At 41.8% G+C, this 142490-nt stretch overlaps 5 protein-coding genes and 1 pseudogene across 10 annotated transcripts in view; 4 read left to right on the top strand and 2 right to left on the bottom strand.

Annotated features, from left to right (window-relative positions):
- LARP1 (La ribonucleoprotein 1, translational regulator) overlaps window positions 1-8295 on the top strand; it is a 52843-nt gene extending 44548 nt beyond the window's left edge. For all 3 annotated transcript variants that reach the window (XM_042948493.1, XM_042948492.1, XM_042948491.1), the window contains 5 exons: window positions 549-700; window positions 4130-4274; window positions 5826-5935; window positions 6131-6258; window positions 7774-8295. In XM_042948493.1, the coding sequence (XP_042804427.1) occupies window positions 549-700; window positions 4130-4274; window positions 5826-5935; window positions 6131-6258; window positions 7774-7983 (745 nt within the window). In that variant the 3' untranslated portion in view covers window positions 7984-8295. The remainder of the gene's footprint in view (window positions 1-548; window positions 701-4129; window positions 4275-5825; window positions 5936-6130; window positions 6259-7773) is intronic.
- A 6857-nt stretch (window positions 8296-15152) lies between these two features.
- On the bottom strand, window positions 15153-40349 carry FAXDC2 (fatty acid hydroxylase domain containing 2). 2 transcript variants are annotated; one of them, XM_042948495.1, is made up of 9 exons: window positions 40163-40349; window positions 28690-28734; window positions 25727-25818; window positions 25508-25611; window positions 22317-22438; window positions 17627-17832; window positions 17033-17138; window positions 16394-16560; window positions 15153-15466 (listed from the first exon to the last, which is right to left on the bottom strand). In XM_042948495.1, exons 2-9 carry the CDS (start codon window positions 28732-28734, stop codon window positions 15310-15312), a joined length of 999 nt encoding a protein of 332 aa, XP_042804429.1. In that variant the 5' UTR covers window positions 40163-40349; the 3' UTR covers window positions 15153-15309. The 2 variants fall into 2 exon arrangements, with proteins under 2 accessions (XP_042804429.1, XP_042804428.1); XM_042948494.1 differs by lacking the exon at window positions 40163-40349 and adding an exon at window positions 39968-40033.
- A 3697-nt stretch (window positions 40350-44046) lies between these two features.
- LOC122202534 lies at window positions 44047-44143 on the top strand (annotated as a pseudogene).
- Window positions 44144-45672: 1529 nt separating this feature from the next.
- On the top strand, window positions 45673-82116 carry CNOT8 (CCR4-NOT transcription complex subunit 8). 3 transcript variants are annotated; one of them, XM_042948489.1, is made up of 7 exons: window positions 45673-45860; window positions 52854-53037; window positions 54425-54618; window positions 57483-57644; window positions 58245-58389; window positions 59357-59467; window positions 81782-82116. In XM_042948489.1, the coding sequence occupies exons 2-7, from the start codon at window positions 52921-52923 to the stop codon at window positions 81959-81961; spliced, it is 909 nt and encodes a 302-aa protein (XP_042804423.1). In that variant the 5' UTR covers window positions 45673-45860; window positions 52854-52920; the 3' UTR covers window positions 81962-82116. The 3 variants fall into 3 exon arrangements, with proteins under 3 accessions (XP_042804423.1, XP_042804422.1, XP_042804424.1); XM_042948488.1 differs by lacking the exon at window positions 45673-45860 and adding an exon at window positions 46516-46738; XM_042948490.1 differs by lacking the exons at window positions 45673-45860; window positions 81782-82116 and adding exons at window positions 46516-46738; window positions 61137-62646.
- Window positions 65158-105062, bottom strand: GEMIN5 (gem nuclear organelle associated protein 5). Its single transcript, XM_042948487.1, has 28 exons — window positions 104842-105062; window positions 103874-104034; window positions 103004-103185; window positions 100014-100165; window positions 99700-99819; window positions 98203-98335; window positions 97138-97303; window positions 95952-96164; window positions 94952-95037; window positions 92424-92506; window positions 90835-90971; window positions 88923-88996; window positions 88061-88242; window positions 84844-84983; window positions 83788-83959; window positions 81303-81530; window positions 80164-80277; window positions 79583-79705; window positions 78197-78292; window positions 77647-77784; window positions 76521-76668; window positions 73283-73402; window positions 72645-72855; window positions 70895-71143; window positions 69197-69359; window positions 67916-68420; window positions 66304-66400; window positions 65158-65724 (listed from the first exon to the last, which is right to left on the bottom strand). The coding sequence occupies exons 1-28, from the start codon at window positions 105005-105007 to the stop codon at window positions 65557-65559; spliced, it is 4527 nt and encodes a 1508-aa protein (XP_042804421.1). The 5' UTR covers window positions 105008-105062; the 3' UTR covers window positions 65158-65556.
- Window positions 105063-105229: 167 nt separating this feature from the next.
- On the top strand, window positions 105230-140318 carry MRPL22 (mitochondrial ribosomal protein L22). The gene is made up of 7 exons (XM_042948486.1): window positions 105230-106493; window positions 106573-106615; window positions 121333-121468; window positions 125920-125985; window positions 127211-127288; window positions 133966-134035; window positions 140027-140318. Exons 1-7 carry the CDS (start codon window positions 106466-106468, stop codon window positions 140236-140238), a joined length of 633 nt encoding a protein of 210 aa, XP_042804420.1. The 5' UTR covers window positions 105230-106465; the 3' UTR covers window positions 140239-140318.
- The last annotated feature ends 2172 nt before the right edge of the window (window positions 140319-142490 follow it).

The following is a 142490-nucleotide window of genomic DNA, read 5'->3' as shown; positions in this document are numbered from 1 at the left end:
GATTCAGCTTCTGGGGGTAGGGTTTAGGTGGCTTCCCCCATCCCCCAACCCCCAGCCCCAGGAAAATTGTCCCAGTGTTCTCTGTTCAAGAGCAAGGTTTGGAAGCCATTGACCTATATATGCACTCTACTCCCTGCAAAGATGGCACAGACTGAGAATGGTCATGGTTTTAAAGAAAACATATAGATGGATTAACCCATAATAGCTTATCAAAGAAAGTTGAATGTGGACTCTGGATAAATAAATGCTTAGAAGCTCAGGTTTGGGCATTGTGCCGATCTGGGATGTTAAACAGCCCCGTGACTCAGGACAAGTCTCCCAGTCTCTGTAAGCCTCACTGACGGCTTTGTAAAACACACCAAAGGTCTGTGCAAAGAGTGATTTGGGCCCGTGGATGTAAGTTAAGGACCTAGCACAGTACTTGGGTCTCTTTGCTGCCCTATGAGAAGCTAGATCTTGGCTGATGGAAGGACCAGAGGGGCCCCTCCTAAACTGATGGCTAGCTGCTCCAGGGAACCTGGTGACATTGTCTCTTTCCTGACCTCTAGTTCCAGCCCCTCAGAAGGGACACCTGCAGTTGGCAGCTATGGCTGTACCCCTCAGTCATTGCCCAAGTTCCAGCATCCTTCCCACGAGCTGCTCAAGGAAAATGGCTTCACACAACACGTCTACCACAAGTATCGTAGGCGCTGCCTTAACGGTAAGAAGCACAGGGGCAGAGGGGCTGAGCCTCTGGGTCCACTACTTAGATCTGAGTGTAAGGGTGGTGGAGCAGGTGATTGTTTTCTCTGACCTTAGATCAAAAAGTGACACGACATTGCAACAAGAAGGATTGGAGCTAGACTCAGGCCATGTAGTTGGGAATACAGAAAGCTAAAAGAATCTGCTACTCAGAATATTTTGTTCCTTGATCTTCCTCTACGGATAATAAAAAAGATATCAAAAGTTTACCTTTTTTTACATTTTTTACATTTTTTTACATTTTTAAGTGGTTGTGAAGAAGAAAGAGAACTTTTGACAGAGACAATATCTGGCCTATAAAGCCTAAAACATTTACTCTCTGGCCTTTTGTGGGAAAGAGTTTGCTGACCCCTGCTCTAGAAGATGGTATAGGGAAATAAGCTTTCTAGATACTCTCATGTGTTTCTTTTTATCACAGAATGAGATTTTATTTTATTTTATTTTATTTAAAAAAAATTTTTTTTACATTGATTTATTTTTGATAGAGGTAGAGCACAAGTGGGGGAGGGGCAGAGAGAGAAGGAGACACAGAATCCGAAGCAGGCTCCAGGCTCCGAGCTGTCAGCACAGAGCCCAATGCGCGGCTCGAACTCACAAACCGCGAGATCATGACCTGAGCCGAAGTCGGAGGCTTAACTGACTGAGCCACCCAGGTGCCATGAGATTTTTTTTTTTTTTTATTTTTTTATTTTTTAGAGAGCGAGTGAGTGGGGGAGAGGGGCAGAGGAGGGAGAGAGAGAATTTTAAACAGACTCCATGCTCAGAACAGAGCCCATTGCAGGGCTTGATCTCACAAACCCCGGGGATCATGACCTGAGCTGAAATCTGGAGTTGAAGGCTCAACCGACTGAGCCACCTGGCTCCTGAAATGTCTTTTAACTATAGATTTCTGTCAGGTTGGCTGTAAAGATGCTCAAAAGCAATCTTCCCCACCCCCCCCCCAATTTTTTTTTAGAGAGAACAGTGGGAGGGGCAGAGAGAGGGGAAGAGAGAATCCCAAATAGTCTCTGTGCTATGAGCACAGAGCCTGACGCAGGGCTCGATCCCACGAACCATGAGATCATGACCTAAGTTGAAAGAAATCAAGAGTCAAGACGCTCAACCGACTGAGCCACCCAGGGGCCCCACAGAAGCAATCTTTAAAAATTTTCTTTTTAATGTTTGTTTATTTTTTGAGAGAGGCAGAGTGTGAGTGGGGAGGGGCAGAGAGAGAGGAGACACAGAATCTGAAGCAGGCTCCAGGCTCTGAGCTGTCAGCACAGAGCCCGACCTGGGGCTCGAACCCACAAGCTGTGAGATCATGACCTGAGCCGAAGTCAGACACTCAACTGACTGAGCCCTAGGCAACCCCCCACAGAAGCAGTCTTAATGCTCCCTTGTATTAATTTGCCTCACCTCTTTTCATTTAGCAAAACATGGCTGCTAAGTGCTTCTTTCGTCTGCCTTACTTCCCTCTGCGTTTGTGTATGACAGTTTTATTGAGATAGGATTCACATACTATACAGTTTACCCATTTAAAGTGAAAGGTGCTGTGACTTTTAGTATATTCAGGAGTTGCACGTCCATCAGCAGAATCGATTTTAGAACGTTTTCGTTACCCCAGAAAGAAACCCTGTGCCCCTGACCAGTCATTTCCCATCCCCGCCCCCACAGCTCCTTCCGGGCCTGCACAACCACCAGTCTGAATGGTTTGCCTTTTGTGGGCTTTTTGTATAGATAGAATCCTGTATCACACCATTCTTTGTGACTGGTTTCTTCCCTTAGCATACTGTTGTCACATTTCATCTATATTGTAGCATGGTGTCGGTACTTTATTCCTTTTCCTTGCCAGATAATATTCTATTATTATGGGTATGGCCTGTTCTGTTTATTTGTTTGTCAGATGATGGACATTTGGATTGCCACTTTTTGTCTGTCATGAATAGTGCTGCTGTGAATATTCGTGTACAAGTTTTTGTGTGGACATAGGTTTTCATTTAGCTTGGATAGAAGAGCGGAATTGCAGGGTCATATGATAGCTATGTTTAAACCTTTGGAGGAATCGTGAGACTGTTTGCCAAAGTGGGGGCACCATGTTTTCGTTCCTGACAGCAGTATATAGGGCTTCTGGTTGCTCCAATCCTCCCAGCACTTGGTATTGTCTGTCTTTTTTATTACAGCCGTCTTCATAGGCTTGAAGTGATAAGTGATACCTCCTTACGGTTTTGATTTGCATTTTCCTGGAAGCCATAACGTTGAAAATTTTTTTCATGTGTTTATCGGCCCTTTGTATACCTTTGGAGAAATGTCTATTCAGATCCTTTGCCTATTTTTTGACTATTATTTGCCTTTATTAACAAGTTATAAGAGTTTTTTATAGATTCTAGGTACAAGTCTCTTACCAGATTCATGAGTTGTAAATACTTTCTCCCCACCCTGTGGGTTGATTTTTCATGTTGTTGATAGTGTTCTTTGAAGCACAGAGGTTTTTAGTCTCTCTCTTTTTTTTTTTAATTTATTGAGAGAGTGTGCATGCACACGAGTGGGGGAGGAGGAGAGGGAGAGGAAGACAGATTATTAAGCAGTCTCCGTGATCAGTGCAGAGCCAGAAACGAGGCTCGATTTCATCATGACCGTGAGATCATGACCTGAGACAAAGTCAAGAGTCAGACGCTTAACCAACTGAGCCATCCAGGCACCCCAGGTTTTTAGTTTTTAGTTTTTAATTTTTTTTAATGTTTTATTTATTTTTGAGAGAGAGAGAAAGAGCCAGAGTGTGAGTCAGGGAGGGGCAGAGAGGAAGACACAAAATCTGTAGCAGGCCCCAGGCTCTAAGCTGTCAGCACAGAACCTGACACAGGGCTCGAACCCAGAAACCATGAGAGCATGAACTAGTCGAAGTCGGATGGATGCTTAACCGACTCAGCCACCCAGGTGCCCTTTTAGTTTTTTTAATGATACTAAATTTATCTATTCTTCTGTTGCTTGTGCTTTGGTATTGTGTATTTTTAATGGTACCATTTTGTAATTGTTGGATTCCTAAAATAATTGTTGGTGATGACTAATCAGTGTAATTTGTTGGATTGTCAGATTATTTGTTCATGCTTTTCCTTATTCTGACTACACTTGAGAGCAGTAGCATTTGAGATGAAGAGCTAGACCAGGCTGGCCTGATTTAGAAGCTGATGCCACCTGCTTGTGGCGAGGCTCAGGCCCTGCTGCCAAGGCAGCAGGGCCTGACACGGAATAGCGCTTAATGACCGTCTCCTGAAAGACTGAAAGGACAGGGGATGAGCAAGGGAATTGGGGGGGACAGGAGAAAGGACCAAAGTCTGACCCCAGGAGCATTTGTCCCCTCAACACGGGCAGCCTGGCCCTGAAAGGTCTTTCCTCCTCTGTCCCCAATCAGAGCGGAAACGCTTGGGCATTGGCCAGTCTCAGGAGATGAACACTCTCTTCCGCTTCTGGTCCTTCTTCCTCCGAGATCACTTCAACAAAAAGATGTATGAGGAGTTTAAGCAGCTTGCTCTGGAGGATGCCAAAGAAGGCTACAGGTGAGCAGGATGTGAGGAGTGTGGCCGGGGGGGCGCTGCTGGCGGGTCTTGTGGGAGGTGAAGCGTTCCTGGTGGGTCTGCCTCCAGAGCTATAACCAGAAATCTGTTTTGCATACACATTTGCTTTATAAAAACATGAGTATTTTTGAATGAGTAATATGTTTACATGGTTCAAAATTCAAAGAGGACAGAGGTCATATAGTGAGAAGTCTCCTCAACCCTGTCCCCATGCCATCTAGTTGCTTTCTCCACAGATAGCCAGCATGGTCAGAATCCCGAGGGGCTTTCCTAAAAATATTTGCTTGTGTGAGCAAGGACATACCTATAGTCTCCCACCACCCTACTGTTGTTTACCCAAAGTATAGCTTCTATTAGATAATAATTTGTACCGTACTTTTTAATGTATTTAGATCATCACATGAATACCTTTTTGTATCTTACCATTTATAAGCATGAGCGTGTTTCCACGTTGTTAAAGTATTTAACTTTTAAAACTTTCTTACAGAAATTCTTACATACCTTTTGCTGAAAGTTTAGAAAATATAGATAAGATCATTTGAAAATTCCAACTCCCAGAGATAAGCATTGTTAATATATTTAAGTGTGTGGCCTTCTAGACTTTGTATGCATGGGTAGATGTAAAATTTACATATTTGTTTATAAAATGGGCCCATTCTGATGTAACACTTTGAAACCTGTCTTTTCCACTTGGTGATATATCATAAGCATCTCAGTATCCATCAGTGTGTATTTACATTATAATTTTTTTTAATGTTTTATTTTTGAGAGAGAGAGACAGAATGTGAGCAGGGGAGGGGCAGAGAGAGGGGGAAACACAAAATCTGAAACAGGCTCCAGCTGCTCTGAGCTGTCAGCACAGAGCCCGGAGCGGGGCTCGAACCCACGAACCATAAGATCATGACCTGAGCTGAAGTCAGACACTCAACTGACCGAGCCACTCAGGGGCCCCATACGTTATAATTTTTAATAGCTTATATTCTGTTGTACAGATTTACATTATTTTTCTTAACTGTCTCTTTAAGACATTTAAGTTTTGTTGAATAATGTTAATGAACAGTTTTGTACATCTGTAAAATAGAAACAATGTATTTTTGGTCACCTCCTTGACATGTTCCTAAAAGTAAAATTTCTGAAGTCAGATAAACAAACCTGCTAATTGACATGGTCACGTGACTTTGTGGAGAGCTCATCTCAGGGTATTGGCAAACTTGTTCTGTGATGGGACAGATAAGAAATATGTAAGGCTTTGCAGACATAGGGTCTCTGTCGCAACTACTCAGCTCTGCTCTTACAGCAATTGAATGTGGGCAGAGGGCTGTTGTTTGGCTGAAGTTTGCTGACCCCTGGCAAACCATAAACTGCTAGACCCACTTAGACTAACGTTAAATGTTAGCCTTCTTAAGGATTTTTTTACCATTTTTTCAATAATCCACGTGCTTAAACCATTTCCTCATTCATTTATTATGCAGGTGCAATCCAGTTTTACAAATAAACTGTGTCCTGATTTCACTGACTTGTGCTCTCCTACAGATATGGTTTGGAGTGCCTTTTTCGATACTACAGTTATGGCCTGGAAAAGAAGTTCCGGCTAGACATCTTCAAGGATTTTCAGGAAGAGACGGTGAAGGACTATGAAGCTGGTGAGAGCCAGAGTTGGACTCTGCAAGCCCCAGTCATCTAGGCCTTTTCTCCCTCCTCCCTCCCCGGGGCCACCTGGGTCTGGCTGTGTGTCAGTCACCTCACACCTCCCGCTCCCCTGAACCTCTTAATTCTCAACTCCTCACCAGCCCCGCTTCTCTCTACCTCTCTCCACCTCTGCCTCCTCTTTCCTGTAGGCCAGCTCTATGGGCTGGAGAAGTTCTGGGCCTTCTTGAAATATTCCAAAGCCAAAAATTTGGACATTGACCCCAAACTTCAAGAATACCTCGGCAAATTCCGACGTCTCGAAGACTTCCGAGTGGATGTGAGTGAAAGTCTCTTGTCTTTCTCACCCTCGTTGTCCTGGAAAGAAAACTGGACCAGAGGTCAGGATACCTGGGTTCTGGTCCCAGCTATGCCACTAGCCCAGAGACCCTTTTCCCCCATTTTGGCCTTAGTTTCTTTGCCTGTAAAATAGAGAGTGAGAAGTGGACACTGACAGCCAATTGAAGGGGATTATGCAAGTTGCTCCTCCCTCCTTCCCATGGTCCTATAGCTAAACCATCATAATGCTCTCTTTTATCTTAGTATGCCCTGGTTAGCCTGGGATGAGTGCCCTAGTAAACGTACTTGCTTTTTCTGGAAGAGGCCAGTTCCAACCCCGCACCAACACAACCCCTGTCTTCTTGGAGCGGGTGACTCAATGGTGACATCCAGTGGTGGGTCAGGGTTATTGCTACTGGGTATTATCAGGGAAGCGGTAGCTTTGAGTCATGGATGTCAGTCAGAGACTCCAGAAATGAGTGAGACTCGTTCTTTCAAAGACTTTATAATATAGTAGAGATGTACCAGTCATCTTATTCCCTTGAAACCTTTTAGCCAAAAGACAAATAGCAATAATAGTCCTCTCATCTATTAAAAAATTGCCATTAATTGAGTGATTACTGTGTCCCAGGAGCTGTGTTAGGCACTTGATATTGACCTCATTTTAATCTTTATAATGTGGTGAAGGAGGCAGAGTTCATTGTTACAGTTGCTGTACCCGTGGATAAATGGAAACCCGTAGCCACCCAGTTAGATAGTGGCAGTGCCCTTCAGGCCTCCCAGTATAAAGATGAATCTGTTGTTTTCTGTCCTTAAGCACTTCCTCCTCTGGGGGTTGGAGGGGCATGTGTGCAGAGAAGCCTTGCAGTGGGAAGACCTGTGGAAGTGGGACTAGAAGGGCTCAGCTTTGACCCTCAGAAAGGGAAGGAAATGTCCTTGAGGTCACCAGACCTTTGGCAGCAGTAAGGCCAGACTGGATCATGATCTCTTAGATCAGTGTCCTCTTTCTGGCCTGGAAGGGGATAAGGCAGAGCCCAGGAGCATGTGGGCCTTCTGAGCTGAGACGTCTTAGCATATTGCATATTGCCACATTCCATGCATCATTGCCTGAGAAGCGATCCCTTCTCAGAGGAGAGCAGAAACTTGTGTGGGTGAAGGCCTGGGCTTCAGAGTTAGATAGATGGGCCTAGTCCTGCCTTGTCTCCACCAGTTATGTAATTTATGCAGCCCTGGGCAAATTATTTTTCTGTGCTTCACTTTCCTCATCTATAAAATGGGATGATTGTGTCTCCATCAAAGGGTGGTGTAGACTCCCTGAGTGGGTTCTTGTGCATAAAGTAGCATGGGTCTTTGGCATCTTGGCATGGAGATGTGCCTCATAAACTGGTAATTAGTTTTTAAGGTTATAACTGTTATCTGCATTTGGAGGTAAGAAGTCTCTAGAGAGCCAGCCATGGCAAGGAAAGGGGTATGGGTAGTGGCCCCTGGTCACCTGTGACTTCCTCCTCTGTTACAGCCCCCCATGGGTGAGGAGGGCAACCACAAACGACACCCAGTGGCGGCAGGAGGTGGCGGCGGTGAGGGCAGGAAGCGGTGCCCTTCCCAGTCTTCCAGCAGGCCCTCCACCATGATCAGCCAACCCCCCACACCACCCACTGGCCAGCCCGTCCGGGAAGATGCCAAATGGACAAGCCAGCACTCGGACACACAGACTTTGGGAAAGTGAAAAAGCCCCTTAGCCCTGGGGTTTTGGAGGGGGGGATGGGGGGTTGGGTAAGAGTCCATGGGGGTGCCCAGTCCCAGGAGAGGGGACAGAGAAGGGACAGGCCTAGAGTCATTAGCATGGGCCTTTGTGCTGAGTAGCAACATGTACACCATTTGGGCTATCAGAGGTACCCCTGGGCAGGAGCCTCCACACACCCCCTTCCCCCTCCTCTCTCCATGACTCTTCACATCCTAGCTTCTTCTAAGGGGGGAGGGAAAGGGGGGAGATTTTTTTTATATATATATATATATATATATATCAAGTTTTAAATTATTGATAGTTCGTCTGGATTACCAAAATCACTCTGCAGCCCTGCCCACGGCTGGTAAGCCGTAACCCTGGTTCCCACCCACAGCCTCCTCCTGCTCCCCCTCAACCAACTATGCAGCCCACAAGAAGGCCCTGTGGGCCCCATTGCCCAGCACTGTCCCATGGAAGGCTCTGGCAGCGTCCCTGGGCCCCACGAGCACCAGCCCCCTCATCATCTGGGGCTTACCATCACCATGTTCTCCCCCTGCTGTCCCCACCATGCCCTTCTGCCATGTTCTGGGAGAAGGAAACCAAAGGATCTAGAAGTGGGAGTGGGGGAAGGTTTCAGCCTCTCTCCACTCCCCTCTCCCTATGCCCCTTACTCCCCAGCCCAGAGAGACGCTGCTCATACCAGAAAAGACTATTGAAAGATGATTTATTTTATTTTTCTCTGACCTTTCCATCCTTGGAAAAATGGAAAAACAAAAAAAAAAAAACACAAAAAACAAAAAAAAAAAACAAAAAAAAAGACAAAATCGACCATAAAAGACCAAAAAAATAAATCAGAAAACCCCCACCTAATCCACAGAAAGTGATGTCTTTCCCCTGCCCTTGGATTTTGTTTTGTTTTGTTCTTGGAAATAATATTTTTTTAAAAGTTGCCTTATTGTGGAGCGGGAATCTGAAATACCCAAATGCCTGTTTTCCTCGGTGGAGTCAACTCGAAGAGCTCACACCTTCTCTGGATGTGCCTGGGCTGGATTGGCTAGAATCTTTCTCTGGACTGAGTTGCATGTACAGTGCCTCCTGCCTACAGGCAAGAGGGTTGGGGGCGGCTCAGATCAGAGCCTTGCCTGAAATACCCCTACTGTTGCATCGTTCGAAGCTGACGTCCTGTGTCTATACACTGCTGCCACTGTCGTGTCCTCGCTCTGCTTGCTGTTGCTTCACGACAGGCCCCGTCCTGCCGTGACACCCTTCATCTGCCCTCGGATCCCCAAGGCCAAGCGTGCTTCAAACTGTTGAAGAAGAGCATTGGCCTGGATCTGGGACACACTTGGCCTCAGCTTGACCGTCTCCCCAACCTCAAAGGGGAAAGGTGAACACCTGGCAGCTGAGGCTTGGAAATACGTTGCCCTGAAAGATCTGAGGCCTCGAGGAGGCTCTGTCTCATCAAAGGTGGAGAAGGATGCCATTCTCCCTGGGGTCTGGTGGGGTCTCCCCATCTTGCATCCCCCTTCTGCAAGCCATCTCTGCCCATCCTCCAACTGACCCTGCCTGGGAACGAGGGACAAGGAGGATTTGGGGGCTGGGGGGAATCCTGCCAGTTGGAGAAGCCCCGCGGCAGGAAGGTATATGTGGACATAGAGTATACCTGACTTCTCTTCTCCAGCCACTGACTGCTTGGGTTGGGCTGTGAGTGATAATGGACTGGCTGGAGTCTACTGGCATCCGAAGCTAGGGAGGGTGACCGAAGGACTGACCCACACAGACTGGGCTGTGTGTTGGGTGCGGGCGTGATGACATAGTCACCCCCAGTGTGGACCGGGCAGCACAGAGAAGTTGATGGTAGTGTTGCTCAGTTGCTGACACTTCATTGGCCCTCTTTTTAACTGTTTCCTCTGCTGGGCCTGAAGATTGGGAGTCGGAGACAGTATCCCAGGCTGGCAAGGGCTTGCCCTCTGTCACGGGCACCTCATTGCTTTCAGCCGGTGCCCTCTCCCACCTCTGCCCTCCCAGTGGTTATTGTGTGGGGAGCCCACCTCAGTTCCTGTTACCCAGTTGTCTCGAAAGCCAAGGATGAGTGTGTCTGGTCACTGCTCTAAAAGTGGGATCTGAGGCCTTTCCCTGCCCAGTCTGGTGCCTGCCCCCCGTTGTACCAGACACTGGACTCCTGCACCCCCTCCTCCTTCCCTTTATCCCCCTTCTTTGCTTCGGGTCGCTCAGCCCAGTACTGTATCCAGCACCATAGAACCTCAGTGTTTGTCCTCTGCTGGGTTTGGGGGCACAAGGAAGCCTTGGGGGTATGGGGAAAGGCTGTTCTTATCTTGAGTTTACTCCCAGGCCAGGGGGCTGCCATTCCCTCCCTGATCCTCCCACAGACACCCCAGAGGGAGGAAGCCCCTTTGGGGTGGGTAGGTGAGGACTTCATCTCAACGTAGGCTGAGGATGGGGGGGGAGAGGGCTTTTTTTTTTTTCTTTCTTTCTTTTTTTGTAACATGTTAGGAGTTAATGTTGCAAAGAGTAGTTTACATCTTCACTTTCTGAAGACACTTGAATTTAGGACCGACGTATCTGTGACAGGCATGCCGGGAGCGGCCAGAGCCATCAGGGTTGGCCGCTCCACACCCACCACCCTCCTGTGGGGGTCCAAGACCTGAGACACAAAGCAGCAGCCTGCCCAAACCCTTCTGCTCATCCTGTACCCTTCCACGATCGGTCCATACCAGGACGACCTTTGGGCATCAAACATCACAAGGTCTGTGTGCCTCAGCCCTGCTAAGGGGCCGGTTTCTTTCGCCCTCTCCTGAATCTGGGAGCAGATGCACTACCAGAAGAGAGGGGCTGCCTGGGCCTGCCCCAGCCTGGACCCCCGGGGCTCAGGTCCAGGTGCCGAGCCCCCATGTCAAAGTTGTTAACGTTTTTGTTTTGTTCCATTGTAGCTCTTTTTTTTTTCCCCTTTCCTGATGATTGATTTTACAAAAGAAAGTAAGCTGCTCAGAAGGCCCTAGAAGTGGGGAGGAGGGGCAAGGAAGACGAGCTAGGGCGGGTGAGGGTGTTTTTTTGCCAAAAAGCCTGGGTACAACGGTCTGGGTCATCTGGTGCCCTCCTGAGTGGGACCCCAAAGTGTATCCTGTCTGGAAGGGTCCCTGGATTTATTTGCCCCAGCCCCCGCCCTCTCCTTCAGCCATGTTGATGGCAGAGGCAGAGAAGATCAGAACTTATAGCCCATTTCTCACTGGAGAGGAAAACTTGTCATCTGGCTTTGCGGAGAAGGTTCCACCTTATGCTCATAGTACATTATCTTTACCATGTGCTAGGATATCACATTTAAAAGGACAAAAAAAAAAATGTAAAATACTTGAATGAGCTTGTATTATAACATTAATATTATTGAGAATATCTGCTTTCCAGGCTGAAGTGATTCATTCATTATTCTAGTCCTGCTTTAGTCCTTTGTAATTTGTGGTAATTATGCTTTTCTTTTTAATACAAAAAAAATGTATAAAAATAAAAACTTGAAAAGGCAAAGTACTGGCTGGTCTCCCATCTGGGGTACAGCTGTTGAGGGATGGAGCCTGGTTAGGGCCCCCTCAGATCCAGGGGAACCCTGCACTCAGGATGTGTACATGAAAGCTTTGCAGGGCTCTGCCATTGGGCTTTTGGGGAATCTGCCCAGGGAATGGGCTCCAGAGGCTGCTAGTGAATACATCCAGGAATGTATTCATCCAGGAATTTCTCCGTGGTTTTGAGAGCGTCTGCCAGCCTGGAATTCACGTCCACCATGTGTCTTAAAACATGGCAGCTATAGCCAGTGCTAGAGAACAGAGAGATGCCAGTCCAACAGAATCCCAGGGTTTCTGCCCACTTGTCCCACTCTCAGGATTTCCATCCTCTGGCTGTGGCCTGGCATCTTGTAAGGAGATCACTAGGAAGGTTGCCGTGATTCCCTGTGGAGGGTCAACACAGCCCCTCTCTGAACAGACATCCCTGCCAGAGTAGAGGAGAAACAGGTCAACACTCTGGCCTTACAGGAATCCAGGTCAGCCACTGAGCCCGGAGGATTGAAGCTGGGAAAGGATGGAATGATGAACACACCCTAGCCTACTGAGGACTGGCCCCTGGGTTGTTGGTGGCTTTTCCCTGACTCTTGAGGCCAGGTGCTGGCAGCGGTAACATTCTCCGTGCCAGTCTGACCTACGTGTACATAAAACTAGAAGTGAGGCGTGTCCTTCCTTAACCATTAGTCTGACAGCTGTCTCCCATGCCTGGTGCTTGAGCATCCCGTCAGAAATGTTCTTCCAGAGAATTCCGCCATTCTTGAGGCGGGCAGTTACTTTAGAACCTCCAGTGGCCTTTGTAGAGTTTAGGAGTTGGGAACCAGGGCTTCTGCAGACTGACTTGGGGACAGGAAGACAGACCCACTTCACAGCCTGGTAGGGATGCTCATGAGGTTGGCCACCACCAGTTGTTTAATTGCACTGCAGTAGCTCCCAGATGCCATGCGATCAGTTCTGGAACTAGGCATGTAATGGAGAGGAAGAAACGGAAGCATCTACTGGCATTAAAAGGATCCCAGTTTATTTTCCATTCCTTTCACTTTCACATGATCTGCTAGGAATTTTGAGACCTCAGCCCTATATTTTTTTTTTCAATTTTTTAAATTTATTTTTTAAGTCTGTTTATTTTAAGGGAGAAAGCAAGCAGGGCAGGGGCGGGGGGGGCGGGGAGGAGGGAGAGAATCCAAGCAGAGTCCACACTGTCAGGCGCAGAGCCCACTGCAGGGCTCCAACTCCCAAACCATGAGATCATGGCCTGAGCCAAAATCGAGTCAGATGCTTAATCGGCTGAGCCACCAGGCACCTCGAGACCCCAGCCTTTTCTTAAGCCTCACTTGTTTACCAACCTGAGGGCCATTCTGTTTGCTGAAGGAGAGGATAGGGCTGGCACCCTCTGCCAGAGCCCAACCACCCGGCTGCCAAAAGGGATGAGACACCGACAGCCTCTTGCCCCTCGAAATCCAAAGACCTCAAAGGGGAAAAGAAATGCATCCATTCTTCCTCTTTCTCCACGCTCCTCATTCCCTACCCTTCTTAAGTGTACAGAAGATGGACTATTTTCTGTATGTTTACTTGTGTAGGAACAGGCTGCAGGAGCAGGCAAGCAGCCGTGAAAACGGACCATTGGTGCCGCAGAAGCTGTGCTGCAAGCTCAGGGCATGAAGTGTCCTGGAGAGCTGTCCTGGGGACAGAGCCAAACCCACCAAGGCCTGAGGAGGGCAGGTGGGGTTTGGAAGGCCAAGGAGGAAGCTGTAAGTGCCCAGTTGGTCCACTAGGCAGATTTCCAGTGGCAGGGCCGATAGGAAGGGATCTTAGATAGTTCTGCTTCAAGAGTTGGCCTTATCCAATGCTAACGTATTCTAAAACAATGGATGGTTTTCTTGATGGAAGAGAACTGAGAGTTCAGGAACAGACCCAAATATATGTAAGGACTGAGTAACAATATGGTGGCCTTGCAAGCCAAAGATTGGTCTTCAAATTGTTCTTGGGAGCCACAGGGCTCCTGGCAATGTCTGCTAAGGGAAGGCCGGGCTGGGGACTGCGGCAACCCAGGCAGCTCTGGTTTTGTTTCAGGTAAGTTTCATTTGAAATAAATGGTGTTGAGACAACTGGTTAATCATTTGGGCGGCGGGGGGGGGGGGGGGGGGGGGGGAGGTTCTGCCCTTTTTCAGCCATGTTTTTCTTTTTTTTTTTTAATGTTTATTTTTGAGAGAGGAGTGAGAGAGACAGCACGAGCAGGGGAGGGGCAGAGAGGGAGACACAGAATCTGATGCAGGGCTCAAACCCACAAGCCGTGAGATCATGAACTGAGCTGAAGTCAGACACCTAACCGACTGAGCCACCCAGGCGCCCCTCAGCCATGTTTTTCTTGCCTTCTCACTGGAGGAAGAGGGTTTCAGCCTCTTTGGTCCTACTTCAGGGAGGCTAATAAGGGGGCCTCAGGTGGGTGTCCCCAAAGGTCAGGAACTCTGACCCTTCCCTCAGTGGATAAAAGGGCCCCCAGCTTAGATCGACAGGGTTTAGCCTTTGGTTTCCGCATATGGCTGAAGGTAGGTGTCAGGGTCTGGTCTGCACCTCTTTGGTATCTCAGTTTTTTTTTTTTTTTAATTTTTTTTTTTTCAACGTTTTTTATTTATTTTTTTTGGGACAGAGAGAGACAGAGCATGAACGGGGGAGGGTCAGAGAGAGAGGGAGACACAGAATCAGAAACAGGCTCCAGGCTCCGAGCCATCAGCCCGGAGCCTGACGCGGGGCTCGAACTCACGGACCGCGAGATCGTGACCTGGCTGAAGTCGGATGCTTAACCGACTGCGCCACCCAGGCGCCCCAGGTATCTCAGTTTTAATCCAGGGAGGGGCTCTCTCTGATTGGCATTTTTCTTTTCATAGAGGGATGATGTCTGTAGTGGAGCAGAGTTGAAATGGGGCCTTTGTTGGCTGACTCAGTGTGTGTGTGTGTGTGTGTGTGTGTGTGTGTGTGTGTTGGCAATGGGGGTGTCCTGGCCCTGACCAGAGTAGGGTATAAGAAAAGCTTTTTGGTGCAGGAAGGGGCAAAGCAATACCTTCTGGTTCTCTCACCCCCTGGCACCAGAAGGAGCTCTCTCTGGAGTTGGGAGTGGCTTCCAGTCTTACTGCCACCTTTGCATTCTTTGTGTCTTGCCTAGGCCATAAAAAAGTCACCCGGGGTCTCACCTCTCCCTTTCCACAGCAAAGGACCACGGGGTACTTGCCCGGAGCCCTAGTAAGGTGGTTTCTTCCTTCTCACTGGCCTCCATTCTGGGGAGCTGTTTCTTGTTTCTCCCCCTTAAGCCAATTCCTGGTCCTGTTGAGGGACAACAGAGGCTGTTGGGGGAGCCCTGGCCCCATCCTTGGCCCTACCTTTCCGGGAAGCTGTGCTTCCCCTTGCCACAGTGATGCTGTCATTAGAAAATGCATGGCTGGGGCACCTGGGCGGCTCAGTCAGTTGAGCATCCAACTTCAGCTCAAGTCATGATCTCACCTTTCATGAGTTCAAGCCCCACGTGGGGCTCACTGCTGTCAGCACAGAGCCCACTTCGGATCCTCTGTCCCCCTCTGTGCCCCTCCCCTGCTCATGCTCTCTCTCTCTCTCTCTCTCTCTCTCAAAAATAAATAAACCTGTAAAATAAGACAGAAAGAAACTGCATGGCTGAAGGAGCGAGTTAGATACAATCAGCACGCCTTGGGCCACCTTAGCAGTCCACTGAGGGGGACAGCCAAGGTGGCACTTGGGCCCTCTCTCAATCCATCTTCTTCGGGGGATCCGGGATGCTCTCAGACAGTGGAGTGAAGCCCAGCAGGAATCTGTGTCTCTCGTAGGCCTTGGTCTGCTTAAACATGGTGTCAGTCCCATGGAGGTGGTCCAGCACCCCCAGCACCCCGTAGCACTGGTTGAACCTGTTGGAGAGAGGAAGGTGCTGGAGGTCGGTGCGCTGACTTCCTTTTCATTTGCGTCAGCCTCACACACTTCTAGGCCCCCCTAACCCACAACCGTTCCCAACCATGCTGACCACCTACATCGGAATATTCCAGGGAGTTGCACACATCCTGGGGCCGCTCTGGACTGAAAATCTATGATCTGCCTTTGAAAAGCTCTCTATGTGAGTCCAATACTCAAGTCAACCTGTGGCAGAGCTTGGCTTGTCCAGGTAGGTTCAGGGACCACCTCCATCAGAATCCCCTGGAACACTCACTAAAATGCAGATTTCCAAGTCCTCCCCCTGAAACACACACACACACACACACACACACACTTTGATTCAGCATATTTGGAGTGGAACCCGAGAACCTGCATTTTATCAAAGTATCTCAGGTGATTATGGTGCTGGAGGTTTGTTGACCACACTTGAAAAAGCCTGGAGGCTTTCAGAGAGCACACAAGTCTCCTTGAACTGCATACAGGATTCTTATGCATACATGCATTGTTTTGACAGTGTCTGTAGCTTACGTTTGATATTCAAAGGGTCCAGGACCTAAATAGAGGTTAAAAACACACAGCTGCTGGAAGACCTGGTGTCAGAAGGAAAAGAGCAAGGAGGTCTAGGTCCAGCATGGTCATTATTTTCCCAACCTCCAGACCTCTCCCTTCACTAGCACCAGCACATTCCCCCCACCCCCAATGGAGCCTAACACGGGGTATGAACCCACAATCCTGAGATCAAGAGCTGAGCTGAGATCAAGAGTCAGACGCTTAACCGACTGAGCCACCCAGCCGCACCTAGCACTGGCACGTTTAAACTGAGACATCAGGGTCTCTACTAGAAGCCTCAGGGGTGAAGGTGAAGGCTATTGCCCAGGGACCCACAGTGGGGAAGGAGGCCTTACCTGAGATGGTGGTAGTCATGGAATTCAGGTGAAGGCAGGAAAGGTAGGTGGTAGCCACAGTGGGAAACAGTGGCGCAGATGAGGGCCAAGGAAAACCACACGGCAATGGAGGATAAGTGGGAGCCCATTAGGATGGGACCCAGTACCACTGGCAGCATGTTGGAGGCCTGTAAGGGTAGGGCTGTTTGAAGGTGGACCCAAGAGAGATGGAGGGGACCAGTTGTGTGTCTACTTTGCCCCAAGAGAGATGGAGGGGACCAGTTGTGTGTCTACTTTGCCCCAAGAGAGATGGAGGGGACCAGTTGTGTGTCTACTTTGCCCCAGGGTGTCACCCAGGGTGTCTACTTTGCCCCAGTCAAGACTTCCTTGACTCAGATCTGGAGAAGCTGAAAGAGTTGCAGAACCTTGATTTGCCCGCGTCATTTAGCTTTATAACTTTGGGACAAGTAATTAACTGTTTGAGATAAGTTATGTTGGGCATCTCACATAGCCTACCATAGGCCAGGCCAACAATAAATGGTAGCTGCTGAATGGGAAGAAGAGAGAAAGGGCCAATGTCTAATTCTCTGCAGGAGACCTTAGGGTAGGGGGTTGGGGCCCTCTGCCCTTTGCCTCTGGGGAGAGCAGAACTCTACTGACCACATGCTCGATAGGGTGGGTGTAGAAAGAGATCACGCCAATGGGAGCTGTCCACTCATGGTGTTTCTTATGGATTTTCTTGTACAATGTTGGGTGGTGAAGGAGCCTGGGAAAATAGTTAAGTTAATAATCTGCCAATCTCCCTTTTCCCTTTCCCACCAGGCCATGAGAAACCAAAGGTAGGAACTAGGAGTTCTACCTATCGAGCAAAGTTGCAAACACATTGGACTGGCACTCAGACCTGCCTTCGAGCTCTACCCCCACCTCTTATGCTGCATCATTTGGATTACTTTGCCTCTCCCTACCTCAGTTGCATCAGCCATGGTGGGGATGATGCCCACAAAGGATTCAAAAAGGAAATGAAAGTGCCCTGCTGCACACATGAATGCAGAAGGCTCTCTTCTGGACATTTCTCACTTGTTGCAACTTGTCAGTTGTGGCACAAAGAGATGTCTCCATGTTAACTAATAAGAAGCTTTTGAGGCCCGGTGGTGGTGGTCCTACATCTACAATTCTGAGGCCTCCATTTCCTCCCTTAAAAGTGAGCCCTAGGAGAGGGAGAAGCCAGCTGTGCTCCGGCAGGGCCCCACTCACCGGTGTGAGTAGTAGAATAGGACTTCGTTAATCAGAGTGAAGATAGCCAGCTCCAGAAGGAACCAGTGGAAGGTGGGTAGCTCTCGGCGGTAGGGGTCTCCCCGCACCTTGATGATGGGATAGAGGAAGATCACCATGGGGACAGATATCATGCACTGGTTGAAGAGAATTGTGCGCATAGACTGGCGTAGTTTCATGGTGTCCACCTGCATCAGGGAAGGAAGGAGGGAGATGGACAAGAGTGTGAGAAGTAGGTCTTTCCCTTCTAGAAAGTAGGCTGTACTGTGACCCGCTCACAGGAGGCCCTCACTCAGGGTGGATGCTAGGCATGATGTTTGGCCATAGCTGGCAGCCCCTGACTGCTGCCAAGGCCTGAGGTGGAACCATCTGGCAACACGCCTGCCTTTGGAAACTCCCTTCCCGGTAGCTGTCTCCTAGGCCTGAGCCTGCATTCTCCTCCCTGCAACTGTCACCGCTGTTCTCTGCATTTCTCTGGCCAGGCCCCACCTATTCCTGACAGGCACCTTAGGGCGCCTCTAGGGTGCTTGGAGAAGGCTGTCAGCTCTCAGGTTGATATTCTTATTCAGCCTCTGGGCCCCTCCTCATCCAGGAAGGCTTGATCAGAATGCAGAGATCAAGGTCCTCTGCCTCCTTATGTGGCCCAGCCCCCTAGACAAGGCCCAGAGTGAAGCATTTGTGCAAGAATCAGTAACCCCCTGACCCTTGCCTTCTTCAGAGCACTGGGGCTCCCAGGAATAGCCCCATGACCACAGGTCACTTCTCAGGTCCTGAGGAGCTAGTGTCAGATTGGTCATAAGGGATTTCTCCCTGAGTTCTCTTTGTGAGCTGGAGGGGTTCCAGCTGCAAGGTAAAGCTGGGTTCAGAGTGATCCTCAGTCTTCAGGCCTTCCTCTTCCTCTAACTTTTGCAGGCACTGCATATATTGACTGACTGGAATCCACTCTCTATGCTTTCAGTTCCATCCCATGGTGAAACCAGGTCTGGCCAGCCTGGTTTGAGAGCACCATTAGACGAAGCCGTATACCTCTTCTGGAAACCTCGACCAAGAGGAGTGTGTCACATCTGTTTGCTCCTTCATTTATTTGACCGATACTTCTGAGCACCCTCTATGTCGCAGGCATGGGAAGGAAGCAATAGTCAAAACAAAGATTGCTTTCTTCATTGAGTTTATATTCCTGGCACCAGTAATTTTAAATAGAACGGTCAGGGTAAGCTTTGTGGAGATGGTGAGGTTTGAACAAAGAGATGAGGGAGGTGAGGGAAACAGATACCTGGGGAAGAGAGTCTTCAGGCCAAGGGAGCAGCTGGTGAAAAGGCTCTCAGGGACATTGCAGGTATACTTGTCTGGGGAGGAGCAAGCGAGTGAGGTGGGGAGAAGTAGGAGGTGAGGCCAAAATGGTGGGGAGGAGCCAGAGCAGATAGGGCCTTGCAGGTCATTGGGAAACTTTGATTTTTACTCCAAGGGAAATGGGGAGGGGGAGGCGGTCACTGTGAGAAGACAAGTGACAAGCTCTTACAGGAATCCTCTGGCTGCTGTATTGGGAACAGACTGTAAAGGAGCAAGAATAGACACAGGGAGACCAATGACAATTGCGGTAATATTGACAGAAGACAGTGATGGCTCAGACCAGGGTGGTGGCAGTGGAGGTAGTGAGAAGTGGTTGGATTCCGGAACTATTTTGGAAATAGAGCCAACATGGTTCCTGACAGATCGGATGTGGAGTATGAGGGAGAGAAAGTAGTTGAGGACCAACTAGAAATTGAGGCATTGCCATGAACTCAGACTGGGGAGGATGTGGGTAGCAGTCTTTGAGGGGTTGATCAGAAATTCTCCTGGGGACATGTTGGACTGGAGATGTCCGTTAGACATCCACGTAGAGATGTCAAAGAGGCATTTGGCAACTTGAGCCTGGAATTCAGAAGAGAGTTCCGGGCTAGAGACAGAAATGTGTGAGCTGTCGGCATATAGATTGTATTTAAAGTCATGACACTGGAACAGATAAGTGAGGGTATGAAGACAGAGACAGGGAGCAAGGCCCGAGCCCTGGGACACTCAGCAGTAGGAGGCTGGGGTGGGGAGGGGCAGGGGGAAGAGGAACCAGAAGGGCCGGAAAAGCCAGGTATGAGAAGATATAATAAGGATATAACTGGCCCACTAGTTCTGATGAGATAAGCCCACCTGCTGAGAGCTATTTAGGCGAAACAGTGCCGTGGTGGGGAAGGCCCCACCAGAGGAGGTTCAAAGAAGACGCAAGATGATAAAGGTTTGTGGCTATTTAAGAGATACAGGCTGAAGGATTTAGGGTGAAGTTTTGTAATGTCTGGAACTTACTTTCAGATGGTTAAGCTAAAAAGTATAGATGCATACATAGCTATATATTTTTACATAGAGATAAAGCAAATCCTGTAAAATATTTAGAATTGGTGGAGCTAGGCGGTGTGTAAATGAGTGATCATTGTACTGCTTTTTCAACTTCTGTGTCTATGCTTCCAGTTTTTTTCATGATTACAAAATGTCGGGGGTGGGGGGGGAGGAAAGCGGATGGAGAGGAACTGGAAACTATACAGACAACTCTTTCAAAGAGGCTGGTTGCCAAGGAGAGCAGAAATAGGAGTGGTATTGAGTCTGGAGGATGGGGGCAAGGGAGTTTGCTTTGGTTGGATCTTAAGATGGGAAAAATTACAGCATGTTTAATAATCCAGAGGGAAAGAGCCTAGGAGAGGGAGGGGGAAAGGGAAGAGAAAGGAGAAATTTCCTGAGGTAAACAAGAGGTAATAGGGCGTAGCACTCGGAGAGGGGAGGAAGGGGTTAGCAACGGAAGCAAAGAGAGTGCACCTGTTGTATCAGGTGGAAGGCGAAGCTGGAGTGGGGAAGTCTGTGGGATCTCTCTTCGGCTTGCCCCTGTTTACTTAGAGAAGTAGGAAGTCGGGGATGTGAGGAGGGAGGAGGAGCTTCGGACTGGCCATCCAGGAGAGTAGAGAGCAAGCAGGGGCGGGGAGCTGTGCGCCTGAGGTGGGAGCTCCGGACCTAGTCCGGTGAGACGACGCCCTGGCTCTGCTTCCTAGTGACGCTCTGACCTTGAGCTAGTCACTGCACCTTTCTGCGCCTCGGCTTCTGCAAAATGCAACCCGCCCTTCCCTGTGTGCCTCTCCGATCACTGTAGACGGTCACAATGAATGTCGTCATGGTAGGTAATACTCTTGACAGCTGATGTGGCCTCGTGGTTAAGAGTACGAGTTGGGTCAGAGAGCTTGAGCGTGAATCGTCTACCCATGTCCCACCTCAGAGCCTGTTTGATCATCTGACCCATGAAGGCTATTACAGTACTTGGCCTTGAAGACCTAAGCCTGTAGCCAATGGTGCCTGGCAAGGAGACTGCCATGGTCTGACAGATGAAGGGCTCTCGACAGCCAAGCACTGGCTTTGATAGGCTCCGGTCCATGCCTGCCACGCTGGATCCGGGGGAGGCCCCCGGCTGGCTGGCAGCTATTGTGTCCAGTGAGGGGGGTTGTAAGCCCAGCCAGCAGCCCTGGTTCAGGAAGGGGCTATTCCGAAAGCCTGGGTCCGGGGCACTATTTTTCTGCTTTCTGGAGGGCTGGGCTGGGGCAGAATGCCCTGAATGCTGAGATGAGCCACCCAGGCACCTGGACAGCTAATTAAAAGATAATTGTCTTCTCCGGGAAAGGAGCCAGAATGTGTTTTGGGTGGAAACTGGACAAAGAACCCGGGGTTTAAGAATCAGCTCCCCACTGCACAAGAAAAGGCTCTTGGAGGTTGTCAAAGCACCAAGGGGGTGACTGGGCTCCGGGCACAGTGGGGCTCATTTCCCATGGTGTGTAAGTCAAAGATGTGTGTACTGGTCTTCTCTCCCTTACCGGGCCAGGGGTTCCTCATAAGCAGAGTCCAGGCCTTGTTCACTGTGGATCTGCTACGCACCAGCAGTTAAATGACTGGGGAGAAGGACCTGCTTAAAATCCAGCCACTGCCCACACATTCAGAACCCTCTGTTCACAGTGGGCTAGCCACTGTCTCAGCAGCTGTGTCCCTCACTCATGACAGCTGTCATCCGCGCTTTCAGCCTCCAGCCACCACCATCCCTGCTTCGGGTGGCCGAGGTGGGGGGCTGCCTAACACCTCTGCACTCAGCCCAGTGCCAAGCTGACCCCATCATTTTGGTTCCCAAAATGCTGACGGCAGTGCTCTGGGGGCAGTGCAGGCAGGCACAGAGCTGGGGCTGGGAATCAGGAGACTGGAACATTCGTCCTGCCTGGCTGGCTCTGAGAAGTGGGGCAGATTACTTCCTCTCTCTAAGCTTCTCAGCTGGGGAAGCCTTGTGCACAATAACTTGGCTCACAGTGGCCATGCTCTCTCCTGGGCCTGCAATGAGAATTTTTTTTAAGTTTATTTATTTATTTTGAGAGAGAAAGAGAAGTGGGAAGGGCAGAGAGAGAAGGACAGAGAGAACCCTGAGCAGGCGCCACGCACGGTCAGCACAGAGCCCGATGTGGGGTTCGAACCCATGAACCGCGAGATCATGACCTGAGCCGAAACCAAGAGTCAGACCCTTAACCGACTGAGCCACCCAAGCATCCCTGCAGTGAGAATTTTCAGTGTGGCTTCAGCTCTTGCTTTCTGTGCTTTGACCAAGAGAAGCCACAGCAACACTTACTGGTTCATTCTGGCCAACTTGAATTCGGTAGCGGGAGATGAAGTTCGGTTTTCTGGCTGTGTCAGCCACCAGCAGAAGCCCGTTGAAGCTCCAGAAAAGCAGAGCAGGTACTAGGATGGTAGCTAAGGTTGGGAAGTAGAAGGCAACAATCAGAACAATTAAGGTTCTCACAGCACATGTATTAACCGAACACGAGCTTGATGGTGACGAAGGCTGCATTGTAGATAGTCCCTGACCAGGGAGGTCTTGAAGCTCCGGGCCATAGGGCCTACCTTTAGTCCTGGGGTGACCAACTAGCTGGGGGAACTCAGCCAGGTCACTTAAGGAGTGTCTCTATTGTCTTAGTTGTAAAATGGGGACAACAACCTTCTAGGTAGTTGAAGACAAAAAAAAAAAAAAAAAAAACACAAAAATTTGTTAAATATAAATAAAATTTATAATACATGTATAACCTATATAATACAATAATAAATAAATAAACTACAAATAAATTTAGGTTGACATCTGGGAGTCTGTGCCCACTGAACCCTTTATGAATTTGAAGGAAGGTAGAAACAGAGGGAGCTCCTGGTATGATTCAGTTCCCAATGAGCCACTGGACCAGGAGTCAGTTGGGAACCTAATCCCTATTAACCGAGCAGTGGGACTTCAGGAATCCAGTCTGCATTTCCCAAAGTGGAAAACTCATCTCTCAAGGCCCTCCTTGATTAAACAGCGTTCATACCTAAGTCTCTTGGAGAGCCATGGTCCAGACTAACGTGCCAACGGCTCTAAAAATCCCTGCAGTGGAGAAACCTATTTGACTTTGTTAAACTCAGCCTTTCCCAGTCTTTTTTTACCCTAGAACTTTTGTTTTCTCAGGCCACCTAAGAATAGGGTGGCCATGCATCCCTGTCTGCCCAGGATAGTTTCAGTTTACATCTAGCAGTCTAGCATAATTGTTAACAGTGCCTCATTTACTCTCACAGACGTCCCTATTTGGATGATAAATTGTATGGCCACCCCACCTATTCACATCCCACAGCACTGATGTTCTACAGGATACTTTCAAAAATGCTGATCAAGATTTAAAATTTAGATACGGGTTTTTTTTTGGATCCACATCCCACTTTCCTGGCAAAGTCATTCCAAGTATCTCTGATATCCAACTGTGAACAAACAAGCACTTTGTCCCCCCTGTTGGCAGTTATTGGAGTGACAGTACAATGTTACCTAACTCTTGTGCTATTAATGCTGCCCATGGTTTGCCTCTTCCTTCTAAATGTCCCAAGAGGCAAGGACATTTTACTTAACTCTATGCCTCTGTACCACTCCTCCAGTACCCTTCTTGCTGCCACCAGAAACCCAGTGCCTGTGGCAGGTGGGATCTGAGAAATATTTGGCCAGCACTGTGGGAAAATATGATTAACACAATGTCTTGGAGAGCAGTTTGACAGTATCAGGAGGTATTAAAAAAAAAAAAGCGAGTGTAACAGAGACAGGAAAAAAGAAAAAAGGACACACATATATCCATACACACATCCTTTACCGCATTAAAAAAAAAAATCGTGGGGCGCCTGGGTGGCTCAGTCGGTTAAGCGTCTGACTTCAGCTCAGGTCACGATCTCGCGGTCCATGAGTTCGAGCCCCGCGTCGGGCTCTGGGCTGATGGCTCAGAGCCTGGAGCCTGCTTCCGGTTCTGTGTCTCCCTCTCTCTCTGCCCCTCCCCCATTCATGCTCTGTCTCTCTCTGTCTCAAAAATAAATAAAAAACCTTAAAAAAAAATTAAAAAAAAAAATCCTAGTAGAACACTTAAGGAGCCTGAATGTCCATTTATAGGGAATGGACTAAATAGAAGAGTATCTGTATACAATGGATTAGATGAGGCAGCTTAAGATAATAAGTTGGTCTATACTAACTGACATGGAAAGATGTCCACAATCTATTCAATGAAAAAAAAAATGGTGTCTTAAAAGTTCAACCATATATCCAATATGTAAGACATTTATACTTATATATTAACTGTGGTTATTTCTTGGGTATGGGATTGGGTGAGTTTCATTTTCTTCATGCTTATTTGAATTGTCTGATTTTTATTTTTAACACTGAACATGTATTTACTTTTATTCTCAGAAATAACAAGCTTTCTTATTTTGGAAAAAAAATGTTAGGTCGGTAGTTGCCTAGTGGGCCATCCATCAGGGTGGCTGCCTGCTTGCGAATCCAAAAGCTCCTTGAGGGATATGGAATAAAAGCCCCAACAAGAGAAGATCTTGAACTTTCTTCCAGTTGTAACACTTAAAATTGCAAATACTTAACCTCCCTGGTATTTGCGTATCATTGGGGTGAAAGGTAGTTTTCCTATCACTGCAACAGAAATATATCAAATGTTTCACCACCACTTTCCCCATGTACGTTTGCAATCTGCATCGTTCTTTTCAATGACTGCATAAGATTGCATTGAACCTGTCATAGTTAATGTTTAGCCTGTTTTCAGAGTTCTTCCAGCTGGAAAAAAATTGTCAGGGATGTTTTATTTGTACTTTTGCTTTGTGACAGCTGGCACTTTTTTAAATCTCCCCTTCTGGACTATGACATAGCTTTTGAAATGAGGGAAACATTTCATCTTAAATACCTCTATATCCTCCATATAAGTTTGGCACAGACTAACAGTAATATTATTTGAGTGAATGAATGCGTCATTGAGGACATTCACTATCGCAGACAATGCTGTTATAAATATCTATGTTGAAATGATACCTTTTCTTTGGCTGGTTGACCGCCATTCACACTGCCGGTAAATATTGATTAAGTGACCACATGCTGTCAAGCCCTGAGAGCTAGATTTCACTAGATACAAGGACATAGTCTCACAGGATATAGAGCAGCTCTCTGTGCTGTGGACCTGACATCCAGAAGCAGGATTATTACTCTAAACATGCATTCAGTTTTACACAAATCACTTCTTTTTTTATTTTTCTATTTTGGGAGGGGGAGATCTCAAGTTCTTTTCTTAGATGTCCTTAGGCATCCATTACAGATTGCCCACAAATTTAGCACTCTTTGGGATTAACACTGTCTTAAATTGTAAGTCTTTCATTCCTTGGAATAAAGAGCTGAGAAATCTCAAAATAGAGAAGAAAACAACAGAAAAAGAATTAAGCTATAATCATGTACCCAAGCCCTAAGCACTGGTGGTCTGGGAACCTCACCTATAATGTAGAGGATCCACTCCTTCCCTTCGAATGTAGACAGGAGCCTCTCCCATTGGGCTTGCTGAAAACAGCCAGAAGCATCCCAAAATCTCTGAAGTTGCCTTGGGAGAAAAATCATTCAGGTTTCTGGGTGAAGCTCCTTACTCCATGCTCTGCCTCCAGACCAGCAGCACCCTGCCCCCAGCTCCGGAATTAAAGCTGGTTGTGTAGACTTACCCTGAGACCGAGTTCAAGAAGGCCACAAGCAAGAGAAGGCCAGAGCCCAGGATGAAAGCCGTCCTCTTCATGGAGCCCCAGATGCGTTCCTCCTAGAGGAGGACAAGAAAAGTGTGAGGCCCCAGCAAGCCTCCTACCATCCCGGCAGAAGTCACAGCCCACAGTAGTGAGCTGCTACCCAGTCCTGGCAGGAATGATGTGGGATCAGGATCTCCACCACGTCAGCGTGGTGCATCGGCTGACCTTTTCCCAGCCTCTACGGGAGGTTCTTCCTGAGCAAGAGCTCTCAGGCTATATTTGGGTGTGTTTATAAAAATAACAACTCAAGGTTGGGGGAGGGAAGAGAACAAATCTGACCCCAGAGAAACTAGCGAACAGTTTTGTCACCCCGAGAGGGTCAGGTGAGCCTCCCGCAGTGGTAGGCTTTCATCACCAGTCCTTCTGTGGAACAGAAATGCCCATCACTTATCCGGTGGAATCACCCGGGAGCTTTTAAAAAATCCCAATGACCGGATTCCTCTGCAAGCTGATTTCCTAAGAGTCTCCAGGGTGAGACCTGGGCTTCTATGTTTCTGAAACCTCCCTAACTAATTCCAGTAGGCAGGCAAGGCTGAGTCAGCCATCACAGAAAGATCTGCAGTCTGTGATGAGGGCATAGGGACTTCACTGTGTTCATGGGCCAGGCCTCTTTCCCCATCCCCATCACCCTCTTGCTTGTGAAGAAAAGAACGAACACATGTTTTGACTTTTAATAAGGCCTCTGTTTCTGGTGAGATTAGCCTGGGATGCCAGTGGGACAGGATAATGAGAAGTTCTAGGGGCAAAGAACAGACCCTTGGCAACCACTGGTCCCTTACCTATGCTCCTCCAAAAGTCTAAAGCAGAGACAGATCATTGCAAGCTTGATGGCCAAACAAGGTGCCAGATTTGGAGAGGGAAAAATACTGGCTGTCAGGTGTGTCACCAATTTCCATTGTACCATGGACAGAAATTACAAACGTCCTTTACATGTTCTATTCTAGATCTAAGCGCAGATGGAGTCTGGTTAAATTTCATGGGACAGAACTGGATGGTGGCCTACAGGTATGTGCCTGAAGCTTATCTGCAGTTTGTGACTTGTACCACGTACACAGGGTCAGGGGGGTGCTGTTGGGGGAAGCCGATCCCATAGGGACACTACATTTTAATCCAGACTTTGGAGATCTGAAGGAGCAGCTTGTTTTGACTGACCCATTCACAGCAATCTGAACCTGCACTGGATTATTTATTCACAGCGTACCCCATCCCACTTCCAATCGGAAGACCAAGAAGAAGTAAATCATTTTCCACGGCTGGTGAAAAGTTTTTGAAGCGCTGGTGGTCCTCAGGGTCTTGAACTCTGGAAGTAAACTTTTCCCTCTCTCCTGGAGGGCTTGATGGGCAGGACCAATCAGAGGAACTTGTTCTTTTAAATAGGCCACTGAAAGGTCGCCCTCAAGCTTGCCAGACATTTAACTTGGACTTTGCCTTTATTCCTTTTTTAGTATTCAGAGGATCCTTTTCATGAACTTTTCCGGATTCACTAGGAATTTTTCATTTCAGTGTAATCAGATCAAGCTAAATGAAATTAAAAACCTCAATTTTAGGGTCACCTGGGTGGCTCAGTCAATTTAGCATCCGACTGGCTCAGGTCATGATCTCACAGTTCGTGGGTTCGAGCCCTGCGTCAGGCTCTGCACTGACAGCTCAGAGCCTGGAGCCTGCTTCAGATTCTGTGTGTCCTTCTCTCTCTGTCCCTTCCCCACTCCCACTCTGTCCCTATCTCTCTCAAAAGATAAATAAACATTAAAAAAATTTTGGGTGGGAATGCAAACTGGTGCAGCCGCTCTGGAAAACAGTGTGGAGGTTCCTCAAAAAATTAAAAATAGATCTACCCTATGACCCAGCAACAGCATTGCTATGAATTTACTAAGGGATACAGGAATGCTGATGCATAGGGGCACTTATACCCCAATGTTTACAGCAGCACTTTCAACAATAGCCAAATTATGGAAAGAGCCTAAATATCCATCAACTGACGAATGGACAAAGAAATTGTGGTTTATATACACAATGGAATACTACTTGGCAACGAGAAAGAATGAAATTCTGCCATTTGCAACAACGTGGATGGAACTGGAGGGTATTATGCTAAATGAAATAAGTCAGTTGGAGAAAGACAGGTACCATATGTTTTCACTCTTATGTGGATCCTGAGAAACTTAACAGAAGACCATGGGGGAGGGGAAGGGAAAAAAAAGTTAGAGAGGGAGGGAGCCAAACCATAAGAGACTCTTAAAAACTGAGAATAAACTGAGTGTTGATGGGGGGTGGGTGGGTGATGGGCATTAAGGCGGGCACCTGTTAGGATGAGCACTGGGTGTTGTATGGAAACCAATTTGCCAATAAATTTCATATTAAAAAAAATAAAACCTTAACTTCATGATAGGCTTAGCCATTTTTTTTTCAGTAGTTGTGGTGTTTTCTCTCTCTATGGCAGCCCAAGGGAACAGAATAGAAACAGCCCAAAGGGTTCTGTAAAGTGCAGAAGTTAGCTGGGGTCGAGAGCCGCTTCCCAGTCCCACTTTCTAGCCCCCAGTGGGCCTCTCCTGTCTCTGGAGCAGTTACAGAAAGGGGTGGTTTCAAAGGCCTGAGGCACGGGACATTCTTAGGGGCCAAGAGGGAATGGGAGCACAGCTAGCGGGCTTTTGGGCCACTCTCATGCGGTCCTGCTCCCTCTCACAGGCAAAGGGGCTACGGTTACATGGCAGCCTGAAGTCCAAGGGTTTCTGCTCAGCTACTGAAATGAGCACCACCACCACCAATGTGTCAGCTACCCCTAAACCTTGGGGGAGACCTCAGATATGCAGCACCTGCAGATATGGAAAGAGTCACGGGCTGCGTTCTCCCCAGCTTGGGGAAGTGGGGGTGGTGCTGGCATTTACCTGTTTGGGCTTCTCCTGTCGCATACTTCCGGCTTCTCCCTTCATCTGGAATAAGAAAGCACCCCGTGAGTTATGATGTCATGTTCACGTGCAACCAAGCAAGTACAGAATGAAGAAAGTCAAGGTGAATGGCTAGCCCTGATTTGAAAAAAGAAAATTAAGTTTATTTATTTATTTTGAGAGAGAGAGAGAGAGAGAGAGAGAGAGAAAGAGAATCCCAAGCAGGCCCCACACTGTCAGTGCAGAGCCCAACATGGGGCTTCCTCCCACTAACCATGAGATCGTGGCCTGAGCCGAAATCAAGAGTCAGAAGCTTAACTGACTGAGCCACCCGGGTGCCCCACCAGACGTGATTTTTAATGCTGGGTACTCATTAAAAGTCACCTGGGGAGTTAGAGAACCTCTGTCTGGGCTCCACCTCTGGAGACTGAGTTGGTGTGGGTATAGGTAACATGAATCACAGAGAGCAGGCAATGGGGGACTCGATCTGCGTGGAACTAGCTTTCCAAGAGATGGGCTGTGACTAATCCTTCTTTTGCATAGTTTCACTCCCAGCCTCAGCACAACCCTGTCTCACTCAGAATAGATCTTTCCTCCACATCTCCACAGTATCCTAACTGCCAATGGCCCACAGCCCCAAGGAGCCAGGATTGAAGCCAGGACTCTGCCTGGCTGGCTGGGACAGCTTACACAACCTCCGGAAGTCAGGTTACCACACACGTGGGCTGCAGTTTTAATGCCGACGAAAATTGAAGCATTTTGCAAACTGTAATAATGATTCAACGTCTCCAGGACACTAGGTTTGCCAGGAGCATTCAGACCAGAAACGAACTGTGTATTTATATATAGGAATTGTTAAGGCAGCCAGTCTTGAAATCTGATACCTTCCTCAAGGTCATGTCAGAGATGTGTCTATCACTTACTAGTTTTATGATCGTGGTCAAGATGTCCTCTCTGGGCCTCAGTTTCCTTAGCTGTGAAATGGGAATAAGAACAGGGTATCCCACTCATGTGATTTCTGCTGGGAAGCTGTAAGCGCCATGAGAACAGGCTCTCTGTGTAGCTTTCCATGGGCCTTCGCTGAGTAGGTGCTTAGCATATGTAGCGTGGATGAATCGAGCAGAGGGTCTGGTTCACTGGGCCAATGTTTCCCTAGATGTATCTCAGGAACTCCTATGTCCGAGTCATCAGAGGTTTGCTGAAACCCAGATTTCCTGGCTACACTCTAAAGCAGGGTTTCTTAGTGTGGAGCCTGGGCACCTGCATTTTAGACTTGTTCCCGAGGTGATTCTTCTGAGGGACTTTGCTGCCAGCCCTGGCTAGGTATGCCATGTGCTGTGAGTTGGTCAGGATAATGGTAGGAGAGTGAGATAAAAACTGGCAGCAATCACCTGAGGTGTATGGGGCACAGGCTGGCCCCGGAAAACGTCTTCTCACTCACTCCTACTCCCATTCCCTCTTCTTGGCAGAAAACTGAAGCTGGAAGTTTTGACTGCTGCAGGACAGTACTTCCCTAAGTCTACCAACTGGGGGAGATATCACCAACATGATGAAATTCAACTCATGTTTAATCAACTAAGTAAGCACCATCCATTGGGTCCTGCTCTGAGCAAGGCCCCGCGGTGGTACTGAACTCTTTATATACTATGTTTTTTCCTATACATGCATACCTGTGATAAAGCTTTATTTACAAGTTCAGCACAGGAAGAGATCAACAACAACAATGATAAAAGTTATAACAATATACTGGAATAAAAGTTATGTGAATGTGAGTGATCTCTCTCTCTCTCTCTCTCTCTCTCATTCTTTCTCAAAATATCTAAGATCCTTCCGGACAGAAATCTTTTGTCCACGTTCATACTCCCCAGCATGGCAGCCGTGATCCAACTGCACCTGCCACAGACTTGCCTTTGCTCATGGTCACTACAGTTTGGTCTCAGGCAGCCACGGCATCAACGTTAGCCTTTATTCTCAAGAAATTGCTTGGTTTTCCTGATGGCTTGCATCTTTGGTATGTGTTCTTGCAACTACTGTGTGCCCTTCTGAATGCATTTCCTAATCTTGGCCTTTTCCAGTATTATCTTGGCATTCTGATGAAGTGTTTTTGTGATGAACTTAAAAAGCGTTTCTCCATATGTGAAACAATGCCATGACTTCTCTGGGAACGTGGCAGCCTGGACAGTGACTGGATTTGGCAGTCGGGGGTGGCTGGGGATTGCACTTGGCCTGAGTTGCCAGCCAGCTTGACTTTGTTGAGTGTCTTACCACCTGTTTTATTGTAAAGCTTTAATAATGACAAATGTGGTGCTAGCCTATCAGTAGGCAGACATATATAACAGGTTAGAAAGTCCAGAAACAGACCTAAATCTACATATGTGTATACACATATATATGGGAATTTAGTAGATGATAAAAAGAAGTCAATATAAATGGACTTTGAATTGAACAGATGCTGAACCTCCCCTATGATAAGAGAAGGGTGAACTGAAACTACGAGAGATTATTTCTCACCCATCGGCAGCGCAACAAACCAAAAGTTTGATCGCATGAGCTGCTAGTGAGGCTGATGGGACTTTGAAACTGTATTTGTTCTCTGTGTGTCAACTATACTCAAAATAAAAAATGTCTTTATTGATATGTAACTCACATACCATACAATTTACCCATTGAAAGTGTACATTCATGTGGCTTTTAGTATATATTCACAGAGTGGGGCATTCACCACCAGGACTGATGTTAGAACATTTTCATAGCCCACAGAAAAACCCTGCACCCTTCAGTCATCAATCTCCAGTCCCTCTCTCCTTCCACCCCCACCCCAGCCCTAGGCAACCATTAATCCACTTTCTGTCTCTATGGATTTGCCTATCCTGGGCTTTTTTCTATAAATGGAATCATACACTATGTGGCCCTTTATGACCGACTTCTTTTACTTGGCATGTTTTCAAGGTCCATCCAGGTGGTAGCATGTATCAGTATTTCTTTTTTTTTTTTTTTATTGCCAAGTAACATTCTATTACATGGAGAGATCGTATTTTGTTTACCCAATCATCTGTTGATGGACATTTGGGCTGTTGCCACTTCGTGGCTATTACGAATAATGCTGCTATAAACATTCAAGGACAAGCTATTGCATGGATGTATGTTTTTATTTCTCCCAGATATGTACCTAGGGGAAGAATTGCTGGATCATCTGGTGACTTTAACCTTTTTGGGACTATAAAGTGGTTGCACCACTTTACATTTCCAACAGCAACGTATGAGGGCTCTAATTTGTTTATGTCCTCACCAACACTGATTATGGTCCCTGCCAAATACTGTCATAACTATGACTGTATTTGTCATAACTATTTCTAGCTGAAGAGCGTTACAGGGCACCTGGCTGGCTCAGTCAGTAGAGCTCGCAACTCTTGATCTCAGGGCTGTGAGTTGGAGCCCCATGTTGGGCGTAGAGGTTACTGCATACGTACATGCATACATAATACATACATAAATAAGAGCATTACAGATCATCTGGTTCTGCCATGTGACGAGGGTGAAGAAACCTAGATAAAGGAGGCCAGGGGACTTCCCAGAGTTTGTAGAAGGCACAGCCAGGATCAGAGCCCGGCTTCCAATATCTTTAAGGATATTTTATTCTTTTGTGTTTGATTGTACTCAGTTTTATTATTCTGGATGCACGTTTACCAGCTATGTCCTTAGGAAATACTGCTTCCCTTTGACTCACACTTCTTATAGATTACTTAGGCTGGAGAAGGGAAGAGAGAACAGTGACCTATGAAGTGCCTTTAGGGGGTTAAGGAGTTAGGACAGCAGAAGGAGGTGAAATGTAAGCCGCTTGCCATCTCCAAGAGATGATGTTACGCAGCAGGGATGCAATTAGTTCCGAGGAAAGGTCTGTTGAGGAGAAAAACTGGGACATTGGATACCCAGTCAGTGAGACAGCCTCTGACATAAGAAAAGGCACCAGAGTGGGGCGCCTGGGTGGCTCAGTTGGATGAGCGTCTGACTTCGGCTCAGGTCATGATCTCGTGGTTGAGAGTTAGAGCCCCGAGTCGGGCTCTGTGCTGACAGCTCAGAACCTGGAGCCTGCTTCAGATTCGGTGTCTCCCTCTCTATCTGCCCCTCCCCCGCTCACATTCTGTCTGGCTCTCTCTCTCAAAAATAAACAAACGCTAAAAAAAAACCCAATAGCCAAATTATGGAGAGAGCCCAAATGTCCATCAACTGATGAATGGATTAAGAAGTATATGTATACACATGTATACATGTATACACATATATATATACATACATACATATATACATATATATGTATATATACATACATATATACATATGTTCTACACCTGAAGCCAAGACTACATTGTATGTTAATTAACTGAGAAAAAAAAAGAAGGATTCCGTTGACCTCTCCCTTCAATAACAAGTTTTCTCACTTGTCCTGTGCAATTCCTGTTGGCCCGATTCCGAGTTCGCTCCACATCCTCAATGTGGATAAGGGCCCATTCCAAGAAGCCACCCTCTGCCCAGTGATAAGATTCTTTGACGATCCAGGGTTATTTTTAATCTGGCAGTTTGCTGCCTGGAGTTCTGAAAAGCACAGATCTCTTAGCACGAGGAAGGAAGTGGTGCTAATACCATTTTGGAGCTAAGCCTGTCAAGTGTCTTAATGATAAGGAACCAAATGTCAAAGGAAGCACCTTAAGCTGAGAAAGACTTGGGGATCTAAATGTCTGCAAACCGTTTGCAGACAGGTAGAACCTTCCTATCACCATGAATTTCCCTCTTCAGTTCTTGTGACAAAATGGGAAAGGTTCCATTGACCCTGTTGAGTTAACCATCCCTTTGGGGAAAGAAATGGAGGGACTGGGGTTTGTCTGTTAAGCTTTCAAAACTAACATACCAGGGGAACTTTGCTTACAAGTAAGAGTCTCACCATTATCTTTTCCAAGAGCTTGCAAAGCTAATTTGATCTTTAGAAGCTCATCCATTCCTTTCAGGAATTTTTATGAAGAATTTATTTTGTGCAAGGAACCCTGGACATGTAAAGATAAATGAGAAACTTTCAGTTTAGATACATAAACCCATCATTCCAAAGTCCATATGGAAAGTACTGGGCTAGAGGTCTGGACCTGAACTAAGTGAGTAGATCAGGAGATCTGACACACCTAAGAAATCTTAAGAGGAGGACAATGCCAAGGTTTTCTCTGTACTCTTAGACATATGGTCTCCAACCTCAAAACTGAATCTTTTCCTCTTATATTTCATTTTAGCTTATCCAAGGAATGCTGGGTTTTAGTCAGATCATACTTAAAAAGAAAATCAAGATAAATGTCACAAAAATAGACACAAAGATCAATGGAACAGAATAGAAAATTCAGAAATGAACCCACAGTTATACGTGGGTAATTAATCTTCAACAAAGCAGGAAAGAATATGCAATGGGAAAAAGACTGTCTCTCCAACAAATGGTGTTGGGAAAACTGGACAGCAACATGCAGAAGAATGAAACCGAACCGTTCTCTTTCACCATGCACACACATAAGCTTAAAATGGATTAAAGACCTAAGTGTGAGACCTGAAACCATGAGATTACTGCCTTTGCTTTCCTTGAAGAAAGTAATTTCTCAGACATTGGTTACAGCAACTTTTTTCTAGATAGGTCTCCTGAGGCCAGGGAAACAAACGCAAAAATAATTACTGGGACTACATCAAAATAAAAAGCTTTTGCACAGTGAAGCAAACAACCAAACTAAAAGGCAATGTATGGAATGGGAGAAGATATTTGCAACTGACATGTCTGATAAAGGGTTAGTATCCAAAAAATATAAAGAACTTCTAAAACTCAGTAGCCAAAAAATTAATGATCCAATTAAAAACGGGCAGAAGACATCAGCAGACACTTCTCCAAAGGCATACAGGTGGCCAACAGACACATGAAAAGATCCTCAACATCACTGATCATCAGGGAAGTGCAAATCAAAACTACAATGAGATAGCACCTCACACCTGTCAGAATGGCTAAAATCAATAACACAAGAAACAACAGGTGTTGGCGAGGATGTGGTGAAAGGGGAACCCTCACGTGTTGTTGGTGGGAACACAAACTGGTGCAGCCATTGTAGAAAACAGTATGGAGGTTCCTCAAAAAGTTAAAAATAGAACTACCCTATGATTCACCAATTGTACTACTAGGTATTTACCCAAAGAATACAAAAACACTAATTCAAAGGGATACATGCACCCCTATGTTTATAGCAGCATTATTTACAATAGCTAAATTATAGAAACAGGCCAAGTATCTGTTGATTGATGAATGGATAAAGAAGGTGTGAGAGGTGCCTGGGTGGCTCAGTCGGTTAAGTGTCCGACTTTGGCTTGGGTCATGATCTCACGGTTGGTGAATTCAAGCCCCGCATTGGGCTCTGTGCTGACAGCTCAGAGCCTGGAGCCTGCTTCGGATTCCGTGTCTCCCTCTCTCTCTGCCCCTCCCCCACTCACGCTCTGTCTCTCTCTCTCTCTCTCACACACACACACACTCAGAAATAAATAAAATATTAAAAATTAATTTAAAAAAGATATCTCTCTCTCTCTCTTTCTCTCTCTCTCTCTCTCTCTCTCTCTCACACACACACACACACACACACACACACACACACACTGGAATATTATTCAGCCATAAAAAAGAATGAAATCTTGCCATTTACAATAACATGGATGGAGCTAGAGAATTTTATGCTAAGTGAAATAAGTCAGAAAAGGACAAATAGCACATATTTTCACCTATATGTGGAATTTAAAAAACAAAACAAGTGAGCAAAAGGGGAAAAAAAAGGGGGGGGGAGCAAACCAAGAAACAGACTCTTAACTATAGAGAACAAACTGCTGGTTGCCAGAGGGTAGATGGGCAGGAGATGGGGGAGACAGATGATGGGGGCTGAGGAGGGCACTTGTGATGAGCACATGGACGTTTTGAATCACTATATAGTACACCTGACACTAATGTTACACTGTATATTAATTAACTGGAATTTAAATAAAAACTTAAAAAAATCAAGATAGATGTATGAATCTACCGCATGGATATCAAAACTGCCATTGGAAATATTCCCTACTCCATTATTTAGTTCTCCGAAAGAAGCAACATACTTCGTATGAGGATACAGATGATAAATTCCTACAAAGACATTAATGTACAGTTTTCCTCTTTGAAAGCGATGGTAAGTTTTTTTTGTAAAATGCAAACAAATTTTAGGCAATCCATTTTGGTCCCCTGATCTCTGCCTTTTTGCTTTGACTGCCAGTAAGCTCAGAGTTAAATTTCATATTCAATTACACTTTGGGATATTTTTTTTCTATCATATAATCCTGTATAAAAATGATGTATGTACAAAGATGTTCCGTGTGACAGTTTATAATGGCTAAAGATTAGAAACAAGTTAAATATCCATCAGTAGTGATTGGTGAAATAAACTATATAGAACGTCCAGTAGTGAAACATTTGTAGCCAGTAAACGATGTGTGGAACATACACATGCACGTGTGTGTGTGTGTGTGTGTGCTGTTAATGCAAGCACAGAATAATACACAGAATATTAGACTATTGCTGGAAGAATATCTAAGAAACCGGTTACAATCGTGGCTTCTGGTGGTGAACTGGGCGGCTAGGGGGACAGGGGAGGAGGAAGGGTATCTGTTTGCTACGTGCCTTTTGAATTCTGTGCCACAAGTTATATTTTACCTATTCAGAAAATTACAGAACTGTCCAAAAGTTTTAAATAAATTCAATGCCCATTCGTAGGAAACATTGTATTGAAGCTTTGTAGGGTAATTAGCTCTCCCTGTAATTAGCTCTCCACTTCTCTAAATCAGATTAATTTCAATTTCTGAAAGGCTTTGAGAAGTCTTTGTTTCCCCTGAAAGTGTATGCCAATTTTTCCGTGTGCATTTTCCAGGAGAGAAAGATTCATAGCTTTCGTTAGATTATTAAAGGTGACTATGATTAAGAACTAGTGCCCTGTTTCTTCTTCTTTCTCTGTCTCTGCCTCTTTCTTTTTTCTTTTCTTTTTCTTTTTTCTTTCTTTCTTTTTTTTTTTGCTAACAGCTTTACATGATCCCAAAGCAAAGCAAAGGCAATAAAGCAGCTGGTTCTTTTCTCTACAGATCACAATGCAAAACAGTATGAAAGGTATTTATTGAATGCCTGGTGGTTTCTAATCAGTTTTTACTTATTTGCAACCATTCTGTTGTATATATCCCTTATTGGAAGCTATCTCAAATTCCTTTGAGATGGAGACTGGGTATAAAGTATAAATAAACAGAACCAGATATTAAAATTAAAAACAAAAACTAAGAGAGCCTAGGGTGACTGTTCAGTGAGACCTTGACCCTGGGAGGAGGCAGCCCTGCTTGATTCCAAAAGGCAGAGTGCTGACGCCCAATGTATCCATGTTATGGAAACTGAGTGTGGCTGGCCTGAGTGATTAGGGGCTGATATATAAGCGGGACCTGGGAACCCTCTGCTCCAGGTAAACCTTCTGGCCAAAGGAAAGGTGACTGCTTACCTTCTGATGGTGGGAAAGCCCTTTTTGGCTGCAGGAATCACAGCATTTAACTGTTGACCTCTGATTTCACTAGAAGCAATGAAACATTTCCCAGCAGGCCATTTGTTCTTTGGCTAGGCTACTATGCCCACATGCTATCTCCCAAGATACTTGTCTAGGTGGTTGACCCTTCTACGCTACACAACCCCACATTCTGTGGACTATTTTATGCCAAAGCAGCTTGTCTTCTGTGTCTCTCTACACGCTAGCAGACATGTTTCCAGTTTTTTTTTTTTTTTTTTTAATTTTTTTTTTCAACGTTTTTTATTTATTTTTGGGACAGAGAGAGACAGAGCATGAACGGGGGAGGGGCAGAGAGAGAGGGAGACACAGAATCGGAAACAGGCTCCAGGCTCCGAGCCATCAGCCCAGAGCCTGACGCGGGGCTCGAACTCACGGACCGCGAGATCGTGACCTGGCTGAAGTCGGACGCTTAACCGACTGCGCCACCCAGGCGCCCCTTCAGTTTTAAGTGGACACAGTCTGTCAGAAAGGTTCTAGGAGAGACCCCAAACATGGCAGGCCGATGTGTCTTCAACCAAAGACATTCCTTAACGTTGCTTGCCAATGGTCGTGGTCAAGTTAGAAATTCTGGCAAACAAAATCAACCACAATGATTACATATTTAATTCACTATCCTTCTACTTTAGAACAATGAATTGATTTCGCTTTAAAGGGAATTTGATATATATTGTGAGATTATCCAAATTAGATACTCTTAAAGTATGGTTCTTTTGAAAATAAGATGATTCTGACTAGGCAAGCTTCTTACTGCAGAATCTCCAGCCTAGGAAAGTGATAACAGTGAGGCTACAGCTGATGTTCATGACCTCTGAGAATCTGAGCAGAAGAATGGGAAAGGCAGAGATTGTTTAAGTTTTATCTGCTGCCTGATTCTTTCAGATTTTCTCTCAGATTCTAGGTCCCTGAATATTCTGCATGGTTGATGAGTGCTCCCATTTTCTAGGTATAAGATACAGCATCTTTATAGGACTGTGTACCGTTCGTTTGTAGACATCTTGTGAAATTGTTAGAATTATTTACTTTTAGAGGAGAAAAAAAGAAACAAGACCTCATTGATCACCTAATCTACCCCTTCTATTTTGTAAGCCAAGAAGATAGGCCTCTGTAGCAGAACTGGCTTGTTTCAAACTCCATACAGTTTCTGGAAAAATCCAGGCTTCCTGAGACTTTGCCGGACACTGCATGTGTGTCTGGAATAACACAGATTCTCCTGTGTGAGTGGGAAATGACACTGGGAGAGGGCTACGGACAGGACTAGAACTAGCCCATTACTTCAGCGGGGCTGTTCGTATTCTTGGGAAAAGCTGAGCAGTCTGCCTCCAGGACTGAGGACACTGACCGGAAATGTACTTACACAGCTTAAAGCCTCTGGTGAGGAAGATTCTAGGGAGCTGCTAAGAGCAATGTCTGTATGCAAGTGAGGATTTTCCAGATGAAAAGACATGCATTCAAGAAGATGAAATGCCTGAAGGAAAAGGTTAAGCTCCGAGCCAAAAAAACCGTGAATCTGGATTATTCTACAAGTGTTCCTCTCACTGCTTTTGCTTGCTGCAGGGGACTTGCACCCCTTGAGTGAACTGTTCCCACTTGATTGCGTGCCTGTGACAATGAGCTTGCCTTTGTTTACTGTGAGATCTGCAGCACCAAACAGATACTCAGGAAGTATTTGTTGAATAAATGAAAGAAGGGGAATTGAATAAAAAGCATTGTTTTTTGCTCTCGTAAGGTGTCTAACATTTGCTATTAAATACATCAGCCCCTTTTCCTTGTCCTTGTCCTAAGGCCTTTCCTTTCTTAAAAAAAATTTTTTTTTTAAGCTTATTTATTGAGAGAGAGAGAGAGAGCACTTGGGGAAGGGGCAGAGAGAGAGAAAGAAAATCCCGAGCAGGCTCCACACTGTCAGTGAGGAGTGGGGAACTCAGGAGCTGTGAGATCATGACCTGAGCCAAAATCAAGAGTTGGACACTTAACTGACTGAGGCACTCAGGCACCCCAACATTTCCTTTTCTAAGGCCAGAGGCTGATGCTTGGAGCATTCCTGTTTTACCAAACTGAATTGAATCTTGCTATTGTAACCAGAGAAATCTAGTTGGAATTGCACATAAAACTGAAGCAAACCACAGTCTATATCCTGTCTTGCTTGCCTGAAGCCCCAGAGGGCCTGTGTGAGCACCCTGAACACCACCCCCATCTACACACACTGGCTGCACCCTCTCACCCAGTGAGCTTGGGAGAATCCTTCCAGAGGTACTGCCTAGCTGCTAGTAATTGTGAAGCTGTTGATAAATCCTTACTTAGGACGTTGCAACAAGACAGCGTTGACGTTGACGTGGCTGCCCACTCCCAGCTCACACACATTTCTTGGCGCTTTACAGTTTTAAGACATTTAAAACGGGCTGCGTGCCTTCCAGGTGATCCTGGCAGGTTCGAGAAGCAATTTGATGGCAGTTGTGGGAGCTGTGTGAGAAGCAATTTGATGGCAGACTTCCCGTTGGATTTTTGCCCTTTCAAGTTCTGACTTGAGAGCTTCTCCTTTATTCACCTGGTTGTGAAGCCAAACCCAGTCCAATCTGACAGGCCTGCCTGTCAATTGCTAGAAAAACAAGACCACTGAGGAGGTGAATGGTACAAAGGCAGAGGATGCATACCTTAGCGGGAGGCTTGTAGGGACTCCGCCCTAAGAAAACATCCCAGGACATTGGTCGGAGGCAAACCTCACCTGTAGGGTAAGTGGAGAGGCCAGGGAGGCAGCAGAGGTGACCAGAACATTCTTTGCCTTTAAGTGAACTCCGATGCGTCCTGACCCTGGCAAACCGCTGCCCTCCCCAGCAGGTCCCACTCACCTGCGCAACGGGCCGATTCCCAGCTCCGCGGAGGTCACAGGTCAGGCTTTCCCTCTCTTGCCTTCAGCCCCTACCTAAGCGGCTGCTGGCTGTCACTGCACCGCCCATCCTGGCAGCTCTTCGGTGATCGAGTTACGAAGCAGCCGACTGGCCCGGGCCAGGCACGTGACGAGAGAAAAAGTTTGGGTCTGTGTGGACTGGAGACAAAAACGCCCTTCTGGTTTTAGGACATCTCCTGAAAGCGGAGAGGAAATGCGCACTTCAAGTAGGAGCCTCGAAAAGCCCGTTCGGCCAAACTCTGGGCCTTTTAACCCCCTCTTTTTAAAAACTTCCTTCATCTTCCCTAGCTTAAGAAAATGTTGCTGTCCCGTAGGGGGCTGGTGCATTAAAAAATGTGGTTATCTATAAAAAAAAAATCAAATCAAATCAGATTTTTAAAAATAGGGCGCCTGGCTGGCTCAGTTGATGGGAGGCTGCTACTCTAGATGTCTAGTGAGTTCCAGACCCACGTTGAGCATAGAGATTAATTTAAAAAAAAATAATAAACTTAAGATGTGGGTATCCTATACTGTGGAAGGCAGAAAGTAGGCAATTCAGGTGGACAAAAAGGTTACATGGACCAGAAGATCTCATTTTCGCATTTTTATTGTTTCTGTTGCTGCTGAGGGCAGGCAAGGAGGAGAAATTCATCAACTATTATATCACTATATATTCTGGTGAATCTAGATGCAGGAAAGGTACTCCTGTAGAGGTTAAGTTTACATGTTGACTGAAACAGCTAACATTAGGATACGGGATCCATGACCTGAAATGGTGAGCTCTTTTGAAAAAGAACGGAGTTTTATTTTTAAATTTCTAAAAACTATTTTTGAATAGGCAATATGTGTACCTGATATAAAATACAAGAAGATCAAAGAGTGTCCATAGTAAAAAGTCTTTTTTCACTCTTTCCCAGTCCCTTAATTCTCCCAAGAGACACCTTCTGTGACCAGTGTTTTGCATATCCACCCAGAGCTTGTCTGTGTAAATATAAACATGTAAGTCTCCCCCTCTTCTTTAGAAACAGCACACTGTACATGCTTATTCTGCTCCTTGCTTTTTTCACTTAGCACGCAAACTTGGAGATTGTTATAGTTCCTTTAAGAACTACCACATTCTTTTTAATAGCTTCATGCTGTCCCATTACCCACATGTGTCATTATTTGGCCAAAGAAGGACTATATCTTAGTCATCTTTCCCTGCCTAATTCCTGGCACCATGTAAGGGCTCAGGAAACACGCAATTCTTGCTCACAAATTAATTAATTTTGTATAACTTATCCATGTTTTTCCTCCTCTCTCCTTTCAGAGGTAGCAGTATTTTTTTTTTTTAACACTCCAGATATTTCTATAACGTATAGATTTCCCTGCAGACCGAGTCTGCCTTCTGCACTGATCAAACCTTGCTACCTGATCCAATGCCCACCTTAATCTAGCTCCTTTCATATAACAGTACTCCCCACTACTTCCTACTTTTTTTTTAAAGTTTATTGGAGGGAGAGAGAGAGTGAGCGCACAAGTGTGTGCATGTGTGTGTGCAAGTGGGGGAGGGGCAGGAAGCAGAGAGTGCTGAAGGGAGAGGATCCCAAGCAGGCTCCACACTTGAGTTCAGAGCCTGACGGGGAGCTCGATCCCACCAACCACAAGATCATGACCTGAGCCAAAATCCAGAGTCGGATGCTTAACTGACTGAGCCACCGAGGTGCCCCTACTTCCCACTTTCTAATGCTCTGGGCATCACTGTTATGTGGACACATTGTTGATCACTTACTATGTGGAGAATTTGTTTTTCTCTATCTTCTGTTATCCCGGCCCTTATATCATTGCTCATAGACTTTCCCATCCAGACTTTCCTTCCTGGTCCTGTCCACGATTCTACCTCTGGTTCTTTTCTTCCTGAACGTTTTTAGCTTATGTGGTCAGTGTTTCCTTAGAGTAGCAGGCAATTTTTTCTATAGTCATTTCAAGCAGGAGCTTTGTGTATCTTGGTGGTATAATTCTGGTGCATAGTAGGTCCTCAGTAAGGCTTGCATAAATGAGAATCTCTCTTTGGTCCTCCTGGGTTTTCTCTTCATCCTGTCTTTGAGGAATTGCTCAGCTTTCTTGTCACCCTAAGGTTGTGTAAGACGCCCCTCTCCTGGCTGTTCTCCTTTAAAGGAAGTGCTCTTGAGAAGAGGTCCTGAGATCCTGGAAGAGGGTGGGTCTGGTTCAAACTGAACGCTGCCACCCACCAACTTTGTATTTCAAATCCAAAAACAGTTGACTCTTTAATAACACAGGTTTGAATTGTGTGGGTCTGCTTATATGTGAATTTTTTTCCATATGGTACAGTAATGTGAATATATTTTCTCTTATGATTTTGTTAATAACATTTTCTTTTCTCTAGCTTACTTCATTGTAAGAATACAATATATATGGGTGTCTGGGTGGCTCAATTGGTTAAATGTCCAACTGTTGATTTTGGCTCAGGTCATGATCTCACAGTTCATGAGTTCTAGCCCTGCGTGGGGCTCCCTGCTGACAGAAAGGACAGTGTGGACAGTGTGGAGACTGCTTGGGATTCTCTCTCTCCCTCTGTCTACCCCTCCCTGCTTGAGAACTGTCTTTCTCTCAACAAAAAAAGAATACAGTATACAATACATATAATATACAAGACATGTTAATTGGTTGTTTATGTTATCAGTAAGGCTTCTGGCTAACAGTGGGCTATTAATAGTTAAGTTTGGGGTGTCAAAAGTTATATAAAGATTTTCAACTGTGCAGGGCATTGGAGCCCTTAACCGCTGCATTGTTCAAGGGTCAACTTATATTTCAAACATTTTATCTTCCTACACATAATATACTTTAAGAAATGCATCTCAGGCACCTGGATGGCTTAGTTGGTTAAGTGGCTGACTCTTGAGCTCAGCTCAGGTCTTGATCTCAGGGTTGTGATTTCAAGCCCTGTGTTGGGCTCTGTGCTGGGCACAGAGTCTACTTAAAAAAAATGCATCTTGGCTTTGGGAGTAGATTCCATGATTCATCACTTACATACAACACCCAGTGCTCATCCCAACAAGCACCCTCCTCAATGCCCACCACCCATTTTCCTTTCTCACCTGACCCCCATCTCCTTCCACCCTCAGTTTGTTCTCTATTTAAAAGTCTCTTATGGTTTGCCTCCCTCTCTGTTTGTAACTATTTTTAATTTCCCTTCCCCCATTGTCTTCTGTTAAGTTTCTCCGCTTTCACATATGAGTGAAAACATATGATATCTGTCTTTCTCTTACTGACTTATTTCACTTAGTATAATACCCTCCAGTTCCATCCACATTGTTGCAAATGGCAAGATTTCGTTCTTCTTCGTTGCCGAGTAGTACTCCATTGTATATATATAAACCACATCTTTATCCATCCATCAGTTGATGGACATTTGGGATCTTTCCATAATTTGGCTATTGTTGAAAGTACTGCTATAAACATTGGGGTTCAAGTGCCCCTATGCATCAGCACTCCTGTATCCCTTGGGTGAATTCCCAGCAGTGCTATAGCTGGGTCATAGGGTAATTCTATTTTTAATTTTTTGAGGAACCTCCACACTGTTTTCCAGAGTGGCTCTACCAGTTTGCATTCCCACCAGCAATGCAAGAGGGTTCCCGTTCTCGACAACATCTGTTGTTTCTGAGTCGTTAAATTTAGCCACTCTGGTGTGAGGTGGTATCTCAATGTAGTTTTGATTTGTATTTCCCTGAGAAGAAATGCATGCATTGAGAATAACAGGCTTGGCTGGCCAAGGATTTCCCCCGTCTGCTTCTTAAGCAGAACCATTTTACAATCAGTGTTTCAATTTATTTAACCAATACTCTCGTGCTCATGTTGGCAACACATATACTAAAATTGGAATGATACAGGGAAGATTAGCATGGCCCCTGCGCAAGAAATTCGTGAAGCATTCCATATTTTTTTGTATGGAACCAGAAAAGACACCGAGTAGCCAAAGCAATCTTGAAAAAGAAAACCAAAGCAGGAGGCATCACAATCCCAGATTTCAAGCTATACTACAAAACTGTAATCGTCAAGACAGTATGGTACTGGCATAAGAACAGACACTCAGATCAATGGAACAGAATACAGAACCCAGAAATGGACCCACAAACGTATGGCCAAGTAATCTTTGACAAAGCAGGGAAAAATATGCAATGGAATATTTAACCTATACGCTCCTAGCTGAGATTTGTTCAAGCCTTACTTACTTTCTATAGTTTGTGGTCCAAAAACAAAAGTTTTTTTTTATTCACATAGGAAATTATATTATTGGATATATTCTTCTCCAACTACCCTCTCATTCATTTGGGGCCTCCCTCCCATTGAGAATCAGTGATTTACACAATTGTTCTAATTTTGCAATCCATAAATACAGCATAGGCTCCACTGTTTACAACAGATACCCAATGCCTCCTGAACTACAAGCCATCTGTGTTTTTCATTTCTCTTCAATAACCTGAGAAATGAACACCCAGTTCTGGGTGAGGGTGGGGGTTCTGGAGATGGAGACAGTGTGTTTCCTGTTTGATTGTTTCAGTGTACACACCAGGCCCAGTGCTGCAGGAAAAAAAAAAACAAACCAAAAGTCTAAGAAAGGATTGCGGAGACTGCTCTTCATGTGACTAGCTCCTGATAGGGCTGTCCTCTCCTGAATGTAGTTGCAAGTGGGTGAAAGGACATTAGAAACCCACAAGATGGGTGGGGTGTGGAGTGTTTTGCCTGCCTTCTCCATGTCAGTATTGCTCAATGGAATGATTGTTAAGCCTGCACCAGAGCTAAGAAACACTGAATATCACAGGGATAACAGACACGCCAGAAACAATAGTTTATTCAATAGACTTACATGTCTTCCTCAGTGTGAGGTGTTTTTCTTCTATTAATACGACAATAACCTTATGAAATAGTTACAGCCCTGTGTTACAGATGAGACAGACCCTCATTTGGAGGGGAGATGAGGAGTGGGGTTCAGAAAGCGCACTTGATGCTCTGATCTGGGGACTTGGGGTGGGAGTTCACCTCCCTGGAGAATAGCTTTTGGGTACTCGGTTTGAAATTGCCGCTGAAGGCTTGCTCTGCCTCCCAGCCTCGGAAATGGAAGCAGGATTCTGGAGAATCCCCGTTGGAGGAAATGTTTAAAAGCAGCAAGTCCCCGTGGCTTGGGAGTAAATTTGCTATCCACTTGCCAACAGCCTTCTTCAAGGGAAGGCTCCTAGGGTTGTGGCTACAGCCTTGCTTTGGGCCGTCCGCACTAGCCAGTCTCAGGGACTGGGTGGAGCTCTTGCGGGAGAGGCTAGAAGGGCGGCTCGGAATTGACAGCTGTGTGCAGGAAGTCGGTGCTTTGTCTTCTTCCCCAGGGCCGGAGAACGAGGCAGCGCTGCAGCCGAGCCTGCTCAAATGATGTCAAGGACAGGAGTTGGTAGACAGCCCCCTCTCTCCAGAAAGGATCAGGGCGCGGGTGGAGGCTTTGGAGGCTCCTAGGCCAGGCCCGGGCCCAGTGTTCTCTCAAGGAAAACGTGCAGAGCCTGCCTACTGACCGCCGCCTCCAAGCTCCTCGGACCGCCGGGCGACGCGGTTCTCCCACGGGAGGCCGCATCTTCTTTGTAATTCGAGCAGGCCCTGGCGGGCCGGTTGCTGTGGTAACGCTGCTTTTCCCGACTCTGTAAGGCGGGGAGGAGGGAGGCGGGCCTTGCCGGACGTCACGGAGACTGGGTTTGGGGGTGCTGCCCACTCCCGACTAATTGTTTGCCAGAAAGAAAGCCTAGAGATAGATGTTTCGTTAACTGAGGGGTCCAAGGGGCTGCATTAGTACGGACGGAAGGGATCAGGATCCACCCCCATCAACCTCCCCCCAAAGTCCGCTCTTGCCAAAGATTTTAACGGTCTATCAAAGCAGGGCGGAGGGGGAGTTGCAATTCGGAGATTTGGTCGGATGGTCCACGCCCCTTCCTCGGGTTTGATGTTTAGGCCACGCCCACCCCGAGCCGGGGCCAGTTCTAGACCACGCCTCTCCCCTGGGCGCGCGGAAGAACCAAAAAGGAGTAGTATTGCGAAATTGAATTGAGCCAGAGCAACTAACGCGCCAAGACCTGGGACGGGTCGTGTTCCGCAGGCGTCCGCCGAGGCCGCCCCGCCCCACATTTTCGGGGAGCCCTCATGGTTTTGCGCCTGCGCACTGCCCCCGCGAGCTCACGGGTTGGACGAACACGCAGAGTCGCCGCGGCGCGCAGAAGGGGTGGAGCAGGCATGAGCAGGCGCGCGCGCGCCCGTCTGGAGGACGCTAAGGGAGCAGGCGAGACGGGAGGATCCAGTGGGTAGAGTGGTTCGCCCAGGTTTCTTTGGGCAGTGCGTAAGGCCGCTCTGGGCACGAGGGCGCCCATCTCACTGGCTCGCTCGGTTCCCGGAGCAGATCCGGGGCAGTAGGAGAGCACCGGGTCAGGGGCCGCCGCCGCCGCCGCTCCCGGGGGACTCTGCCCGCCAACCCGCAAGCCCGCGCTTCGCGGGCCCAGCCGTCAGGGTAAGCGGGCTCGCGCTCACCAGAGAGACGAGCGAGATGGGAGAGTGTGGGAGGCCATCGGGGACCTGTAGGAGGAAGGGGCTTTGGGGCGTGCGTGAGGGGCAGGGGGTGTGAAAAGAGAAAGAGGGCCATCGAATAGTGGTAGTATTAACAGCCACTACCACACAATAATAATATTCTAGTGGTTTGTGCCAGGACTTTATCAAGCACCTTATTTACTTTCTGTTAACATCTACTGCAGTCTTCCGAGGTGTATGTTATTAAACCCATTTTACAAGATAGGAAAACTGAGGCACCAGAGAGGTTAAGTAGCTTATGCAAAGCCACACAGCTGGTCGGTCTGGGTTCGAACGCAGGTCTTTCTGGCCCGAAGGCGTGTAATTAAAAAAGAAAAAAAAAAAAAAAAAAAAAAAGAGGGAGGGTAGAAGGAGGAGGGGCGGGATGAGTGTTGTTTGGGGAGGGAGGGTGATCCAGAACAGGAAGAGAACGATGATGGGAGACTGTAAGGGAGAGGACCTGAGTCTGGAACCTTGCGGGCCTCCGCCTTCTTGGTTCTTTTGGCCCCACAACTTTTCTTTGCTATTCTGTTTATGAGCCATAGCTATTGCTCTGGGGGCCTGGACCACATGGTTGGTTTTAAGAACTGGTTGAACTGCGGTTAAGTCCAGGGTAGTTGTCTTCGGACACTGTTTTGCGGGCGGAGGTGATGGAGGACGGCGGGCCGTGTATGGAGAGGACCCTCTTCCAAGCTGCTGCCATTTCTTCTAACTTGCTCCCACTTCCTTTTCCATCTTATCCATGTGCGGTAAAGCCTTTGTTCAGTTCTCTAGAATTGAGGAAGTGATGTTTATGGTCTCCTTGCACACTTAGGCTTAAACAAAACAAAACTGGAAAAACCAAACATTCTTTTCCTAAGCAAGTCTCTGGATTGCTTGCAGAGAAAGCTTGCCGGTGGCTTTATTTGTAGTTGCTCTTTAGAGCTTGCCTGGGTAAATAGCTTTGTTTTGGAGAAGTTTATCCTATAGGTCAGCAGGAGCGAGCTCGCAGATTTTACTGCAGATCAGCATAGGGCAAGGACCTCAGTAATTCCTGTATCTGACCTTTCCTTCTTGAACAGTCTAATGCTGGGAACCAACAGGTATCAGTGTTTGTATTTTGCTTTCATATAGAGTGGAGTAGCTCACGGGAGAGTCAAGTTTTAAAGTCACCCTGTGAGGGAAACTGCATGGGGATCAGAATTATCCTTAAAAATTCCTTAGAAGGTACAAGGTTGTACATCAGGGCCATTCCGTTTCTCAGTAAATCTAGCACAGTTTTTCCTTAAGCCTTTAAACTTGTTACTGTTTCTCTCGTTGCAACCCAGGTAAAGTAATTAGCCTAGCTTTAGGATCTGTGTTGCACAAATAAACATATTTGAATGGAATAGAGTCCTTCCACGTTGTGAGGTGTGCTATGCCCTGCTGGCACTGAGAGGCACTGAGAGAGGAGGAAGACTAACCAAGGAGAACAGTATGTTTGTGATTCCCGTCTTACGCTTCTTCTGGAGCATGTGCTCGCTGAGTGGAAAGTAGCAGGCAAAATTGCTGGCATCATTCAGTATTATTATTTCTCTTCTTTGGCTAGCATAACCAGTAATCTATGCTAAGCTAAATGTGCATAAGGTGATTCCTTTTCAGCTTTCGAGTGGCATTACGTTTTGGGGTTTGCAAGCTATTTCCCCACAATTTTCCTAGATAAGGGTTTGGTGTGAGAACTCATCTTAGGTATTTTTGCCAGTGGTCTGCACTTATGTTCCCCATTTATCAGCTATATATAGCAATGGTTAGCTTTTTGAAAGTGGCTTAGCTTTTTAAAAATTTTTTCTTGGAAATGGAAGTCATGATAGTGCTTTTTAAAATTAATGTCTCTAAATTTCTGTTTTATCTGCAAAATGTAGTGAAGACACCACTGTACAAAGTTGTTGTGAGGTTTGTCCACTGTTAACTTTGAAGCAAAATCCCACATTTTGTATCACCTGTACTCTGTTTTGCATTATCTCTGAAAGATGAAGACTCTTTTAAAAAAAAAAAAAACATGACAATATAACACCAAAAAAAAAAAAAAAGCAACCCCCCCAAACAAAACCAAAACCAGCCATTATTCAGACTTTTGTCTTAAAAATGTCAGTTTAAAAAGATTTCTAATAGTTTGTTTAAAGCGGGACCTAATTAAGGTCTGTAGATTTTGATGGGCTGATATGTCTCTTGAGAGTCTTTTACTTTTTTAAAAAAAAATTTGTGTGTATTTATTTATTTAGTTAGTTAGTTAGAGGGAGAGCATGAGCAGGGGAGAGGCAGAGAGAGAGAGAATCTGAAACAGGCTCCACACTAGTGCAGAACCCCATGTGGGGCTTGAACTCTCAAACCGTGAGATCATGACCTGAGCCCAAACCCGATTTGGACACTTAACCGACCGAGCCACCCAGACGCCCAGTAGAGTCTTTTACTTTTAGTACTTGCAATTTGTTGAAAAATCTGGGTTATTCTGTAGATTCCCACAGTAGTTTCTGGATTTTGCTGATTGCCTTTCTGTGGTGTCATTTAACATGTTCCTCTGTCCTCTTTATTTCCTGTAAATTGGTCTAGAGGTTTGGTCAGATTCAAGTTAGATTTTTTTTTTGGCAAGACTTATTCATAGTGGTGATGTATATTCTGTCAGGAGGCAATGGTATGTGGTTGTCTCTTTTTATAGTAATTACAGCCATTGTGATATTTTAGCAACTTTATTGATGTATAATTCTTACTATAAAACTTACCCATTTTAATGTAGAGTTCAGTGATTTTTACTAAATATATGGAGCTGTGCAGTCATCAGATAGTTGAGTTTGGTAACATTTCTATCACCTCAATAGCATACCTCATGCCATTTACAATTAATCCCATTCCCATCCCACTGCTGTAGTCTACTTTCTGCCTTTATAGATTTGCCTTTTCTGGGTATTCCATATAGATGCCATTTTGATATTGCCCAGATCTATGAATTCTTTGGGAGTTACAGAACAGTGATATTCTCTCAGTCCGTATTTCTTAGCTTTATAATTTCTATTAAAAGAAACTTTCCCTCACCTCTTAAGTTACTTAGTACAATTTACATAGGAAAGACAAGACACATACTTTAAAAAATAGATTGATTTACTAGCATTCTCTAGTGGTGACCAGTGAGGTTTATTTTCTTAGGTTTAAATCCATGAGTTCATAGTGAATTGTCGGAGAAGTCTGAATACATTGTACTGACTGTTCATAATGGTGTTTATATTATCTTTTCTTTGACCAGAGGGAGCCTCTTCAGATTATTTCCTGAGTTTTTTTTTTTTTTTTTTTTTTTGACACACCCTTAAGAGCTTCTTAGCTGGGGAGCCTGGTTCTAAGGGTTTAGTGTAAGTACTTAATTGTCTTCTTTTTAAGTCTGCTCTTTTCTGCTTGGAGGTCAAAGGCATATTTTTGCTTGGGTCCTTTTTGCTGCTTCACTCTTAAGGAAACGTATTCATAGTCATACCCACTTCCCGTGCAGTAGTTTATGGTTGTGTTTGAAACGATACCAGTCTACGGCCATACCACCCTGAATGTGCCCAATCTCTGAAATGACACCAGAAAGGAAGTGCATTGTTTCAGTTAGGAAAATAAGGAAGTGAAGTGGTACTGATTTAACATTAATGGGCATAAAAATGGCTTTGTGCCATCTTGCAGGAGAAAACCTTAAACACAATGTAGAATTGAATCAGAGTCCTTGCATTCTCTTAATTTTGGTCATATAGTGGAATTTACTCCACACTCAGTTTGGACTTCACCCCTTTTTGGATGTTCTTTATATGTTCATCTGCAAGTCTTTAATTCATACCATTGTGTACAGAACGGAAATGAGAAGAAATGGATTCTGCCTTTAACAAGTGTCCACCCATATTTGTTAGGAATATACCACAGTCTACTTAAGTTTTAGAGTAATTACAGTAAGTCTGTTATAATTTCAGAGAAACATCTGTTGAAGTGTAGGATGCCTTGAATAAATGGAATCTTTCAGGGTTGCTGACAGACCAACAGGTTTCCCAGAACTTTCTCGGAGAAATGATGACGTTTGAGAATGACAATTTTGTTTTGATCCAGATTCTTATGGTTGCATCTACCTGTCAGGAAAGTAGGAAGGAAAGATTTCATTTTACTGTTTCTAGGAATTTTCCTCTGAATACGCATATATACTGGAGTCCACTCTTACATTGTGTTGAGTATTCCCTGTGGTGGGGTTGCCTTTTTAATTTTTTAAAGTTTATTTATTTATTTTGAGAAAGAGCATGAGCGGGGGGGGGGGGGGGGGAGGGGGGGGGGAGAGAGAGAGAATCCCAAGCAGGCTCTGCGGGGTCAGCACAGAGCCCTATGTGGGGCTCAATCTCATGAACTGTGAGATCATGACTTGAGCTGAAACTCAGGAGTCACTTAACTGACTGAGCTGCCAGGTGCTTTGGGGGTTGCCTTTTTAAAGAAAGGCCATTATGATAAGCTCCTTTTGGTCTTTTTATGATCAAGCATCTCATTGCTACAATAATAGCATTACTCTGAAGCTGAACTATACTGAGTTTCATTTTGCAGACTACTGTTTCCCCCCTAGTTTCCTCCCAGAATATACATTGTAAATCATTATCTTTTCCTGTTGAATTATTTATACTTGCCATCTTCTCGAGGCACCTGGGTGGCTCATTTGGTTAAGTGTCAGACTTTAGCTCAGGTCATGATCTCACATTTTGTGAGTTTGAGTCCCCCATTGGGCTCTGTGCTAACAGCTCAGAGCCTGGAAGCCTGCTTCAGATTCTGTGTCTCCCTCTCTCTCTGCCCCCTTCCCCACCTGTGCTCTTGTCTCTTATCTGAAAAGTAAATAAACATTTAAAAAAATTATATACTTGCCATCTTCTCTACTCCTATTGTTGAATTGCTTAGTTTCTTTATATTATTATGTGTTTAAAAGTAGACTTTAATAACTCCAATTCTGATTTTCATTGTGGTGGTTAAAGATTCATTTAGTGATGTTGGTTTTTACAATCTAAAATCCCTCACTTCATGATCTATTTGCACAAATGTAAAGAGGCACTGTGTTACGTTAGTTAATTGGCTCTAGTTATATGTGACTTTTTGATGGTGGAGAAAAGGAATTTCTCCTTTTTTAGGGGGTGGAGGGAGGAGTCACTAAGACTTAGATGTACATTCTTTCAGGCTTTCAGAGATCCAGGTACATGTAAACTAGCTAAAGAGATTCTTTTAAAAATGTTTCCATGATTTGGTCTCTGTGCAAGTGTTGTGAAAGTTACAGATAAGGGAGTATTTGTGGTCATTGGAGGCTATTTTAGTGTTTAGGTAGTCTGGAAAGGGCTCAAAAACTGGTTTAGGGTGGTGGTTTCACTTCTGTGCTAAAGGGCAGCTTGGGCAAAAGTTTCTTCAGGTTTGTTTCTGTCTGTCTCTCTCTCTCCCTCCCTCCCTCCCTCTCTCTCTTTCTTTTATTTTATTTTTTTTTTTTTAACATTTTTTTTTTTTTTTTTTTTTTTTTTTTTTTTTTTTTGGGACAGAGAGAGACAGAGCATGAACGGGGGAGGGGCAGAGAGAGAGGGAGACATAGAATCTGAAACAGGCTCCAGGCTCCGAGCCATCAGCCCAGAGCCTGACGCGGGGCTCGAACTCGCGGACCGCGAGATCGTGACCTGGCTGAAGTCGGACGCTTAACCGACTGCGCCACCCAGGCGCCCCTCTTTTATTTTATTTTTAAGTAATTGCTAGACCCAACATGCATCTCAACTGTACAACCCTGAGATCAAGAGTCACATGCTCTACTGACTGAACCAGCTAGGCACCCCAGTTTCTTCAGATTTCTTAAGTAATTTTAGTTTCTTCAGGTTAAAGACGTGTGTGTGTGTGTGCGTGCGTGTCTTGACCAAGATAGGTTTCCCCATCATAATAAATGGGGAATAAATACAAATATAACTGTCTTAATGTTTTAGCTTATTAAACTGCTGAAGTGATTTTTTGATACCTTTGTTTTGTTGGCATCTTGCCAGTGTGTACATTTATGTGATTTCAAAATATGTTTTTGAATCTAGATCAGATCAACCATTGGCTTGCCCTCTAATAAAGTCAGCTGAAAGTGACTGCTCAAGTTTCTTCAAGATGCCTGCAGCACTTGTGGAGAACAGCCAGGTTATCTGTGAAGTCTGGGCCAGCAATCTAGAAGAAGAGATGAGGAAGATCCGAGAAATTGTGCTCAGCTATAGTTATATTGCCATGGTAAAGAGCTCCACTCTTTTTAACTCACCTTCTGCTGCGGACTTAGGGAATACTCAGTGTGAGATTTTGAAGGAAAGACTTCCACCAAAGCCATGGTAAATTAAACTTGGTGGAAGGTTGTGAAGCTTTTATGAAACCCCAAGGTAGCCAGTGGGTCTGAGAAGGATGTAACCTCTAGTATCTTAGACTTTTTGTAATGTTACTCTGTATTGACAAATGTTTAAGGCAAAAGTTATGTTAGCCAGTAGGACACATCTATACCACAGATGCGGTGAATTTGACAGTGTTTTTTTAAAAATTAGTTATCAGCATTTAAATACAGAGAGACCTCTCTTAAAGCCCAGATTTCTGGTATCTCTGGAAAACACTGGGAAGATCTGGCATGGGATTCGCATTCTTGCCTGGCGGTGAGTGGCTGGAGACGCAGATGTGTGTCACGGTGATACCAACGGCCTCTTCTAGAGGAGGATGTACCTTCTGTGCTCCAGTCCCCATTACTCATAAGCATTACGTCTTTAGCCTTGTATTTAAAATTCTCTGTGGTCTTGTTCCAGGCTTTTTACTCAAGGTAAGTATAGCAGTTGTTTTTTTTTAAATAACTGTTTCACTTCCCCATATTTGTATTTTTGTTCATAATCTAGACTTTGTTCTTAATCTAGACTTTTTTTAATTCACTGTATATGAACCTAGCATGTCCTTAATTGATCTATAGTCAGCCGCTCTTACATCCTGCCTAGGATCTCCTCTGAGTTGCTGCACAAAGCTTCATGATTCTAGTGCTCCTTCTGTAGATATCAATGAAATCAATATTTAGTTTTTAAAAATATTTATTTATTTTTGAGAGAAAGAGAGTGAGTGGGGGAAGCGCAGAGAGGGGCACAGAGGATCCTAAGTGGAGTCAGTGCTGACAGCAGAGAGCCCGACGTGAGGCTCGAACTCATGAACTGTGAGATCATGACCTGAGCCAAAGTTGGATGCTGAGTTGACTAAGCCACCCAGGTGCCCCAAAATCATATATTTCTTTAAATTATTTTTTTAATGTTTATTTATTTTTGAGATAGAGACAGAGCAGGAGTGAGGGAGGGGCAGAGAGAGAGGAAGGCATACGATTCAAAGCAGGCTCCAGGCTCTGAGCTGTCAGCACAGAGCCCAATGCAGGGTTTGAACCCACAAAACTGCGGGATCACGACCTGAGCTGAAGTCAGATGCTCAATCGACTAAGCTACCCGGGCGCCCCCCAAAATCAATTATTTTAAGATAGGTTTTTGTGCCCAAGCTTGGGCTTGTCATATAACTTTTATAAATTGAGAAAAAATTTTTATGAATGATAAATTCAGCATCCACTGTTTTGTGAAACCTAATGATGACAGACCTTTTCCTTTTCTAGGACACAGAATTTCCAGGTGTTGTGGTGCGACCAATTGGTGAATTTCGTAGTTCCATAGATTACCAGTATCAGCTTTTACGGTGCAATGTTGACCTCCTAAAAATTATCCAGCTGGGCCTTACATTCACAAATGAGAAGGGAGAATATCCTTCTGGAATCAACACTTGGCAGTTCAACTTCAAATTTAATCTTACGTAAGTGAGACACTTCTCAGTGTTATTCTTAGATCTGCTACATTTGTGCAGACTGTGATCTCTAACTGATTTTATTAATTTAAAGTTTTCTTTCTGTTGAAACCAGGTAAGGATTGGACACAGCAGCCAAACAGAGAATGGAATAAGGAATCTCAGAAAGTAAAGTCCCTCTTAAAGAACACTTACAGGTCAACAATAAAAAGACAACTCAATTAAAAATGGGCATCAGATCTGACTAGAAATTTCTCCAAAGAAGATATAGATATGGCTAATAAACCCATGAAAAGATGGTCACCACCACTAGTCATGAGGGAAATAAATGTAAATCAAAACCACAGTGAGCCACCCACTGGGTGGCTATAATGAGAAAGACACAAGAACAAATGTTGGCAAGGGTGTAGAGGAATTAGAATCCTCATACATTGCTATTGGGAAAGTAAAATGGTGCAGCCTCTTTGGAAAATAGGCAGTTTCTCAAAAGGTTAAACAGAGAGTTACCAAATGTCCCAGTAACTTCTTTTCTAGGCATATACCTCAGAGAAATGGAAACACATCCATACAAAAACTTGTATGTGGTGAATGTTCATTACAGCATTATTTGTAAAGGCCCTAAAGTGGAAACTATCCAGATGTCTGTGAACTGATGAATGGATACAATAAATGTGGTATATCCAGGCAGCGGATTATTGGACAGTAAAAGAAAGAAGTACTAATACATGTTGTATATTGATGTGCTTTGAAAACATTATGCTAAGGGAAAAAAGCCAGACACAAAAGACCATGTATTGTATGATTTTGTTTATATGAAATGTTCAAAATAGGCAAATCTGTAGAGTCAGAATAGGTTAGTGGTTGTCTAGAGTATAGGGGGGTTATGTTATGGGGTAGTGGGGAATGACTGCATACTAGGTATGGGTTTTCTTTTTGAGGTGATGAAATGGCCTGTGGTGGTGGCTGCACAACTCTGAAAATATTGAAAACTGTTGAATTGTATATTTAAATGAGTGAATTGTTTAGTTACGTGAATTATAGCTGTTTAAAGTGAAAAAGTAAAGTCAGTTCCCCAGTTAGGGGATCAGTGTTTGAATTGCATTTCTGCCATTTTTTAGCTGGGTGGTTTGGAGTTCATTTTATCTTCTGTAATTCAGTTTCCTTATCTGTAAAATAAGATTACTATGTTTCATAACAGAAGAAATAAGCTATAGAGTAGATGCTAATCAAGAGTAGGTGAAACTGAAGCCTGATAGTGGGCAAATTTTGATGTTTTAGAAACGTGGGTAAAAAAATACATAACATAAAATTTGCCATCGTAACCATTTTTAAGTTTGCAGTTCAGTAGTGTTAAGTAAGTTTGCATTGTTGTGAAACAGAACTCCAGAACTCTCTCGCAAATCTGACACTCTACCCACTAAACAACTCTCCTTTTTCTTTTTTTTCTCCAGCTCTTGGTAACCACCGTACTACTTTCTGTTTCTGTCTATTTGACTATTTTAGATACCTCATATAAATGGAATCACACAGTATTTGTCTTTTTGTGACTGGCTTATTTCACTTAACATAATATCCTTAAGGTTCATCCATGTTGTGGCATGTCAGAATTTCCTTTGTTTTTAAGACTGAATAACATTCCATTGTATGTTTAGACCACATTTGTTTACCTGGTCATCCACTGATGGACATTCGATTGTTTCCACCTCTTGACTTTTTGAGTATTGCTGCTATGAACATGGATGTGCAGATAATCTTCATGACCCTGCTTTGAGTTCTTTTGGATACATACCCAGAAGTGGGATTGCTGGATTGTTTGGTAGTTCTGTTTTTAAGTTTTTGAGGATGATATAATTTTTTATGGGGAAAAATTAGGGGAGACTATCATTTTGCTGAATGTATGAGGTGGTTTTAGTGTATTTCTTACTGGACCACAGTTCTTGAATACTGCATTCTTTAACTGGGCACCAGGAGCATTTGGTAGCTCAGGAATAATTTTTTGATTGTTCATGTGCTTTGGAGATTTCTTTGAGGTCCAGGAATAATTTGGGAAGACGATCTGGATTTTTCCTTTAACTTCCTTTCCTTTTTCCGTTAATTCTTTTTTTTTTTTTTTTTTTAGTCCATTGTCAAAGCCTGTTATTTATACCTTAATGGTAATTAATACACAAAGGAAAATAAAAAATTCCCTAGTTGTCTTTTAAGTTTATGTGAAAAACAAATGAAAGGAAAAAAAATAGTGAAATCTAGTGGAAAAGAAGTTAACGTAATGGAAGGATCGATCAGAAAATGATGTCTTTTTCCCCCTATTTTTGTGATAGGTGGTATTATAAATATTCCTGTGTTTAAATTGATGAATGTATCTTTGCAGTGGAGTATTATGCCAGAGTTGCAAAGGAGGTGTATTTATCAGTATTGGTCTGGAAAGATGGTTTGTGCTATGTAGGTGTAGAGATGGAGGTTGTTGTGTACATGGAGAAAATAGTCTGAAGGCTATATAAAATGAATTGTTAACAGTTATTTCTGTGAGGTGGTATTATAAGAACATTTTTAAGAGTATTCTATTTTAAATGTTTTTGTATTGGTTGATTCTGTTTTTCTTTAAACAGTGAGAAATGTGGACCTTTTGTATTTAAGAAATTTATTTTGTGGGGGCAAATCTCACTTTTCCATCTGCCGCAGAGATAAGATTATCTACTTTGCATGCTTGTTGGAATATTGGAAAGAATGAATTGATCTGTTCTTAAATTATGAAAGCCTTTCAAGGATACCTGTTCTGTAATTATAAGATGTTAATTTTAAGGTGATGTTAACATTGCTGCCCACTACTTCTGTTAGATTATCCACCACTAAGAAGTGAATACCTTCTTTTTTAGAGAGGACATGTACTCCCAGGATTCCATAGATCTCCTTGCTAACTCAGGACTACAATTTCAGAAGCATGAAGAGGAGGGGATTGACACATTGCACTTTGCAGAGCTGCTTATGACATCAGGGGTGGTTCTCTGTGACAATGTCAAATGGCTTTCATTTCATAGGTCAGTTTCAGAGCATCTATATTTCTCTTTCTTTGGCAGCAAGGGATTGCATTCTGATGTTATTTTTGCAGTACTGATTGCTATCTTCTTCCGGTAACTTATGAAGCAGTTATGAAATTGAAATGGTAACTGGCCCATGTTTCAGTTTTTCAAAAAGTACTTTGGAGCACATACTGGTTTGTTTCATACAGTATTGGGTTCTGTCATATGGCTATCAGTGGGTACATTCCAAGTGGAAAGATGGAGGAGGGGAGATCAAAGCACTTGATCATCTTTTTCTCTTAAATGAATGGTCTGGAATTTCCTAGGTACTCCAAAGACAGATTCCTCTTAAGAGATGTTAATTTACACTTTCAGTACTTTAGAATTTTTGGTGGATAAAACCCACATTTTTAAACCCTTGGGTTCTCTTATATGTCTCTCATATTAGTGTGGTTTGTTAGTATTTAATAGAAAGTTGAGATTACAGTAGGATAAACTAGTTTGGAACACTGAAAGTTACTCACGGGGAGTATCATTAAGTTTTGAGAAATAAAGCAGTTGAATGCTGGGGCCTGGTAACTGCTGTTTTTTCACTCCTTGCCTCATTTTCTCTTGTAGTGGCTATGATTTTGGCTACATGGTAAAGTTACTTACGGATTCTCGTTTGCCAGAAGAGGAACATGAATTCTTTCATATTCTGAACCTTTTTTTCCCATCTATTTATGATGTGAAATACTTGATGAAGAGTTGCAAAAATCTTAAGGTACACAATATATATATTTTTTAATTTTTTTCTTAATGTTTCTTTATTTTCGAGAGAGAGACAGAGACAGAGCATGAGAGAGAGACTGAGAGCATGAGTGGGGGAGAGGCAGAGAGAGAGGGAGACACAAAATCTGAAGCAGGCTTCAGGCTCTGAGCTGTCAGCACGGAGCCCGATGTGGGGCTCGATCTCACGAACTGTGAGATCACTACCTGAGCCCAAGTCGAACAGTTAACCGACTGAACCACCCAGGTGCCCCTACAGTATTTTCTTAATATTAGTAACAACAACAAAGACAAAAAAGCAGACTTGTCATTTGGCTTCATTGCTGTTTTTAGAAATTATTTGTCATTGTTCTGCATTCTTGAGCGCCAGCTAGGTGCCAACATGGTGCTAGAGAAGTACATATAGAGCTGATTGGCACAGGGATTTGTGTGGTGAATGTCTTTAATCTGGGTATGAAGGGAGCCCTCTGCTTCTCTCATCTTGAGGGAGGAGTTCTTCACTTAGGGCCCACGAACCTAGTGAAACAGTTGGCACCGTGAGGTGTATGTGCCGTTTGTTAAGGATGGGGTCTGGAGCGCACCAGACTCTCAGATGGATTCGTAACTTGAGATAGTTCAAGAACTCAACACCCTAATAAGTTGTTGACATAAGAGATTTGCTGTCTAGAATTGGATTGGTATTTGACTATTTGCTCAGTTTTTATAGCAGTTAGGACTTTAAAATGGGGCAGAGGTCTAACACCATTAATAGTGTATAAAAGAAAGGAGTTGAAAGTGAAATATAACACAGTATATTGTGTGGAGGGCTGAACAGGGGATATTGCTGGGGTAATAAGGCCTTAGCAAATGGCCTGCTCCCACTTGTCATTCCCAAAATAATTAAACACAAGAATGGACTTAGTTGACTCCAGTAGACGAGTGGCGGGTCTGAAATATTATCTTTATTTTCTTTACATCTGCAGGGAGGTCTTCAGGAAGTTGCCGATCAATTGGACTTGCAGAGAATTGGAAGGCAGCATCAGGCAGGCTCAGACTCGCTGCTGACGGGAATGGCATTCTTCAGGATGAAAGAGGTAAGGTGGTGGGTTATCTTTGTGGACTGAGATTTGTTGAAAATTTATAGTTCTTTTGGAAGTTGACCACTTTGAAAGCAGTTGTTTTGTTTGTTTGTCATTATGTTCAGTATGTTAAATGTAGTTTGGGAGGCAAAGACACATTCTGAAATGGAGGCCACTCAGCATGCTCAAGTGTAGACATGTACTGGGCGTTCTTAGCAGTTCTCATTCTTGCAGTTATTTGCTTTTCTTCTAGTTTTTTCTTCTCTCATATAAACAAATTCACGTTTGTTCAAACATTCATTTTATGCTTAAATTCTGTTACTTATCAAATGTCTGGCAGCTAACATCATACTCAGTGGGGAAAAGCTGAAAGGGTTTCCTCTAAGATCAGGAACAACACAAGCGTGCCCCCTCTCACCACTTTTATTTAACATGGTATTGGAAGTCCTAGCCAGAATAATTAGGCAAGAAAAAGAAACACAAGGAATCTAAATCGGAATGGAGGAAGTAAAACTCACTATTTTCAGATGACATGATATTATACATACAAAACCCTAAAGAGTCTACCAAAAAAACTCTTAGAACTAATAAATGAATTCAGTAAAGTAAAATTTCAGGATATAAAATCAATATTCAGAAATCTCTTGTGTTTCTGTACATTAATAATGTACTATCAGAAAGAAATTATGAAACAATCCCATTTATAACTGTATCAAAAAGAATCAAATATATAGCAATAAATTTAACCAAGGAGGTAAAATACCTATACCCTGAAAACTGTAAGACATTGAGGAAGGAAACTGAAGAAGACACAAATAAATGGAAAGATATCCAGTATTCATGGATTGGAAGAATTAATATTGTTAAAATGTCCACACTATCCAAAGCAGTCTACAGATTCAGTGAAATCTCTATCAAAATTCCAATGGCATTTTTCACAGAAACAGAACAAATAATCTTAAAATTTGTGTGGAACCACAAAAGACCCCAAATAGTCAAAGCATTCTTGAGAAAGAAGAACAAAACTGGTGGCATCGTGCCCCCCCGCAAGCTTCCTTTGGCAATATCTGGAGACATTTTTGGTTGTCACAATGTGGAACAGCAGGGGAGACGTCCTCTACTGGCCAGGGACACTGCTAAACATTCTACAGTACCATAGTGCACTGGACAGCTCCCCTCCTTGCCCCTCAACAAGGAATTGTCCTGCCCAGGAGGGCCAAGGTTGAGATAACTCTGCTGAAGTGTGTGATATCCTGTATCTCACTTGTAACAGCCTACTGTTACATTATCCTGTTTTATAGATAGGGAACCGTGGCTTACGGACAGGTATAGAGTGTAGAGCCCAAGCTCTTGACCACTGCACTGCTTGTTAAAGAGAAGGGAGATGGAGGTGGCCGTACTAAATAGCAGCAGCAGCAGCAGCAGTAGCAGCAGCACACGGATCCTGCCAGTAAAAGAACTCATGGAGAATAGAAGTCTGTTCAGAAAGGAGAGCCTATATATAAAAGGAACGTGAAAAGACTGTATATAGGAAATGTCTTGAGCCTTTCTTTATGAAGTTACTTTCTAGTTGGGTAGATATTCAGGGCTTTAAGACAGTTGGGAGGTGCTGATATAGTAGTGTGGAGACTTGGCTGGACTCTGGGCGTGATTCTCACCGTGAGTTCTCTGTCCTATTCTGCAGTTGTTTTTTGAGGACAGTATTGATGATGCCAAGTACTGTGGGCGGCTCTATGGCCTAGGCACGGGAGTGGCCCAGAAGCAGAATGAGGATGTGGACTCTGCCCAGGAGAAGATGAGCATCTTGGCCATCATCAACAACATGCAGCAGTGATGGCGGCGAGGCTCAGGAGGGTGGGCCTGATCCCAGAGTGGTGCTTATGTGCTGACTGTTTGTGTGTACTTACCTTCCTCCCCAAGAGAAAACGCTTCTTTTGAGCAAACCGTACCTACCATCTGCGTTGACAGAAAGACTTCTGTTGCATTGAAGACAAAAGACGTCTTTATTTTAGATCCAGAAGAGGGGTTTGCTCTGAATTTGTAAACAAGTCTTCCCTATTCCTCATCCCCAAGCCTCTCCAATTGCTTCCTGCCACCAGCATCCATGGCTCATTTGACACCTTTTTAAATATCCGGGACAAGTCAGAGACGAACTAGTAAAATATATATAATTCTCATCTGTGTCATTATTTTTCTTTTAAATCTGTTGCTCATCTCTGAGGATGAAGACTTCTTGACGTGATTCTCAGCTGAGCTGAGGGCTTCCAGGGAAAGTGGAACGACGTGGCGTTCTTGTGAAGTGGGATATAGATGTCTTTTCCTTCCTTTCCTTTTTAAAAATCTTTTTTGACCCTTCTCAAGGACATTTGCTTTCTTTATGCTTTGTTAGTCTTTCGTTGTGTACTATTATGTGGAAATGAATTACTCCGTGCTGACATTTTGAAGACGAGATAATGAAAACTTTTATTAAAAACAAAATCTTCTGAATCTGTCTACCCTTTATTCATGAGGAACTCCAGAACGGGTGTTAAGTTAACCACTTACGCGTCTTTAAGTCTCTGTTCCATTGTGCCACTGAGATTTGCTGTCACATGTTTATCATTTGAAATCATTTTAAATTTTAATAAAATATGCTGGATTTGTCCCTGAAGGAAATAAGATCAGAATTTTGGACCGTAAGTCTTATATTTTCAGTAATGTGATTTCAGATGGTCATGTGTATTCCCCCATGTCTCTTTGTTCTCCCTGCCTTTCCTTTCAGCAAACCTGAGAAGTTAGGGAGATGGATTATGTGAGTACCAGCAGTGTGTTTAAAAAGTTATAGTGGTACATGTAAACAGGGCAGTAAGGAATTTGGTTAGAGTTTTCTTGGAATAATATCCCACAACGGGTGTAGGAAGCTCAGGACTATGATTTTTTTTTTTTTTTTTAAACTGGTCATTTAAAAAATGCATTGTTTTTTGAATGACTACAGTATGGCCAATTTAGAAAAACCAAAAACCCCTTTGAAATGGTGGAAATGAAAACTGGTAACTCACTGAACTGGATGAATAGTCTTGCATTTTAAAAGCTTATGAAAAACTCAATTTCAGATGATTCAAAATGTCAAGTATTATAAGCTGGTATTTAAGATGCTTGTAAATATTATTTATGTTTTTAATTTTGTAAAATAAAGATTTCTTTTTAACCACTGGCATGAAGGTTTGGTCTTTTATAGCTATTAATTACTGGCTGTAGGAGATGGTCATTTGCAGTCAGTGCCTGGAAGCATCTTGACTGTCCCCAAACTCTTGTCTCAGTTTTCCACAAGTTGGTGTGCATATAAAATGTCTCATTTTGTAGGAGGTTTTTAATGACCAACTGTGTAAATGGAATTGTCTCTTCACTTCACAACGCCCCACTGATCGTCCAGCCTTAGTGGGAAAACTAGTTTTAATTCCAGTTCCTGGGACCACTTTACTCCATTTGGTGGATTAGCTTGTTAATTAGCAGACTATAGACAAAGCGAGCTTCTGGTATTGTAGAGTTGGCTCCACACTATTTACAACCCTTCCTATTGGCACAAAACAAGGGGTTGTAAGAAGTCTGGTATAGGAGCCAATCTAGGTTTTTGCCTGGGATGTTCACATATAGAAAGAGAGGTATTTATCACTGTGATTTGTGGTAAAGGCAGCACAGGTCAGGGTCAGTGGTTCTCTTTCAAGTTCTTTGGCATGCTGGTGACTGAGCCCTGCGTAGGTGTCCTAAATTTAGATTCAAATAGGGAATTTTATCTTTGCCACACTTCAGGACAGATGTACATGTCAGGAGAAGTATTGAGATGAAGGGTTGAGGAACTCCGTGTCGAGTGGGGAGTCTGGTCACCGCATGGGAGGGATGAGAATTTATTAAGGTGTTCTTAAAGGGCACAAGTCTAGTAGAACTGGCAAAAACTTCACCTTGTATACAGATATGTGAGTGCATTTAGGGCTTTGTGAGTGGTTATCCTCAGAAAGGGATGGTCCTGTAGAGTAACCAAGAGAATGCTAATTACGGGTGAATTCAAGCCCCTCTGTATAAACTGCCAAATGTTCTTAAATTCGTGGTTCTGCTAATGCAATAAGGTTGACTACCAACGACGAGCTTAATTGTTAGCTTGTCCTGATATGCATGAGCTCAGTTTAGAGTCAGATTTTAAGTCCAGGCTATTAATGAGTATTCTAATTTCTCAATTTATTCAGTCTGCAAGTTTCTATTGTGCACCTACTAGATAACAGACACTGTAAATAGGTGCTGGGAAAATAGCACATGGAAGACATAATCTCTACCAATCTCATTGGAGCTTACAATCTGCATTGCCAGAGTACATAATTCACAAAAATACAGTATGAGCTGTAAAGTACAGCACGCTGATGTCTTTTAGATTGAGGTTCAGGGATAGTCATTAGAGAAAGGACATTTAAGCTGAGATCTAAGAGATGGCTAAGAATGAACCAGGCAGAGGAACAACATGAAAAAGCTACTGAGACAATATGAGAACTTGGTGGATTCCAGCAGCCTAAGAGACCAGTGCGTGTGGAATCCAGAAGCAAGGATGTGAGTGTAAGAACAGGAGTCCAAGATGTAAAGGGTGGGATCAGGCAGGGCCTTTTAAGCCCTGCAAGATGATTTTTTTTTTCCAGTAACAATGGGAAACTACTGCAATAATTTTTTATCAGGGAATTGTCAAGATCTGATTTATAATTCAGTCACTGATACCATGCCAAGAAGATTCTTCATCCCCAGTAACAGTGCATCTTCTTCTCAAAGTTCAAGTAACTGTATAAAGAACTATGAGCATCTAAATTCTATGGTATTTGCTTTTGGGTTTAGCATTTTTAAATTCTAAAGCTAGGTCGAATTCAAACAAACAAAACCCCTGGTCAGTCAGATGTGTGTCTTAAACTTTTCTTCCTAGAGTTCCTGTGAATGAATTTTATTCTTGCTGTCCACAACAATGCCAGCCATAGGAAACTAAAAAATAAACTGGACATTCAAGCAGAAAAGCTTTCATAATGAATCCCCAAAGAAAATAGTTACATTATTGGGAAAGAATGCTCCCTCCCAACCCTACCCCAGACTGATGTTTATATCCCAGCAACTGGGCTATTACAGAAATATCTGTTCCTGACATTGTTCAACTATTTAACCAAAGAGAAGAACAGACCTCAAGAGAATGCTCAATAATGGGGGGGGGGGGAAGAACAAGGATTTATAATTAAATAGTATATAGGATCCCATTATGCTGGAGTCCAATAATCCAAAAGCTACATACACAAAATTATGCATTTTTCTTCAAAGAGCATCTGTGGTTCTAATTCTCAAAGGGTCTATGATCGAAAAAAGATTAAGAACCACTGAAATAGCAATTTCTTCCTGAGCTACTGTGATCACCATTAATAATTTCTTATAAAACTGAAGGGATAAGACACATCTGAGTTTTAGTTATTTGTTCTTCTAAAGCTTTAGTAAATGATGTGTTCAAGTAAGCAATTACATGAAACAGAACCAAATTTTTGATCTAAAGTTCAGATGGAGGGTAGAATCAACATGATGGGTAAAGACCTATTTCACATTCAAAGTTCAGTCTTTGAAAGAATAGAAGGGAAGAACCCAAGTTAACAAAAAAAGTAAAAAAAACCAAACAACAAAAAACAAGCCAAGTCATAAAAGATATCAATTCTATCTCCAACAAGAATGGCACATTTACCACCAGGCAAAGTATTTATAAAGGTAGTTTGTGTTTAAGAACGTAACACTTTGGGTGATTAAAAAGTTTCTCCTCTTTGGGTGAAACCTGCATAAGGCTTTAGAGATGACCAACAATGAATCATACTGCAGGTGTTAGTTCTGAATACCTACTTCTGGCTTTTCATGATCTTTTCCTCCAGTAGGAAACCACAATTGAGTCCAAAGTCCGATTCCACTATGTCTAGGGGTAGAGTCAATTCAAACTTGACCCTCATTTGTATTATTTGGATCACTGCAAAAACATCTAGGGATCAAAGAGAATGGCGCGGTGTCACGGTGGTGAAGGGTGTTGTACGTTGGAATTTGGCACAGTTTCCTTAAAGGTCCTTGAAAATTCACGTGCAGAAGGTCTGGCAGTATCTTCTGTAAACTTTAGTGTTGCCATATTTCTGAAGGAGCTCTTGGGCCTGCTGCTGCATGTCCTGGGTTACGCTGCCAGGACACTGGGCCCCGATGTGAAGCAGAATGAGACAGCACTCCAGCACATCTGGGAAGGGCCAGATCTGAAAGGGGACACAAGGATGAACAAGGAAGCATTTGGAGGACTCACATATACCTGTACAGAAGGCACCAGCAACTCAAAGTCTCATCTAGTGACACTACTCAGGCACGGCTGAACTGAGGAAGGCTCTTCCTCAGTAACTCTAAGGGTAGATGATACTCAAAACTGGGAGGGCTCAGACTGGGGTATCCTTCTCAAATGACAGAATCATCTTCTAGAGCCCTACTCAATTCATTCAAAACATGACTCTCCTCTAATACCAGGGCCACATTCAAATACACCTACCCATCTGTAAGCTATCAAATACATGGTACCAATTTTAATTTTATTTTACTTCCCAGATGCAAAATGTGTTCCATTTCTCTGAAGACCGAGGTATAAAATTGCTTGTGTTGCCAATAATCCTATTCTCACAAAACATTTTAGTTAACCCAAGACAACGGGATCCTAAATTTTTAAGCATATACAAATGTGTAGCAATTTTATAAATGGAACACAAAATTAGATGACCTTAAAGAATTTGGTCCAGTCAGTTGATAATATAAACAATAATGTTTTATTAAATGAACTGATATCTTACCTTAACACTCTCAGGAAATTTAGCTATTCTCTCATTTGCCTCCGTAAGACTTTTGGTTAATTCAGGCAGAGAAAGTGGCTGATTTTTTTCTTCTTTACTAGTAACGATAAAAAAAAATTACAAGTCATATGCCTTGCCCCACAAAACTTTTAACTATTACCCTATAAATAAAATTCTTTTGTTATCTCTTTCATCTTTAATACAAAGGTCAAGAGGAGGGAATTTAATGTGATGTGATATGAGGTTTTCAAAGTGAAATATCATTCCTCACCATTTGCCAAATCCCCAGTTCTTAGATACATAGCTCTAATGAAAAGTTAGGCCCTTCAGGGGATTTGATCTGCAGCTAAGTGCACAAAGCCTGGATTTCTCTGGGGAATGGTTAGACACAGCTCAGGCTCCTAACTGTTGGTATATGGATGCACATTCTTCTGGAAAGAGTGTCTGAATCTTCTCAAAGGAGTCCTGTGATCCAAAGGTTAAGAGCTGCTGAGTTAGAAAGATTTTTAGTGTTTTTCTTGTTACTAAAACCTAGTAACTGCCTAGAGTGTGATAGCTTACTGGAGAAGTGACTCAAAACTCTAACTCAAGATTTCAGTGGGACTATTTTTACAGCAATAAATATATAAGGGCTTCAAAACATTTTAGTTTTGTTTTTTTTTTTTCAGTTAGTAATAATAGCTATCAGTTTATTGATGGTACTAGTTACAACGTTTTATTTACGCCCTGTGCTGGGGAGAAATAATCTAGGTAAAAGGCCCTCAGCATAATGACCAATCAATAATTGTTAATCACTGCAAATGCCCATAGCAGAAGACCCTGTAATATATGCAAATGAGCTCTACAGTGATTGCGGATCGGCTCCTGTCATCCATCTGGCCCCTATGTTCAGTGGAAGTGATTAGGATGTTACATTCTGATCATTTGGGATTTTCTCAATTCGGTGTGCAGTTTTGTACACTACTCTTTTTGTGTATTTTCTGGGATAGCATAGAATAATCGAAAAACCGTGGTTTTCATTAATGATACAATAATGCACTTCCATTTTACTTGGTTAATTTTTTGGGGGGAGGGGAATCTATCGCCTAGAGATAAGATTTTATTGTCCTATTGTTATTTTTTACTGAGGTTTTTTTTTTTTTTTAAGTTATTTTTATTTGAGAGAGAGAGAGAGAGAGAGAGAGAGAGTGCAAGCAAGAGAAGGGCAGAGAGAGAATTCCAAGCAGGTCCCATGCTCAGTACAGAGCCCAACGCCAGGACTCAATCCCACAATGGGATCGTGACCTGAGCTGAAATCCAGAGTTGGAGGCTGAACCTACTGAGCACCAGGTGTCCCTATCCTATTATTAATACTATTTGTGATTTCATTTAATTCCCCAAACAAGCAAGGTAGGAGTAGGTACTCCCAGTTGTATATATGGGAACAAATGCTCAGAAACATTAAGAATCTTGCCTGAGCTCAGTCAGCAGAGCCGGATTAGAACCCCATGTCAGACTCCAAAGCCTGTGCATTCTACATGATGGTGCCAGCAAGTGACCTGATCAAGCTCATCACATACTGATTTTTATCTGAGAAGCCAGCATGGTATTTCCAATTCCACCTTATACTTACCACTGGTTCTGAGGACTAGAGAGGGGCTGTTCTGCTACCTGCTCAGATTCATTCTTATCAGGACCATTCGTTGTGGATTTACAGACTTGACTCTTCTGGTGTTGGCGGATCATTTCTGCCAAGGTCTCTTGTACTTCAACAACGGTTCTCTGTGAGTTTTGGAGACTGGCGTGTTTTTCTGAAAAGAGCTCTTTACAAGTGATCAGCATTTGCTCGCTTTCTTCTGTGAGGCTCAAGTCTAATTCTGGAGGCCCGCTTGGCTTTGGCTGAGAAATATTAGGGTCTGTTTCTTCAGGGCTGGCACTGTCTATCTGCTGGCTTTGCTCCACAGAAGTTGTCCTTCCGTGAGCAGCTCTTGCCCAGACACTGGATTTAGGGCAAGGCTTGGAGAGAGACCACCAGAATTCATACAGACGTCCATAAATAAAAAAGGCCTCTAAACTTTTGAAAGCTGGTGTGGTAGGGGACTGATGTTCACCCAGTTTGTCTCTTAGGTGGTCACAGCCTAGAAGAAGAGAAGGATTTAGGGTTGTGCATTTCTGTTTCTGCTAGATACACATTCCTCTTCCCGTTACATTTCCTATCACCCAAGGGGCAGAGCTCAAGAACAAGGATAGCAGTGATCCATGGGGTTACATGCTTTTCACCTAAAGCCAATCAGAGCTAAACATCTCCTGACCTAGGACAGCGTTCTTGTTGCTGTAGTCTGCGAGTCAATCAAAGCATTACAGAAAAAGTATTCCATCTTCCTATGAAAGCTCTGGGGTTTGATCTCACTATGTCTCTGAAAAATCAGTGATTTAGTTTAGTGACTAATTATGCAGTTCAAAGAATGTCCCTTCTGTTGTGCTTCTCCATTCTTTTTTTTTTTTTTTTTACGTCTATTTATTTATTTAATGTAATCTCTACACCCAATGTGGGGCTTGAACTCACGACCCTGAGATCAAGAGCTGCATGCTCTTACAACTGAGCCAACCAGGTGCCCCATGTGCTTCTCCATTCTTAACTAACTTCTGAGCACATTGCTATTTCTCTTAAACCATGGAGAAAAATTTGTAGAAGGCAGCAAGGTAGGTAAGGTAGGTAAGGCCAGGTAAAGGAAAACAGCTTAGCCGTTCTGGCCCCCTCTTAGGAGCTTGGGTAAGAGAATTCAAACTTGGTGCTAAATGACACAACTGGCCAGTCTCTTTCAATAATGTTTGTACTCCTGGTGCTACACCATCGGTGGTGTTTACATCATCCATTAGTAGGCATGCTCCGGCAAAGGTTGGGGTCATTTACCCTCAGGAAGAAAGGCTGAGTGCACTTCCTGCATGATGGTGAAGTTTCCGGAGTCGTAGCTCCGGACCACAGCCCGAAGCAGGGCTTCCACAGCCGCGTCCCAGGAGGCCACATGCTGGCTTAGCACTGCCAACGTCAGATCATGGCAAATATGAAGCAGAAGCTGGAGGGAAGAGCCAGAGTTTCAGTTAAACATTCTTGCACAGCAAGCACTGGGATGATACAGAAATATTCCTATTGACTGCACTTGGAAGGAAGGACACAGTGCAAGTTTAAGAAAGGTCCTCCTGTCTCCATCACCCATTTTTGCTTCCCTATCTGAGAAACTTCCATATCTAGTTGCACAGCAACATACCTTGTCTGGTGTTAAAGTCTGTTCATGCTAAAAAAAAATGCTGTGACATTTACATTTAATTAAAACAAAAAGTGAGTTTCAGAACTAAAAGCTGTAATTAAACAAACCAACCCACCTGGAGTACAATTAAGAAAATTGTACAATTAAGAAAATTTATCAGTTTTAAGTGAGCCATTTGATGAATTTTGATAAATACATGTATCTCTATAGATACACATGCTACAATCACCACCACGATCAAGACAGAACATTTTCGTCACTGCAGAATATTCCCATGTGCCCCTTTGCAGGCATTCCTCTCTCCCCACCCCCTGCAACCCCTCACCTGGTTTTTGTCACTATAAATTTTGTCTTTTCTAGAATTCAGATAAATGGAACCACAGCGTGTAGTCTTTTGTGTCTTGGTTCTTTCACTTACCATAATGCTTTCCAGATTTACCAGTATGATTTGTACATCACTAGCTTGTTCCTTTGTATTGCTGCACGTATAGTATTCCACTGTCTGGATAGGCTAGTTTGCACATCCATTCAGCAGCTGATGGATGTCTGGGTTGTTCTAGCTTTTGGCTGCTGTCCGCTAAGCTGCAGCGAACAGCTGTGTACAAGGCTGTATTTCTTTTAGTGAAATATCTGGGCAGTGGGATTGCTGGGTCACTGGGCACGTCTATATTTAACTTAATGGGAAACTGCCAAACTGTTTCTCAAGGTGCTATATTATCATTTGAGGAAGTCTCATTCCTCAAAAATAAATGAGCCTTCCCCCATTTTCAAAAGAAAAAGCAGATAAATTGACATACATTTATAGGATGGGTATAGCTGCTATAATGAATCAACTTTATCTCTGCATCAATACAGATAGATTTTACAAACTGGTCACTGAAGTAAGGCAAAAAATAATACTATGAGTGACCTAGGGGCTGACTTTGGTAAGCTAGGAAAGGAGAATGGGGCCAAAGGAAGGTCCGGGACACCAGGGACTTCAAACTTACTGTATTTCTTTTACTAAAAACTAGAAGAATATATGCAAAACAAAACCAAAAAAACTCTATGAAGCAAAATGACAAATCACGTGAACTCTGGTAATTCCTGGTTGATGAGTACTATATTTTTCTCTGTGCTTTTGTATAGGTTTAGGCTTTTTTTTTTTTTTTTTTTTTTTAAAGAGAATACTGATCTAAGACTAACTTCAAAGCTAAAGGGCCTTAATTAGTCTTGAAGGGATCTTTCCAGGTTGCCTGTGCCTGCCTTAGTCTTTTCTGAAATGCAAACTGGCATTCACTTGGTTTCCTTATTACACTAGACGTGGATTAAGGAAGGCTTACTGCAGAGTGCAGACAGGGTACCTGTTTGGAGGGAGTGTTATTTGTAGCAGATGGGTACTTGATAGTTTGCAGCTGCTGTAATGCTGCCTGGTACTGCTCTGGGGTCTCCAGGCTGAAGGTGCTCTTCCATACTGCAGTCACCCTCTCCACGAAGGGCCCTTCAGTGCCTGCAGCCCACACATTGTAGGAAGAACTTTTGCCCTCCGAAAGCTGCCTTTCCTCCAGGCGCTTGGACAGGAGCTCAAGAAGGCAAAACACCAGTCTCTGCCCCTGAAACCCAACAACAAGGACAGGAACTGTTAGGCAATGGAAGTGCCTGATTATCTCAAGAGCTCTTCTCAGTTTCTCTGTGTTCTGCATCACATCTGCAGCAACCAGACCCTTTAGGGGGCTGCCTCTGGCCAGTGTGAGTCATTGAGTGAGGGGGCGGGGAGTAGAGGTGATCTAATAGACATTTTTCCAGATGCCTTTGCAGGAATCCTGGAGGTAGCCTGGAGCCCAAGCAAATAGTTTTACGACACAGAATCCCAACTACGGCCCTGTCCACTGCAGTGTAGACCACATACAGGACAGTCACCTAAGACTTATGACCCAGTTTGAGAAAAGACAGCCTGGGCTCATCCAGTTCTTTCCCCTTGTCCAAACTTTACATTAAGGGATACAGAAGCAAAGTGCAATGGGCAGAAGGTGCTAGAGCAGATAAGCTGTGCAGATATGACAGCTGCGGCAGGTGTCGGGCGCCATGTCCCAGCAGGCTTCAGAGGAGTCAGCAAGTATCTTTCTTTTTGCTAAGACCTTCAGTTGCCATGAGGTTCACGTATACTCTTGTAACAGTATTTTCTCAGTTCGGCTTGGCAAAATATTAGCCCAAATAGCCTGACAATGACCAGAACAGCATTCTGCATAAACGTAAAGGTTTTCTTGCTTTCATAAGGATGCTTTTTAAAAGAAAAAAGAAATACTTAAATAACCATTCTGGAATTTTTTTTTTTGCTATGGATAAATTAAAATCTCTTTAGATTTGGTCATTTTATAAGTAATACACCAAGTGACACTGTCTTTGAGGGCATATTACTTTTGCTAGGAAGTAGCTTTCCTAGAAAGCTACTATTTTTCTTGGGTTTCAATATTTAGGTAGGAACTGTCTTTAGGTCCAGTTACTCTATTAGGGAGAGGGGAGCTTACAAAGTTCATGTTAGTATCTGAGCAGTAAAGCTGTCTAAAATGTTTATGTGTTTTAGAAAATGAGAGTGCTGATGCTTTTAAAGTAATCTCAGTTTGATGCGTCAAATAAAACAGTGGTGAGTTACTCATAGTTAACCAGAAAGGGATAAACAGACATTTAACAAAATGTTGATTTCGCCACACTTCGTTATGGCTTATAGTTAAAGAGTGATGCTATGGCGGAGCACCTTGATTTCTGTTGGAAATCCTCCCCTTCCTCTCCCTCTTCAAAGAAGACCTGATAACACCAATAAAGAAACACCAGACTGCTAGCTCAGGGCTATGCTGACTAAAATCGACTCATGTATGTTGTACACAAATTGATAAGGAAGGAGAATAATATGAATGACTACATTATCTCTTACTCTGAATATGGCAGTGGACAAGCCATGGTAGTTCCATGGGATAGTATGGCCAGGGCTGGCCTTCCAAGGGTACCTGCCAAACTGGTACAGCTGTGCAACTGGGTTATTCATTTGGAATTTGACTAGAAAAGGACTTGTGGCCTTTCCCTCTTAAATACCTGGAGATACAAGAACAGACTGACCTTTAGACTTTCATGTAGCTTCAGCGCTTCCTGGGCTCCCACCCAGTTCCTGGCCAAAAGCAGCTCTTGGGCACATCTGAGAGCCAGGGTAGAGGACAACTCATTCTCTCCTACAATTGAAGCCAGTTCTGCAGCTGTTTTAAGTGATGCTGCGTCTCCCTTCTTGGATAAAACTTTGGCTGCATCATAAGCAGAAGCAGCCCCTAAATAGCTGTAATACAAACAAAAACCCAAAAGTGTCATGAACAGATCTCCTATACCCTCTTCCATCTCAACGTAGAGAATGAGTGGCAGCATCCTACAGGGTAAGGACATACATTTGCTGAACTGAACCCAAATAGAGTTTTTATTCTCTCCCAGTTTCCTTATTTGATAGTAAAGACATTACTAGAGAAAGGTGGAATTTCTGAGTCTGCTACTGAGGTTTCTTCAGTAGTTATGGTGATTTATATAAGGGAGGTGATTTATATAAAGGATTCATCCAAGGACGATGAATCTTATGAAGCTAGGTTTAATACACATATGGCTTTTTGTTTTCTAGTCACTTTACCTCCCCCTCTAAACTTACTACTCTCGTCCTGCTCTTCTGCATCACAGCTCTTCGATGTTTGGGTACATGCCTGTTCCCTCCAGCTTACCATTTGGCGGCCACGGCATAATGGCCGTCTTTTTCCAGGATGGCTCCCCAGGTGAGGTACAGGTCCTTCAGGATCGGGTCTTCTGGGCGCAGTCGGGCCTTGGCAACTGCAATAGCTTCCCTAGAGGCCAGAACAGATAAAAAGCCAATTTGAAAAGGCTGGAAGATAGGATAAACTGTCCCTCTTGTGTTGTTTATACTGTTCCAACTTCCTGTACAAAACCATTTTCCTGCACTATGTGGGAAGTTAAATTTTTTTTTTACATTTATTTATTTTTGAGAGTCAGAGAGAGACAGCGTGAGCAGGGGAGGGGCAGAGAGAGAGGGAGACACAGAAGCTGAAGCAGGCTCCAGGCTCCGAGCTCAGCACAGAGCCCAACTCGGGGCTTGAAACCACAAACCGTGAGATCATGACCTGACCAGCCAAAGTCGGATGCTCAATCGACTGAGCCACCCAGGCACCCCACGTGGGAAGTTAAAACCACATGCTGAGCTCAATTCTTCACCTGGGTCAGCAGTTCTTAACGTGTGGTCTGTGGATTCCTGGGGATCCCCAAGTCTGTCACTTGACAACCAACAGTATTTTTGCCAATGGTAAATTTTGAGCTTTCAAGTAAAAACGAGAATTTTAGAAAATCTATGCCTGCCACTGTGGGCTAGATAGCTCCCCAAATGCTAAAGACTTTTCTGAAGAGACTGATGGTGATATTTAAGAATGTGAATGTTTCTGGATATTTTATAATGAAATGTGTTAACATTTGGAGTATCTGTATAATTCAGTGAGCTAATATTTTCAACTGACCTACAACTTCTGAGTTGTAGCCAACATAAAGTTGTAGCTAGAATAAAAGTATTTTAGATTAAGGTGATCTATGCAGAGCAATGTTTAAGAAGTATTTTGAGACATCAACTTACCAGACTTACCCTCCTGCCACTAAACTAGACAAAATATGTATGAAACAACTGTTTTCAGACATTGGATCCAGGAAGCTCAGGATTGTTATCCCCGAGAGAAGGGAACCTCCTAATAGCCATTTTCCTATAGAGAACCCAGCAGAGCCCCAGCAGTCTTACTGAGTGGAGGAGAGATAAAATAATTGGAATATGAGGGGCAGGATAATAGGAAGGAAGAAGCTATCCAGGGGAAGCCCTACAGAACTCTGGGGATCTCATGAGTCTTTGGCTAAACACAAAGCCATGCATGTGTAGGACATTCCTTAAGGCTGGATAAAGAACAATCAGGGAATTATAAGCTGAATAATTCCCAGAGTTCACTCAGGGCATAGGGGACTTCGGTGTTTTAACCAGCCAGACATTTGAGTTCTGATCTGTTGAACACACAGGCATTCAGTAAAGACACCAGAAGGTAGAAGGACAAACTAATTCTAGAATATAGATTTCTCTGGGTGGCTCGGTCGGTTAGGTGTCCGACTCTTGATTTTGGCTCAGGTCATGATTTCACGGTTTGTGAGTTCAAGCCCCATGTTGCGTTCTACACTGACAGTGAGGAGCCTGCTTGGGATTCTCTCTCTCTTTGCCTCTCCTGCGCACTCTCTCTCTCAAAATAAATAAACTTAAAAAAAAAAAAAAAAAGATTTCTCCAAACCTGTTCTAAGAAACCTTAAAAACAAGCCATGAAAAGATCAAGCTGTTCTATTAGCAACTTTAGTGCTCACTAAAACAGAGTTCAACACCCTTCAGAGGAAGACAAACCAAAACAGGAAAAAGACAAAGTCTCACCAAAGCCATCACATCAAACGGCTGAAAATCAGTGATGGAGAAAGTCCTAAAAACAGTGAGAAAAAAATGACAGTTCCTATATAACAAAGATGGGAATAGATGCAGTCAAGTCAAGAACAATGTAAGAGTAAACAGTCATCTCTGAAGCCCTGAAAGACAAAAACTGCCAATCTAGAATTCTACCCCCAGAGAAAGATCCTTTAAAATGAAGGCAAAATTAAAGACTTTTATAGACAAACAAAAGCTGATGGAATTGGTCACCAGAAGAATCACACTACATAAAAAATGAAATTCTTGTTCAGGTGAAGAAGGAATTGATAGCAGTTGGAACGTTGGACCTACGTAAGAGAATGAAAAATGCTAGAAATAAGTATGTGGGCAGGTATAAAAAAAGTTTTAAAGTTAAAAAGTTATTTAAAAAGATGACAGGTTATAGCAAAAATTCTAACACTGTAATGTGGGGCTATAACATGTCAAATATATGACAAGTAAGTAGCAGAAAGGACAGGAGGGAAGGAAAGAAATAAGTTTTATATAAGATGTAGGACAATATTAGTTGAAAGTAAACTGTGAAAATTAAAAACGCTAATCATGGGGCGCCTGGGTGGCTCAGTCGGTTAAATGCCTGACTCTTGGTTTCAGATCAGGTCACGATCTCATGGTTTGTGGGTTTGAGCCCCACGTTGGGCTCTGTGCTGATGGTGTGGAGCCTGCTTGGGATTCCCTCTCCCTCTCTCTCAATATAAATAAATAAACTTAAAAATTAAAAAAACATGCTAATCATCATCAACCCTAAAGCAACCATAAAATAGAGTATAGCTAATAAGCCAGGATTGGAGATAAGAAAATATTCAAGTAATCCAAAAGAAAGCAAAATAGCAAGATGGTAAATTTTAATTGCACCAATATTTATATTTAATGTAAATGGCCTAACCATTTCAATTAAAAGACAGAAACCAACAGAATGGATAAAAAAAAACCTGTATGCTGTTTATAAGAAATATTTTACTCCTTTTGTTTGTCATTACTTACAAATGTATTATAGTGAAAGTGTAGTAACTTGGAGAGGAAGGATTCAAACCAATCTCAGCAGAATGGTTGCTTCTTAGAGAAAGGATGAGGACAGAACTGGAGAAAGGCAATTCAGTCAAATCTGGAGTGTTATACTTAAAAATAACAACAGTCGGGGACATGGGGAGATTTTGGGGTGGCTGACAAGATCCCATCTCTTTTGTATTACACGGTTTCTCTATGTTTGCAACTTTAGGGATAAAGAAATTCTGAAAAAGATCAGTGGGAAATACTGATCGAAGTTAACGCTTGTTAAGTATGGGTAGTGGGTACACTGGTGTTTGTTAGGCTAGTGTGCATGTATTTCTGTACGTTTGCAATGTTTAATTACAACCAAGATGTATGCTGGTTATCAGTAAGTGGCACCGTCCAGCAGATTAATTCCACACTGTGCCCAACTGGTGGTTCAACTGTAGGGTCCTACAAACCTGTAGAAGTGGTTTGACTTGAGCAGCTCTACAGCTTCATATACTTTGTGGATAGAAAGGAGGTGAGAGGCAGCCTTAACGTACTGATCTTGAAAACACAGCTGTTTGGCAAAAGCTTCCACGGCCCACAGCCACACATGGTAGCCAGCTAAAAAAAAAAAAAAAAAAAAAAAAATGACGGTTGAATAAGCAGCAGCAGGGGTAAGGAAAAAAAGAATCTACATTTGGAATGAAAACACCTTGGTTTTAGTCACTGCACTAAGTAGAGCATTTAGATACTCTGAATTCAGTTATCATTACAGATTATCTGCTTCATTTACTCGCCCTATACCCATGTTTTGAAACATAAATATTTTCTCTTTGATTAGCTAACACATAAAAAATAATGCAAAATTCAAAAGGTACAAGAGAATATGGAAGTCAGGGCAGTGATTAGCCTTGTTGGGATGTGTGGAGACTGAATGAACAGGAGCATGAGTGAAGCTTCCTAGGTGCTTTCTGGCAGTGTTATACTTCTTGATATGGTGCTGGTTACAAGGGTGTATTCAGTTTGTGCCATCATAACCTGTGTACTTCTTTTTTTTTTTTAAAGTATACTTGAATAAAGTTAAAAAACTGGGCATGGCATAATTTACCTTGTTATTCTGGTGTCCTCCCACCCAAACTCATCCAAATTCCTTTGCCTAGAGACAACCATTATTTCTAGTTTCTTTTGAAACCTTTTTGAAATACTATGTGAAGACAAATATAAATGACAGAGTAGTAAATATTGTCATGTATCAACATCTTGAGTCTTCTCCCTAATACGCTTTTGGAGCTTCATTCCATACTAGAATGCAAAGAGCTGCCTAATTTTTCCCAAGAGATTCTACTGCAGAGGTATGAGATTTAGCTAGTCTCTTACTGATGGACAGAGAAGTTCCTGTGGTCTTTTGCTATGACAAACACTGCTGTAATGACAGTGCCTGTATACTTGTCATTTTGCACGTGTGAGTACAGTTAATTTCCAACACCTAGAATTGCGGAGTTAAAGTTTTTAGACATGGCCAAATTGTCCTGCAAGAGAATGTCCATCTTTAGTGGACTTATCTTCAAGGTGATAGCCCTTTTGTCGAGAAGAACATACCAACTGGTGCCATAGCCACAAGACTGTCTGTCAGCTCCCCCCTTTCCGCTGCCGTCTGAAGAACACCTTTTAGATCTCCTTTCCAAAGCATGAGCTGGTGAAATAATTCAGGGTGGCCATTTTCCAAGTGACCCTTTCCTGTTTGGAGGAGACATAATGTTGGGAAGATGTTTCAGAAACCTGTCTGCACAGACTTTAAGAGAAGGAAAGTCAGGACGAAAAGAGGGGAACAAATTCCTATAATATGTTGTTGCTGGCTGATGGGTGAGTCATCTCTCAGAGTGTTCATAATGTGGTTTAAAGCCCACTCAGTCCCTTGTCCACCCACTCATTTTCACTTACACTCAGAGTGAACACTGTATGTTTAGGGTCCTATGAGAGATGCAAGGGGTATATGGGAATATGCAGATTGGGGAGCTCAAAACCTAGTTAGTTGAAATGTAAAACCAACCAGTATGATGCCACAGGATGGCAGCCATAAAATAGGTGTGTACAAAGTATTAGGGAAGCATGGAGATAGACTGGGTTATGTTGACTGGACTTGCCTCACCTTCAACCTCAATCATTCTGTACAGGGCGGTCCTGTCTGTGAAAAGTCCCAGGTGAAATCTTTCCTCAAGATCAGCAGACACGTCCTCATTTAGCTCTGCGAATTCAAAAAGACAAGAAAATGAGGTTACTGTTTTCTGCTCAATTACTTCCAAATGTGTGTCCAGACGACCCATTTCAGACAGTGAAGAGAAGTCCTGTGCCCTTGTTTACCCTAACAGAGACCCCTCCTGGTTACAAGGGTAGCAAAACATGAAAACACTGTGTTAAAGCTCAGCCTTGGCAAAATCCAGTGAGACAATTTAGTCTGCAGTTTGCTCAAATAAAGATGGGGAAGGGGTGAAAGAGGATGTAAAAAGCCAGCCCCAGGGGCACCTGGGTGGCTCGATTTGAGTGTCTGACTCTTAATTTCTGCTCAGGTAGTGGTCTCACGGTTGTGAGATTGAGCCCCTCGCTGGGCTCCATGCTGAGTGTGGAACCTATTTGGGATTCTCTCTCCCTATTTCTCTGCCCCTCCTCTGCCTCAAAAAAAAAAAAAAAAAAAAAAGGCCAACCCCAAATCCCAACAAGAAATGTCCTTAACATTTACTAGGACCCACCACAAAGGGATTCAATAATCATTCTGGTTTTTAAAAAGTCAACTGAGTAACTTTCCAGTAAAGTTAATAATGTAAAGCTATATGATAAAGTGTGTAAGTTACAGGAAGTCAAGATAAAGTCCCCAAAGAGGCTTATGTATGTAAGAAGAGCATAAAATATTTCTGGAGAGAGACAAAAACTGTTAACAGTGTGGTCTTGAGGGGAAATGTGAGGACTGGGTATCGGGGTGGGATGGGGATTTACATTCTTTTTGAATCTCTGAATTTCATTTTATCATGTGTATCTATTTTAAACATGTAAAATTCAAAAAAATACAGCTGTTCAAATATCAAAATAATGGGCCTTAAATGAGAGCTCTGCAAAAGTAAAATAAAAAAAACCTTCTATAACAAAAACTTCCACCAAATCCAAAAAAAGGAACTGCCATATTATGGGTATATTTCCAATAAGGAAATACTTTTTTTTCCAATTGAAGATACTGTTTTCCTGGGGGAAAAACAGTTGAAGGAGTTGATTCATGCTGAGGTATTTAAGCCATCATACCAATTCCAGCACATAGATGGTTGGTGACAACTGGATTTAGAACAATAAACCAGAGCACTACATCTCAAAGGCACTGGGGAGCCTGGCGGTGGGGCCGTGGGGGGGATGGAAGGTTGGAAAAGAATTTAGAAATATAAACAATTCTAGACATTTGTGTGCTCATTCAACAAATATACCAGCAAGCGCCTCTTATGTGCTAGTTCCCAGAAGACTATGGATGGGCCAAGGGAGTGTATTTTTGTACCTTTGGAGTGTTTTGCCGTTGCTAATACCAAACAGTCCTGATGAAGCTCCTCTTTGGACCTGTGGTCCAGGCTGGTAGTCAGTGGAAGCATGGAACGAGCTTTTCGCTTCTTGGTTATGGATTCTGAAATGTAATAAAAATATAGATGGTCTAAGAAGAGCTGATCAGAATCACAAACGGGATGGCCATTGTGCGATTGTAACCTACTGGAGGGATAATGCCGGTCATCAGAAAATTTGCTACTTATGAAGAAGCTTTCAGGTTAAGTTAGCTGGGGGCAGTGTGTACAACACACACAACACGTCCCTGTGAACACCTGTGAAGCATTATCAACAGTTGCAAAATGACACTTCCTCATGAAAACGTTAAAAAAATGTTTAAAATTGTTTAAGTGTTAAAAATGTTTAAAAGCATGACCCAAAATTGAAATAATCAAAACACAAATATTTAAAACCCAAGAAACAAACAAAAATCCTAATAACAAACCAACAACAATAAAAACCAAACATTTTTGACTGTTTTCAGTTGCATGTAATATCTGAGGATGCTTTAACAAAATATTTTAACCATTAGACACCAACCTGACTTCTCTTTAGGTGGCTCCTTTTTCAGTATTGTGACTTTGTTGTTAACAGTGATTTTTGACTTTTCAAAACCTATGGAAACCGGAGTGCAGGTAACTGGTTCTCTAGAAGCTGTATCATAGGAGATAAAGAAAAAAAGTTTGGAGGAGAACAATATAGAGTCTAGTTCTTTTTAATGATTAAGAACTAAACCAGGCTTAATATTATTTATGTATTCCATAACATGAGATAAAATACTTTCAAAAGGAAACATGGGTAGTCTCCCTTTTCCCACCTCACAAAATGTCTAAGTCTTAGAACTTTGACTGATTGATCTCAGGAGAAATTGTAAGTTTCTAGCTGCCACAACTTTATACCATAGGCCCAGGAGTTCTGAAACCTTGCTCAGATGACAAAAGACTTGTTACATATTTAGGTAACAAAGTATTAAGTGTATATATTTAATTACACAAACAAGGAACAACTTTACTAATAGAAATTATTAAGGGTATGTGATATGGAGTCACAGTCCTGAGCACACACAACCATGAACTTTAAAAAAAAGCCCAGCTGGGGGAAAAAAAAAACCGAAAAACCCAGCGGCTGGTCTACAGGGGTAAAGAACATTTTGTACAACCATTTTGTGATATAAAGGTGTTTTGATGAGCCTAAAAAAATAAATCCATTAAGCCTTTAGCTTTTTATTTTCCTAACCTTTTCCCAGGGTGGCAGTAGCTTCTAGGTCAGATGCTGGTAAGGGGCAGTGGTTTCTTTCAATAACTGTGGCTAGATGTGATACTGTGAAAACTTTTCCCATGTCAGTTTCTATGACTAAACTGCCCTGGTTTCACTTTGCCCCACAGTCTTATCCTGCCCAAGGTGCTAGGAAGTTTTTTCTAAAGACCTTCACTATTTCGATCCCAGTCTTCCACCAGATCCACTTTACCACTTCAAAGGGGTTTAGAGGCTTAAGATAACCTTTTAAGAAATGAATGGAGTTTCTAACGGCACCAAAGATACAGCTTAAGTTACAGAGATGGGACAATACATAGGTCAGAGACAGAGAAATTTCAAACTGAGTAAGGACCTGGCTTAGTTTCCTGGTCATGACTATCAAGTCCTAGAGAGTCCACAAAACACAGGATTTGGCCACATACCCACTGAGATGATGCTACTGGGTAGCTCTGGCTCCCGGGCTTCCTCCTCACCCTCCTGGTCCGACAGACCGTTCTCAACAGGTCCCGAGCTCTCCCTGATGCTCTCGTCTTCATTCCCGTCATACACATCCTGCTTTACAGGAGCTCTCGAGGTGGGCTTTTTCTTCTTTTTGGGCTTTGGCTTAGGTTGAGAGAGCCTTTTTTTCTCTAATTCAATACTTTTCTTACCTAGAGGTATCGCGATTAAGACAAAAGATAAAGTATAGATTCTTGGTTAAAAGCACTCTAGGAGACAATCTCCAAAACGTCCTCACTCTTTTTTTTTGATAGTATTCTCACCACTTCTCTTCCTTCCCCATGAATTTTTAGAGTTAGAGTATCAAAAAGTTAACCATACCAAACCCTTTTAGGATTTCATTAAACCATGAATATGATGCCCAATTATCCTTGAATACTTATAGTGTGTATCCTACACACAGGGACATTCTCCTACATTACCACAACACAACCAAGAAAATCAGGAAATTAACATCGATGCATTACTACTGTCTACTCCACAGACTGTATTCAAGTTCTGCCAGTTGTACCAAGAATGTCTTTTATGGCAAAAGGAATCAATCCAGGATTACATGATGAACTTGCCTGTTACATCTCTCTAGTTTCCTTCAGTCTGGAGGAGGCTCGTTTTCCTGTTAATTTGCATGACTTGAAACTTTTAAGATTACAGGGCTGTTATTTTGTTGATTTCCCCTACCACCTGATGTCTGCTATGATTAAATTTAGGTTTTACATTTGGGGTTGGAATACATAGGAGTGATGCTGTCAATGTAACACAGTGGGTAGCACATAGTTTCTACTTGTCTCATTATTTGTTTACTTCCATCACTAGATTAAGGGGGCAGGTTTCTCCCTGAAAACTTATTTTCCCTTTGTAATTAATAAGTTTGCGTCCACTAGTTTTACTATCCACCGATGTTTCTTGACAAAAAACTGTTACTATGATGGCTGAATGGTAATTTTCTAATTCCATCATCCATTCTACATTCATTAGTTGGCATTCTGTAAAGAGCTTTTGTTTCCCCCTGTTTATTTAGACCTTCATTCCTCACCCCCCCAATATGGACTCATGGATTCCTTTTTTTTTTTTAATTTTTAAGTTCATTTGTTTATTTTTAGAGAGCAACAATGAGCAGGGGAGAGGCAGAGAGAGAGGGAGAGATTCCCAAGCAGGCTCTGCGCAATCAGCGCAGAGCCCGACGCAGCGCTCAAACTCATCAACTGTGAGATCGTGACCTGAGCCTAAATCAAGAGTCAGATACTTAACCGACTGAGACAGGCAGGTGCCCCCTAGTTAGTTTTAATCCATTACTATTTATTTATTTTTTAAGTTTTAAAGCATTTATCCCTTGCTTTTTAAGTCGTCTTTATTGAGGTATAGTTTAACACAATATACCCACTTTTTAATACTTCGATGAGTTTTGACAGATGTATGGTCCTGTAACTCACCACTGCGAATAAAATATTTCCATTATCTCATTTCCTCATGCCTCTTTGCAGTAAGATGCACCCCCTTCCTGAGTCCCAGGCAGTTACTCATCTGCTGTCACTATAGTTTTGCCTTTTTAGAATTTCATATTGTAGATACTTGTGTTTCTGACTGCACATTAGAATTACACAGCATGCATTCTTTTGTGCCTGGCATCTTTTGTTCAGTGTAACATTTTTTTTGGATTCACACATTTTGCTATGTTTATCAGCAGTTACTTTCTTTTCATTGCTGAGTAGAATTCCACCGTAGGGATATACCAGTGTATTTACTGTGCCAATTGACATGTGGGTTGTTTCCAGTTTGTGTTCGTTACAGATAAAGCTACCAAGAGCATTTTTTTTTTTTTTTTTTACAAATCATCATGTGGATAGATCATTTCATTTATTTAGGCACATTGTTAGTTGTTTAATATATAACTGGTATCAGTTAATCTTTGCTAGCCAGGGAGTTCTTCTGTTCATTATTTTTTCAAGTTCAGACTGTCTCAGATTTGGTTAGTGGGAGCCCCTGCAAGCTGGCTTCTTTGTCCTCTTGACAGATCTCAGTTCTTTGGACATTTCCTTCCTTTGTGGCATTGGATGATGTGCCAGGCCCATCTTGTATTTTTCCTGCCTCAACCTGGAATTAGCCATTTCTCCAAGAAGCCCTGGTTAGTCTCTCTTAACAGAGAATGCTATCTAGAAACCAAGATGTGGGCATAGGTCTACTCGACACTATTTGGATGTTGTCCTAAGCCCCTCATGGCTGCCTTCCTTGATTAGGAAAGCAACCCGTGCTATGCTGTTGCTGCCACCTTAGAGAGCAATCCTGTATCTCCAGTGACCATTACAGAGCCCTACATGAATGTCCTCTTTGCTTGAGCCTGATCAACTTAGTTACTGAGGTAGGGAGAAAGGGAAGTAGGCAAGCATTTATGGGCTCCCAGTTCTGACTGACCTTGAGGAGGCCGAGAATGTTCTTGCATGGGAGTGAGCCATTTGTACACACAGAAGTCATCTGCCCCTGAGTAGATGCAGTCTGGATCCAGTGGGGACCATGCCACACAAAGCAGTCGACCTCGATGTCCTCGGAAGTTGCATAGAGGCTCTTCTCTGAGAGTATCCCACACCTAAAACCAAAAGCCACATGACAGCATAGATAATTTTTGGTTATTCTATTGCTTTGGGGAGCAGGTATAAATTTAAAAAGATTTAAACAAATCTGTGTACTCTTGTTTCCTCTTATGACTTATTATTTCCTCTTAGGTGTTCAAATTTCAGAAATGGTATTTCCTGTGTCATGAGAATTCTAATTCAGAACTCACAGCTGCATGTGTAGTCCATGCTTACAGTTCTAATTTTTTACAGGTGATTCTTCTGCCCCATTTCTTGGCAAATGATCAATTTCCTTACTGTTTCTTGAATTACTCCAGTCTCCATTTCACAGAGGGCAGCCCTTCATGGCTTCTTGGTTTGTGCAGATAACTCAATTACAACTCAACAGAGACTGACATCCATCACAGAGGTTATTAGCTCTCTAGTTACTAATGTCTATTCTGGTTCTGATATCTGAAAGTCCTATCTCATAGCTCAGGCTTGGCATCTCACTTTTATTTCTTCCAACCTGAAGATTTCTGACTTACAATTTATTATTAAAAAAATTGTTCATGATTTATAGCCATTTGTGTTTAAGACAGGAACAGGTACTTCTCACATCAATTTAGCCCATCTTATGACAGTAAGAATGAAATCTTAAAAGATACTAGAATTTAGCTAGTTCCCTATCAATACTTTCCCTTTCATCTAAGTAAAAAAAAAACCCCAACCCCCCCCCAAAAAACAATCTTAGCCTGCCAAAGGCCCGAATATGTGGGATGTTTTCTAGAGCTCAGAATATCCCTTTCTGTAGAAGATAATGGTGAGGAAAAGAATGTACACAACTGGGGGAAAAGAGGAAAGAGTTCAAATTAGAGTATGTGGTGAGGAACCCACAGAATCAAGGACACAATAGTACCTGAGCTGTACCATCGTAGGAAGCGGATACCAGCCTTCCATCATGATGTGGGCTCCATGCCACACTGGTAATCTTGGCTGTGTGCCCTGACAGGGTCCGGTAGGGCTCTGTAATGGTCACTGGAGATTCAGGATTGCTCTCTAAGAGACAAGGGAAAGATGACATTTCTACCAACAGCCAACAACAAAAAGACCCAGAGGAAGGTATTATTGTGGAGAGTCAAGATTTTGCCATATGCTTTCTAGATGACTTTCAGCAGGCAATGTTATTTATTGGTTAAGACTGTGGGCATGTCCACAGTGCTTGGCATATGGGTTTACTGCATTGTTAGCTGTCATTTTGTCTTTTCAAAAGCCACCAAAGTGAAAATAATACCTTTTGCATATGGTACCAAGGAGGATGTATCATCACTTTTATGGTAGCTAAAGATATATAATCTGAATCTATAAGAAAAACACCAAATTAAGGGGGCATCTACAAAATAACAGGGCAATATTCTTCAAAGATTAAAAACAAAATGGCTGTAGGGTTCCTGGGTAGTCCAGTCATTTAAGCATCTGACTCCTGATTTTGGCTCAGGTCATGATCTCTCAGCTCCTGACACCAAGCCTCATGTTGGACTTTGCGCCTGGGTGGCTTGATTGAGCATCCAATTCTTAATTTTGACTCAGGTCGTGGTCTCATGGTCATGAGATTGAGCCCTTCATTGGGATCCATGCTGAGTGTGGAGCCTGCTTGGGATTCTCCTTGTCCTCTCTCTCTCTGCCCCTCCCTTGCTCACGCGTGTGCTATCTCAAAAATAAATACAGTTTAAAAATGAAAAAGGGCTGAGAAACTATTCTAGATATAAAGGATATTATTGGATCAATCAACAAAACTAGAATATGGATGATAGATTAAACCATTGTATATTGTTAAATTAACTCAAGTTGATAGTGGAATTGTGGATTGTAAGGGAATATCCTTATTCTTACAAAATACACAAATATTAAGGGACATGGAGAGAATGACGCATTCAACACAAAAGGTTTGGGAAAAGTACATACACAGACACATAGAGAACCAAGCAGCAATTATCCCTTTCAGCCAGAACTGCCATTTTCTAATAATTTGCCACAAGGACCAACACAAAGGGAAAGAGGAGAGGTACTCGCTGTATGTTCCCTATGCCTTTTAGAAAACTTGGAGTTGTTCCTTTGGCCACATACATGTTAATCTACAAGAAAAGTGATACTGTGGACATCAAGGGAATAGGCACTGTACAAAAAGGAATGCCACACAAATTTTACCATGGCAAAACTGGAAGAGCCTATGGTGTTACCCAGCATGCTTTTGGCATTATTGTAAACAAACAAGGACAAGATTCTTGCCAAGAGAACTAATGTATGTATTGAGCATATAAAGCACTCGAAGAGCCAAGATAGCTTCCTGAAGCAGTGAAGGAAAATGATCAGAAAAAGAAAGAAGCCAAGGAGAAAGGTACTTGGGTTCAACTGAAGCACCCAGAGAAGCACACTCTGTGAGGACCAGCGGAAAGGAGTCTGAGCTGCTGGAACCCATTCCATATGAATTCATGGCATGGTAAATATAAAAAAAATAAAAGACCTTAAGGCTGTAAAAATGCTTCCCTTAACTGAGTAGGAGTGTGGGGTCCTCTCCCTGAAAGAAATATTTAAAGCAAAAAACAAAACAAAACAAAACAAAATGAAACAAAACAAAAACAAAAACCAAGCAAATATGACAAAATGTTAATAGCAGTTGAACGTTTGAACAAGAGTATGAGAGTTCCCAGTCTGAAAGGGATATTGATTCTGGCCAACTTTTTTCCTTGTTCTATTATTCAGTAGATAAAAAATAAAAAACAAGCTAAGGTATTAGTGTTAAAGTAGACAAAGATCTGCATTGCTCCGAGGAATTAAATCAATGCCCTCAGCCGAAGTGGATGCTTAACTTGGCATTCCGATAATAATGATAAAGACCAGGATAAGCTTTCTAACATATCATGCTCATTAGTTACACACTGTCTACTACTTATTGTTAGGAAAATCTGTCTATACTTTAATAGTTTTCCATATTGCTTTTAACTTGAGAGAACCACTGCTAGAATCATTTTTTGTTGTTACAGATAAGGATTCTCAGAAAACTACTGGAAATTCTAGAGAAAATGAAAATGTCAACTGTTTTCACTATTTTCACAGCACATACTTGGCACTACTCTTCAAACAGCACAATGTCAGATTATAATTTCTTCATATTAGGAAAGAAGTAATCGCACTTGTTTTGTATTAAAAAAAAGGGCTCTTCTAACCACCTATTATGGTTTTTGTGGGTGCTGAGCAGGGTCAAAGACTCCTTAAGGATTAAGTCATGGAAATGTGAAAAAGATCAACCTGCTAGGCAGGAATAGTACTTACCAGAACACATAGGTTCTGCAATCAGGCTTGAATCTAGGCTCCCCTCCACACTAGCTTTGGGACTTTAGGAAGTTAAGCTAACTTCTCTGGGCCTCAATTTAAACATCAGGAAAATGCGGCTAACACAGTCTACCTCACAGGACCATGAGAATTAGATATAGTCAAACATGGGAATGGGATGTGTGTGTAAAATACTCAAACACTGAAGGAAGAGGGTATAAACTGGCACAATCTTTTTGGAGCCACTTAGCAATAACAATCCTCTATTATTTTTTTTATTTTTATTTTACTAAAAAAAATTTTTAAAATGTTTATTTATTTTTAAGAGAGAGAGAGAGAGACACCACACGTGAGCAGGGGAGGGGCATGGAGAGAGGGAGACACAGAACCCGAAGAAGGCTCCCGGCTCTGAGCTGTCAGCACAGAGCCCAACACGGGGCATGAACCCACGAACTGCGAAATCATGATCTGAGCCAAAGTTGGAGGTTTAACCAACTGAGCCACCCAGGTGCCCAGCAGTAACAATACTGAAAAAAAAAACTGGAGAAAACATTCAGCAAACTCATCATGCTGGTTATGACTGAGGGATGTTATTATGGGAGGAACTTCATTTTTTAAGTTAACCTTTTTGTCATGTTTGAAATTTTTGTCTTATTATAAGTAAGATGAATATATTACTTTTGAAAGCAGAAGCAACAATAAGAATAACATTTTAATACCAAAAAATAAGTAAAAAGGTACAAAACTTGGAATGCAGAATAGCTGAACACATATGGCCCCAGGATGTAAGAAAGCAAAGTTACCTATGACAGTCTTCAGGTTGTGCACATAAATGACCGCATTGTTGGACCCAGAGGCCATCAGATAGCTCAGCTCCGGCTGACTGCCGTGCTCATGATGCCAGCTAATGGTATTCACAAGCTTGTGATGCTGCTGGATGGTACATATCAGTTTCAGGTTGGGAACTTGAAATATTTCTATTGATCTGGAGTCACAAACCCATGAGACAAGAAAGATGGATGGTCAAATTACAATCTAATGCAAACAAGTATCTCCCTCATTCCATCACTCAACTAAAGGTGAAATGGAATAGGATAACCCTATCTATCACTGCAGAGGTCACTCTCTTATAGAGAGCCAAAAACAAAAAGTTGTTTTTTTAAACAAATGTATTCAGCTTTGAAAAAATCCCATCAATCTCTGGGCAGCAGTTGTGTTTATCAGGCTCTTGTAATAAACGGTGCTATGGAAAAGCTAAAAGAATTAATGAGCTAATGGCTAAATTAGGACTATGTAATTAGGATCAACATTGGAAAGAGCATGGTGAGGTCTAAAAACCATTTCTTCCCAGGCTTAGTTTAAAAAAATGAAGGACGATTTATGCATTTCAGTGCAGACCAACATTTTGTGAAGCATAAAACAGCTGAAACACTGAATGGGCAAACATTTCTTTAGACTGAAAATACCCAACTTATTTTGCATTCTCAAAAATACAAAGAGCTTCCAGATCATTCAAGGATATTAAGGACAGATCAGAATATCATATTCAACTAAGCTACCCCAACTAAAACTATAGATGGCATTAGTCAGCTTTTGATCAAATGTGTAATACATACAAAAACAAAGTTTTCTGAATTTGTGTTTTTTTAAGAAACAAACACATACCCATCTTCGTTGCCAAGGGCCATGATTTTGCCATCTGCTTTCCAGCTGACCTCTGTGTGTACAGGCAATTTGTACTAGAAAGCAAAACAAACCAATCTTGACTAAAAGCACACTGTTCTTCTCTCCGCATGTCTTACAAATCAATAATGACAGCATGAGAAAAAAAATCCCTAGTTTGAAATGTTCTAATTTTACAACTTGTACATAATCTACATAATTAGCCAAAGAGTTACTAAGAGCAAATATTCAAATTGTAATGTCCTTAATTGGGACAAAAAAGAGAGGCTAGTAAATACCCAATGTCTACAGTGTCTAACCTTGTAAAATAAACTTTTTAATTTTTATCCCACAACAGAGAGTGTAACATGTCCATTTAAGAACGTGGGGGTCATGTCTCCTTAACAAAATAAGTAACATATATATATATATATGTATGTATATACACACACACACACGTCTATACGTATACATACATATACATACATACACATGTCCTTGTTTTCTTCCTATTTCTATTTCTTTTCTTCCTTCCTTTCCCTTTCCCTTTCCTTTTCCCTCTCCTTTCCCTTCCCTCCTTTTCCCTCCCTCTCTTTCTCTTTCCTTTCCCTTTTCCTGTTCCTTTTTTTAATAACTCGGTTGGTCTTTCCCCAAGGCTGACTGGGCCCTCTTGTTTTCTTACTTGTCTCTTTAGACCACCTCATGTATGCCCAACAGCTTCATCAGCTACCGTTCACGTGAAGGAATTCCAAGTTTCTTTCTTTTTTTTTTTTAAAGATTTTACTTTTAAGTAATCTCTACACCCAATATGGGGCTTGAAACCACATCCCCAAAATCAAGAGTCGCATACTCCACTGACTGAGCCAGCCAGGCACCCTTCCTTGTATATATATTCAACTGCCACAAAACTAAAAGCTCATTAGGAACAGGAATTTTGTCTCTTTTATTCATTGCTGAATGTTAATGTTGAGACATTTAATGAAGGGATATAGTCAATAAAAATAATTCAGTTTATGACTAAATGTAATTTTTATGGTAGCCATTCAAAAATAATGAGCACCAACAAAAATACTCATTTGAAAGAGTAAAAGAACTCTCAACATATTTCACTTCAAAAGACAGTTCTGACGTTGATAAAATGGTAAGGCAAAAGTGATTAAATGTGGATATCTGGGTCAAGGATAAAAGGGAATTATTTGTATTATTTTTGTGTAAATGTGTTAATTATTTCAGTAAAAAATGGAAAATTAAAATGGCAATTCTGTCTTGAGCAAAATACCTTCTAGCCACACTTGGCCACCATATTATAGTTATCTTTACCAAGGTCTCCCTCTGGAGTAAGTAGCTGGCCTAAAAAGGATGCTTCATATCCAAGATCTGAAAGTTTATCATAAATCACCATGGCAATTGAGACAAACTTTTTTTTTTTTTATTTTTTTATTTTTTTTATTTTATTTTTTTTTTTTTAAATTTTTTTTTTTCAACGTTTTTTTTTTTTTTATTTATTTTTGGGACAGAGAGAGACAGAGCATGAACAGGGGAGGGGCAGAGAGAGAGGGAGACACAGAATTGGAAACAGGCTCCAGGCTCCGAGCCATCAGCCCAGAGCCTGACGCGGGGCTCGAACTCACAGACCGTGAGATCGTGACCTGGCTGAAGTCGGACGCTTAACCGACTGCGCCACCCAGGCGCCCCAAACTTTTTTTTTTTTTTTGTGGTTAACTTCCTTGCTTTACTCAGGTATAAAGACTTCTACATTATGTTTTATAAATCACAAATTCACTGAAGCTCTTAAGAACATCTAAGAAATCTGAGTGAGCATAATGGATATCTTTAATAATGGCATTTATTATGCAAAATGGGAAACCAAGAAGATGTAGAGACTTGGAGAAGACTTTACATCATAAGAACTCACTTTGATTGAATTAGTGTCCCTGATTAGTTTGTTGATGTCATAGGCCTCTCCACCAAGCTTCCAAGGGTTATGCTGTAAGACAATCCCTTCCCCTCCACAGCTGTATAAAGTAAGGGAAGGTCTGTCTCCTTCTCCTCCTAAGTGAGGTAAGAAAAGAAAGCTTATCATTTTTGCAATTCAGCAGCTTAACGACTGGTTACTACAGTACAAGTATAGCATAGTCTGAGTTGTTTTAAAAGAATTATATTAACACACCAGAATAAAGTCACTGTTCTTTGTATATGAACACAGTTGTTGGGAGGAGTAAAAAGACACTAAATCTAAACTAGTATTTCTAATGTAACAGATCTGCTTTAAACACTCTTCTGCCATTCAAATAGTACGGGTGCCAAAGTTGGGGTCAAAAAACATGTTCTCAGTGTTTATGAGAATTTGCCTTTTGTTTCAGAAATGAGCACCCTACTCTTTGGGCATTTAAATATATGGAGCTGCAGGCTTTCCTAGGACTAACTCTTAAGTTATAGGAAGTCACAAGCTGTCCTCAGAGCAATGATTTCTTTAGTATTATGGCAATCTTCTTGTTGACCTTTAACAAGCAAACAGTGGTTCTTGTTGGTTTCTGTAAGGACAAGTTTCATTTTCACTACTGCTAGAACTATGCCTGGTGCAAATCAAGAATCCAGTAAACAGTTGTTAAATGAATGAAGGAATGAACTACAGCTACAGGGCTGCTTGAGTTCTCATGACTTCCATTATCCTCTCTGTGTAGTGCAATTACTATGGAAATGGACAGATGTTTCATTATAGCTGGTTAAGAAAAGTTAAGCAAAAACATCTGAATACACGGACTGATTTTTTTTTTTTTTAAGTTTATTTATTTTGAAAGAGAGAGGGAGGGAGGGAGTGCATGCATGAGTGGGAGAGGGGCAGAGGGAGAATCCCATGCAGGCTCTGTACTGTCAGCGTGGAGCCCGACATGGGCTCCCATGAACTGTGAGATCATGACCTGAACTGAAATGAAGAGTCAGATGCTAGACCAGCTGAGCCATCCAAGCACCCCATGAATACACTTATTTTAAAAGATACTCTGAAAGACCTATCTCTTTAGGGATAAGAAAGAGAGGGCTGAGCAGCCAGAAGAGGGAAAGGGTCAGAATACAGTAAAGACAAGAGATCATTTCAGGAATTCTAAGTTTGCTGTAACTATAGGTGAAAACAGATAATCATTACTGCATTACTATAGTTAAATAATATTCTAATTCTGATCAAATTAAAAAGTGATAGCAAATTTTGGTGAACAAATTTTAGGTTGGATACCAGGAGCCAACATGAGACAACTACATGCACAATGGAAAAATTCAGCTAGAAGAGACCAAATAATGCTTAAGAGTTTGGGGATGCTTAATATGGGCGAATGATTTCTAACATCACCTGCTATGACTGCCCTCATGGACCTCTGGGGACACAGTAGTCTGCATAAGCAATCACTGCACTAGAATATTTGTAACTTTCCAGCTTGAGTGTCTTACAATTAAATTAAAAGAAAGAGAATACTCTCATGTTTGCTAGAGAATGGCTCAGATACTCACCGAGTGAAATGGGGGGCAGTGGTGGCCCCCAGGCTAAAGTGTACACAGTCTTCTTATGATACGTGCTGGAAATCTGTGGTGGTCTGGAGGGAAGGGGGATTACAAAGAAAGATTTAAACAGAAGACACAGTGGAAAACAGACCCATCTTCACACTTTACCCAGAAAAAAATATTATCCCCCCCCCAAATCTGGCCAGTTTGTAATAATTTTCCCCCCGCCCCGTCTCTCCGAGTTGCCCACTTTACTTAAATGTCACGTATTCTAATATTACTGTAGTTATAAGCACTGTAAAGGCTATCACAACTGAAGAAATACTGAACAAGGCAGAAAATGCAAACTAGTCAGCCCAGAACTAAGGTTACTGCTAAGCATATACAGTCATCATATAAATATAACCCATCTCACCTTCAGATAAAAGACTAGAAGTCATTTTAGGCTTACCCTGTCATTAATATCATATTCTTAAACTAAGACAAGATTTTAGAATAGTTCAGTTTTAAAGTTTTTGTAAGAAAACTTGCTCTTGAGGGTAATTTTGAAGGCTGTGGTGATTAATGACATGTGAGGTGTCAGTAATGGGCAGTGTGGCTGTTACCTTAACTGTAAACTGTATTCTTTGTAGGATTTGAGAATTCCAGGAATCCAGAACCTATGACAAAACTAGCTGCTGACTTATTTATTTCTATGTTTCTGGCACATTTGTTGTTGTCATTCTAGACAATAAACCCCAATTTCTCTGGGCTGAAAGAAACAGAATAAGTATCTGTGGCTGAATGCCTAACAGTGTATCTAGGGCAGCACCCTTCCTTCTACTACACACCTCATAATAACCAGAAGATAGTAATTTCATAGAATTAGTCGGTTTTGTGATGACATATAGTTTTATTTTCTTACATGCCTCTTTGCAATAGTGTATTATTTTTTGAGAATTGAAAGTGGAGTTTACCAGCTGCAGAACGAAAGAATGCAGGTAACTAAGTGCATGTAGGTTCACATGTGTACCTCAAAATTGCATCTAAAAAGGTTAACTCTGAGTATAGTAAATAATTCTTACTTAGAAATGAATGATCTGGAACAGGTAGGCAAACTTACCCTGTACAGGACAGACAGTAAATATCTAAGGCTTTTTGAGCCTTGAGGTCTCTGTCATAACTCCCCCACCCTGCTCTGGTAGTGTGAAAGCAGGCTCCGATAAGGTGTAAACAAATGAGTGTGGCTGGGTTCCAATAAGAGCTTTGTTTATGGACACTGAAATCTGAATTTTATTTAATTTTCATGTGATGAAATATTCTTTAATATTTTCCAAATAATTTAAAAAGGTAGAACCATTCTTAATTCATGAGCCATGGCTCCCCAATCCCTGGTCTAGAACAGTGCTGCTCAGTAAGCACTGGGCCTTGTGCACTTGAAATGTGGCTCATGAGAGCAAGGAACTGAACTTCTCATTTTATTAAATTTTAGTTCTTTTAACTGTAAATAGCTACATGTGGCTATCAAACTGAACGGTGCAGGTATGGAATCTACTCAAGCATCTAGGATAACTGTGTTCAACAGTTGCATAATGTGAGTTTTATGTATGAACCACATAGGCATCTTAAAACTTTCTTGTAGCCACATTAACAGAAGCAAAAGAAATAAGTGAAATTCAATTTTAATAATGTATTTTATTTAGCTCAATATACAGAAGTATTATCTTTTAAAATATAATCAAAATAATTACTGAGACATTTTAATTTGGAGGCGGGGGAGGGACTATCTCTGAACTCTGGCACGCATTTTACACTGACAGCATATCCCAGTAGTCCCCTTGGCTAAGGACAACCAGAATGGACGATGAAGCTCAATACATAACTTCTAGTTTACAGGACATATAGGGAATACTGAAATGAGTTAGAAGTCAACACAAAGACCAAAATGTAAAATATTCTACAAAAAAACTTACCCAGAATCTTCAAACTGAAAAGGCAAATGTTATGAAAGAAGTGGGGGGTGGTATTCTAGAATAAGAGAGACTAAAGAGACCTAACAAAATGCAGTGTGTGAACCCAAACTAAAAATGGATTTGAAAAAGAAAAAAATAGCTAGGAAAAGCATTTTTGGCTCAATTGAGGAAATCTGTACATCGACTGGATATTAGATATTACAGAATTACTGTTAATTTTAAGTGTGCAAAAATAAGGCAAGTATGGCAAACTGTTAACAGTTGGTGAATCTAGATGGAAGGCAGAGATGTTCTCTGTACTACGCTTTCAATGTTCATGGATGCCTGAAAACTTTTGTTAAGAAAAGCTGAGGGAAAAAATAAACCAATGGTTTATTTTAGTGGTAACCATAGGTCAGACAGGCTGAACCACCACCTGAAAACATTTTTTAAAAATCAAATTCCAAGCTGTAAGCCTCAGACTCAGAGCCAGAATCTGAAAGATGTTTCCCAGGCCAATTCCGACGTATACCCAGGTTTATGAATCAAAATTAACTCCATCATCTACATTATGGCCAATGGGCTAAACAATCTTTTATTTCTTACTTGTTGGAGTAGGTGTCATACAATCCCACTTTTCCATCATCAGTTCCAAAAGCTAAACAGCCTTCCTTGGTTGGGTGCCAGCACAGCTAGAAAACATGAGGGAAGCGGCATACTGTTAAGGGAGCCCTTAGGTTATCTTTTGAGCATCCAAATGGAACACTTTCACGCTCTTGGTGTCTCCTAATTTAAAAAGTAACAAATTCTCATTTAAAAGAAACAAAGTATTAAAAACAATGTGAAAGTCACGGGTCATCTCACTTGTTCAAAACACCGCACTGCCCATTTTATATCTTGCCAGATATTTTTTATGAATAAAGTTAAATATATACAGTTGAAAAAAAAATAGGCTCAAATATTTAAATGATGTGTATGAAACACTGTCGAGTGGGGATAAAAGATTCCAGAATAGTTTAGAAAATAAGATCCTGTTAATAATAAAATTTGGAAAGATATATCACAGGTTGTCAACAGTGCTTCTCTGGATAATGAAAGTGGGAGCATGGAGTGGAGAGTAGGAAAATATTTTGCTTCCTACACTCCTATACTGTTTGGTTTTCTTTTTTTCCCTTTTAATTGGTACAATTTTTTTTTTTTTTTTACTAAAGTATAATTGACATACAATGTTGTATTAGTTTTAGGTGAACAATATAGTGATATGACAATTCTGTATGGTCTTCTTTTTAACCACAAACATTTACTGCTTTTAGACTAAAGAGCCACAACAGAGGTATCACTTTGGAGAAAAACAAAAAAAATTATACATATTGTTGTGTAACCTGCATTCCATGTTTTGTAATTTTCATTTTTCATGAATCATCAACATCTTTCCACATCAAATAAAGAGCCACATTATCATTTTTAATAGTGTGATACTGTTTATTATGTGTTTATAACTTTATGTATTTTCTGTGAGTACACATGCAGGTTATTCCAAATTTCTTACTAAAACAACTACTTATTTGAAAAAAAGTTCAAGAGAGCTCAAAGAAATCATCCTTACCGCTGTAACCTTGGACTTGACCCCCTGCCAAAAATTTTTCACATCATAGTTGTTCTTTATGGAAAGTGTATTCCATACGCGGATCATACCATCTCCAACGCCTATGGCCAAACAGCCCATGTCCACAGGAGAGAAAGCCAGGCTGTAGGCAAATCCACCAAGGGAAGGCAGGGACCAGCAGCACTCTAGGGTGGCCATGTCCCAACATTTTACCTAAAAATATCCAGGGTTAGGGTTTAAATGTAAAAAAAAAAAAAAAAAAAAAAAAAAAAAAAAAAAAAAAAAAATCAGAAAAATAGGAAAAAGAATCAACATCTCAAACAGGATGGACTCAAAGAATGGGTAATATAAAGAATATATAATAATAACATATAAAGAATATATATTATAATATACAAATATAATTTATTCTAATAGGTAGTAGGAAAAGTATCTCTTAGGAAAAGAAAAAGTAATAAATTGTAGGCCCAAAGGGATCTTAGAATATATTTATTCCCAGAGATGTTAAGTGAATTCAGGGTAAATGAATAAAACCAGATACAGGCCGCTCATTTCCCAGAGTCCAGCAGCCTTTCCACTGTACTGTACTATAGCATTGGTAATCTCATTTAGCAAATCCTAACTAAGAATGAAGATGGTCTCAGGACAGTGGGAAAATGAGAGGGGCTATCTCAAAAAGCAAAATATCTTATCCCCAGGGGAAGGAGGAATGCTACATTTTTAATCTTCACTCATTTAACAGAGAGGTTTGGGAGAAAACAAAGTCTATCAAATAAGCCTAGCCTAACTGCAAAACAATGAAGTCACAGATTCTTAAATATAGCCAATTCTCTCTTGGAGATTTCATCAAGAGCAGATGGTTCTGCTACCTTAACTATAGACAAGAATATTTTAAAGCCAAAGCATGATGGTCTCATACATCCTTCCCTGGACACATCTACGATCTTTCACCATAGCTGCTCTAACAAAAAGGCATCTTGGTGGTTTCTCACCTTTCCCCTAACTCTCTGCTGTTCCCACAGTTAGCTCTGGTCAGTAACAGTAACAGTAACTCTGAGATTGGGCTGGGCATGGGGGTGTAAGGCGGGGCGTGAGAACTGATGGATGGTTTGAAAAGCCCTCTGATCCTATCCAATTCCTAAATCACGGGCCCTACAATGGTGAATGCAAACTAAGCAGTGCTTACATCTCTATCCATTGATGTGGAAAGCAGCAGCTGTTTGTCGTCCTCCGTTTGTAAAGGGCATAAGTTAAACACAATTCTTGAATGATTCTGCCCTTCTGATGAAGCACTAAAGAGGGTATATTTCCGTCTCCAGGACTGAGTGAGATCCCACAGCAACAGCTCACCTCTGTGAGGAAAAACAAGCACTAGTTCTCTTTCACAAGCAATCTGGAAACGAGATGTGGGGAGAGTGTGGGCCCTCAGTTGCCAAATAATTTCTATCAGTTGTTCTTTTAAGGAGAAAAAAATTGCATATTCTGAAATGTGCACAGAACAGCTCAGAAAGAACACACAAAAACAAGGTGTCACTGTCTATGGAGAAGGGAACCTAGTTGCTGGAGACAGAGCAACTCTGGTTCTTACCTTATTTTGAACCCCGTCAATGTGCTGCACTTCCTCTGGAACAGATTTTCCTAACAGTTTTAATAGTAAAATGCCACCATAATTTGCACAGCCCCAAAGCTTAAACACATACTATACTCTCTCTTTTTTGGGATGGTGTGGGAGAGTAGGGCCATGACCAGCATTTTAGGGGGGGATTTTTATCTGCTTTCCCTGTACCATTTCATTTGAAATCAGGGCCTTTATCTGCTAAATTCACTTATTACCTCAAACAACTAGAAGCTAGTACTCACTAAATTCTGTTCAATGAATGGCTATAATCATCCAAAGAGATGGGAATTCTCTAAGCTCCCTCTTTTACACATGATGTAATTGAAGTTCGAAGGGTCACACTCATGAACACATAGAAGGTAAGAGACTGATCTGGAAATGCAATTTGGTCTGACTTTGGAGTCCATGCTCTTAATTACCAGGCTATACTTATTTGGTATTTTTTCAGCACTGTAAGTAGACAACACAGGTATCTGTCCCATGATTTTTCCATTACAAATGGCCTGTCACAGTATAAGCCTTAGCCCTTGCCTTTTCCATCTTCTATGTCTAGAAAGAGGAGCCTAGGAATTCCTCAAGAAGCTAGAGAGGAAAACAAAATATGTCAGAGAGGGCATGACCAGAAAAACTTACCCAAAACAGCTGGATACCAGCTGTGTTGGTTGATCCTTGGGCCAATGCAGTGTCAACCAAAGGCGTTCTTTAATAGTTGGGTCTATACCCCCTCCTCTTCTCTTCAGAAAGGGCAATTTCAAAACCATCACCCCTGCAGATTGAAAGAAAGTCGGTGGGTGCTCAAGTCGGTGAAAACACACGTGCAAAGTCCCCAGCAGTTCACAGTACAGTTTAAAAGTTTGTTAGTTTGGTTACTTAGAATGCAGACCTCATTTTCTCATGGAAACGTTATTACACATAGTTTTAATACTTGTCTAATTCAGGTAAAACAAACTTTTTATAGGCTATCCTGGCAACCTGAGCACACATTAATATTGTCTGTTTGGGAAAATGGGGTTTCAACTGGAATTGTGAACCCAGGTAGTAACACAACTCCAGATTCTCCAAAGTTGGCAGGGGAGAGTGGCAAGAAATCTAACAAGGTTTAGAAGTTACCCTTCTGGAGGGATCCTGGGCCTTATGTTGTCCCACCTGGGAGTATCAGCCCTAGTATCTCCAAAAGCAGTCCAAAATTCTTTAAAAAAATTCCATTTTCCAAAATTATTGTATTAGTTACCACTGACTATGTTAGAATTATGGCCAAGCACTATGCTATTTGCTTTATATGCACTAAAGCATATAGAGAAAGAAGACTGCTATAAAGACAAAGGCTAGAGTTTTATTATAAGTGTAACATCCACTTTGCTTGGAGTTCCTCTCAATTTCTAAATTGAAGGCAAATGTTCTGTTCAAAGAGAGAAGCCTGGGAAAGCCGAATGACTGAGGGTCCCTGAAATTTGGATAAAATGAACTTTAACATTTAAACATGCGCTTCTACACTGGGTACGTATTATTCTGCATTTGTGTATTAAAACCTTTAGCTCTAGGGGCGCCTGGGTGGCTCAGTTGGTTAAGCGGCCGACTTCAGCTCAGGTCGTGATCTCACGGTCAGTGAGTTCGAGCCCCGTGTCGGGCTCTGTGCTGACAGCTCAGAGCCTGGAGCCTGTTTCAGATTCTGTGTCTCCCTCTCTCTGACCCTCCCCTGTTCATGCTCTGTCTCTCCCTGTCTCAAAAATAAATAAAACGTTAACAAAAAAAATAAATAAATAAAAAAATAAAAAAATAAAAAAAAAACCCCTTTAGCTCTAGAGATCTTTCCCAATCCTCTGATTCAGGCCTTGCCAAGTTCCAACATTCCTATCCTTATAACCAACATCTTGCCTTCCGTGACAAATGATGACCCTTCTATGAACGCATCAGAAACCCTCTTTGGTCCAAAACCAAAGTCAGATGTTCAGAGCACAGGGAGTTCTAGCCCAGGCTAAACTAGTGAAGTAACTTCCTGGATAGAAAAGTAAAGAACTGCCTTCTAGCTGATGACACACTCTTAGGATAACAAGACACAATAAAAAAGTTTCTACTTCTACCAGTCACTATAGGTTATATCACAAAAGAAACACCAAACATGAATCTTACCTCGGCCTCTAGAGCAGCTCCAGATTCGAATGGTCTGATCTTTGCTTCCAGTGGCTAAGTAGCAGCCTTTTGTTACTGGAGTTTGTGCTGTGACTTTACCATTGGGAATTGCAGGTTCTTCTAGGGTAGAGATGGTAATTTTGTTTTTAATTTACATGAAACATGAACTTGTCAAAAGAAAAACTAGTTTTCAAGGGATCCTAAAACTTAGATATTACATTTATAGATCTGATCTGTAAGAGCTAAAGTTTTAAATGTAATTCAAATGATACAGTTTTATCCACATTGTTCTTTAGATCTTAAATCATCTCTACCTGAATTTTCCTCTTGACTTATGGATAAACAATCTTCGCCAGGCAGGGGACACCAGGCTATGGAGTGAATCTCATCATCGTGGCCTCGAAGCCTGTGAATAACTTCTCCTTTCTTACTGATGTCAATTATAACCACTATGCCATCCTTGTAGCTAAAAAACAAGAGTTAGAAATATTACTGGAAAATGAAGACAGAACAGTAAACATTCTGACTTAAGAGTTATCACTCTACATTTCTAAAAGGTAAGTGTATTTGGAGGAAGAGGGAAGGGAAGAAAGAAAGAATCTTGTTTTGTCCTTTTTTCCAAAGTGTTCACTTTCTGTTTCCTGGTGGTCCTGACACATTTGTGCCCCACCTCTCCAATCAAGCTCTTGGCACTAAGTAATACTGCATACACTGCCTGGCAGCAAGCTCAAGGTGTAAAGCATGCTTGTGTTTGAAGGGAACTTACAGAAGAATGGTTATTTTGGGGGCCCAGCAATCCCTCTAATTCCAGATGAATTTGACCTAACGCACTTAAACCTATTCCCCGGCCCTTTTTAAATACGTGATCCTATTTCTCTAACTATGAACTTAACAAAAGCTGCAGTACTGTAGCTTCTAGATCTGGGTATTTCAAGACTATCATTTTTGAATTCAGAGGAAGCTGAGAAATTCTTATAGTTTTTTCACACACATAAAGAATACCGAAGAACCAGCTTAAGAAAAGAATACACCCAATTACCAATATAGTTGAAATCCTTTGTACGTCCCACCCCAATCAAACCTCTTTCCCTCTCTTTCCCAGAGGTAAACTGATATTGGTGAATTCTGTGTTCCAACATTCCTAGCCTTTCTTTGTATAGATTCCTAAAGATGACAGAAGATGATTTTGTAGGTTTTAAAACTTCATAGAAATGGTATCATGAGGTCTGTTTTTCTGTAGATTGTTTTTTTTTCACTCACTGTTAGTGAGTCATCCATGTTGAAGCATGTAACTCTAGTTCCTGGTCAGTCATTTGTACTATTGGATAGCACTCCCTTGATGAAGACAGCACAAGTTTATTCATTTTCCCTTTTGAAGGGCTTCCGTTTTTTGCTATTACAAACAAAAAAATGACATTAATAATCTTATGCACACTTAAGACAATTTCAGATTTGATGCCTAGTAATGGAACTGCCAGGATGTTAAGATGTGTACACCTTTGCTTTACTAGAATGTGCAACACTGCTCTCCAAAGCGGGTGTACCTATTTACATTTCCTACATACTAGACAATCCTACAGGGAAAAACACATTCCAGCTCTACTTATTTTTCTTTTATTAGAAACATTTCCCCTATTACAGCTTTATTAAAAAAAAAAAATCATAGACTGTTATCGGTCTTTGCAGACACAGACTTTGAAAACCTTCAAGTTATGCAACTTTACAGTCCAGTAACCAAGCTGTCCTGCAATTTTAATCAGCCCTTTAGGGAAGGATCACCATTTTGAAGATCCTCCAGAAACAAATCATTCTGATTCAATCCTGTGTCTATGCAGTTCCTAATACCTGAAAGATTTCTTCTCGTGAATTCTTGCTCATCTTTCAAGGTTGGTCTGATTCAACCTTCTCTGATCCACACCTGCCACCTTTTCTGCTCCCTCTCTAGTGCCCCAGTGCAACACTGCTGCCACTTCACCTAGCAGGTCACCAATGCATGCATGCACAGATCCCTTCCATTTCACTATTAAGCTCCCACACCTGTCTTCCTATCCTTCCCCTCAGGCCACAGATTTCATGATCCATCATTATGATCACAACTTTAAAAACACCATTAGCTCCTTTGTGCCCTCTCTCCTAGAGGTATTTATTCCACAAAACCCCAAACCTTCTTGGATCCAACCAAAGTCTTTCTCAATCAGCTTGAATAGTTTACTTTGAATTCATAACTTTGATCCATAGCCTGGCACTTAATAGGGACCATTCGTCCTACATTCTCTCTCAGTAAGCTCATTTTCCTATTCTCTGAGAAGACTATTTTCACATCTTTCTGCATGCTTTCAGCCCCACTCTGAACCTAACTCCACCTTCTGATTTATGCCTCACGGAGAAAAGCAGAAGCCAGGAGGATGAAACACCCTCCTCTTCCAACCAGATCTCCAAACTCACCTGCCCTATTTCCATGTTCTCACTTATCCTTTCTACTTGTGATCTGGATCCAGTCCCCTCTTGACTTCTCAACATCACTCCTGTATTTACTACATTTTCCGTGTATTCAGCTCTCCCTCTTCTGCCTCATTTCCATCAGCATAAAAACATGCCCTTATTATTTTCCATTTAATATTCCCTTAACTGCCACGTACCTCCTCTGGCTTCATGTCTATGCACATTTGTTCAACAAACAAAAGTTTGCTGTCTCCACGTGTACCTTTGCTACTGTACCTTCAGTCTCGTGAGTCCACTCCCGCCATACTTTGTTCTCCGACACTCTAGTGCTTATGTCATGTGTTCAAACTAGTGTGAAAGGACATCTTTGGGATAGAGGTAAATGGAGTGGTGAGGGAAAGGGGGGTGCCTGCTCAAGGCAGTTCATGTGAAACAACCTTGGTGATTGATCAAGGTGGAGGCAGAGCCCAATGCCAAAACACTCTCCCAATCCAGAGGGAGGGCTGAGAACCAGGACAGAACTGAGTCCTCTGACACTCCGGGAGTAAATGTTATCTCCAAGCCTGAGTACTGAGGGAGAAAAAGGGGGAAAGAGGGTATTTCCTACATTTGGAGGCTGACTGAAGAAATCAGATATGAAGAATGAGCAAAGTACATTATCGAAGAAACTAAGGAAATAAAAAGGCAGAGAGATAGCGAGGACCTGGAAGTCATAGGAATAAAGGCTACCAAGGGCCCAAGGAGTGGTTAATACCTATAAATCATTTCCTTTGAAGAATAAAGGGACAGGAAAAGATAAAGCAAATGCAAAATATGCTCATTAACAAAAATAAATTACCAATACAGAGGGGATAGTACTTACCCAATGGCTACTAAATCTTCATGATGAGGTGAGCAAGTAAGACAGAAAATTGTCCTGGGTTCTATAAAGAGGTGCTGGCTGTCATTTCTGTTAAGCCAGTAACAGAAAACTACTCCTTTTTCATCTCCAGATACTATTAAATCCTTTACTTGAGGAGACCAGTGCAATGCTGATATTGTATGCTTTAAAACAAAACAAACACACACATTTGCTTCTTATTTGTCAATGCTGAATTTTTACCTCATTTTAAACCTGTACTATACTAGGCACGTTGAGGGGTACTTAATTAGTGTTAGTGCCACTTGTATGCCAAGAGTACATTAACCAAACGGTAGAATTTAAGCTCCTAAGGAGCAAGGAACCATTAAAACCATTTCTTCCTTTAATAGCTTAATGCAAAGTTCTTACTAAGATTAAGTGAGTCTTCTCCTTTTCTACACTCTCTGAAAAGGCAGGTTTATCAAGTAATCATCTGGTTTAGAAACAAGTTTTATTCACTCATTTACAGTTTATATTAGGAGTCTTTTTCATGGACAGAACCAGAGAGTAGATATTTTTTGATTTGTGGGCCATACTGTCTCTAGTGCAACTACCCAAGTCTGCCTTGTAGCATGCAAGCAGCCAATACTTAAATGAATTGACTGTGGTAGCATTCCAATAAAACAATCTGCAAAAACAGGCAGCACACTGTAGTTTGCTGACCTCTGGTTTATATGTTATCTCCTTCCAAAAAAGTTTTGAGGCATCTTATTCTCATCCAACTAATAAACATTATCATGAAAATTAACAGATGAGCTAGCATACTTGAAACAAAAGAACCCTCAGCACAGATATCTAATAACGGTCTGAGAAACCAGTAAGCCATGGTACCTGATGGAGTGCATGCTCTGTCACAACTGCTTTTGTCTCTACATCCCAGATTTTCACAGTCCCATCATCAGAGCTCGTGGCACAGAGGTTGTATTGACCCGGGTGATGTGAAAACGTGAAGCCAGAGACCCTTTCGGTGTGTCCCACCAATTCCCCTATGACTTCAAGCAAAACCAGATTCCAGGTTAGAGTGCTACCTGAGATTCCTGGCAGAATCATTCTGTTGTTAGATGGGTGGGGTGGGACCTCACTTATCCCGTGGTATAACAAAAATATCCAGGCACTCACAATCAGAAATCCCAAGTGCTGGTTCTGGCTCTGCCACAAGACTTCAGCCCATTTTATCTCCTTGAGTCTCACTCTTTTCAACCGTAAAATGCTGTTGCTATCCCTTGATGCTGACCGTTCACAGGCTGAGGAGTGGCTCAAATGAAGAATGTAAAAGTGATTCTTATTTAGATCTGGCCAGAGGTCATTTGGGAAAGAAGAAATACCTGGCTTGCCACATCCCAGGGCATGATCAAAATCTAGTTTGGAGCCCGAAAGCATCTGGCTCAACACATTAATCTTACAGCAACGAGTATTCTGTATTTGCAGGATCTTGCGTAGGGCCTGGCGCTGTAGGCAGCCCCTTAAACCCAGAAAGGCTTCTAGGGGGCCGGCGCGCGCTGCGTAGGGGGAGGGAGGCCACACATGTTATAAATGCCTGGGTCTAGATAGGGATAACTTCAGGGAGTGAGAGGTCCGACGTGAGAGCACCAGGAGGCGGGACTGCTCAGCCACAGCGTGGTGTAGCTCAATCTTGGAGATGCGGACGCAACTAAGCTTAGTGACTGTGAGAGATCTTTCTGCCTACCTGGGCCTCAAGTTTCCCCATCTGTAGAGAAGGGTAGCTAGAAAAACCCACTTAGCGCCTCTGGCGAACCCAAGAAGGGCAGGAAGGAGGGGGCCCAGAGGTGGGGAGTTACCTCGAAATGGGGGCGTCCCAGGGATCGCGCCGGCGCCCGGGCCCACGCGGACAAGGAAAACGGAGGTCCGCGCCGCGAAGCCGAAGAGGCCCCCAGGCACGGCATCACTGCATCGGGCGCAGTACCAGTTAGGAGAGGGCGGCAGCGTGCGCGGCTCCTGCCCCATGATCACAGGCCACTGGGAAAAGACGAACGAGCCACAGGCGCAAACCGATAGCAACCCCACGCTGTAGCCGGGAAGGGGGCGGGGTTGGCTCGGAGCCCCGCCTCGCCGGGCCCGCCGCTACGGCGCGCGCCGAGGCCCAGGCGGCACCGCGCGCTCCGCTCCCGCAGCCCCCGGGCTGGGAAGAACGCTGACGCGAGCCTGGCGCTCTGCCCCGCAGCCCCGCCCGGGGCCGGAAGGTCTGGTGCTGCCACAGTCCAGCCTGGGGGTTAGGCATTTTCACCTCCTACAGCAAGGCACATAATTAAAGGGTTAGTCTAGCGGAGTCACCTCCCCGCACAGCAGCTTTACTTTTTGGACCTGTTCAACTCTATCCCGTCAAGTATTTTTGAACGCTCTGGGCACTTTGCTAACTCTGGAGATTCTTTAAAGATACCTACAGCAAGCCAGGTAGCAAAAAGATAAAAGTTCGAATCAGAAATCTGAAAGGAAAGGAGGAGATTCTGCAACTGGCTGGAAATTCTGCAACTGGCTGCAACTGTCCTGGTATCCAAGGAGGAGTAGAAGAGCCTCGTTGATTGCCAACTCTGTGAAAGGGACTGCTGTGGAGGAAAAGGAATGGAAATTTCAGATTCTGCGTTTACACTCTCCTGCCTCTGTGTTGCTTGTTTGCATAGCGTACGTGGCACTCCTGCATCTGTAGCGAACGAAACCTGAAATATCTATTCTAATACAGAGAGGTCAAACATATATTTGGTTGTGGGTAGGGGCACTAACTTCCGAGGCATCCAGTCCTACACTGAATTAGTGATTTTGCCAGTTATCTGAATTCACCCTAAACGAATCTGTTTCCTCATTGGAGAAGGAAGATGATAATGCATGCCTTGTTGGATTGCTGTGAGGAATACTTGGGATTTAGTGAAATGCCTGCCGGGCATATATGATAGCAAATTCCTGATGTATATTAATTTATCTCTTGGAGGCCAACCTGGAGATTAACAGGGATTAGGACATCATACTTCGTATTTGAGCTGTTTTTTCTTTAAAAGAGCTTTCCACATGATCTCGTGATTTTTACAGCAAGCCTCTGCGGTAGGGATCGTTATTTCTGTTTCTCTGACACGAAAACTGAGGCCCACCCACGTTAGGTGGCTTGTTCACGGTCTCTGTTTTTTCTAATCCTTTCAGAACGTTTGTGAGGTGAAGTTTCTCAATTTCTCGGGATCCTGATGAGTTTCCGGAAACTCACTAGTTTTCGGCCTTTATTAAAGTCATTCATTCCCAGGCAAAGCTGGCCGGATCACATCTGAAGTGCAGGCAGCGCGTTCGCGGTCTCCATGACAACATCGCGGGTGTAAATACTGCTGGGTCTCCTGCAGGGGAGGGCAACCTGAGACTTGCGCACTCGCCTAGTCCAGGCAGCGCAGGAACTCGGAGGCTTCCGTAGAGGGAGGGAGAAAGATGGCGGCGGCGAGACTGGAACGTTTGGGTAGGGATCTCTTAGAGGTTTAGGGGAGGCAGAAGGGAGTGGAGGTGGGCTCAGCTGACGGCTTGTGTTGATGTTTCAGGTGCATTATGGATGCAGAATCTGAGGGGGAAGCTGGCCTTAGGGTAAGTCTTTCGCCTCGGAGTTACAGAGGGCTGGAGGCCTCTTTGCAAGTTTGTCAGTTACTGAGCCCCTGTGCCGCCCTCTGCCTTAGGCTCTGGGGCTGTGGAGGGGAACAGAACGGCCAGTCACTGCTTGGTTACTCCGTCGTTCCGCCGCCGCCGTATTGCATGGCCCTGAGGGAATCAGGGTAACCTATCACTCAAGGGATATTTTGGATCTCTTTTCCAAACAGTCTCCGAATATGGTTATACTCTCCCAAACCGTGTTGGGAGCCTCCAACTTTTCTAGTTCCCCCTCTAGTTACTTGATTACATGAGCAGGGACTGTGTTGTAGACAACTGAGCTTTACGACGTGCCTGGAATTGTGTTAAACGCTTTATATGCATTATCTCATTCTCATAACATCCAGCATAGTGTAGGTATTGCTCTACCATTTTTCAGACAAGGAACTTGAAGTTCCCCAAAGTAAAATAAGGTTCCCCCGGTCATAGGAAGTTTTAAAGCTTTATACTGTCTTCTCCAGAACATTCTTAGACCTCAGGACGGAAGCGTTTTTAAGGTTAGGGAATGCAGTTAAATCGGCCCTGGCAAGGAGCCTTTCTCTGTCACCTTCTCCTTGTCCCTCTTCTGCAGTACAGCTATTGATATTTGGAGATTGATAATCTGATTGTAAATTGTCTGATTGGTGCATTTGTTGGAATTTATCTTGGTTTAGTTCATAGGCTTTGGAGAGACAGATAAGTTGGGTGTGAATCCACTTTTTAAGCGGTGTGATTTTGGAAAAACTATCCTTTTTGAGTTTTAGTACTTATATGCTATGAGAGTAATATTAGTACCTATGTCATTGATTTTTGAATGAGAATTAAAGGAGGTAGTGCATATGAAGTGTTTAGTATAGTGCATGACATATAACAATCCCACCTTAGATTCTGTCTGCCATTACTGTTTTATTCATTATAAATTATTAATGTGTTCCCATTATATTTAGCTCTGTTCTCGGTGTTTGGGTCAGTAGGCTAAAGAAGAAAATAGGAGGCACTGCCCCTTAGAATTTGTTTATGCTTTGCTTTTTCGGATTATTTTTTATCATTCCACGCCAGCTATGCTGATTTACTTACTTTTGTTGAATATGCTGTCCATTTATTTGCTTCTTGGCTTTTTCATGCTGTCCCTTCACTTCTTGTCTATAATATGAGTTCTAATTATTTAAACCCTGTTCAAATGTTTCCTTAGGAGGTTTCTCAGATCCCACTAAAAAGGAAACAAATTAATCCCTCCTTTTAGCATGTGCCTCTTAAATAGGGACTTCATGTTAATGTGTCTGTGCCCTTTACTAGCTGTATACCCTGGAGAAGTAGCAACAGTTCTTGTTTCTCTTTGTAGCTCCAGGTTATGGTCTTGCACAAAGTGAATATTTTGTTAATGTTTGTCAGCTTAAATTGTCCTGCACTGACTATACTGGGAAGCTCTGAGCAAGCAACTTAAGCAGTTTGGCCTCAGTCTTTTCATCTATGTAATACAAAAGGGTTCAATTTTGCTAGATAATCATTAAGGCTCTTTCTGGTTGTGAAAGAGTATAAATAATTTTGTGAATCCCTAGTCTGGACTTTCTAATAGACAAATGGTTATGTAAAAACTAAATAGAGAAGGTAGAATTAATGCTCATGATAACTCTATAAAATCTTAGAGATTTTCTAATTCAGTGATGAAACTTCATTGCATATAGATGGCACTCAGTTAATGGAAATGAACTGGAAGAAGCAGTCTGTGTAAAATGAGAGAATGTGGTAGGGCCTGTGGCAATTAGTAGAGTGCATTCCTCATCTAAAGGCATTGAAATGGGTTAAGAAAAAGTGCTAACCAAATAAAACTTTTCTGTAGGCTGTATTTGGTAGTGGAATGACAGTTTCCAGCTTTTGAATTCCAAGTCTCCCCATTTTACTGATGGATGCGTTTGAGAATTTTAATGACTTACTGAAGGCTACACAGTTAATACAAGTCAAATCTAGGACCTAAACAAAACATTGTCTGGGTGATGAATCAGGCCTGCAGATGTGTTTTGTTTGGACTACACAGGATTTAAAAACTTTTGAAATTTAAATTAAAAAAACTGGCAGCTTCTTATAAAAATCCAGGTTTCCAGATTATCTTTTGCATCACAAAATATGGCAACAATTTTCTAGAGCTAAAAAGTGTACCACTCTTTAGATAGGGCCTATACTCTTCAGTTTTCCTCATTTAAAAAAAATTTTTTATTATTTTTATTTATTTATTTATTTATTTAGAGAGAGAGAGAGAGTGTGTGACTGGGCAAGGGGCAGAGAGAGAGGAAGACACAGAATCTGAATCGGCGCAGAGCCTGATGCAGGGCTCGAACCTGCAAGCCATGAGGTCGTGACCTGAGATGAAGTTGGATGCCCAACTGACTGAGCCACCCCGGTGCCCTCAGTTTTCCTCATTTTTTAACCATGTGTAAAATCCTTCACTTATTCCAAGCCCTCTTATTTATGTTACCTGGCTATTCCCTGTATTCTTTAATTCATTCTACAAACATATGTGTAGTGCCTTATGTGTACTAGGTACTATTCTTTTTTTTTTAATTTTTCACATAATTTTAATTATCATATCCATTCTTCAAAAAATATACATATATAATTTAATTATTTATATGTAACTAAAATATTATACAGTCAGTGAATTATATAGAGGTAAAATCATACTACTTATTTTGATTCTAAAACATCAAAAGGTATTAACTACATCAGACGTTATAAACTGTCCAACCTAGTCCAAATGAATTATTTATTGCATGTGTACTCCAATATGGTTTTTTTTTTTTTTTTTTTTTTTGCCCCCAGAATGTGTTCTGTGGTTTTTAGAATTTGTTAACAACATTTAAAATTTCACAAAGAAACCCAGATTTTCAAACTTTTGAAATAATAGTAATCTGGCAGTACTGGGCTACACAATAATTGTGTGTGTGTGTGTGTGTGTGTGTGTGTGTGTTCCTTGGTATGCTTCTAGTTAGGAAGAAAAATAGTAAATCCATGATAGTTTTTAATAAAAAGTGTAGAGGCATAGTGGCCTCATATATAAAACATACTCTCTTAAAGTTTTAGAGGTATCTGTGTATGTGTGTGTGTATGTGTGTTGTGTGTGTGTGTTGTGTGTGTATATGTATATATGTATATGTATGTATATATATATGTGTGTGTATATATATATATATATATACATATATATATATATATATATATATATATATATATATGTATATACTTTTTAACAACTTGGATTAGGGGAATATACAGAGTAACTTTGTCACAGTGTACTGGGGAGGGATGCAAGGCCCAGTGAAAGAGCTAGAAAGCATGAGTTTAATAATGATGGTTGTGCCTATTGCTTGTTAAGGGGGCTTTGACACATAATTTGAATTCTGAATCCAGCTAGATTTCCTGAAAGTGGATAAACTAACAGTCCTAGGTGTAGACCACTAAATATATAGGAAACTAAAAATTAGATAATGCATATTATAACAATTTATAAAATAAAAATTTATAAAATAAAAAAAAGTGAATAGATTTAGTAGACTGTGCCCAAGATAATGGCTGAGCATCAGACATGTCCCCCTGAAAGGCAGAAAAAGATTAAATGAAAAATATGAAGCCAAAAAGAAACTCATAAATTTTTTAATTTTTTAAATGTTTATTTATTGTTGAGAGAGACAGAGCGTGAGTTGGGGCAGGGCAGAGAGAGAGACACAGAATCCAAAGCAGGCTCCAGGCTCCCAGCTGCCAGCACAGAGCCTGACGTGGGGCTTAAATTCGTGAACTGTGAGATCATGACCTGAGCCGAAGTCAGACACTCAACTGACTGAGCCACCCAGGTGCCCCGCCAGGTACTGTTCTTTTTTTTTTTTTAATTAAAAAAAAAATTTTTTTTTTAATGGTTATTTATTTTTGACAGAGAGAGAGACAGAGTATGAGCAGGGGAGTGGCAGAGAGAGAGGGAGACACAGAATCCAAAGCAGGCTCCAGGCTCTAGGCTCTGAGCTGTCAGCACAGAGCCCGATGTGGGGCTCGAACTCACAGACCACGAGATCATGACCTGAGCCAAAGTTGGACGCTCAACTGACTGAGCCACCCAGGCACCCCTCCCCAGGACTATTCTAACACTAGAGATTTTGCAGTGAACAAAACCAGAGTAATCCCTCACAGTCTATTGAGGAAAGCACTTGATAAGTAAAATGTAGAGTGTATTAGACAATGACAACTGCTTAGGAGAAAATGTAAGCAGAAAATGGGAACAGGTAGTGTGTATATATTGGAGTGGGGTTACAGGTTTGGATAGGTAAGTCCTCACCAAGAAGATAACATTTGAGTAAAGATGTGAAGGAAATGAGGGAGCAAGCTATCAGAGGAGCAGATTTTGGGGAGAATATCACAAGTTCAGTTTGAGGCTTATTAAATTTGTAACATCCAGTAAGCTTTCAAGTGTAGATGAAAGTAGGCAATTGAATATATATGAGTTTGGAATTCAGGGAAAGGATGTCAATTCAGGAGTCATCAGTGCATGAAGAGTGTTTAAAGCCATGAGACTGGTTGACTTCACCATAGAGTGAAGTAGAAATTACAAGAGTACAAGGATTGATTCCTGAGGCAGCCAGCATTTACAGATCTCTCTCAAAAATAAATAAACTGGGGCGCTTGGTGGCTCAGTCGGTTGGGCAGCCAACTTCGGCTCAGGTCATGATCTCATGCTTCATAGGTTCTAGCCCCACGTTGAGCTCTGTGCTGACAGCTCCGAGCCTGGAGACTGCTTTGGATTGATTCTGTGTCTCCCTCTCTCTGTTCCCCTCCCCCACTTGCCCTCTATCTCTCAAAAATAAATAAACCTTTAAAAAAAAGTTAAAAATTTTTTAAAATAAAAATAAGTAAATAAGTAAATAAACTTAACAAAAAGGAATGTGGAATTTAGGCATTTGGTCCTTCTTGGTTTACATAGTGAGAAAATCTGGCTTATTAATCATCCACATGTGTATGGCATAATAACAGAAACCTTTTGGAACAGAGAAGTCATGCTCCCTAGTCTGTAAAAACTTGCAGCAGGGGTCAATTTTTGCCCCTACCCCCACCTCCAGCCCCCTAGGACATTTGGCAATATCTGGAGACATTTTTCGTTGTCCCAACTCAGGCCAGGGGTGCTACTAGAGTGGCTAGAGTTGAGGGATCCTACTAAGCATCCTACAAGGCACAGGATAGCCCCCACAACATAGAATGATCTGGCCCCAAGTATCAATATTGCAGTGGTTGAGAAACTTCTGAGTTTACCATGGTCCAAAGTTGCTGGAATTTTGTTTGCTTGCTGAACTCTTGTTTCCTTGTGTGATTATCCTTGACTTTAACCAAATGAAATTATATTGAATTATGACAATATACATATCACTTCAGCCATTTATTTTAGATGCTAATTGAGACAAGATGGAGGATGTTCTTTTATTCAGTTTCAAGTGTGGGATTAACGGTGTTAACAGAAGTAATTTTGGAACAAAGAATTTTTCACCTTGATGCATTTAATAACCTGCATATAGTAATCTCAAGATCGAGCCAGAGGCCAGTCATATCTTCACTTGGGATTTGGGTATACCTTGCACTAGATTTCAAGATGAATTTTGAGTAATACATAGGAAGTATAATTTCTGAAATTGTGACTTTAGAAACTTTGAGATCTTGTTTTATCTGAATTCTTAATCCTAAAATTTGCTTTGTATCTGCCACTCTTCAATGTCTGATGACTGTGGGAAGAATTTGAAAAGTGATAGTCCTTAAGTATCCTTAAGTATTGGTAGATAGAAGACACCAGAGTAACAGGAGTAAGGAAATTCATATGCTGGTTCCAGTATACCACCCACTTTCCGTTTGAGCTCTGGCAGTCTCACCAGACTGTGGGCACCTGTGTGTGTGCTTGTGTGTACAGGCATTCTGGAGACTTGGTTCATGCCTACCTTCCTTCATCCAATTTACAGAGGTGCAGTGAAGCTAAAGGGATTTGGGCTTCCCAGTAAATGTGAGGATGTTGTAAATATCAGTAATGGTCCTTGAACTTCAAAATGATAAAAGTTGATCTTGGATGCCTTTCAGTGTTTTTTTTTGTTTTTTTTTTTTTAAGGTTTTAACTTGCTTTGATTTTTTAGAATGCTAGCAATAAACTAGATTGCTAGGCGGACCTAAAATTTAATGTTTGTTGGAAAACAGTTTTATAGAAGGAAATGGATTCTAGCAATAGCTCATGTTATCATTTGTTAATTCCACAAATTTCCTTTTCTTGAATCCGCTTTCTCTAGTGACTCTTTGCAGTATTTCTTACACAAAAAGGTCTCAAAAGTTGTAAGTTTTGAATTACACAGTTAAGTTTTGAATTACATATTTTCTATTTACCCCATGATTGCTTCATTTTCTGCTTTAATTCCAATAGTTGACCAGGAGAGGGCGTGTAAGAACTTTTGTTTTAATACACTTCTGAATTAAGTACTCTGCTTGGAATAATAATTTAATTTAATTTAATTTGATTACAATTGTTTAGTATTTTCCTGGTAGTTCGTTTTATGAACCATCTGAACCCTGAAAGTATTGTAAGTATTCAGAAAGCTTTGTCATTGTTGATTCATAATGTGTTTAATTTATTAAGCACCATATGTAATTCACTAAATGTGTATTGATTTGAGTACAAGACACTGTGTTAGATATGATGTATACAGAAGGCATGGGCCTCACCCTCAAGCATTCTTTAAGACTGGTTAGTGAAATGGTTTCACAGAAAAAGAATTAAATAGAAGCCAAGAGGCTTGTGTTTCCAAGAATTAAATAGAAGCCAAGAGGCTGTCAACAATGAGATTTGAGATAGAATTAAGGTTCAGAGAGACCCTAGAGATCTCTTTTCATAAAGAAGCTGAGGACCAAAGAGTGGATAAAGTTAGTGTACCCATGAATTACAGCTTCAAGCAAAGGGTCATGATTCCAAATGTGAGAAGGTTTGGAATTGTGTGATAATAAAGTTTACAGTTCACAGTGTTCATTTTTTCTGGAGACTAGGAGAGATGAACTGTTCAGAGGGCCTTATTTAAAATTAATACTAGGAATGCCTGGCTGGCTCAGTCGGTTAAGTGTCTGATTTTGGCTCAGGTCATGATCTCATGATTTGTGAGTTTGAGCCCTGTGTTGGACTCTGTGCTGACAGTGCAGAGCCTGCTTGGGATTCTCTCTCTCTCCCTCTCTCGTTGCCCCTCCTCCACTGGCACACACATTGTCTATCTCAAAATAAATAAAATAAAATTAAGGGCGCCTGGGTGGCTCAGTCGGTTGAACGTCCGACTTTGGCTCAGGTCATGATCTCATGGCCTGTGAGTTCGAGCCCCATGTCGGGCTCTGTGCTGACAGCTCAGAGCCTGGAGCCTGCTTGGGATTCTGTGTCTCCCTCTCTCTCTGCCCCTAACCCACTTGCATTCTCTCTCTGTCTCTCTCAAAAATAAATAAATATTAAAAAAAAATTTTTTTAATAAAAAAAATTAGAAAAAATAAAATAAAACTAGCCATCAGTGTTTATTATGTGCTAGATGCTGTAGGGTACAGTATATTAATTATCCACCATCAACAGAATGAAGTGGGTATTATTCTCATTCTGAAAGTAATAACATCAATTTTATTGAGCCCTTTTAAGCGTCAGGTTAAGTATTTTACTTAAAATATCTTATTTGAGCTCCTTAAGAAGCCTATGAGGTAATTACTGTTATTACTCCATCTACTGATGAGGAAACTGAGCTCGAGAAAGTTATGTGACTTTCCTAAGTTCATTTACCTTGTATTAAAGTTGGGATTTAGACTCAGGTTTACTTGCCTCCATAGTCTCTGCCCTCATTACTTTGCTTATGGTTTTGCTTTTTTTTTCTTTTTTTGGAAATTCTGCCCTCTAGCATCATGTCTCCTAATTTTGTACTTTTCACTTAAAATAGTGGAGCCTATATGTGGATGGCAAAGGTTTAGTCAAGTATTTAGATAGTATTGATCTTTTTTTCTTTTTTAATGTTTATTTTTGAGAGAGAAAGAGAGAAACAGAGTGTGAATGGGGGAGGGGCAGAGAGAAGGAGACACAGAATCCGAAGTAGGCTCCAGGCTCCATGCTGCCAGCCCAGAGCCCGATGTGGGGCTCGAACTCATGAACTGTGAGATTATGACCTGAGCCAAAGTCGGACACTTAACTGACTGAGCCACTCAGGTGCCCCAGATTGTACTGATCTTAATATTGGGATGTAAAATGGTGAATTTGAGGTAGAATAGGAAAAATGAGCCAGTAGGAGAATAGGTTTTTTAAATTCTTTAGTCCGAATGATTTAAAAACTAAAAGACTTGGCTAAATATATCATCCAATTGCATAAATTGTGTGAAAATCTGCCACTTTACAATAACTTTGAATATTTAAGTCTGGGTTAAAGATTTGCTTAGTATCCATGTGCCAGATATTGTCCTTAGTGCTAGAATATGGAAGATGTTATACTTGCCCTCAGAATGCTCGAATCTGTACACTTACTATAGGAACTCATTCTTCTGTAGCCAACTTACAGTACCATAGTACTAACTCACTGTTGCATGGTTGGCAAGAGGAGAGTACTTTTATATGCTGTTGAATTGGATTTGCTAGTATCTTTTTGCGAATTTTTGCATCCATATTCATCAGGGATATTGGCCTGTAGTTCTCCTTTTTTGTTGGGTCTCTGTCTGGTTTGGGAATCAAAGTAATGCTGGCTTCATAGAATGAGTCTGGAAGGAAGTTTTCCTTCTCTATGTTTTGGAACAGCTTGAGAAGGATAGGTATTAACTCTCCTTTAAATGGCTGGTAGAATTCCCCAGGGAAGCCGTCTGGTCCAGGACTCTTATTTGCTGGGAGATTTTTGATAACAGATTCAATTTCTTCACTAGTTACAGGTCTGTTCAAATTTTCTATTTCTTCCCATTTGAATTTGGGAAATGTGTGGGTGTTTAGGAATTTGTCCATTTTTTCCAGGTTGTCCAGTTTGTTGGTATATAATTTTTCATAGTATTCCCTGGTAATTCTGAGGGATTGGTTTTAATAAATCCATTTTCATTTGTGATTTTTATCTATTTGGATCGTCTCTCTTTTCTTTTTGAGAAGCCTGGCTAGAGGTTTATCAATTTTGTTTATTTTTTCAAAAAACCAACTCTTAGTTTCATTGATCTATTCTACTGTTTTATGATTCTATATTTTTTATTTATGCTTTGATCTTTATTATTTCTCTTCTTCTATTGGGTTTGGGGTTTCTTTGCTGTTCTGCTTCTAGTTCCTTTAGGTATGCTGTTAGATTTTGTTTTTGGGATTTTTCTTGTTTCTTGAGATAGGCCTGGATTGCAGTGTATTTTCCTCTTAGGACTGCCTTTGCTGCATCCCAAAGGGTTTGGATTGTTGTGTTTTCATTTTCATTTGTTTCCATATATTTTTTAATTTCTTCCTTAATTGCCTGGTTGACCCATTTGTTCTTTAGTAGGATATTCTTTAACCTCCATGCATTTGGAGGTTTTGCACACTTTCTCCTGTGGTTGATTTCAAGTTTTGTAGCATTGTGATCTGAAAGTGTGCATGGTATGATTTCAATTCTTTTATATATATTGAGGGCTGTTTTGTGACCCAGTATGTGATCTATCTTGGGGAATGTTCCATGTGCACTTGAGAAGAAAGTATATTCTGCTGCTGTAGGACGTAGAAGTCTAAATATATGTCAAGTCCATCTGGTCCAGTGTATCATTCAGGGCCATTGTTTCTTTACTGATTTTCTGTCTAGATGATCTGTCCATTGTTGTAAGTAGAGTATTAAAGTCCCCTGCAATTACCACATTCTTACCAATAAGATTGCTTATGTTTGTGATTAATTGTTTTATATATTTGGGTGCTTCTGAATTCGGTGCATAGACATTTATAATTGTTAGCTCTTCTGATGGATAGACCCCATAATTATTATATAATGCCCTTCTTCATCTCTTGTTACAGCCTTTAATTTTAAGTCTAGTTTGTCTGATATGAGTATGGTCACTCCAGCTTCCTTTTGACTTTCAGTAGCATGATAGATATTCCCCATCCCCTCACTTTCAATCTGAAGGTGTTCTAAGATCTAAAATGAGTCTCTTGTAGACAGCAAATAGATGGGTCTTGTTTTTTTATCCATTCTGATACCCTATGTCTTTTGGTTGGAGCATTTAGTCCATTTATATTCAGTGTTATTATTGAAAGATATGGGTTTAGAGTCATTGTTATGTCTGTAGGTTTCATGTTTGCGGTGATGTGTCTGGTCCCCCTTAGGATCTCTTGTAGGGCTGGTTTAGTGGTGATGAATTCCTTCAGTTTTTGTTTGTTTGGGAAAACCTTTATCTTTCTTCTATTCTGAATGACAGGCTTGCTGGATAAAGGATTCTTGGCTGCATATTTTTCCTGTTCATCACATTGAAGATTTCCTGCCATTCCTTTCTGGCCTGCCAAGTTTCAGTGGATAGCTCTGCTACTACCCTTATGTGTCTACCTTTATATGTTAAGGCTCGTTTACCCCTAGCTGCTTTCAGAATTCTCTCTTTATTCTTGTATTTTGCTAGTTTCACTGTGATATGTCGTGCAGAAGATTGATTCAAGTTAAATCTGAAGGGAGTTCTCTGTGCCTCTTGGATTTCAATGTCTGTTTCCTTCCCCAGATTGGTGAAGTTCTCAGCTATGATTTGTTCAAGTACACCTTCAGCCCCTTTCTCTCTCTTTTCTTCATCTGGAATTCCTATGATACAGATATTGTTCTCTTTGCTGGAATCACTTAGTTCTCTAATTCTCCCTTCATGATCCAGGATTTTTTTAATCTCTCTTTTTCTTAGCTTCCTCTTTTTCCATAATTTTATTTTTTGATTCACCTATTCTCCCCTCTGCCTCTTCAATCTGCACTTTGGTTGCCTCCATTTTATTTTGCACCTCATTTATAGCACTTTTTAATTCATCATGACTGTTTTTTAGTTCCTTGATCTCTGCAGCAGTAGATTCTCTGCTGTCTTCTATGCTTTTTTTCAAGCCCAGTGATTAATCTTATGACTGTTATTCTAAAATTCTTGTTCAGTTATATTGCTTATATCTGTTTTGATCAATTCTTTAGCTGTCATTTCTTCCTGGAATTTCTTTTGAGGAGAATTCTACTGTTTGGTCATTTTGGTTAGTTTTCTGTCCTTTGTGTGTTCTAAAAGTTTGTTATGTGCTCTGCACCTGTGAGTACTGCTATATTAAAGGGGGTCATATACTGTCCAGGGCCTGGCCCTTCAGGATGTGTTTTGGAGACTGTTACTTGCTCTCTGTTGTTGTCACTTTGGTTATTTTTTTCCCCTATTTGTAGTGATGTTTTGGGCCCTCCACCAGGTGTGCTTTGATTTGTGCCTTGAAGTATCCCTGGAAAGGAAAACAAACAGATAAACAAACAGAAAACAAAAAACACACAAGCACACAAATTAAAAAAAAAAGAAAGAAAGAAAAAAAAAAAAAAACAAAACCCAAAAGCAAAAAACCAGAAACACCAGCTGTAAGTAAAGAACAGGGTGGAGGTGGTGCCCATGGAAGATCACATACAAAGAGAGAAATGACAGGGACTGGGTTGGGGGGGAGGGGAATAAACATTGATTAGGTAAAGAGACTAAACGGCTTAATCCAGAGAGAGAGAAAGGAAAATAAAGAAGGAGGCAGGGGAAAAAGCAGATAAAATTACCCAGACAGTGAAACTATACAGCTTGATTATTCCAGAGAGAGAGAAAGGAAAGAAGGAGGTGATCCATGTGTCAAGAGAATGGGTTAAATATGTCTGTTTATACAAACCAACAACCAGAGTAACCAGACTAGAGGAGGGAAGAGATAAGAAGGAGAAAAGGAAGGAAGAATATATCTATATAACAAGAATTGTCTGAGAGTTAATCCAGGCGATGCAGCAGCGCTGGTCAGGAGGAGGGGTCCCTCTGGTTCCTCAGTGTCCATCCCGCTCCGGTAGATGCGCAGTTACCCAGCACGGAGGGGCGTGGTTTGGTGTACACGGTTCTTGCCTCCACTGTGGGCCCGAGGTTGGATCCCTGAGGCCCTGCCTTGGTGGTGGTGGGGTGAAAAATGGCAACCCCCAGTCTCTCCTCCATGGACCCGGTGTCCCAAATCACTTTGTTCGAGCCGTCCTCACTGTGCCGCAGGCGCAGGCGAGGCGGTTTGCCCTGCTCTGCCGACTCCTGTGCCCCGCGCTTGGCTGGGATTCAAACTCCCGCTCTGTGCGCCCTGGTACTGGGGAAGCGCCTCTCCATGCCGCCAGATCTGTGGTCCCTGCTGGCTTTCTCCTGTCCCGCAGCACTCCAGGGAGGGAATCACTTTCTTCTACTGTGGACTGCGCCCCCGACCTAGGCACCGAGCCTGGGGCTGTCTCCCCTCCTCCCCAGGTGCACCAACAGGGCAGCCAGCCCCAGTCCAGAGAAAGCCCCGCAGTTGGAGATTGGATCTTTCTCCATGCTGCTCTGAGGTTTTTCTCTTGTCCAGATACAGTCCTATGCTTCCCCAGCCGCTCTTTCTCTTCCCTTTGTCCACAGAAGGGGATCCCTCCCTTCCATTCATTTTATCTCTCCCAGTTTGCAATCACGCACCTATGGCCCGTCAGGTTGTCCCCGTGTATTCCTGGTAGCGACTCAGTCTGTTTTCCTCCCAGTCTCTTCAAGAACAGAGTACTAACATAGTGGGGAGGGGGCACCTGGGTGGCCAAGTGTCTGACTCTTGATTTTGGCTCGGGTCATGGTCTCACAGTTCATGGGTTCAAGTCTCATGTTGAGTGCTGTGCTGACAGCATGGAGCCTGCTTAGAGCAAGGAGCCTGTCTCTGTCTCTCTGCCTCTCTCTCTCTCTCTCTCTCTCTCTCTCTCTCTCTCTCTGTCTTTCAAAAATAAATAGAAACAAAAGACAGTGGGGAGAATGGTTGGGAGAAGGGATCACGTGATAGCTCGCAATGAGGTGACATTTGAGCTGGAGTTTAAAACCGGACAAACATTTCATTCAGGAGATAATGATTGAGGAAAAAACAATATGATCAAAAGCATAAAGACATGAAAGTATGTGGTTTGTTCAGGGAACAATGAACATCTGTGTGGCCAGGCCAAAAGGTGAATGAGCCAAGATGGCAAGGTTGGGGTTAGATTATAAAAGGCCTTGTGTGTCTTGCTGGGATTTTAGACTCTGTATTCTGCATAGCATGGAAACACCAAGTTTGTGTGTTATTTGGATATCCCCAGAGATACAAAAATAGATAATATGATGAACCCTCTTAAACTCATCACCCAACTTCAATAACTTACTCATGGCCAATCTTGTTTTGTTCCCTACTATGTTCCCTACTCTTTCCCATCATATTTTGAGACAAATCCCAGACACTATATTATTTAATCCATGAATATTTCACTATATATCTCACTAAAAAGCATCAAATATCCAGTTAATATTCAGATTTCCAATGGTTAAATCACTGTTATACTTTTAAAATTGTCATAATCTACACATTGAAATTAATTGATATTGCTCTTAAGTCTCTTAATTAGTAGGTCTTTTTTTCAGCTCTTTCTTTTTCCCCTTGTAATTTATTTGTTGAGGAAAATAGGCTGTCTTGTAGTTTGTACAGCTTGGATTTTGCTGAGCACATCCCTCGTATTGTTTAACATGTTTCCTCTCTTTGTATTTCCTGTATTGAATCTAGAAGCCCAATTAATTCAGGTTTGTTTTTTGCAGAAAAATTACTTCATGGGTGGTGGGTAGTGTGTTCTTTCATCAAGAGGTACATAATGCCACCTTTATTAAGTTCTTAGGGATTACAAAATGATGCAGTTTGTCTTGCCTCCTCGGCAAAGTTGACTAATTCTACAGAGCAGGTCAGGGATCCAATGTATCTTCCTTGTTTTTTAAAACATTCATTTATTTTTGAGAGAGAGAGAGAGAGAGAGAGAGAGGAGTGCGAATGAATGAGCATGAAGTGAGAGGGGCAGAGAGAGGGAGACAGGATCTGAAGCTGGCTATGTGCTGACCACAGAGAGCCTGATGTGGGGCTTGAACTCACGGACCACAAGATGATGACCTGAGCCAAAGTCAGACGCTTAACCAACTGTGCCACCCAGGTGCCCCGTGTCTTCTTTAAGTCTGTTTTAGAACTGAACTGGCTTATATTAGAGAGTCAATATTTTTTGGCCAGTCAGGGCAAGAGATCATGGGTTAATATCTGTTTACTGTTTGACTTATGCTAATCTTTAACTTTTTACTTTTTGTTTTTAAAATTTTAAAGACAGAGAAACTAAAATTTAATTTTAAATTTAGGGGGGGAGAGGGACAGGGCTCTCAGCATGGAGCCAGACTTGGCGTTTGATCCCACAACTCTGGGAACACAACCTGAGCTGAAATCAAGAGTCGGATGCTCAACTGACCAAGCTACCGGTGCCACATAACTGTCTACTTTTAGCTTTCAGTAAACTGACTCGTTGTGATATTTTATGTAAAGTTGTTCTCTGTTAATGAATACATCTAGACTGTTTCCACTTGTGATACTAAATAGTTTTGATCAAAATGGAGCTAATGTGGTTCAGAAGATACCTAAGCTCTGGAAAAGATTCTAAGTGTGTCTTGTTTTACAGACTTCTTTCATCTCACAACGTTTTACCCCAGTCACATATCCACACAACTGCATCTCTGGACGTATCTCGAAAATGGGAAAAGAAGAATAAAATTGTTTATCCTCCACAATTGCCTGGTGAACCTCGGCGACCAGCAGTAAGTTTGTGGCTAGAAATAATCTCTTAATTTTGATGACGAGCTCTTACTCTTAGGTGGCTAGCAATGAGTTACTGTTCCATGTGAGGAAAGGGAAAAAGCATATGGCAATTTGCATGATCGTTTGATTGATACAGAAAATGTTCTAGATTTACCTCCTTGGTATTGTTAAAAGGTTGTTTTGTTTACTTGTTTGCCTTGACTTTACCTTCTGTATGGGAGCCTTAATTCTGAAACTAAGCTAATAGCTTGAGGCATCCTGATAGATTTTTTACTCTTAGGAGGCTTGCTAATGTATTCTTAGTAATGGAGCATGAGGAGTTGGAAAGGATGACTTGAACCATTGACCATATTTAGATCATATATATATGGTTTTCTAGTGTTTTAAATTTGGACATAGACGCATTAAGTTGTGATTTTCTGTGTGTTTGTAATTCACAGACTTTTGAATTAAAGTTTAAATTTAATCACTGGATTCCTTTCAGAGATACTGAGTTTTATCTTTAGTTGCTCAGAATTCTTTTACCCTCTCCAAACTGCTGGTGAGTTGTCTAGTCTGAGATAGAAGACTCGCTTCACTGACCGAGCCACCCAGGCTCCCTTCATTTGCTTAATTTTTATATGAATTTGACAGCATGCATTTCATTAGGATTTAGTTGCTAAGTATTGGTCTGAATTAGTACAGTATTATGTTTTCTTTCTTTTTTTTTTTTCTTATTTAGGGAGTTAATTTATTAATTTAAAGAGCTCCCACATTGGGAAATAGGAAAAAGAGATGCTAATAGTTTAAACAAATAACTTAAAAAAAAATTTTTTTTTAAATTAAAAATTTTTTTTAATGTTTATTTATTTTGAGAGAGAGACAGAGAGACAGAGTGCGAATGGGAGAAGGGCAGAGAGAGAGGGAGACACAGAATCTGAAGCAGGCTCCAGGCTCTGAGCTGTCATGACAGCACAGAACCCCATGCAGGGCTTGAACTCACCGTGAGGTTATGACCTGAGCCTAAGTCAGATGCATAAGCGACTGAGCCACCCAGGCACCCTTAATTTTTTTTAATGTTTCTTTTTGAGAGAGAGAGTGCATGTGTAAGTGGGAGAGGGGCAAAGAGACGGGGACAGAGGATCTGAAGCGGCTCTGTGCTGACAGCAGTGAGCTCTATGAGGGGCTTGAACCCAATGAGATCATGACTTGAGCCAAAATTGGATGCTTAACCAACTGAGCCAGGCAGGCACCTCTAAACAAATAACTTTCTATCTTTCATGTTTTATCTTGGCATCAGAACTTAAAAGTTAGATTTGTGACAGAATCTATGCTGTTAAGTATTGATTCCATTTTATAATTAACCAAAATTTAGAAAAAGTTACATATGTGTACAAATATCATAAATAATTTCCTATTGTTAATGAGCTTTCTTCTTACTTGAGCTCTTTGAACTTAGATATTAATTGAGAAAGAAATCATAGCATTTGTCAGGTTCAAAATCTAAAAGTAAAATTGTGTATTTTGTAGTAGTAATCTTTTAGGATACTAAAACAAATGCACTTTAGGATATATCCGAAGTGGCAAAATTCAAGTAGTAAACAGTTGAGATCACAGATTTTGAGTGAGTAATCCTTTTGGGAACAAACTAGGACTCTTAGAAAATACCTTAACATTTTCTGAGTTTAAATAGTATTTGGTAAATCGACATTGGTGCATCATTTATACCTGTTATGACTGAAATATTGATGTCCTTCATTAAATACCTAGCTTAATAATGGAATAATTTGCACATCTAGCCATATAGCTCTTATACTATGATTTTGTGCCATGTGACCTTTTACTTGTCAATCTGCTAACTGCAAACATCTTAAAAATTAGTTTTATCCCTAGTTTAAAAGGGGGTCAGATAATATTTACAGTTTTAACTCATTCTGATCTTCAGCATTGAAATATGCAGTTAAATAATAGTGGATCCATAGTGAGTAAATCCTATAGCAGTAAGTTAAAATGAATGTCATCAATTTAGGCTTTTTTTAGGCCATTCCTCTTATTTTTAAGGCTATTTTCCTAATTTAGCTAACACCAATTTCCAAATAATAGAGATTCCTGTGTAGACTTTATCCAACATATGGCTTCACATGGTACAGAAAATGAGCCAGAGAGAAATTAAATGGCTTTCTTCATAATAGTCATATCTTGTTAATTTGGTCTTGAGTTTACTTTTGCAATACCTTTGAAGAAAACTATGTTAAATAAGTTAAAAATGCAGTGAGACTGTATCAAAACTGTTTCGACAACCATTTCCATAGGAGACATTTTTTTTATTTTTTATTTTATTTTATTTTTTAATGTTTATTTTTGAGAGAGAGAGAGAGACAGACAGAGCAAGAGCGGGGGAGGGGCAGAGAGAGAGGGAGACAGAATCCGAAGCAGGCTCCAGGCTCTGAGCTGTCAGCACAGAGCCCGACGCGGGGCTCGAACTCACAAACTGTGAGATGGTGACCTGAGCTGAAGTTGGACACTCAACTGACTGAGTCACCCAGGCGCCCCGGAAACATTTTAAATTTATGGATTAATTGACATACTGAGAATAAGTCATACTTACAAGTCATTATATGGGTCCCATAAAGCTCTAGTTTGGACTTTTATTAGGTGCTACGTTTTTATCATTTGAGTTATTATGTGCATTTTAAAACAAGTTAACTTCTTTAAAAGTTATCAAGGTAGACATTTCATAATTTAGACTTTTACCTCATTTCAGTAACTTTTTTTCAGTAACCTCATTTCAGTTAACTTTGTCTAATTTACTATAGAGGTTGGTTAATAATGACCTCTAACTTGATCTTGTGACCTTCAACTTTGCCACTTTATGTATTTGCTATGATAGGTTTGTCTGGTTTATCTTTAGAAAATGCCCTGAGACATTGCATCTGCCTAAAGTAAATGCTGAGCTTTTTAGTTTTCAGAGAGCATGATTGAATAACTTTCTTCTTCTTCTTTTTTTTTTTTTTCTTTTGTAAATACGTCATTCCTTTTTTTTCCCCATGCCCCTTCCAGGAGTACAGTATCTTTTTTACAAAATTGGAAGACAATCACATACAATTCAGGTTAGGAGATAGCCCACCATGGGAAACCAAGAATTGAAGGGTTTCTATATCAAAGATTTTACTGAGTGTATTAATTTTTGCAGATGAATATTATTAGTCATGACAGTTCTTCTTTCCCCTCCAGTGCTCCCCAGGACACTTTATTGCTGAAAACGTAATTAGGCTATTGCTACAGTTTTCAGCCTGTCAGCTTCTATTGTAACTGAAATGAAATCTGCTCCATATTAAAAGATGGCCACTTGAGAAAACTGCTGTTTCTAAGGCATTTGAAAATTTCCAGCAGGAGTCAGAATGTTAGAAAGTTCTGAGGTTTCCTTGTTATTGTTTACCTTGACAAATGGTTTCTAATTTTTTTAAAGGGACAATATGGTGTAATATGGTGGAAGGAATGTAGGTTTTACAGTCATAGGGGAACTTTAAAGATACATCTGCTAGACATTGTATTTAGGCATTTCATATACTTCCCGGATGGCACTTTGACTTCCAGCTTTGTCTCTTACAAGCTTTGTGGTCTTGGATTAGTCACTTGATTGTTCTGATTTTTACTTTATGAAAATAAAATTAGAGTGAGAGCAAATGAAATAATGGCCTTGGAAAGTACTTCGTGAACTGTAAATTGTGTAATGGATGATTGAGTAAAAAAAATTAAATGGGATATAGCTACCACCATAAATAGAAGATAATAAAGATCTGACCATGTGCTGAGGCACTGTAGAATGCTTCCTTTACATAGATTATTTTATTTAATTCTTACTATATTTTTATGGGGTTGGTGCTGTGATCTTCATTTTAAAGAGGAAACTTAGAGGTACAGAGAGGTTAAATAGCTTGGATTCTATAGCTAGTAGATGGTAGAAGTAGAATTCAAATCCAGGTAGTCTGCTTCTAGATCCTGTGCTCTTACCAAATAACAAGAATGTCCTATGAAAACAGGGTTTTTTTGTCCATTTCACCATTATTCTCCTCACTGAGGAAAAAAGGAAACTTTGGTCTTGTTGTACCTTTTCTTTTGTTCTTTTTAGCCAGCCAGCTAAGTGTTTTCAAAATAAATTTTGAAAGTTATTATTTTATATCAGAACGAAATCTTTTACTATTTCTCTGGATAGAAATGTTGCAAATATGGCACAAAGTAGCCAGGTTGTAGTTCTATTTCTGCCTCAATAATCCTTTTAACATAGTGATAATTTGGAAAAATATAACTTTAGTATAGGGAAAAATAATCTCCAAATTCTTAATAATGTTTTTATTTCCTGTGGCAGTATTTTCATTAGGCATAAAAAGTGAAAGCTTTATTAACAGTGTATGTTATTGTTATTTTGATCAGTTTGCTAACTTTTTTTTTTCTTTTCCCTGTTTGCAAGGAAATCTACCATTGTCGAAGGCAAATAAAATACAGCAAAGACAAGATGTGGTATTTGGCAAAATTGGTAAGCTAAAATGACTATAAAGAAACTAAAAATTTTCTACCAGGATTTGAAGAATTGAAAAAAATTTGCCCTGATTTCTCCAAAAAGTGAGAAATATAATTACATGTTCAGACAGTCGTAAGTAATCCACAAATGATTGCACAAATGAGTGATTTTGCTTAATTTTTACCTTTCTTCTGAGAAACTAAATCATGTTGGATACATAGATATTTACAAAAAGGCATCAGGAATCTGGCTATACCCTAAGAGGATCCAGGAGGCAAGCTTATTTATCTTAAAAGTTGATTCAACCTATTTCAAAACTATTGCTGTTTAAGATTTTTCTCTGGAGAATGAAATTTATGTATAAAAGAAGGCAAAGCCCTAGATATACATATAATATATTTATCCTGTAGGAGAGGGAGATGCCTTTAATGCTTAGTGTGGTCCTTGCTACTCTGTGATCTCTCTCTCACATCTGCTCTCTTAATATTACTGAAACATTTATAACCTAAGTTTTATGGTTAAAATGTTTAAGTTTGATTCTTTTAATAATTTTTTTTTTAAGTTTTTATGGGGTGCCTGGGTGACTCAGTCGTTTAAGCGTCCAACTTCGGATGAGGTCATGATCTCACGCCCTGTGGGTTCGAGCCCCACATCAGGCTCTGTGCTGACAGCTCAGAGCCTGGAGCCTGCTTCAGATTCTGTGTCTCCCTCTCTCTCTGCCCCTTCCCCACTCGTGTTCCGTCTCTATCTCTCAAAAATAAATAAAAATGTTAAAAAAATTTTTTTTAAATGTTTTATGTTCAGAGAGAGAGAGAGAGAGCAGGGGAGGGGCAGAGAGAGAGGGAGAGAGAATTCCAAGCAGCCTCCGCACTATCAGCCCAGAGCCTGATGTGGGGCTCAAACTCAGGAGCCATGAGATCATGACCTGAGCTGAAACCAAGAGCCAGATGCTCAACCAACTGAGCCATCGAGGTGCCCCTAACTTTGATTTTGACTTAAAGAGGATGGCATCCCTTCTCAAATACCTTTTCTTCTTTGCCTGCATTTAGTTAGCTGTTTTTATTTTTATTTTTTTTAAATGCCCCCTAGTTTTACTGAGATATAATTGACATATAACTAGTTAGCTACTAGTTAGAGTTATTTGTGTTATGTAAAAGGGTTTACTTTTCATTGAAAAGAGAACATTGACTTTTTAAACAAATTTGTTTATCTTCTCTTGCCTGTTACCCTTTAATTCTAGATACGAGGAATGTCCATTGACCAGGCTTTGGCTCAATTGGAATTCAGTGACAAAAAAGGGGCCCAGATAATTAAAGAGGTAAACTAAGATTTGTGGGGAGGGAATGCATAGCTGTCTGCTGGTATTAGTAAGCTCAACCTCAGTCCTGAATTCTCTGGTGTAAATGCATAGTTCATATAATACAGATTCAGGGCACTCAGTTTTATTGATGTCCTTATACCTTAGGAATGTTGAATGCCCTAAGTTTTTTGTTTTTTGTTTTTTCCTGGAGATGCTTTTATTTGCACCATTTATTCATTTTTTTACTGTCTATGAAGTGATAAATCTTTCTTTTATTTATTAAAAATTTTTTTTTAACATTTATATTTATATTTGAGAGAGAGAGAGAGAGAGCTAGTGAGAGCAGGGGAGGGGCAGAGAGAGACAGAGACACAGAATCTGAAGTGGGCTTCAGGCTCTGAGCTGTTAGCACAGAGCCTGATGCAGGGCTCAAACCCACGAATAGTGAGATCATGACCTGAGCTGAAGTCAGACGCTTAACTGACTGAGTCACCCAGGTGCCCCTGAAATGATAAATCTTTCTTTTAATGATTTGGGGCTTGATAGATTTTTTTAGACGACTTTTTTTTTTTTTTTTGGTCATTTCCACAATTGAGAGCTTATGATTTTATAATTAATTGGGTGGAAAGAGCACTGGCCTGGGACCCAGGAGACTTGGAGTCTAATCTTTTCTGTGACAGATTCTATCATGATGATGGGCACAACATTTAACCTGTCTGGTTCCATTTTTCTTATTTGTAAACTGGGTGGAATTGCTTAATGATTTCTAAAGACCTTTCCAGTTCTGAATGTAGCTGAATCAGTATGTACAAATGGGCTAATGGTATTTGAACCAGCTCCTGGTTTCATTGATCTGTTCTATTGTTTTTTTAGTTTCTGTATCATTTATCATTTATTTCTGCTTTAATCTTTATTATTTCCTTCCATCTGCTGGCTTTAGGCTTCGTTTGTTCTCTTTCTAGCTCCTTTAGGTGTAAGATTAGGTTGTTTATTTGCGATTTATTTTGCTTCTTGAGGTAGACCTGTATTGCTATATACTTCCCTTGTAGGACTGCTTTTGCTGCATCCCAAAGGTTTTGGACTGTTGTGTTTTCATTTTCATTTGTTTCCATGTATTTTTTAATTTCTTCTTTGATTTCCTGGTTGATCCATTCATTGTTTAGCAACATGTTGTTTATCCTTCATGTATTTGTGGTCTTCAAGATTTTTTTTCTTGCGGTTTGACTTCTAGTTTCATAGTGTTATGGTCTTTAGAAAAGGGGCATGGTATGATTTCAGTCTTTTTGTTTTTGTTGAAGTCTGTTTTGTGACCTAATATGTGATCAGTTTTGGAGAATGTCCCATGTACACTTGAAAATAATGTGTATTCTGCTGTTTTAGAATGGAATGGCCTAAATATATGTTAAGTACATCTGGTCCAGTGTGTCATTCAAAGCCACTGTTTCCTTGTTGATTTTCTGTTCAGACGATCTGTCCATTGACAGATGTTAAAGTCTGAGGTGTTAAAGTCCCCTAGTATATTTTAAAAAATGTTTTTTAAAAATTTATTTATTATTAGCACACATATGTGAGGGCCAGAGAGAAAGGGAGAGAGAGAATCCCAAGCAGGCTCCCTGCTCAGTTTGGAGCTTGATGTAGGGCTTGATCCCACGACCATGAGATCATGACCTGAGCTGAAACCAAGAGTCAGATGCTTAACCGACTGAGCCACCCAGGAACCCCATGACTGTAGTATTGTTGTGTTATTATGAATTAGTTCCTTTATGGTTTTTTTTTTTTTTCCTATTTATTTATTTTGAGAGAGAGGAAGAATGCACAAGCAGGGGAGGGGCAGAGGGAGAGGGAGAGGGAGAATCCCCAAGCTGACTGTGTGCTGTCAGCGCAGAGCCCGATGTGGGGCTCAGTCTCGTGAACTGCAAGATCATGACCTGAGCTGAAATCAAGAGTCAGATGCTTAACTGACTGAACCACCTAGGCACGCCCTTTTATGTTTGTTGTTAATTGTTGTTATATATTTGGGTGCTTGCATGTTGGGTGCATAAATATTTACAATTGTTATATCTTCTTGTTGGATTATCCCCTTTATGATTATATAATGCCCTTCTTTGTCTCTTTTTACAATCTTTGTTTTAAAGGCTAGTTTGTCCAACATAAGTATGGTACCCACCTTTCTTTTGGCATCCATTTGTGTGATGAATGTTTCTCCACCCCCTCACTTTCTTTTTTATTTAATTTTTTTTAATGTCTATTTTTGAGAGAGAGAGAGAGAGAGAGAGAGAGAGAGAGAGCCAGAGTGCGAGAGGGGGAGAGGCAGAGAGAGAGGGAAACACAGAATCTGAAGCAGGCTCCAGGCTCTGAGCTGTCAGCACAGAGCCTGACGCAGGGCTCGAAACCATGAACTGTGAGATCATGACCTGAGCCAAAGTCAGACACTTAAATGACTGAGCCACCCTGGCTCCCTATCCACCCCCTCACTTTCAATCTGCAGGTGTCTTTAGATCTAAAATGAATCTCTTATAGGCAGCATACATACAAGATTGTATTTTTGGTTTTTGTTTCTTGGGGTTTTCTATTAAACAAGTTAAGGACAGGGGTGCCTGGGTGGCTCAGTTGGTTGAGTGTCTGACTCTTGCTTTTGGCTCAGATCATGATCCCAGGGTCCTGGGATCGAGCCCTGCATCAGGCTCTGTGCTGAGTGTGGAGCCTGCTTAAGATTTTTTATTGTTCTGCCCCTCTCTCCTGCTCATGCTAACGCTCTCTCCTTCAAAAACAAAACCTCCTCTCTACCCCCCCCAAAAAAAAAAAAAAAAGTAAGGATGGGAATTCCTTGTTTATTTATTTATGTTTTTTTATAAAATTTTTTTAGTGTTTATTTTTGAGAGAGAGAAAGAGCGTGGGCATGGGAGGGGCAGAGAGAGGGATACATAGAATCCGAAGCAGGCTCCGGGCTGCTGCTCCCATGAACCATAGGATCATGACCTGAGCCAAAGTTGGATGCTTAACTGAATGAGCCACCCAGGTGCCCCATATTTATTTGTTTATATTTTTTAGAGAGAGCACACACACGAGTGGGGGAGGGGGCAGAGGGAGAAAGAATTTTTTTTTTTTTTTTTAGTTCATGTTAGTTAGCATACAGTGTAGTATTGGTTTCAGGAATAGAACCCAGTGATTGATTCATCACTTACATATAACACCCAGTGCTCATCCCAGCAAGTACCTTCCTTAATGCCCATCACCCATTTAGCCCGTCTCCCCCACCACCTCCCCTCTAGCAACCCCCAGTTTTTTCTCTGTATTTAAGAGTCTCTTATGGTTTGCCTCCTTCTCTGATTTTATCTTATTTTTCCTTCCCTTCCCATTGTTCGTCTGTTGTTTCTTAAACTCCACATGAATGAAATCATATGGTATTTGTCTTTTCCGCCTGATGTATTTCACCTAGCATAATACACTCTTGCTCTATCCACATTGTTGCAAATGGCAAGACTTCATTCTTTTTGACTGCTGAATAGTATTCCATTGTGCACACACACGTGCACACGTGTGTGTGTGTATACACACACACACACACACACACACACACCACATCTTCTTTATCCATTCATCAGTTGATGGATATTTGGGCTGTTTCCATTATTTGGCTATTGTTGATAGCGCTGCTATAAACACTGGGGTGCATGTGTTCCTTCGAATCAGCATTTTTGTATCCTTTGGATGTATACTTAGTAGTACAATTTCTGGCTCATAAGGTATCTCTCTTTTTAATTTTTTGAGGAACCTTCATACTGTTTTCCAGAGTGGCTGTACCAGTTTGCATTTCTCTTGTAAATTAAGGACTTCTTTTGTCTTGTTGCTTTTAAGATGTTTTTATTTATCACTATATTTTGCAGATTTAATTATATTGTATCTTGATGTTGGCTTGCTTTTGTTGATTTTGATGGGAATTCTCTGTGCCTTCTGGATCTGGATGTTTGTCTCCTTCCAGATTAAGGAAATTTTCCACTATTGTGTCTTGAAATAATTTTTCTCCCCTTTTCTCTCTCTTCTTGTCAGACTCCTATAATATGAATGTTATTATGTTTGATGGAGTCACTGAGTTCCATAAGTCTGTTCTCGTGTTTCGTTCAGCTTCATTATTTTCCATTATTTTGTGTTCTAGGTCAGCTTCATTGTTTTCCATTATTTTGTCTTCTAGGTCATTAATTCGTTCCTCTGCTTCTTCCAGCCTCTGTTCATTGCTTCAAGCATGTTTCTAGTCTTGTTTATTGATTCTTCAACTCTGATTCTTTTTTTTTTTTTTTAACTCTTATCACTGTAGTAAGGGTCTCACTGATGTTTTCTGTTCTTTTCTGAAACCCAGTGAATTTTCTTATGATTGTTGATTTAAATTCTCCATCAGGCATGTTATATCTGTTTCATTTAGATCTCTGGCTGCGGCCTTATCTTGTTCCATTTGGGATAAATTCCTCTGTCTTGGCATTTTGTCTAAGTCCCTGCCTTCACTCTGTTAGAAAAGCCAGTTATGGGGTATCTGGGTGGCTCAGTTGGTTGAGCGTCTGACTCTTGATTTCGGCTCAGGTCAAATCCCAGGGTTGTGGGATTGAACCCTGCATCAGGCTCTGTACCGAGCCTGCTTAAGATTCTCTCCCTGGGACACCTGGGTGGCTCAGTCGATTAAATATCCAACTCTTGATTTGGGCTCAAGTCATGATCTCACTGTTTGTGAGTTTGAGCCCTGCATCGGGCTGTGTGCTGACAGTGTGGAGCCTGCTTGGGATTCTCTCTCTCCTCTTTCTCTCTGCCCTTACCCTGCTCACCCTCTCCCTCTCTCAAAAATAAATAAACATTAAAAAAAAAAAAAAAAAAAGATTTTCTCCCTTTGTCCCTCTCCCCCACACATCCACTCTTGTGCTCTCTCTCTAAAACAACAGCAACAAAAACACAAAGTAGTCAGTCTGTCTCCTACTCCTGAAAGTAATGGCCTTGTGAAGAAGAGGTCAAGTAGTGTCCAGGGCCTGGTGCTTCAGTGAGTGTCTCTGGTGTGTGCTCCATGTGCTCCACTGTGTTTTGGCTGCTCTATCCTTCAGGCCAGTCGTCTGCAGAGGCCCTCCTTGCTTGTTATGGGCAGTGTTTTGTCCCTGGCCTGAATGTGGTGAGTTTTAACTAGATGTGCTCTGGTCTGCTTGTGAAATGAGACCTGAGACCTGATACCAACTCCACCAGAACTGAGGACTTGCAGAACTCTCTCAGGAGACGTGATGTGGGCAGGGGTTTGTGCTGGTCTCATGGGGGAGGAGCCTTTCACGCTGGGACCAAGGCAAGTGTGGCTGAGAAGGACAGTCCCACAAAAGCACAGGGGATTGGGGTTTGGCAGTAAGTTAGGCAGCCATTGTTGGCACTGAGCTGCTTCCATCAGGTGGCTCTGTGTTTATGCTGGGGGACTGGGAGGGAAATGGTGCCAGCTAGCTGCCTTGTTCCCAGAGAGGCATCTCTGTGAATGCTGCCTCTCAGGGACATGCTCTGAGAAAAGCAATAGTCTCCCTACTGTGTGCCCCAGGCTCTCTTTAGATAGCTGTTTCCATGATGTGGGTCACCAGGTTGTTTTCCCTGCCTTCTTTCCAGGAGCAATGTGGTGCCCTCTGGGGTTCTTTTCTAGCCAAGGCTGCTGGCCTTTAAAAGTCCAGGCTTTAAGTCCCACTGGTTTCAAGAACTCACAAAATTTAGCACCTCTCGTTTTCCAAACTATTGGCTATGGGGAAGCATTCTAGTGTGTTCTCCCGTGTGCTCCTCTCTCTCTTGCCCTTCTCTGCGACCAGAGCTCCCTCCTTCTGCAGCACCTACTATCCGTTTCTCCCTCAAACCACAACACTCTACTTTCTACCTTCTTCGATGTGGATACATGGTGTTCTTATTTCAAAAAGCTGCGATGAGGACATCTGGGGATATCAGCATTATTTTCTATATTTCAGTTAAATCTCACTTAGAGCCAGATCTTTTTAGTTTAGTAGTTCAGTAGTTGAGATTGATGGATTCAGACTTTTAAAAGGTTCCATTGTAATGCCTATATTTAATTCAGTTCAGAATGCAATTACTAAGTATCTTTTGTGTACTCAGCTTTTTATTATATTCTCTAAGTGAGTAAAAGATTGGTTTCTGCTATTTTTGACAATTGTCCTATTTTTAAAAATGGGTTCTGGAGGAGGTTAACTTAATTCAAAAATCTACAGAATATAAATTTAATAATTCTTAAAATTTTCAAGTATGATTTTCTCTACTTGTCTGATGTTGTTTAATGGTTATTTTGGATCCAAAGTTTGAGAATTTTCAATAAGATTTAGCTCTTAAGCTTCTTGAACTTTTTGACAAGTCTCTTGACTCAAAGACATAATAGTGTTCATTACCAAGGATACTGTTACCAATGCTGCCATTTCCTCCTTTGCATCTCATACATTCTACTTTAAATTTAGCAGGATGGACTGTGTTGCTTGAATTTGCAATTCTTGTCTGAGGAAGGAAAGCTCAATGTATCCCTTTTCCTTAGTACTGTTATCATTTAATGTTCTCTTTTTAAAATAGACTATAAAACAGAGGCATGTGATTAGCAGTCATATTATAGAGATAACAACAAGAAATGAGAAACTTAATTCCATTTTAGTTCAGGGTCAGCCATATGAATGCGTGTCTTTTCTTTGTTTAAGATTCTCTTAGAAGCACAAGATATGGCAGTGAGAGACCACAATGTGGAATTCAGATCCAATTTATATATAGGTAAGATCTTTAATATTCTTAGCATTGGAAAATGTTTTCCAATAGTGATGCCAAGTTCATTATCTAATAACAATCTTTGATATCTAACTACTTAGGACTGCGTTTACCAGTGAAAATTGCTGGTAATAGCTTATTCTTCTGCCTTCAGCATGCTAAAGTTTGTCTGTTATAAATGGTTATAAATGGTAATAACCTTACTGCTTTATTGTTACCTGTTGTGCAGTATGACTGAGATCATGAAACCACTGCCAATAATTTATTAAATAGTGGGTATCAGGATGGTACATGGAGTGGTCCTTGAATCATAATAAAACTAAGAAAGAACAAGACTGAGATTTTAATTTTTTTTTAACATTTATTTATTTTTGAGAGACTGAGAGACAGAGCATGAGTGGGGGAGGGGCAGAGAGAGGGAGACGTAGAATCTGAAACAGGCTCCAGGCTCTGAGCTGTCAGTACAGAGCCCGACGCAGGGCTCGAACTCATGAACTGTGAGATCATGACCTGAGCCGAAGTCAGATGCTTAACTGACTGAACCACCCAGGTGCCCCAGAACTGAATTTTAAAAATGAATTCTTTGTCAACCTGGAGGAGGTAAATAAAGAATCACAGGTGGCCTTACAAATATATTTATTTATAATTTGCCAAACCAGGTGCCTAATCCATAAAGGTGTCCAGTAATTTAACCTTCTAGTTACCAGGATGGAAAATCTGTTGAATTGTAAAAGCCAAGGGGCTTTGGAAGGCTCAGATGATCCAGCTGTCTTTGTTTCCCTTTGTTTTTACATTCTGAAGCATTGTCTCAGGTTTTGTATGCTTGTTGCATATCAAATTAAATTAAGTGAAAATGCTTTGGGAAGCATGATGCACTGTCCAATGTAAGGGATTTTTTTGTTTGTTTGTTTCATACCTTCACACAGTTCTCTTTGGAGAAAGAGACCAATGCTACTACAAAGCTCCCTTGCCCCCTCCCAACACTACACAGTGGAGCGGTGGTTGGGGCTAATGTTTTCCTCTCTCTTCGGCAGTACTTACTCCTAACCTCAGCAGTTTTGTAATCAAACAGAGATGTTGATGTCGAAGCAAAATTTTCTCAATCTGCCAAACCTACATATAGGAAGGACTAAAGGTATTTTAAATTCAAGATATGGGGAACTGCTACTCTCTAAATAGAAAAAGGCTGAATCATTATGGGAGAAATTAGTTGTCCATTAGGATTTTTCAACAATTAGAATAAAAACAGATCATGTAAATTCTACTTAGCCACATGACCACTGCCCTACTGGAGATATTTATGCTGGTTACGTTAAAATCCTACCTCAGCTCACCTGGAATTGGTGCTGGCGACCACACCTACTCCTGAAATGCAAATGAGTTATGATTTCAAATTGAAATATCTTATTTTAAAACTGAATCTTGTATAACTGATTATATTCTGATACATGCACAGATGCGGAGGGAAATCAAAAGGGCAGCTCAGAAAATGCAGGGCCATAGTAGTTAATCATAAGCGTTTTCTTCTGGGAGCAGCATGAATAAATAATGCTGGGAGGGTCCAGAATCATTGGAAGAGATGAAATGGATGAAGAGCGAGACCATTTGCTTAAAGCCTCTTGGTGACCTTTCCTGCTCTGTGACTGAATATCAAATCTAATTTAATTAATTTTATTCAGTTTCATAGGAATATGGCCTTCTTAGCTGGCAGACAAAACGTAATGGAATTCAGATACAAATGAAATAGAATTTGTCTTTAAATCCTTTTCAGTGATTTTCGTAAAGTGAGAAAGGGTGAGGAGCTTAATCCTGTCTTCCCAAATGAAGGAGCAAAGTTCAATGTTGCCATTAAGCAAAAATAAACTTAACCAATCCTACGTGAATGGGCCTTTAATTCGTTGGTCTCCTTCTGCACATTTCCGCTGAAAAAACTCTATCCAACCTGTACCCTTTTTTCACCCACTTTTGGGTAAAAATCTCTTCTTGAATGGGACTGATAAGTTTAGATTTGTCTTATGATTATAAAAACCCATTTGCTAAGTATTTTGCTGCCTACCTCCTTTCTGAAGGAAAAAGGAATGAGTACCTTCGAGAAGATGAAGAATCTTACCGTGACATGTCACACATTTTATCCCTGTATTTGCCAAACTTCCCTGATAAGAATCATCTGAGGTTCTTATTAAAAAAATATAGATTGCCAGGCCCCACCACAGACCCACTGGATCTGAAACCTCAGAGGGGGAGGAGGCCTGGGGAGCTATTTGTTTAATAAACATCTTAGTGATTCTTACCTATAAAATATGGGACGCTGATTTTTCTCGTTGTTTTCTTGAAAAAGGCCTAAACATTTCATTCCGTGGATAGATGTCTTTTTGAGTTATGAAAGACTAGTTGCTTGCTGGCTATGATTTTGGCTTAGCGGTAGCCCCTCAGTCCCTTGACATGAGCAAGTCTAGCATTATAAGGGAAGTGCTTTTTGGTAGCGTATGTTCTCATTATGTGGTAATTCCTTCAAATGCCTGTCATCATTCTAAAGCTAATACCTGGTGTTGCATGACCACAGATTTTGAAAATTCATTTCCTTTCAAACTTATAATGATGACTAATGGCACTGTGAACAGGCCTTAACAAGTGGACATGGACTAATAAAATGTCAGTGCTTAGTGATTCATGGCATCTAACGTGATTCTTTAGGGAAAGTGATTGACTGACTTTGTAAATCAGTCTTCTGGGCAAAGAGCGATGAAGGCGGGAGAAGAGTGGTTTCCAATTTTAGAATGTCAGGATTCACATTTACCTAAATATTAGTAATAGGAAATACTGACAGTATTTTAAATTCTTGATACCTGTTGGACATTATCCTTAGGCTGTTCCCATTTTTGAGATGTTTTAATGTTTTTTTTTTTCTTTGATTCAGAAAGTATTTGAGTACCTTCCAGGTGCATACTACCCACACAGTTAGAGGTGGTAGTATATCATATTAAAGCAATTTAAAACACTTAGCACATGTAATTTTGTTGTTTGTAGTCCTTTGGAAGGACATACAAATTGTTCTTCTGAGCAAGAATAAACCGTTTACACTGTTAGTACTGTATGTACTTGGGAAATTTTGAAACTTATTTTAGAATTTGAGCAGATTTGCCAGATATCTGTATTGAAAAAGTGATAGTAATTAGCAGAAGTTGTATTTCAAAATCATTTCCATTCCTTGTTGAACGTGAACTTTTGGGGCAATTCAAAAGACGTGTATGAGGCAGTGACTTTTACAGATTAAACATGAACACTTATACAAGATAGCATATGGTTTGGGACCAAAAAGAGTAATGTAGGTAAATAGTAGGAGTAGAAAAGAAGAGGTCAGTATTGATTAGAAGAATCATGGTAATCTTCTGGAAAAATTTCGCTTTTGAAGCTAGCCATTTGGGTATTGAAAGAGCATCCAGGAAGAAAGAAGATTTTCAGGGTGGAGTAACCACATGAGCTAAGGCACCTAGGGTGGAATGAGCAGCAATTGTGTGGTCCAGTGAGAATAGTTGAAGGAAGCAGCAGGTTGATCTTGAGTAGATAAAACTGAAAGGGCAGACCGGGCCTAGATCCAGAGGGCCGACCATGGCAGGCTCTGGGATTTGGTTAACACTGTATTGAAAAGGAACCACAGGAAGTTTGGGGGTAGGAGATTTATGTTATTAAGGCAGTGTTTTAAGACTATTAACTATAAGCAGTGGTTTTGAAATTGTGCCTTGGGGCCTCCACGGGTGGGGCATAAGGCAGACAGAAGGACTCCTCGATGTCTGGGTCACTGCTGAAACCTGCAGTCCAGGATAGAGCCTGGCACCTAGTAGCAACTCAGAAATAGTTGGTGAGTGAATGAATGGCACGGTTTTGGATCTCTCTCCACCTGTGTTTCAATTGGAACAGAGCCACAGGATAGTGAGCTTCTATATATTGTTTCATTTTAATTGAAATGGTTCCATACAAACACAGTTGAAACCCCTAACATACAGAATTATTATGAGAGACTGGAGGAGTGGAGACCAGAAACCAATTTGGAATCTATACTTCTAAGTCCTGATTTCATTCAGACCTCAGAGTGGCTGTATTGCATATGTACACATTGTAGTGTACTAAAGAATCCTGGTGTTTCAGAAGAATTAATGTTTTTGTTCTGAACTAAAAAATGATGGCATTATGTGCCACAAGATAGGTAGATGGTATTTCATGGCTTTAGGATGAAATCGTGACTGACATTTAGCAAATACTGATGTTTGCTCTTAATGTGTTTGGTGGAGATGGAAAATGGTAGTTAACATAGACCCTGATAAGGCTGATCATTGTGTTTGGATAGGTTACGTAGTACTGCACAGTTAGCTGGTTAAAATACTGTATTCAGTGGAGTAGTGTTCCTTTTCCTCAGAGCGTTTGGAAATTGGTGCTCAAGTTGAGCCGCGTCACAAATGTGGATAGAAGCAGCCATCATGTTTGCAAAATGCCTTTTAGAAGATTTCTAAACTTTTTCTAGTGTCATCATGCTTATTTGTAGGTTTCCTCCTGACAGGTGGATCCAGAGGAACTAGTCTTACTTCATTATAAAATGATTTGTGTAATTTGTCTTTCTCTTTGAAAATCCTTAAACACATTTCTTTAGTGCCCAGGGATGAAGTTGATAGAAGGATAGCACCTCTTTCCTTATTTCACTGAGACCTGAAGAGGTTTTCTTAATCACTTTCATCCTTAGCTTTCTCTCTGGCAAAGCTAGGATGTTTCTGCTGAAACCCATTTCATGAGAGGACTCTAGTGAGAGGGTTGTCAGGTGCATACTTGAACATAGTCCTTGTATTTATAAAGTTATGTCTCAGCAAGAATATAAGAATGGTGAGTATTGAAGTGGATTAATTTGATACGTATTCTATAGGTTTTGGCTTTGTAAAAGCCTTATTAAATTGACTCACGAAGTAATGGACTAAATAAATTCAGAAAATAGTAGAAGGCGGCTACCACTCTGATTTACTGTGTGTGAAAACAGGTAACAGATTTCTTCTTAACTAGTGTTTGAAAAATTTTCTTAAATTTTACAAGGTCAGACTTTAACGTGCAGAGTTGGGGACAGGAGATGGGGAAGCAGCCGTGATGTGGGAGTTCCTAAAACTGGCCCCAAATCAGAATTACTGGGGGAAAGGGATTGGTCTTATTTGTTCAGAATGTAATTTCCAAGGCCCACCCCAAATATACTAAATTAGAATCTCCAGAGATGGGGGTCTCAGCATCTGCATTTAAAATATGTTCCGTAGGCTAGTCTGATGTAGTCAGAGGACCAGCATTTGGGAACATTTGGTTCCAGTGACTTCCCATCACAATTAGAATAAAATAAAAACTCCTTAGCTCGGCCTTCAGGGCTCTATGTAATTTTGCCTTCATGTCTGATCTCTTTCCCTTGTTTGTAAGACTCTTTCCCTTGTTTAGGATGCTTCAGCAGGCTGGTCTTTTTTCTGTTTCTAAAACAAGCCGGGCACCATTGGTCTTTACACTTGCTTTTCCCTCAGCCTGGAATACCATGTCCCTAGATATTTGCATGGATGACTCATTCTGGTCTTGGATCAAATGTCCCTTCCTCAAAGATGCCTCGTGACACACCCTCCAGTCTGAGGTCGCTCCCGGCACCCCATCATTCTCTGTCACATCACTGTTTTATTCTTCGTACTTGTCACTGACTGCAATGATCATGTTTATTTTCTGTCTTTCTCCTCTGGATTGTACACTTCATGGAGATAGGACCTTTGCTAGTCTTGTTCACTCTTCTTTCTCCAACACCTAGAATAGAGCCTGTTCCTTAATAAGTACTCAAGAGATGCTCGTGTTGAGACAAATTTGCTCTCACCAGCCAGGGAACTCAGGTAGTCTAAGAATCCAGTCGAAGAAAGGACAGATTGCTCACCTGATGGAGCTATAGTCTTGGGGATGCAGTCATTTTCTGTAACTCTCTTTGTCTTCCCTGTCTAGCTGAGTCAACCTCAGGGCGAGGCCAGTACCTGAAACGCATCCGATACCATGGCAGAGGTCGCTTTGGGATCATGGAGAAGGTTTATTGCCATTATTTTGTGAAGTTGGTGGAAGGCCCTCCACCTCCACGTGAGGCACCGAAGACGGCAGTCACCCATGCCAAGGAGTATATTCAGGAGCTTCGTAACCGGACCATTATTCACACTCTGTGATGGGGGGTTCAGATTCCACAGTGTATATATTTTGCCATTTATTTCCTAAAACGAGACAAATTAAAGACAAATGCTTTTTATGTCTTGTCATTGAATTATTGCAATATGAACTATAATTGCTCATTTTATATGAATATTCATAAGGCTTTTGCCCACCTCTTTTGTCCTCTGGGTATATTTGCAACCTGTGAGGGGAAATCAGCTTTCAACATAGTAACAGACTATAATTCAGAAGGCTTTTTTGAGTACCTTTGGGAGGGAATGTTAACTTTCATCTGCAGGAGGGCAGTTTCAATAAGGGACTTGAGTAGAAGGTTACAGAAGAAGAAAGCTTGTGGTTGTTTCCCTTGCTTTTCTCTTGGGACTAGGGAAGGAAGTGGTGGAGGTGAGCATAGCTGTATGCATTTTAGGACATTGTGTAGTTCTGTTTTTTATTTCACTGTTGGTGTGGGCCAACGGGTGAGGAATTTTATTTTCCTTGACTGCTTTAGCAGTAGTAACTAGAGATTACAGAAGTTTATTAAATACATTAATCTAGAACTCCAAAACCCTCTAACCGGGAAAGTTTTCTCCTAGTTAAATAAAAACTGTTTTCATGTCTCCTTCCAACAATGCTTTCTGTTACTTGGCTATCTTGTTCTGGATTGATTCATTTTTCAGAGTGAATTCTATTACGGAGAGAGGAATTGAACCGATCTCAGCACTGCATTCCAAAACAAGGCAGTAGGTGGCACTCATTGACCTCTTATTCACAGAAAGGTGTTAGTATTAAAGTAGAGCAAGTGTTCAGCTCTACTTGGCTCTCACTGATGTGTGTTTTCACTGACAAGGAAAGCACTCCCACAGCCCTAGACCAGTGTTACTCAAACTTTGGTATGTAGAGGGAGAACCTGGGGTGCTTGCTTGTTAATGCACACTTCTGGGTCTTGCCCCCATGACTCTGATTCACCAGGTCTTGGGAGGAACAAGTTTCAGAAATCTATCTATTTATTTATTTAAATTATTTTTGAGAGGGGGATAGGGACAGAGGGAAGGAGAGAATCTTAAGCAGGCTTCACGCTCGGCGTGGAGTCTGATGCGGGGCTTGATCCCACAACCCTGGGATCATGACCTGAGCTGAAATCAAGAATTGCATGCTCGGGGCGCCTGGGTGGCGCAGTCGGTTAAGCATCCGACTTCAGCCAGGTCACGATCTCGCGGTCCGTGAGTTCGAGCCCCGCGTCAGGCTCTGGGCTGATGGCTCGGAGCCTGGAGCCTGTTTCTGATTCTGTGTCTCCCTCTCTCTCTGCCCCTCCCCTGTTCATGCTCTGTCTCTCTCTGTCCCAAAAATAAATAAAAAAGAATTGCATGCTCAACCAACTGAGCCATCCAGGTGCCCCCAGAAATCTTTATTTAAAAAAAAAAAACAGGGACTTCTAGATGATTCTGTTGTAGGGAACCACACTTGAGGATACTCCTCTAGTATGAAGAATGTGGTTTTAGTGCCACGTTTTAAGATGGCATTAATAATAGCTACTATTTACTGGAATCTCATTATTTGCCAAGCTCTGTGATAGTATTTTATATAACTCTTCACAATATCCTGCAAACCGTAGATACTGTTTTGTCATTTTATAAAGGAAGAAACCGAAGTACACAGAACTCAAATAATTCTTTCGGTCACATGGTATGTAAAAATAGCGGAGCTACGATTTAAACAAGGTTCCTAAAGTACCTGGTTCTGTGTACCTAATGAATAGACAGATGGGTTTTGCGCCTCTCCAGTTAACCTAACGCATGGGTGAAAAGGCCAAGGGCTCAGGGCAATAAGCCATGAAGGCTAAGGACAGATTCACTCTGGGTCCTAAGTTACTGTGGCATGGCTTCATGGAGATAACACTGGAGTGGTAAAAGGCTGCCTCCATTCCAGTCCTGGCACATCCATTAACCAAAAGAAGGCCCTGGGCGGGTCCCTTCTCTCCTTGGCTTCTATTTTGTTTATCTACAGAACAAGAGGTTCGGTGTTTCTTGTAGACCACCTTCAGATTCACTTGAATTACTGTTTTAAAAGATGCCTGGTGCTACTCTCACACTAAGTGAATCAGAATGTGGCATGGGCACTTGAACTTTTCACAAACGCCGCAGTGATGTGCATACTGGAGAATCACTGGACTAGAGGGTCTCTCTGTTCTCTTTCAGTGCAGCTGTTCCATGATTCTTAGCCTGGGAATTCTGAATTCCTCAGGTGTGACCAAAACAAGCCAGGTGGTGAA

This window comes from Panthera leo, chromosome A1 (genome assembly GCF_018350215.1).
Source record: "Panthera leo isolate Ple1 chromosome A1, P.leo_Ple1_pat1.1, whole genome shotgun sequence".
Classification (NCBI taxonomy): domain Eukaryota; kingdom Metazoa; phylum Chordata; class Mammalia; order Carnivora; family Felidae; genus Panthera; species Panthera leo.
The sequence above is the reverse complement of the archived record's forward strand: the minus strand, read 5'-3'. Positions and strand labels throughout refer to the sequence as shown.

Excerpts from the sequence above, each read along its gene's own strand:
- FAXDC2 (XM_042948494.1), bottom strand. The coding sequence starts at position 40,018 with ATGTCCTGGGATGTTTTCTTAGGGCGGAGTCCCTACAAGCCTCCCGCT. Across the intron at positions 25,819-28,689 it reads GACAGGAGAAGCCCAAACAG|GAGGAACGCATCTGGGGCTC; the intron begins GTAAATGCCAGC and ends GTCCTCCTCTAG. Across the intron at positions 17,139-17,626 it reads CTATTCTACTACTCACACCG|GCTCCTTCACCACCCAACAT; the intron begins GTGAGTGGGGCC and ends CTATTTTCCCAG.
- CNOT8 (XM_042948489.1), top strand. The coding sequence starts at position 52,921 with ATGCCTGCAGCACTTGTGGAGAACAGCCAGGTTATCTGTGAAGTCTGG. Across the intron at positions 54,619-57,482 it reads AACTTCAAATTTAATCTTAC|AGAGGACATGTACTCCCAGG; the intron begins GTAAGTGAGACA and ends CTTCTTTTTTAG. Across the intron at positions 57,645-58,244 it reads AAATGGCTTTCATTTCATAG|TGGCTATGATTTTGGCTACA; the intron begins GTCAGTTTCAGA and ends TTTCTCTTGTAG.
- GEMIN5 (XM_042948487.1), bottom strand. The coding sequence starts at position 105,007 with ATGGGGCAGGAGCCGCGCACGCTGCCGCCCTCTCCTAACTGGTACTGC. Across the intron at positions 72,856-73,282 it reads TATGCCGTGGCCGCCAAATG|CTATTTAGGGGCTGCTTCTG; the intron begins GTAAGCTGGAGG and ends TTTGTATTACAG. Across the intron at positions 66,401-67,915 it reads TCTAGTCCTCAGAACCAGTG|TAAAGAAGAAAAAAATCAGC; the intron begins GTAAGTATAAGG and ends TATCGTTACTAG.
- MRPL22 (XM_042948486.1), top strand. The coding sequence starts at position 106,466 with ATGGCGGCGGCGAGACTGGAACGTTTGG. Across the intron at positions 127,289-133,965 it reads GGGCCCAGATAATTAAAGAG|ATTCTCTTAGAAGCACAAGA; the intron begins GTAAACTAAGAT and ends TCTTTGTTTAAG. Across the intron at positions 134,036-140,026 it reads CAGATCCAATTTATATATAG|CTGAGTCAACCTCAGGGCGA; the intron begins GTAAGATCTTTA and ends TTCCCTGTCTAG.